Source organism: Mesoplodon bidens, assembly GCF_964165515.1.
Source record: "Mesoplodon bidens genome assembly, chromosome: 14".
In the NCBI taxonomy this organism is placed as follows: Eukaryota; Metazoa; Chordata; class Mammalia; order Artiodactyla; family Ziphiidae; genus Mesoplodon; species Mesoplodon bidens.
In genome coordinates, this window is record NC_138170.1 from 68,031,527 (window position 1) to 68,175,337 (window position 143,811).

The 143,811-nt window shown below is 47.9% G+C and overlaps 3 protein-coding genes across 4 annotated transcripts; all 3 read right to left on the bottom strand.

The window, feature by feature from the left end:
- Positions 1 to 5,119: 5,119 nt before the first annotated feature.
- On the bottom strand, positions 5,120 to 13,523 carry TMEM214 (transmembrane protein 214). The gene is made up of 17 exons (XM_081254641.1): positions 13,352 to 13,523; positions 12,165 to 12,364; positions 11,452 to 11,602; positions 11,030 to 11,164; positions 10,702 to 10,784; positions 10,146 to 10,251; positions 9,953 to 10,034; positions 9,587 to 9,688; positions 9,070 to 9,211; positions 8,550 to 8,641; positions 8,208 to 8,256; positions 7,900 to 8,013; positions 7,550 to 7,667; positions 6,919 to 7,015; positions 6,567 to 6,735; positions 6,290 to 6,441; positions 5,120 to 6,070 (listed from the first exon to the last, which is right to left on the bottom strand). The coding sequence occupies exons 1-17, from the start codon at positions 13,494 to 13,496 to the stop codon at positions 5,944 to 5,946; spliced, it is 2,064 nt and encodes a 687-aa protein (XP_081110767.1). The 5' UTR covers positions 13,497 to 13,523; the 3' UTR covers positions 5,120 to 5,943.
- Positions 13,524 to 18,054: 4,531 nt separating this feature from the next.
- MAPRE3 (microtubule associated protein RP/EB family member 3) lies at positions 18,055 to 68,140 on the bottom strand. Of its 2 annotated transcripts, none has more exons than XM_081254761.1 (7): positions 67,957 to 68,140; positions 22,932 to 23,059; positions 21,736 to 21,881; positions 20,985 to 21,141; positions 19,506 to 19,660; positions 19,227 to 19,379; positions 18,055 to 18,987 (listed from the first exon to the last, which is right to left on the bottom strand). In XM_081254761.1, exons 2-7 carry the CDS (start codon positions 23,050 to 23,052, stop codon positions 18,919 to 18,921), a joined length of 801 nt encoding a protein of 266 aa, XP_081110887.1. In that variant the 5' UTR covers positions 23,053 to 23,059; positions 67,957 to 68,140; the 3' UTR covers positions 18,055 to 18,918. The 2 variants fall into 2 exon arrangements, with proteins under 2 accessions (XP_081110887.1, XP_081110886.1); XM_081254760.1 differs by having other exon boundaries at positions 20,940 to 21,141; positions 67,957 to 68,138.
- Positions 68,141 to 81,754: 13,614 nt separating this feature from the next.
- Positions 81,755 to 135,483, bottom strand: DPYSL5 (dihydropyrimidinase like 5; the record flags this gene model as incomplete). Its single annotated transcript, XM_081254138.1, has 13 exons — positions 81,755 to 81,857; positions 84,431 to 84,512; positions 86,534 to 86,702; positions 88,407 to 88,614; positions 90,447 to 90,589; positions 91,989 to 92,130; positions 96,610 to 96,766; positions 97,783 to 97,858; positions 99,686 to 99,730; positions 106,854 to 106,922; positions 107,735 to 107,914; positions 109,927 to 110,085; positions 135,223 to 135,483. 13 exons carry the CDS (start codon positions 135,481 to 135,483, stop codon positions 81,755 to 81,757), a joined length of 1,794 nt encoding a protein of 597 aa, XP_081110264.1.
- Between the last annotated feature and the right edge of the window lie 8,328 nt (positions 135,484 to 143,811).

Sequence of the window (143,811 nt, forward strand, 5' to 3'; positions counted from 1 at the left end):
TCTGAGATTGTCTTCAATTCTTTTCATTCTTTTTTCTTTATTCTGCTCCTCGGCAGTTATTTCCACCATTTTGTCTTCCAGCTCACTTATTCATTCTTCTGCCTCAGTTATTCTGTTATTTGATTCCTTCTAGTGTATTTTTCATTTCAGTTATTGTGTTGTTCATCTCTGTTTATTCTTTAGTTCTTCTAAATCTTTCTTAAACATTTCAAGAATTTTCTCAATCCATACCTCCATTCTATTTCCGAGATTCTGGATCATCTTTACTATCATTACTCTGAATTCTTTTTCAGGTAGATTGCCTATTTCCTCTTCATTTATTTGGTCTTGTAGGTTTTTAGCTTTCTCCTTCATCTGTGACATACTTTTTTCTTTATGAGTGGGATTGTGTTCCTGTCTTACTGGTTGTTTGGCCTGAGGCTTCCAACACTGGAGTTGTAGGCTATTGGGTAGAGCTGGGTCTTGGTGCTGAGATGAGGAGTTCGGTGAGACATCGCTCCGATGAATATTCCCTGGGGTCTGAGGTTCTCTGTTAGTCCAGTGGTGCGGACTTAGAGCTCCCACCGTAGGTGCTTCGGCCGGACCCAGGGTTTGTGAACCGAGATACTGCAAGCTGCCTGGGGTGGCAAAAAAAAAAAAAAAAAAAAAAAAAAAAAGAACAATAACAAAGTAAAAAATAAAATTAGACTAGAAGCTAACAGATATGTTAGGAAGAATATAAAAATAAAAATATAGATGAATCAACAACCAGAAGGTACATCAGTACACAATAGTAAAAAAGAGGAGGAGGGAAAAGGAAAAAGAAAAAAAAGGGGGGGGAAGCCTTAGCTGTGGAGGGCTGGGCCTAAGCAAGGGCGAGGTTTGGGCAGTGGGTGGGGCCAATGCTCAGGACCCACAGGGCTGGGAAAGGCCCTGGGAGCTGTGAGGAGTGGGGCTTAGGCTCCAGGAACAGAAGGGGCCCAGGCGTGCCCCCACCCCTGGTCCCAGAGGCTAGGGGACCTCACCTGGGAGCTCAGCAAGCTCCCCGGCCTGAGTGGGCCAGGCGATCTCCCTCTGCTCCTCTCTGGCTCTTCTTCGAGAATCCCTCCCGCCTGCTTCTCCTGATCTCCCCAGCCTCAGGGGCGCCAATCCTGTCTGGCCTCCCCTTCTCCTCCCCCCTCCGTCCTACTGGTTCACTTTGGGGTTCCTCCTGTCTCCTTGGGTGTTAAGAGTTCCCCCACCAGCGGCCAGCAGGCGCACCTTTTGGCTTTTATGAATAATATTGCCATAAACATTCGTGTACAAGTTTCTGTGTGGATGTGTTTTCATTTCTCTTGGGTATACTCTTATTAAGAATAGAATTGCTGAGTTTTATGGTAATTATATGTTTAACTCTTTGAGGAACTGCCAAACTGTTTTCCACAGCGGTTGAACAATTTTTCATTCCCACCACCATTGTAGAAAAGTTCCAATTTCTCCACATCCTTGCCAACACTTATTTTCTGTATTTCTTATTGTAGCCAGTTTCAATAAATTGAGCTCAATTAATAATAAGCAATTTTCTGTCATTAAAGATTTTTTGAAATCACCATTTGAACAGCCATTTCTCATCGTTTGCTTTTTTACAAAAGTTCATTGAAATATTCATCTTATTGTGGGACACAGTTTATCCAAATTTTTCCTATTAATACTGCTACAATAAATGTTCTTGTACATAAATCTTTGTCTATATTTGTTTACTTCTCTAGTCTCTAGAATATATTTATAGGAGTGGAACTACTTGGTAAGGTAGTATGAAACTGTTAAGGCTTTTGATAAATATTACCAAATTAATTCCCAGAAACATTATACCAATTTCTATCATAGCATTCACTGAGTATATTATCACTTAAAAAAACTTTTATTAATATGATAGGCAAAAGTAAGCGCTACCTTATTTTATTTTATTTAGTTTTAAATAAATTTATTTATTTATTTGTTTATTTATTTTTGGCTGTGTTAAGTCTTTGTTGCTGCACGCAGGCTTTCTCTAGTTGCGGCGAACGGGTGCTACTCTTCATTTCAGTGAGCTTGCTTCTCATCGCAGTGGCTTCTCATTGTGGGGCACGAGCTCTAGGTGTGCGGGCTTCAGTAGTTGTGGCACGCAGGCTCAGTAGTTGTGGCTCGCAGGCTGTAGAGCACAGGTTCAGTAGTTGTGGCGCACGAGCTTAGTTGCTTCGTGGCATGTGGGATCTTCCCGGACCAGGGCTTGAACCCGTGTCCCATTGGCAAGCGGATTCTTAACCACTGCACTACCAGGGAAGTCCCAGCGCTACCTTATTTTAAATTTACACTTCTTTGCCAACGAAATGGACTTTCCCCCACTAAGTCTATTGTTCATTTGCATTTCTTTTATGAAGTATGTTTCATCCATATTTTTATTGTTGTTTAGTGCTTTTCTTACTGATTTTTAAGAGTTTTTTAACATTAAGAATGTATTTATGATAAGCTCGGTAAGGAAATGGAGGCCTTAATCAGCATACCAACCAGACCTAACAGACATACACAAAACATTCCACCCAACAACAGCAGAATACACATGCTTCTCAAGTGTACATGGAATATTCTCCAGGATAGCCCACATGTTACGTAACAAGTCAATAAATTTTAAAAGACTGAATGGGAACTATAGACTCCAGGTGACACTGATGTGTCAGTGTAGGTTCACTGATGTTGACACTAGGGAAGCTGTGGAGTGCAGGGGCAAGGGGAGCGTACATTTTGCTCAGTTTTGATGTGAACCTAAAACTGCTATAAAAAATAAAGTCTATTAAAAATTAATAACTTGTGTACTAACATAGTAAAAAAAAACTATACCAAGGCACATCCAACATGTCTGAACTCAACGTTTTTATTAATAGGTAGAATATTCAATAGTCAATAAGTATTCGCTCATGCCCTGGTGAAAGCTCTCCCTCACCCCCAAATTCTTTCTTATACTTCAAGTCTGGGCAATGAAACTGCCAGGTAAAAATGGAACATCACATAGGGAAAAGCAAGGTCCTTTTTCCCCTGAAGTCCCCTTGGGAGCAGAACCAGGAAGATTATGTAGAAAAAAAATTAGTCATTTTAAGCGTTCACTTAAATCCAAACTCCTTCAGGAGAGATTAAGACATATTAAAATGCTCAGAGGTCATCCAACCATTGAAATTTCTGTATAATTGACAACTGGGTCATTCTGGAATAGGGCAGGGTAGGCATGCCTATTTCTGTGGGAAACACTCCACTCTAAGAGTGGAGCCATTTGGGAATGGACTGCCAATGTCACAGGCGTGAGTCTAGCAACATTATCTATCCATAGTAAGGCTCCCCATCAAGCTGCCCTGCTCTAAAGCTGAAGCTGTAGACGGGGTACACATGACCAGAGGAAACCAAAAACATGATTTAAGACTTAGGAAAATTGGAAAGAAGTGTTTCTAATGAGTCACACGATATAATTTGCACAAGAACTAGTAATAACTAGTTAGTTAACAATACTCAAACTGCCCATCAGTTACATGGTATGTTCTCTGTAAAACTCCACCTGTGTGTAAAAAGTTAAAATGTCTAGAAGTGATCTTTCAGGTGTCCGTTTACTGCCCAAAACACCAATTATCAGTGTGATTGCCCACCTGCCAGCATCAGTGTACTCCACCAGTCCATACTGGTTGGTTCAACTAACTGGCTCAGCTTGGATTCCTATTCGTTGACAGTTCTGCTAAAGTGAAACATCTGGATGTCTGGTCTAGCTTTAATGGACAGCAGGTAGTGTTGGACTACTGACAGAGGAAAAATTCTGACAATTCCAGTTATCAGGTCAAACCACTGTGTCTACTGAATAAAGCCAATTAAGGTGTCAGTGTCCCTGTGAGAGGCTGTGGAGACCCCAGTTTACCTGAGTTAAAGAAAAATGTTGCATCCCAGGATCATATGTCAGAGATTAAATGAACCTAACAAGGTAGAAATAGTACACACATTAGAAACCAATGAAGCACTTGTAAGTGGGATTCTCTCAGTTGCTAGATTGAAAATCCAGTCCAGCAGCCTTGGCTGGACTCAATGTCATTGTAGGACAGTGTTATCATTTTACTGGTCCTGCGCTTGTGCCAACCCAAGCTCACACCACCCCCCTTTCTTCAATTTGCCTTGAATACAGGACAGTTACAAGGATTCACTACTCTTAAGAGTTGAACCCATCTGCTTGGTAAGGAAGAACTGAGGCAATGGGACATGTCTTGGGGCCCTTGGACAGTCCTGCCTAGCAGTCCTAAACCTTGGTCCTTTGCCAGGTGGGGTTTCTTTTTTTCTGGGAAAAATGGTCATGGCTGACTGCCACTAGAAGAGCAGGGTTCTTCCCAATGTGGTAATGTAGTTACATCCTAACAAGGAAAGAGAACAAAAATGTGAGATGCTATAGTCCTCACGACCTCACCTTGTATCAAGATTTTTCTATGCTTGCTTCTTTATAATCTTGCTGCTGGAAATGGAGGCAGCATCTCAGGGCAGCCTGTGAAAGGGAAAGTGGCAGCTGGCCATCTCAGGTGTTTATGATGGAAGCAGAAACCAGCCCATGGAAGTTGGAGCGGGCAGTGCACCTCTAGTACTGCTTGTATTTTTTGAAACATTCAAGGAAAGAAGCTTGAGGTGAGAACTGAAAACCCATGCAGTTAGCTAATTATTAGTCTCAAGTCAAAAATTAAAAGGGACTTTGGTGATAAACCCTTGACTCTTGGAGTTCTAAACCTTTCACTCACTGCCTATAAAATGAACGAATTAATAAATTAAGGTCCTGGGAACGAAGGAGACACCCTGTGATCACTGGTCAAGAATTCCTCTAGGAGACTCTCCCCAACTTTTCCAAGCATAAAATACTCAAGCTACCAAGGCAAATCCTGGGACGCGAATCACAGGGACAAGTGAGACAATACATGAGCAAGAGGAGTGTGTCTAGAACCCTCGACAGGCCAAACTTTAGAATGGGCTTTCCTTGCCAGAAGCTCAATTACAGCCAGTGGCTACAACCTTCAGGAGGGCGGGGGGCTCAAGAATGTGCAGGTGCTCCAATTTCGTCCTCCTGTCCACAACTACAGGGATTCCTGTACGAAGAGGCACAGAGGAAAGCTAGAAATCAAACCTGTGTCCTTTATTCCACCGCGTATTCCACCCATGGGCCACATCCTGTCTCATCAGACTGCTGGAAGGTTCCCTGGGCCCAAGGCACATGATTACCTGGGCTCTGCTCTCCAGACAGATGGTAGGGGTGGGCAGCAGAGAAAGGCTGAACACTGAGGCAGAGATCCCCCAGCACTGAAGGGGAACGGAGAGTGAGGAAGTAGGACCACAATGGAAGGGCCAGTGAGGGGCCTTGAAGGAGCTAAGTTGAGCATTTTGAGGTGAGAGGCCTTTCCACCCAGGCCTCCATGTCCACTGACAGCCACACCCAGGGTGTGGGTACAGGTGAAGCTGCTGCCACCCACTGAGGTGCTATGTTCTTCTGGATTCTTCTGGAGGCCCCTTTCTTTCTTCTGCTGCGGCTGAAGTCTGGGAGCAGGAATCATTTGTCAGAAGAAGGCAGAAACCACTTGCTGGAGTCCCACCTTTTTGGAGATGAGCTGTTTGAGGTTTCAGGAATGAGAGAGAAGGAAGGGGAGAGCAGGAGACGAGAGGAGGCGAGAGAGGCTTACCAGCCCAAGGACAGAGGCTGGGAGCTGTGTGCAATCGGGCAGAGCAGTGCTCAGTGGAATCGTGGGTAGGAGGCTGAGATACCCCTGGGCTCAGCTGCTGCCAAAGTGGAAGAACTGAGGCAGAGGCAGCCAACCACTTGCCTAGGAGACAGAACTCAGGCACCATGTAACAAAGACTCCCATGCAGAACTGCCACCCTCTCCCCGCCAGCAGTCTCAGATGGTCTGCTCCAGACAGAACCCAGCAGCCAGGGAGGCAGGGCCTACTTCTGGGATATCATGGCAAGTGCCCAGTCCAAGAAGGCCACTGCGGTGTCCTGTAGGCAGAGCCAGGTCTGGTGGGCAGCCTCACTGAGCTGTGTCTTCACGCAGTCCCAGGTCACCCCACCTCTGGGAGGAAAGCAGAACATTTGTGGAGGTTGGAAAGCGGTGATGTGCAGCTGCGTCAAGTCACAGGGCTGTAGCTCCCACTCACAACCCGCATCCCAGAGTGGCCAAGGGATGAGCAGGGGCCAGGGCAGAGTGAGAGACTCAACAGAGGAGCCTTGTCCCTGGAGAAAGGGCGCGCGGCCACGGGCCTCCTGCTGGTGCCCTGGGCGAGGGTCTCACCTGCAAGCCTCATGGCAGTGCTCCTGGACGCGGGCCAGGGCCTCAAGCAGCATGTGCCACGTGGGCAGCAGGATGTTCTGGTAAAGAAACAGGAGCAGCTCCCTCAGAGAATGGAGCAGCTGGTCCAGGGCATCAGGGAGCTGGATCTGTAGCTGGACCGTGGAGAATGGACGGGATTAGAGTGGCCAGGGAATGCAGTCCACATGGGGCTGCACCTTCCCAAGAACTCAGCCCCTGGCGAGAGCAGCCTTCTCTGACCTCCCTGTCTCTGGCTTACCCTCTGGGAGAGGCTGGTGAGGCTGTCACCGAACCAGGCAAGGTGGGAGGCACAGTGGGCAGAAAGGAAGCTGACTATGGCACTGGTGTGGGCCCAGGCCAGCTGCAAGCTGGGCCTCACCATGGTCAGCAAGTGGGAACCCCAGGCCGGCAATGTCTCCTCCAGCCAGCTGTAGGAGAAGACACAGGGGAGGAAGGAGGTCTCTGAGTTTTCCCAGGCAATTTGGCCCAAGAACAGCTGGGGCAAGGGAGGCCTTGGGAGAGGAAAACCACCATCACTTCCCACTGATTGTCAATGCCTGAACACACAAGCCCTCTCTCTCCCACCCCACCCCTCCCCAGGAGGTGCTCACCTGTAGCCTTGCAGGCTGTAGGAGTAGATCTTGGTACATGCTTGTTGGCCAGCAGGCAAGACACCGGATGAATGAAGCAACCGGCCAGAAAAGGAGGCTGAGTAAAGGGGGCCTCGGGTGAGCTGGGAGGTGAGCAGGGAAGGGACCGGAGAGACAGACACTACAGGCCCCAGGGCAGACCCAGTGAGGGATGGGGCAGGACTCAGTGTGCTCCTGGGGCTGCAGAGCTGCAGAGCTGCCTCCAGTCTGCTCTGGAGCACACACGGGGGGAGGATGCAGGCCAGGGGAGCAAGAAGGGTGCAGCCAGGTGGAGCCCTGGGCTTAGGCGTCAAGAAGCCTTGGGTTTGAGGGTCGGCCCTTCTATTTCCTAGCTGTATTTTAGCTAATTGGTAAATCTTTCTGAGCCTCAATTTCCTCAGAAGTTAAAAACAAGATAACATCTACTCAGATGAGACCATGAATATGCAAGCATTTCTATACTGCAAAGCACCTGTCTGATCTGAGGTGTGACAGAAACATGTCGGAAATGTGTTTGTTCTGGATTGTGTTGTGGGGGGGCGGTGCTACATGCAGCTCTGTGTCCCCATAGAGAGCCCCAGGCTATCTCCCTTGCCTGCCAATCCCTGCTTACCCTGGAAAGAGCTGTGTGACCGCAAGTCATGGCACAGGAAACCTACGGCAAAGACCAGCACCAACAGGAGCAGCCGCGTCCAGGGCAGCCAGAGGCCCCGTGCCTGCTGCAGCAGACTCTAGAAGGGGTAGAGAGCAGCGGTCAGAAGGGAGAGGCGCTGCTCCTGGCCTCGTAAGGCAGGCCTCGAGCTAGGCCTTCCAGGGAGAGGATCTGGCCTTCACATTACCCAGGAGGTAGTGCGGGCTCCAAGGACAGGTGGGGCAGGAATGGGATACAGGCCCACCCCAGGGCGTGCTGAGACAGCGACGCAGAACAGTTTGTGGGGCTGGGGGAGGGCTGGGCGCTGGCACCTTGCAGGCCGCGTCACAGGTGATGACATCCTGGTTTCTGCAGCTGCTCTTCCCTAGCAGGTCCTGGTTGGTGAGCTTGAAGGACTGAATGGTTTCTTGCAAAGACTTCTGTGTCTACAGGGTAAGAAAAGTCTAGGCTGGGATCGTAAGATTTGGCCCAGGAAGGAACCCTGAGCCTCCCTTCTGCTTCGTTTTCCATGCCAGATATGCTAACAGAGCACCTTCTCAGAAAGGGGGGACAGTGGCTGAGGGGTATGAACCCAGAACCCAGACGAGGCTCAGCCTGCCATGTCCTCCCAGCTCCTTACCTTCTTGGGAATCCGCTCCCAGGACCTGAGCAAGTGCTCCAGCAGCAGGCTGTGGGGAAAGCACAACCCCTTCCAATCAGGAGGCCCACTTGGCCCCTTCCATCCCTCTGTCGTCCACGAGGCCCCGCTCCTTCAGGCTGAAAGATATCCACCTCCCCGCCCCCTGTAGAGGAGCAGCTTCCTAGAGGCCTCCCAGCAATGTTCCCGCTGAACTTGAGGGGCATGAGCCTGAACAAGTGACAAACTTCCCCCTTCTGCTTCTAGGACAGGGACACACCAGAAGCGTGAATTAAGGCTTCTCTGTGTGGATCAGGGGCAGGTGACCCTCCCACCCCCACCTGCCTGGACTGTGACAGGTGCTTGGGATACAGCTGCCTCCAGACGCTGGTGCTGAAGGGGTCCACCGTCAGGCACTCGGTCAGGCTGCTCAGGAGCTGCACAGGGGACGGGAGAAGGGAGAGACTGCTGGGGTCCGGGGCTGGTGGCAGGGATTGCTGGGAGGTAATCCCCCTCTCCTAAGTGAGGCCATCCGGGCAACACACCCACCCTAAAGGATGGGGAAATTGTGCCCATGCCCCGAAACTCTCCGAGAGGCTGTAAAGGGGGAGGCCAGGGCTCCTGAGCTTGAAGTTCACTTGTCTGCAAGGGGCAGGTTATCAGAGACCGGCCAGACCTGAATGTGTCTCTTTTCAGCTCCGATCTTCTGAAGGCAGAGCATGAGGGAGCCGGGCAGGCGGCTGTCAGGAGTGAGCTAAGGGGATGCCCAGAAAACGGGCTCCCTGAAGCAGGGCCTTTGTCAGCAGGTAAGGACCTCTGTAGCAGACCCCTGGGAAGGAAAAGGAGCCTCCCACCATTTCCTCACCTCCTTCTTCATCTCCGGAGGGCAGCCAGGGGTGGCTCTGGACAGGAAGGAGGGGAAGTAGGTGTGCAGGGTGGATTCCGGCTTCGCCCCAAATGCCAGCACCTTCAGTCGTGGGTAGAGCTGACACAGCTGCTCCTGCAGGCTGTGGAGGGGGTTGAGAGGAGAGCCAGGCACAGGCTCTAAATGGATTTGTGCGCTGTGTCCCTTCTGCCTGCCTCAGAGTCCACACCCTGCCCAAGGCGGGCAGTCATGAAGGGCCTTGTGATGGTTCTGCATCATTCTAGACTCGGAGACTTCTTGGAAAATTTGCTCAGAGTCATGGGTCCCCTCCCCAGGAAAATGCCCACATGCCAATCACACTTGAGGGCCCATATAATTCCAGGGGTTCAACGATCCCTTGTACTTGCAGGTTGATCATCTCAGATCTAGAGTGCCTGGAGGGGAAGGGACATATATTGTCCACTCCTAACCCTCTGCTGGGATCCTTCACAGCATGTGTGACCCAGGGCAGCCCTACCTGGGAGTCAGGGAGTTGTTGGGCATATAGGCAAAGTCCAGAAGTGGGAATAAGTCCTTGGGGCCAATCATGCCAAAGCCCTTGGTGAGGTTGGGGTGCATCCTGTGGAGGAAGAAAGAAACAGGCTTGTTGGGGACCACCTGCCCGGGCCATGGACCCAGCTAAGAATAACATCCAAGAAAAAGGGCATAAACTCTGCCCCCTCCCCCTCCCCTTCCTTCTTCACCATCACACTCTGAGCTGGGAGGAGCTGGGCCTGATTCTCCTCTCATCTACAGAAACCAGGACCACAGCAACCCATTTTGCTGAAACAGCCACTGGAAAACGCCCTGGGCCTTGGCCTTGCTGTTCCCTGCCATTACTCACAGGAGCAGCCGATCCAGGTATGCAATGGCGAATGGAGACAGAGACTTGATGCCCAGCACAGGCAGCATGATCCCCAGCCACACTGTGGAGACGAAGGTCAGGGAGGAAGCCTCAGGCCTGGATCCACGGAGAACATTAAAGAGTAACTTGCTGGCTCCAAAACCTCCCTCTTTCTTCCCCACTTCCTCGTTACCTCTCAGTCCCTCGGTGAGATTGGCAAAACCTGCTTGACCCAGGGCCCACATGATGGTCAGACACTTTGCTGGTCGGCTCTGGTGGGACCTCAGCAGTTCCAGGAACTGAGGAGACCGGTGGGGGAGACAGGTTGGGGTAGGGCAGAGCGCCAGGAGCACCCCCAAAGCCAGGGAGGAAGAGAGATGTCAACTGGGAGAGGAGGGGCAGGCTGCGGGACAGGGCAGCGGCACGGCAGCGTGGCGGAGCGATTCGGAGCGCAGGCTCCAGCGCCAGGCTGTGGCCTCCACCGATACTTGCCACTTACTAGTGGACCAACTCTATGAAAGTTACTGAACCCCTCAGTGGCTCAATCTTCTCATCTACAAAATGGGAATAACAGCAGTACCTACCTCATATAATGTACAAAGTAGACACAGTAAGCACTAACAGTGTTAGCTGTGATCATCTGTCTTACAGGACCTCCCACTACCCCTTAATTGGGTCTAACAGTATAGATTCCGCCCAGCCTCCCCAGTCCTAGCCTCCCGATGTCCCCACCATGACCCTGAGCTCACCTTGCCCAGGTTCATGGTGGCAATCTTGGGCTTGTCCTGCAGAATGGCCTGGATACAGATGCGGTAACCGTGTAGTGACTCCCCTGGAGAGATATACATTCTCAGACCTACATATACTAATCAGCAGCCCAAACCTGTAACCTCCCTTTTGACAGCCGAGAGCCCAGAACCCAGGCCCAGTGAGTCCTAACATCCTCCTCCTTTTCCAAAAGAGTGTTGAGGTTAGCACATTTCTCTGCTGAAACGGAACCACCCAGCTACTCCTGAAGCAGGAAAAAGGGGGTACTCCCCAGATGGGACTGGGCTATTCCTCACGGGCCCCTCTCACCTGGCGTCTTATCCAGCTCTTGTAGCATGGTGAATAGACAGTGGTCAAAAAAGAGCTCCACAGACTCCGCTGCCTTCGCCAGTAGCCCTCGGATGATCCCACGCAGCTCCCGGCTCACCAGGCTGTAGGGATAATCTGTGGCCGATAGGCCTCGTATGAGTGCTAGGACCAGAAGCCTCTGCCAGCTCTGAGAGCTCTGATTTGCCCCCTGAGAACGGTAAGTGGAGGCAGAGGTCACTGCACTGTTGCTGGCACCCTCCCTATTTCAATGAGGTCTGGAAACTTTTAAGCCATGATGATTTGAGAACAGCTGAAATCACCCATGTAAATCAGGGCAGTAGGGGGCACTGGGCTCAGTTACTAAGTAACGTGCTTACGCACAGCCCTTTCATAATTTCCTTGAACTTGTCTGGAGAACTAACCGTGAGTATGCTGGCTTAATGTGGGTTCACTTGGAGGTACTTGGAGCTTGTAGTTGAGATAGCTGGCCAGGTCCTTCAACCACACAGATGGGTTCCCAGAGAACACGCTTTGGCTCTTGTCCAGTTCCTTCTGCAGAGCTGCCAGGTCCAGCTGCCAGGGACACAGGACCCTCATGGTGAGTTGTGGGTACAGAGTAATGGGGTAGAGGTGGGAAAATGGTTGAACTAGGTGGTGGTAGGAAGAACAAAGGGTTTCTGCTTTTAAACGAAAGTATGTGGAATGTCACACTTTTGCTGAATCCAGATCTTTAGGAAACAGAGAACATGACAGCTGCAATTGCTGATCTCAAGGACTAATACTCTTGGGCCCTTCACATGTTCAAGGGGAAAAACAGACTAGACGGAAAATGAAAGCTCCCTCCTTCCCTGTGGAGAGGAACCACAAGCAGTTTTTCTAAATCCTCCCTGTATCTCTGGATTTTCAAGGCTCTCCTCTCACGAATCTATGTTTCTCTATAAACGTATTTCCTTTCCATCCTAAGTGCAAACACTGTACCCCTTGGGGTTTCCATCCTTTCCTGAACGCCTCCTCTCAGCCAGCAATGTCCCACATTCCACAGGTCCCTGAGCCGCCTGTCCCCCTCCCGCTCCTCTCATGTTCTCTACTCCTCGAGTCCTCATTCTTGCCCTGCCTAAAGCCTAGGCACACTCACAGCTTTCAGTGCCTCCTCCAGGCTGCGAAAGCGGCCCTGCTTCTGGTTCTGGTTGGTGAGCGTGGCCACCTTCTTAGTCTGCTTCTTGTTCCCCGGTTTCTTAGGCTCCACAGCAGGGGGTGGAACCTGCTCCTTATTCTGCCGCTTCATGATTTTCTCAAAGCCCCGCTCATACAGGGTGCTTGTCGTCTGGATTGGAGCTGGGGTAATGACAGGCAGAGAAAGGGGGGCAGCCCTGAGTAAGGAGGGCCTCACAGGAACAGTGGTCCCTTCCTCCACACTGTCACCTAATTCATCTCCAGGGAGGATCCTGCCTCAAAGCCCCTTCTTGCTGTCCTGCTTAAGGAGCAGGGCAGGGAGCCCTCCTGGCTGCTTCTTCAATAATCACAGCTCGTGAGTTCATGGGCTCTTTCACAGAGATGAGGTGTTTCTTTATTAGGAGATCAGAGTATGTGCGAATCGGTGGTCGGGGGTGGGATACAGAGGGCTGGCTTCTTTGTTGAATGGCTACCAGTCTGGGAGGTCAGGATTTTTCCATCTTGATTCTACCCCAGTTCCTTTTGGTTCAGATGTGACAACTCTACAGTCAACAAGTGACAAGCTTTCTCCACTCCTCCAGGAGGCTTTGAGGAAACCGGCACCACTTAGAATAACACTTGGTGGGTGTGGACAGTGTGTGGTGGGTCATTTCTCCCAGTGCAAGGCCTCGTGTGCGTCCCAGTCCCCACGCCCACCCCCGACCTGCTGGTTACTTAAGACGGGGGCACCGTGTATAATGAACCAGGATGCCTCTCCGCAGCTCTCGGGCACCTGCCCGGAGAGGCCAGGCCAGGGCCCGGGAACAGCTGGTAGGGCGTATGTGCAGTCAGCTGAGCGTCCGAAAACCAGAATCCCGGTCCCCTCTGACATGTGATCCTGGACAAGCCATCTAACTTCGCTGGGCCTCAGTTTACTCATTTGACAGGCAAGGACAGCGACTTCCCTCGCGCTGTCTACCTCCCGTGAGGCTCAAAATAGGCAACGCCAGGGTGGCGCCGGCTGAACTGGGAGGTACCGATCGGCAGGAGAGCTCGCGCCTCCAGAAGCCCGGGGGTGTTTTGACCCTCTGGGCTCGGGTAGCTGCTCCCTACCACCCGTGGGGGCAGGCCCGGGGCCGGGCGGCGGCGGCGGGCCGGGTGGGTACTCACGGGTCAGGTCGTACTTCCACACTCCGTTCGCCTCCCCGAGCGCCCGGCGGTCCCCTCCGCCGCCTTTACCACTGCCGCCGGCCCCAGGCCGCCGCCCCTTCTTCACCACCTCCCAGCGCCCCCCACCAGCCGTCCTGGCCGACATGGCTGCAACCCTCCCGCCACGGCCACCTCCCTGGGCTTTCCGGTCCGGCGCGGACGCGCAGCGCTCTGCCACGTCTCCTCGCAGGGCCTCGCGGCGCGTGACGCCACCCGCAAGGCAGCCTGGGACTTGTAGTCTTTCGTGTTTGCCTGGTTCTCCCACTCTAGGGGTCAGTTGGCGTCGGGGCCTTTTCGCAGCAAAAAACCAGCCAGGCAAAGATGTTGAGATGAGAGGCTTTTGCATTCAGACAACTTTTATTGAGCAAAATGTGAAGGCATTGGGTGACTTGGTGGAAATTTAACTGTTTCTGTTTTTCTTTCCGTTCTAGAAGTGCAAGAAGGATGGAATGAAAATAGTTCTCCTCATCTCCCAGGAGAGTTTGAAGATTAAATGCTTCCTTCCTTGTAGGAAAGTGCTAGCTTTTCTGTTGCTAATGATTAAACTTTGGGTTTAATGAGCTATAAAAATCTGTTCTGAAGGGGGGGCTTCCCTGGTGGCGCAGTGGTTGAGAGTCCGCCTGCTCGATGCAGGGGACACGGGGTCGTGCCCCGGTCCGGGAGGATCCCGCATGCCGCGAAGCGGCTAGGCCCGTGAGCCATGGCCGCTGGGCCTGCGCGTCCGGAGCCTGTGCTCCGCAACGGGGGAGGCCACAACAGTGAGAGGCCCGCGTACCGGGGGGGAAAAAAAAATTGTTCTGAAGGAACAAGGAAGAGGATGGAGCCTGAGGGAGGCAGTATTTGGAGGGCAGGAAGTGGAGAGCGGAGAGTCCTTCTGGTAGGAGGCACAGAAAAATCTGGGGCCCTGGTACAGCCAGCGCTGGGTTTCCCCTTCCAGGCAATGGGAAAGAAAAGACTCTGACTCCCACCACAAGGGTCAGTCCCAAGTCCCAGATGTGGCAGGGAAGGGATCGAGAGCTGCAGACCCGGGGAACCACTCAAACAGGTTACTGCTCAGACATCCACTATCTCCCGAGGGCCTTCTGCCAGGCTTGTAGTATCACGTGAGACCTCAAAACCTGAAGCATCCCAGCAGGGGAGGATGAGCGAAGGTGAACTGGAAGGGATCTATCACGATTAAGGAAATGTGCTATTTCATGTACACTCCTACATTTGAGGACGGGATTCACACCTGCCCTACTGAGGAACGAGACAGGCAAGCCCTTATAGTAAGAACTAATAGAGTTCAGTTTCCCACAGGACGAATAGCTTAGGGAGTGATGGATTCCTTTAGGAAGGAGATTAGAGAAGACTTCTTGAAGGAGATGGCACTTGAGATGGGTCCTGAGGAATGGGCAAATTTTCATTGGCTGGGGATTAGGACAAGTGGAGAGAACAGCCCAGTTGTATGGATTTATTGATTTAAGCAGAGGCCTAGAGGTGGGACACAGCGTGGCAAGGCTGGGAGACTGGAAGTAGTTCAATGTGACAGTGCTTAAGGGATTTTGGAGGGGATGCGGTTGGAAAGGGATCTGAGCCCATATGCCATGGGCCTTGCCTGCCAAATTCGGACTTTGTCCTCCAGACCCTGGGAAGCCAGTAGGAAAGAGGCACATCTGCTTTTGGAAAGGTAAATGGGGATATGTGAAGGATGGGATGGGGTGGGGGAAAGGCAGGAAGGGAGATATAACCGGCTCTTGCTGCCTCCTTCTGCCTGCCCTCCAGACCCTTCTGGCCTGACCATAGCTGACTTTGCCTCTGAGATGCAGTGCTTTTGGCTAGGAACATATTTGAGCTGATCATTAATCAATTCATTTTTTTCAGATCATTGGTTTAGCTCTACTCAGACACTATCTTCTCTATGTTCTACCTCTTCTGTGTCACATGTATGGTCACAGGAGAGACACTGTTTTTGGAAGAGAAACAGAACGGGCTTTCCATAGGGGCAAAGACGGGGGGTGCTCCATGGTGGACATATATAGAAAGGGAGGGGCTTTATTTCCTATCTTTCCTTAGACTAGTCTGGCAGGTCATCTGTTGTAACTTGGCATCTAAGGGATAGAAGTCATTCACTTACTTATCCAGTAGCATTTCCTAAGCACCTTCTTCTCTACCTAAGCACCTAGCACAGTGCTAGGTGGAGCTAGAGGACACACCTCACTTGCCTGAGAGGAACTCGAAGCTTGTGTGGGAGACAACTGTGTAAACAGAAAATTATGGTTCACCATCTTAAATGTTGCAGACATTGGGAAGGAGGCAGCGGCTTCACATCCTTGAGCTCTGGGTGTTCAAAGAGCAGCCTTAGACACTAGCCATGGAGGTGGGCTTAGGCAGGTACCCATGGGGTTTGAGGGAAGAATCAAAAAAGGAGGATGGGTGGGTGTCCAGTGTGGAGGCGAGAAGCAGAGTGAGCTCACTGAAGCAGTTTGACCCACTGTATTAGTTTCCTATTGCTGCTGTAACAAATTGCCACAAACTTACTGGCTTAAAACAACACAAACTTCTAATCTTACAGCTCTGGAAGGGGAAGTCTGTCAGGGTCTCACTGGGCTAAATATGGTGTCTGCAGGGCAGTGGTCCATTGTGGAGGCTCTAGGGGAGAAGCTGTTTCCTTGCCTTTCCCAGCCTCTAGAGGCTGACCGAATTCCTTCGCTCATAGCTCCCTTCCGTCTTCAAAGTCAGCAACAGTGGGTCAAGTCCTCCTCAGGTTGCATCACTCTGACCTCCTGCCCCCTGCCCCAATTTTGTGGACCCTTGCAATTACATTGGGCCCACATGGATAATCTAGGATACTCTCCCTTTTTTTTTTTTTTTTTTTTTTTTGCAGTACACAGGCCTCTCACTGTTGTGGCCTCTCCCGTTGCGGAGCACAGGCTCCGGATGCGCAGGCTCAGCGGCCATGGCTCACGGGCCCAGCCACTCCGCAGCATGTGGGATCCTCCCGGACCGGGGCACGAACCCGTGTCCCCTGCATCGGCAGGCGGACTGTCAACCACTGTGCCACCAGGGAAGACCACTCTCCCTATTTTAAGGTCAACTGATTAGCAATTTAATTCCATCTGCAGCTTAATTCCCCTTCACCATGTAACCTAACATAGCCATAGGTTCTGGGGATTATGACGTGGACATCTCGGGGGAGGTGTTATTCTGTCTACCACACCCACTTAACCAGCAGGGTGAGGTCTCAGCCTGAAAATGAACATTGGGCAACGCAGAGAAACTACCTTATCCTTTTACTATATCTACCTGGAATGGTGGGGGGGAAAGCCTTTTAAAATTAGGCACAGGGCTTCCCTGGTGGCTGAGTGGTTGAGAGTCCGCCTGCCGACGGAGGGGACACGGGTTCGTGCCCTGGTCCGGGAAGATCCCACATGCCGTGGAGTGGCTGGGCCCGTGAGCCATGGCCGCTGGGCCTGCGCGTCCGGAGCCTGTGCTCCGCAACGGGAGAGGCCACAACAGTGAGAGGCCCGCGTACCGCAAAAAAAAAAAAAATTAGGCACAGGAATTAAAAATCATAATGATAAATAAATGCAGGCAGGGAACTTGTTGGAGAAGAAAAACAGAATAAGATCAGAAGTCTCTGTGCGTGGGGGTGGGACTCAAATGGAGGAATTGAAGTGAATGAGGAACGAACAGACACAGTTTGCTTATTTCAGGCTTATAACTGGAGTCATCTGAGAAATGGTGGCAGTCTGGAAGGAGGGTCATGGAGCAGGGCCATGGAAGAAACACAATCCCTGTAGTATGTCAAGCATACTCAGGATGGCAAGGAAACATCTACCAGGGCTAGTCTGAAGCTAGAGGAAGGTTCTGGAGGTCACACCTCTGTGGTCTTTGTGAATGAGCCCTGAACCCTGAGTCAGGAGGTCTCAATTCTAGTCTAGTTTTTTACCACCTTGAGCAGGTCGTGTCACATGTTCTCAGTCCTTTCATCAGTAAATGAAGGACTGTTCTAGATGACAGCCAAGGCTCTGTTTGAATGGGCCCGGCATCCACATGCATTTCAGCACCCTCGGGGCCTCCAGGACGCTGGTTATCATGGCCCTTGGCCCGCACACACCAGCACTGCAGGGCTGTGTGGAGGATTTGACAGAGTTCCCGGCTCCCGGCTCCCCTTAGAGCCTGTTCTGTGGGAGGAACCCCTTGGACACTGCTTTCCTTCTGGGCTTCAGTTCTTAGAGCTGTTGCTCTTTGTAGCCCACTCAGCTCTGTCACATGAGCCCTTGTCCGCAGCTGGATCACTGTTGTGGGGCGTATGAGCTTTGACAAGGGTGGGGGACAATATGCAGTCATACTGGCCCAAAGGGGACTGAAACAAAGCACCTCTCAGCCAGGCCCCCCCGTTACCCCACAGCTGCTTTACTGGGCTGCCCATCATCACAGCCATGGCCCTGAACTTTGTTCCTCTTCAGGGAATGGCAAGCCCTTAAAGCCCGGGCAACAGCGTTGGGAGATGGGGGCTAGGTCAGAGCTGGGCTCTTGAGGCTAAGCCAGGGGTGGTTTCTGGGCCCGAGGGAGGACGGCAGGGGTGCTGTGCTCCATGGCCATCGCCTCTGGAGACGGGGTCGCTCAGGAGAAGAGCTCTGACAGCCAGGCTGTGGCTCAGCTGAGGGAGACACGGTATGGACTTGTACCACACAAGTTTATTTAAATAAAAGTGAACACATATGCAGGCTGTGTGGCCCGAGGGGCAGGGGTTGGGGAGGCGGGCAGAGGGGAGGCAGACGTACAGGAGGGTCCAGGCAGAGAATGTGTGGTATGAACCAAGCTGCAGGGGGAGTGGCTGGGGGCCTCGGGGCAGTGCCGGGCTTCAGTGCTGGGGGCAGGGGGCCGAGGGTGGGCGAGCCTGGTGCCAGGAGGTCATTTTCATCCCTCACGTGCTCCCCTCACTCTCCCTGACCACCGGGGCCTAAGGCACCCCCTCCTCAGTCACCCTATCCCTCTCCTGACATCAGCCTTTCCCTCAACTACTGGGAAGTCAAAAGACAAAATAAATAAGAATCGGTGAGTCCTGCCACAGCCCTGGCAACGGGGAAGGGAGGCCAAGCCAGACACGCTGCCCCGGAGCCCGTGCTGTAAGCCCTGGGAAAAGAACAGGTAAAGTGCAAGGAAAATCCAGTAAGTAAAAATATACCAATGACTTTGTCAAATATACAGCTGCTGGCTGTCAGGGGAGCAGGCGGCTGGCTGGGGTGGGCGGCAGCAGCCCCCTGGGAAGTGTTGGCCGACACAGCACAGAGACCACGGAAATAAATAGGGGTGGGGAGTGGGCAGGGATCCCGCCCGACTGGGCCTCTGCCACAGGAGGAGGGGCCTCTGCCTGCTCGCCTGCCCCCCACCCCCCAAGCCCTGCTCGCCAGGCTCCCCAGGGCCACGGCACTGACACAAAGCACCCGGCCAGCTGGCTGTCAGGGAAGGATTATAATGTGGGCATGGGAGCGGGGTGAGGGGCACGGCAGCCGTGCAGTCAGCCAGGGCTGGAGCCGCCCTCAGTACTCGTCCTGGTCTTCCTGTTGGTGTTCCTCGATCTCATCGTCCTCCGGGGGTGCAAATCCTTCCTGGAGGGTGGAAGGGAGAGAGGTGATGAGCCAGGCAGGCAGGCCGAGGGTGCGGACTCCTGAGGGTAGCTTGGGAGCCAGGGCCCGGGTTCTTGCCCTACTTCCCCTGCTCACACCCTGTGAGACCTGGGGCTGGTGACTTCAGCTGGCTGCCCTCATCACCACGTTCTCCAAGGCCCCTTCTGGTCTGAGGGCCCGGCAGGAATGCGGGAGGCTCAGCCGCCACTGGGAGGACTCACCTCGGTGGCGTAGAGAATGCCGATGATGCCCGAGATGACAGGGCTGTTCTCACTTTCGTGTTCCTGGCAGATGAGCTCAATGTCTCGAAGTTTGCTGAAGTAGAAGTCGCGCTCCTTCTCCAGCCCATCCACTGTCAGCTTCAAATCCAAGAGCTGCTCGGGGAGAAGGTGGTGTTCAAGCCAGAGACCCCTGCCTCGGACTCCCTTCCCGCCCTGACGCCCCGGGGGCCTGGCTTTTGTGGCGGGGCTTTCTCAGCTGCCAGTGTCCACGCCACTCACCTGCTGGTTGAGTTCAAGAATCTGGGCATCGGTCTCATGGCCACCATTTCGGGCTGATGGAGGATTCTTCCGGAGGATGCAGGGTGGAGCCACGTTGCTCAGCCGGCCGGAGGTCTGCATATTTTTGGGGCCTGTGGGGGACGTCCTCTGTGGAACTGCCCAGAGAAGAAAAGTCAGATCGGGGCTGCGTGAGCCCACAGCTCACGTGGCACGAGACAGCCTGGTGTGACTGCGGGGCAGGCCCATGCGAAAGGCAGGCACTCTCGCCCTCCCCTCCTCTCCCTCTCAGGATGGGCATCTACATCTAAGCCTCAAGCCACGGCCACACGTGACACCACAGCAGCGGGGCAGCCCTCTGGCAAGCCTGGGAGAGCAGGGGCTACAGGGAACGAAAGAAAGTGGAAGGGTAGGCAGGGAGGAGAGCTGGCCTGAGGGGGAGAGGAGGGAACTGGGATGGCGAATTTGGGGAGTGGGGCTGGAGGGTTGAGGGCCCTCTTGTACTGACAGCCGGGGCCTGGGGAAAAGCAGCTGGCACAGGGTCTCGCTGGGTCTTTGCTAACAGATACCCCAGCCCACAGCCATCCTCCCCGGGGGTGCCTTCTGGAGGAGACCACAGAAGCCTGCCCCTCTGGGCCCCCTGCCTCAGGATGGTCTCTGGGCCCTCTGCTGGGCCTGATTCAGGGACCCCACTCCTCCCCTGCACACCCGGCATGCTGTGGCCACTTATTTTCCAGCTATGGCGGCTCCCAGGACAGAGCTGCTGATGCAAAGCAAGCAGGGGCGTGGGGGCGGCCCCAGGCGGGCAGCAGCACACACAGAGGAGCCGCTCTGCTATGACGGGTTCAGACGCCTGCGGGGCTGCTCCTCTCCTCTCACCAACCTGCCCATCCCCCAAAGGCCCTGTTGCTTTTTCCCCTTCTCCTCTGGAACCCAGACAAAGCCTCGTTTCTAGAGACGCATCTCTTGAGGACTTAGGGCTGTGGGGTTTTGGAAATGGGGGAAGATAGGGTCAAGCTTGGCCAACTTCCATCCCTGGGGAATCAAGTGGGCAGAGGGCAAGAAGTGTCTGTAGTGCCGGCCCAGGCCCTTGGCCTGGGTGGACCTGGACAGAGGAACCAAGCCAGGGGCTGCCCCATCATCTCGAGGCAGAGGAGTTAGCTCGGGCTACAGAGGGAAGTGCCCCGGGGCCTCCCATCACCAGCGGCCACCTTGGCGGGTGCCGGTGGCTCTCCTTTTGTAGCAGTCTCTGGAGCCCTCTCCTCCTACTGTGACTCCCCTTGGTCTAAGCAGGCAGCAGGCGGCGTCATCTGAACTCCGTGATAACAGTCTCCTCTAGGCTGGCAGGGCCGGGCCGGTGGCCCAGGGGCCGCTCCTGGCTGTAGAGCCCTTCCGGCCCGGCCCCCCACACTCCCTCCCCCAGCTCGGGCACATTACCTGCTGTGCCAATGAGTTTCTTGGATTTGTTGAAGATCTGATCACCTGGGTTAGGAGGTGGTGCTACGTCCTGGCCCTGCCGCGCCAGCAGAGGGTTGTAATCCTTTCCATCATAGTTTGCGTCAAAGAATTTCTTAAACCACTGAATAAACTCAAAATTATCTTGGAATTTTCCTTTCACTAATTTCTCTACAGGAATGATCTGAAATAGACCACATAAGCAGAGAACTTTAACTTCCTGCTGCTACAGGGCTGCCTTTCTCCGTGAGAGGGCCACTGCTCTCAGGAAAGCCAGCCCCTGGGCTGCAGCATCCTCCACCTTCTCCACCTGGCCCCCCTCCCGTGCCACCAGAGCAGATGGGTAGGCTGCAGGCCCTTTCCTCCAGGCACAGGAGGAAGTGTGTGGGGAGACATCCCTTGGTGCTGGGCCTGCATGTGGGGTGAGGGCTGCTGGAACCAGGGTCCTGGGCCGCTGAGGCCGTAGAGTGAGCCAAAAGACTCTTCTTGGGCCCTACAGAGGAGGAACTTAATAGGACCAATATACTGAGGCTCAAGTGCTGGGGTGTAGGGTCCAGAGAGGAGAAAGGGACAGGAATGTCATCAGGATGGGATGTCAAAAGTTGTGGGGTTTTCCACTGAGCCTGGAGCTGGGGGAACATTCCCCCTGGAGAGTTGGGGTGGAGAGAGGCGTGAGAACTGGATTGACCCCAACAGCCCCTGCTGCCCTGGCTGGCGGGCCATCTTCTTTCCCAGGGTCACACAGCTCCTCGGGGCCCCTCAGAGCACAGGCACCTACTTTATCAACACCCATCTTCTTGAATGCTGCTTGCAGCACCTTGAAGTTGTGAATATATTCGTGCTCTAGCTTGGCCTGGAACTTCACCTTCCTCAAGTGCACACAGCCAGGGAAGAGCATGTCCATGAACTGGCAGTAAGCTGCCCCTGTGGAGAAACACAAGATGCTCGTTTTCACTTCCCCAGGCCAACTGGGGCTACTCCCCCAAACCTCCCCGTCTCCTCTTCTCTCTCTTTGTTCCCAGAGCCGGGGCCAGACTTCCCAAGAGTGAGAGCAATTACCATACAGTGATGTAATTATGTACCAGCACCATATCAAACACTGCATGTATGGGCTTTAATCCTAACAGTAACCCTGGTTAGATAGCTGATGTCATCTCCATTCATGGATGGGAAAACTGAGACCTAGAGAGGTGTGGTGACTTGTCCAGGGTTGCACTACAAGAAGAGCTGAGATTTGGACCGCACCCCCACCCTCGGAGTGGCTAGGCTGGACCTGGTGCACGTGACCTCTGGCTTCACTGCCTGTCCCCACTGCTGCTCCCCTTCTGCAGCCCTTTACTGTGCCTCTCCTGCTCGCTTTTTTTTTTTTTTTTTTTTTAACAGAGTAACCTAACCTCTCCTTAGGAAGCTGTGGGGTTTTTAAAAAAATAAATTTATTTATTTTTGGCTGCATTGGGTCTTTGTTGGTACGCGTGGGCTTTCTCCAGTTGCGGCGAGCAGGGGCTACTCTTCGTTACGGTGCACGGGCTTCTCATTGCAGTGGCTTCTCCTGTTGCGGAGCACGGGCTCTAGGTGCACAGGTTTAGTAGCTGTGGTACGCGGGCTCCGTAGTTGAGGCTCGCAGGCTCTAGTGCGCAGGCGCAGTAGTTGTGGCACATGGGCTTAGTTGCTCCGCGGCATGTGGGATCTTCCCGGACCAGGGCTCCAACCCGTGTCCCCCTGCATTGGCAGGTGGATTCTTAACCACTGGGCCACCAGGGAAGCCCCTGCTCTTTGCTTTTTACTCTTTCCATCCCACGTAGACCCCTATTTCCTTACTCCAACTCCAAACACTTTGGCTAGTTGAGGGCTCTGCAGCACTCCTCCTTAATCCCAGTTATAAGCTCCGTTGTCCACTGTGGCTGTTCTGCCTCCTGCCTACCCCCCTTTGCCCCCCCAGCAGGGCCCACTTCCCCCCGATTCCCAGCCTCCCACCTGAGCAGAGCTGCTCTATCTTGGTATAGTTGAGGTGCAGGGAGTCGTTGACCCACGCGAGCATATCATGGCGACTCAGATTCTCACTGGTCACAGACGTGGAGTACACATTGACGGCCATACCCCAGCTGTAAAGAAAGAAGAAAGGCAAGGTAAGACCCTGGGGGCCTTGTGCTGTTCTTGAGCCCGAAGGAGAGGGAGCTGGAGGGTCTCTGGGGAAACGAGAAGCATCTTCCTCCAGACCAGCAGTTTACCTCTTGGAGAAGGGGTACTCATTCACTCTTTTTTTTTTTTTTTTTGCGGTGCGCGGGCCTCTCACTGTTGTGGCCTCTCCCGTTGCGGAGCACAGGTTCTGGACGTGCAGGCTCAGCGGCCATGGCTCACGGGCCCAGCCGCTCCGCGGCATGTGGGATCTTCCCGGACCGGGGCACGAACCCGCGTCCCCTGCATCGGCAGGCGGACTCTCAACCACTGCGCCACCAGGGAAGCCCCTCATTCACTCTTGAAACATCTGGTGAGTGTCTGCTCTATGCTAGACCTGCACTAAGAAGTGGTGAAGTCAGATGTGGTCTCTACCTCCAAGGAGTTTACAGACAGGCAAATCCCCACAGCAGGGAGTGACAGGGCAGGAAAAGCAGCACAGGCAAAGTTCAGGGACAAAGAAGGGAGGCATCTCTTCTGCTTGACAGGGTCAGCGAAGACGTCACAGCAGCCTGAAAGGGGTAGGAATTTTCTGAACATACAGGGGACGGGGTAGAAAGGCAGTGGAGGCCCCAGGACTATCAAGAACAGAGGTATGGGGCTTCCCTGGTGGCGCAGTGGTTGACAGTCTGCCTGCCGATGCAGGGGACACGGGTTCGTGCCCCGGTCCGGGAGGATCCCACATGCCGTGGAGCGACTGGCCCGTGAGCCATGGCCGCTGAGCCTGCGCGTCCGGAGCCTGTGCTCCGCAACGGGAGAGGCCACAACAGTGAGAGGCCCGCGTACCGCAAAAACAAAACAAAAAACAAAACAAAACAAAAAAAAGAACAGAGGTATGGCTTATTCCAGGACTCTGAGCCGTTCAGCAGGCCTGGGGAGCCGGTGTGTGTGTTGGGGTATGGCGCACGAGACTGGAAGGGGCTGGTAGCCACGGGCTTTGGTTACCATAAGGAGGAGCCTGGACTCTCTGTTTAAACAAGGGAAGCCATCAGAGGATTTTAAGCAGACAGTACTTGACCAGATTTGGGTTCTAGAAAGCTGACTAATCTTCGCATCTGCTCTGACTTCATACCCTATAATCCCTGTGGCCTGCTGGCCAATCCACAGGCACCTAAATTCCGCTTATCCAGAAACTTCCCTCAATACAGGCTTCTATTCTCGTATTCGTTATCCCAGTGATTGTCACCACCAGGCACCCAGTCACCCACGCTGGAAACCTGTGGGCTCGTCCCAGACAGCCTACTCCCCCTCATCCTCAGAGCCCATCATTCAGTGAGCCCGGCTACTCTGCCTTCCCAGTGTGCCCTGCTCTTTGCCTCGGCCTCCTGCTGCCTTGGGGTTTCTGCATCCATTCTCTCCAGCCAAGGCTAGCAGAAGCCTCCTAGGCGGCCTCCCAGCCCTCAGGCACTCCCTCCCCCTAGTCCATCCCTGACACTGCTGCGGTCAGAATCTATGTGAAAGCGGCCCTGGCCACGCCACCCATCCCCCACTTCTCCCCCACTCCCGCCCCAGCCAGTGGGTGTAAGCGCCTCCTTATCCTCCCCCCATCCCCACGCAGAGGTCAAGTGTCAGTTGTTATTACTGACTTGCACTGTTAAAAGAGAGGGAAATATTTCTTGTAACTAGGTCTTTATCACAAATGGAGAAATAGGACTGCATATTTCACGAATTGTGAGAGTACATATTTCTGGAGTGAAGAATATTTAGGTTTAATAAGCAAATTGTCTCCCTGAAGGAAGAATACACCCAGCCCACTTCCCGGTCCCCTGTGGGCATCTGCTCTTATAATGTGACCCCCTCCCCATCACTTATGTAGCTCTTCAATGAGCCCTCCCTCTCCAGCCCTGTCTTCTACTTTGATCCCCCAACTGGGAGCCATGGGCAGCTCTCTACTTACCCTCTGCCTGGAAATGCAGCCGCCACCCCCAAAGTCCACTCATTCTCTGCTCTAGAGGTTCTCAAACTGTGGTCCCTGGAGCAGCTTTGGTGCTCTATGGGCATCAGCTTGTTAGAAATTTCAACTTAGAAATTCTAATTCTTGAGCCTTGCCCCAGATCTACTGAGTCAGAAACTGCACTTGACCAAGAGGGTCCACAGGCACAGTTAAATTAGAGAAGCTGCTTTAGAGAAGAGGCTCAGTTGGTATCTGCTAGGCTGTGCTCCCCCATGGCCCCACCCCAAGTATATATAATGGAACCTCGCTAGATGCACATTTAACTTCAATAAATTTTTTGAAGGAAAATCAAGAAACCCTCTTGTTTATTCTTAGTCCTTCCTCCTTTTAAAAATAGACCTTGTCCTTCACTGCCCAGGGAAAGGGAAGCCAGACAGAGCCAAAAGGCCAAGAGCAACAAAAATTATCATCTTGGGAGCTTCTAAGGACTCACAAGTTGACAATTCTAGAGATTTCTGAGGGTAATTTTGACTGCACTTGAGTCCCCTCTTACACAGTGGTTTTGAGCCACCGCCCTGTAACCTGACCCTTGCACTAATCACTGGACTTGCTGAAATGCCTGCCTCCCTCATCAGTAAGCATCTCAAAGCCAGTAGTGGTGTTTCCAGGCCTGTCACAGGCAAGGTATTCAGCAAATTTGTTGAATGACTGAGTGACACCTCCTCACCTTTTCTCCTCTTTCTGAACCATCTTTTATCACCTTCTGGTTGGGACCCTCCCTCCCCCACTCAACCTTCTGGACTCAGCTTGGGCTCCATCTTGTCCAAGGCACGTTCTCTGAGCCCCTGTGCAGGGAGACATGGCCTTCATCTGTGTCCCTCTGTCACCCTGAGCTTACTCAATCATGGCGTTGATCACATTCTCTCGAAATCACTTGTGTGTCTGTCTCTTCCACCTGACTGTAAACTCAATGGCCAGGCTGTTTCATTCACTTTGGGGTTCTAGATCAATTCTCAGTGAATGACAATCACAGGGACTAGAGTTAGGAGAGTGCTTCTTAATTTCCAGGGAACTCACCTAAAGTAACCTCAGCAGGCGTGGCAGGAGCGTGCGGACACCAGACTTGATTAGAGAGGCAGATGGGTAGGGTCAAGGCAAGTGCATTGTTATTTTGATGAGTATTTAGTTAGGGACTCTGAGAAACAGAAAGATTTGCCCATGTCATCAAGGAGTTTATAGTCTCACTGGGGAGACCAACACACAGGAGAACAGTATAACCAAATGTCCCAAAGTGTGGTGAAAACGGTAGGTGCTACAGAAAGTCAGGAAGGAGAGAGCATGTACAGCTGGAGAGTGGATTTGAACGGCCCCACTAAGAATGGTCAGAACCTGCCAGGCCTTCGGGGGTCTGCAGAGGCCTGTGGGATCTGAGTGCAGAGGGGACAAGCCATTCTGGACACTGGCCTACCACAGGCTTGGGGACTCATTTCTCCACGAGGTCCTGGGGTCTGCTCTGTCTCTGTGCTCCTGGGGTACAGAGTCTGGGCTGGTCAGGGGTGGTTCTGGGAGGTACAGGGTGGTCTTAGGTTGGCCCTGGGAATTCCTGAGCCACTTTAGGGATTTTTTTCCTGTTTACTGTGTATGAGTTTCAAGTGCTGATTATTGAAGAAAAGCAGAGGCACTGGTCCTAGTCTAAACTAGTCCTCCAGTTTTTGACTGAAATCGTTTGAGCTTCAAGGGTCCTCCAACCTGAGGGCAGCCTTCCTGCGGTTCCCTAGCCTCTCTAAATATTATATATAACCACGTCATGTATATTATTACATAGTATACATGCAATTATATATAATATACTATATAAATATACATTAATATATATTTATATATAACGTAGTACATATTCATATATAGTATGTATAACTATATGTGATACACTACATATGATATATACCAATCTATTTAGATATAATGTATCATATAGTTGGCTCTCAGTGTCCATGGGAGATTTGTTCCAGGACCACCGTGGATACCAAAATCTGTGGATGCTCAAGTCCCTTATGTAAAATGGCATGGTACTTGCAAATAACCTATGCACATTCTCCTGTATACTTTAAGTCATCTCTAGAGTATTTATAATACCTAATACAATGTAAACACTATGTAAATAGTTGCTGGTTCATGGCAAATTCAAGTTTTACTTTCTGGAACTTTCTGGAATTTTTTTTTCAAATATTTTCCACCTATGGTTGGTTGAATTCATGACCCATGAATGGAACCCACGAATATGGAGGGCTGACTGTATAATATATTTAGTGTTATATCTATATATATGTGTGTGTATAACTATATATTTTATAGTTATTTTATTTTATATCTATATAATTTAAAAATCCTCCTGGTGCACAACAAGGTATTAGAACCAAAGTCCTCATCTGATGCATGTGCTTGGCTGGGATTGCCTGGCCTGCACTGCAGTGGCACAGGCTGGGATATTGGGGTGTTTTGCGACCTCCCTGGGGTACAGCGTTGGCTATTTTCCTCCTTGGTAAGTATGAAGAATCTCCAGTCTCCCTCCCAGAACACAACTAAAGACCTTGCTATCAGGGCCCTAAGAGTCACCAAAAGCTACGCACGCACTAGAAAAATGCCCAAATCTTCTCAGCTTGGCCAGAAATTCCCAGCTCTCTCCATGCCTGATGATGGAAGGGCATTTTCCACACCTCTGATTAGTCTGAATCTAGGGCCCCCAAAGAGCCAACAGTGCCTGTAAGGAGAAGGCTGGAAAAAAATGGCTCCTCTCAGGGCCGAACCACCAATTATGCTTTTTACCCACATAAGTGGGTGTGAGTGGGCAGTTGATAATGTGGAGCTGAGCTTTGTCTCCACTTGCGACTGGTTCTGGTTCTTTCAGGTGATGCTACCCTCTGGCCCAGCTGAGGTCCATTTTGGCTCAAGAGGACTCATCCAAGACACTTGGGGGTCTCTGCAAGGATTCTCAGTCACACTTGCTGGGGGGGGGGCGGTCACGAGGAAACCAGCCTCCTAGTTTCCTTATTCCTCATCATGATAGGGAGGGCAGGATGCCCTTTTAATTTTCCTCTCCCAGATTTGGCCCTATAAATACAACTAAATTACGGCCAGCAGGTGGCACCCAGGTCCTGGGCAAAGACTCCTTTAAAAGTTTCTCCCATCCCCAAATCCCTCTCTCCCTAGCTCAGTTTAGAAAAGGGAGAGCCCCTAACTTTGACCTTGTCCCTCAAAGAGGAAGCCTGGTTTGCTCATAACCTGCTGGTGTCAGGGCACGGGCTTGAGTGGAGTCCTTGTTCCTGACGCAGGTGTCCTCTGAGAACTGAGCCAGCTGGAGTGGCCTAGGGCATTAGGCCTACTCTAAGATCCTGGACTCAACGAAACCAACCTCCTGCTTCCCCAAAGCCATAAGTTAAACTCATCAACGGGTTCAACTTCTGATGACTTACTGTATTGGGGGTTGACTCAGGCCTCGACTCAAATCAGGGCAGCTTCTGCGGGTGGAGGAGGCATATAAAGCATTTGCCCAAGCATCTAGCCCTAAGTGGACCAGTTGCCTCCAAATCCAGCAGAGACAATGTCTGAGACAACTCTTAAAGTTGACTACACCTGTAACCAAGGGCTGCTTCACCTCCCCTGAGAGAATGGTAGGCAACCACCCAGAGGACGCAGGCTCTGTTCCAAGGGCTACGATAGCAGGGTCTTCCAACCCCGTCCCTGTGACATTTCCTTTCCTTTCTCTTAATGCTCAGTGGCCTAAATCAGAGCAAGACATCCTGCACTAGAGCTGTGCAAAATCAAGTCGCTCTTCCTTCCCCGGTGCCATGGTGCGGGAGGAACACAGGGTTTGGGTGCAGATGGCCTGGGTTCATGCTCTGGCCTTGCCAGTGGTTGATCTTGAGTCTGAGCAAGTCACTGCACCCAGAGCCTTCATCTCCTCATATTCGAAACTGAGATGATAACTAAGGCTTTTTGGAGACAAATGTTATAATCCACAGGAGTAGCATTCATGGCGGGAACTTCAACCACCCTGGCAGACCAGGAGAGAAGCTATTGGAAGGTGGGCAGGCCTGAACGTACTCCTCCCATGCACGTCACCACTGAGGGGGAACACCATCGCCTGCAGCGGGGCAGGTAGAGTCGAGTCTCGGGGACATGCAGAATGAGAGTCTGCACAAGAGAGGACAGAGACTTAAATGTTGAACCTTGTCAGGTTTGTTCTGGACATTGTTAGGCAGACTTGCTGGTGGAAAGGTTAGAGTATTAAATGAGCAGTCTGTCAAAAAGGCATGGAAATAAAACTGGTGGATTGGCTGTGGTGGGGGAGGGGCTCTGAGAGCAGAGAAGGGCTGGGCCTGGGGTTGAGGGAAAGTTGTCTGAATGATTCATAGACTCCAGTTTCAGAGGAGGGGAACACATGCCACTTGGCCAGATGACAGCTGTCAGCCACACGGTCTGAAGGAACATCATTTGAAAGGAAGATAAAGTGACATGGCTTGAATGTGTCCCCCAAGACCAGAACTGCTTTTGAAGCACGAAGGATCAGTAAGGAGACACCAGGCCCACTAGTGCCGCAGACACAAACGTTCTTTTCCCCACATGTCCCAGCAGCCGTTGCAGCCCCCCCCCTCTCTTTATGTTCAGGCCGCAGATGGGCCAGCAATCCCCTCCCCGGGGGTGTGTACAGAGCTGGACTGAGAGCCAGTCCGACTGGGGCATCCTCCCAGCAGGTACCAAGTTCTGTTCTCAGATCCGCCCCAAAGCCTTGCTCTGAGGAGTCCGGCAGCTATATCGCCATGTTATATAGTTTCTCTTTTCCTTGCATCAGAGGAAGAGGTGTTTTTCAATCTCTTGCCGAGCATCCAGGGGCTTCATGCTGCATCCATGTGCTGCATCTGGTTGTGTGTGGCCAGCAGGTGCAGCCAGCCTTCTAGTCTACTGCTCTTTGGGGTCAACAGATAGGGAATGTGGCCAGAAAACCACACTTTCTGAGCCCACCTGCCACCTGAAACCCCACACTGCAGTTCAGCCTCTCCCATTCGTTCATTCAGCAATATTTTATTGCGTCTGGGGCCCTGAGTCAGTACTAATTAAGGAAAGAAATGGGCACCAGAGCTCCAGCATAGCTGCCGGAGGGCCACAACCAAAAGCCACACCTGCCCCTGCTCAGAACCCTGATCGGAACTCTGTGGGGAGCTTTCCAGGGTGCTGGGAAGAAGAACATGAGTCAGACACATCAGTCATCCTCTGCCTGTCATGAAGGTTGTTCAGCCCCCAAAGTGGAGAGAGGATTAACTTCTGGTTCCCACAGACGGGGTCCCTCATTAACCCCACAGCAGTTCCATGCTCAAGAGAATCATTCTGATTCTTCAGGCTTGAGAACAGAGGCTTGGATACTTCAAACTACTTGCTCAAAGTCTCACAGGCAGTTCGTGGCTGAGCACATGGCCAAGCCACATCTTCTACCATTAAGCCTCACTTCCCCACACTGCCAAGCTCCAGGAGCCTGCTGCTGGTAGCCTTGTTTTGATGGCAGCTCCCAAGTTTGTTGACTTAAAAAGTAGGTGTTTGTGGAACTTAAAGATGTCCAGTAGAGAACCTTTGGAAAGAAAGGTTTAACCTTCTACCTGCCCACCGACACGGATCCTACTAAAAATGGATTAATTTTAGCAAGTGAGGAGCTCTGTTTACTCCCCTCCTGGATTTCCATGAACCCTTTGAGTAATGAGCAGATAGAGCAATCTGGCCAGGACTCCCCAAAGGATTCCTTCCCCGGGACAGCAGCTACAAGGGGCACGGCGGCATTATCCAGATCTGCCTCTTCAGAGGTTAGATCGTGTTCAGCAGGACACGTTCAGGACCCCAGTGGCTGGGACCTCAGCAGGGCTCAGGATCTTAGGGGAGAGCTACATGACCTATAAGTGTTGTGAGAACAGAATCCTGGAGAAGCTCCAGTCCCTACCTGAACCTACACCGTCCAGATCCCTGTCCTATATCTGCTGGAGACGCGTGCGCTGGTTCCCCACCAGCCGCGGAACTACTCCACCTGCCCCACCTCCACTTTTTAAATTCAGCTTTGGGAGTCTGAGCCTCCCCGTGAGTCATGTCTTTGGTCAGCCATGAGAAGAAGGTTATTGGCTGGGTCTGCCAGGGCTTTGTGACCCGCCGGCAGGGCTCTTCCAGTCCCTCAGGACCGTTCATCCCTGCCTGCACGTATTGCCTCCGTGCAACCCGAGAATAATCTGGATGTGTGACCCAGCGGGGCAAGGAGTAACAATTTTGCAGATTTTCCCAACAGGTGACTTCAGCCCCCCTGGGCCCGGGCAGGAAGGGGTAGCCCAGTGACAACGGGCATAGCCCCACGTCAGGAGTGGGAAACGTTTTGGCAAGCTCCTCAGAGTTTTCTCTCCTCTGATGCCACAGCATCTGTTCCAGTTTTCCTGGCCGGTAGGATGCATCTACAAAGCAGAATATATGGGAAATCTGGAGTTGGGGAAGGATCGTGGTTAGAGGCCCAGCTTCAGGAAGCCCAGATGGCAGTCCCCAGGCAGAAGGGCAGAAAAAGCACAGTTCTGTAGTCTGTCTCCCTCTTAGACTGGTGTTCTACGGTCTCGGAGGCCTGAAGCTGGACGTGTGTTGGGCGCCTGCTCCTCAAACAGGTGCCCTTGGATTCTCAGTGTCTGCCTCAGTATTGCTGATAAGGCTGACCGAATACTTGCTGTGTGCCGGCCTCTGCTCAGCGCTTTGTATACACGACTCACTTAGTCCTCGTAACAGCTCTATGAAATGCGGACTGTTTTGTCCCCTTTTTATAGATGAGGAGACTGAGGCCCAAAGTCAAGCAGCTAGGAAATGTTAGAGCCAGGATTTAAAGCCAAGTTGTCTGACTGGAGATCTGGTCTTCTTAAAGGAGCCTGCTTGAGGCATGCCCAACGCCCCCTGCAGGACCAAAAGACTTGGTGTTTCCCTCATAGCCGTTGGGCGCAGAGGGTAGAGACGTGGGAACTGCAGGGAGTTCTTCTAGGAACCAAAGAATTAGAGAAGACTGAGGGTCCCTGAATTATTTTCAAGACATATTTGTGGAAGGCAGAGTTCCACTGAAGGCTTAAAAACAAAAAGCCAGGGGCTTCCCTGGTGGCGCAGTGGTTGAGAGTCTGCCTGCCAATGCAGGGGACACGGGTTCGAGCCCTGGTCTGGGAGGATCCCACATGCCACGGAGCAACTGGGCCCGTGAGCCACAATTACTAAGCCTGCGCGTCTGGAGCCTGTGCTCCGCAACAACAGAGGCCGCGATAGTGAGAGGCCTGCGCACCGCGATGAAGAGTGGCCCCCGCTTGCCACAACTAGAGAAAGCCCTCGCACAGAAACGAAGACCCAACACAGACATAAATAAATAAATTAAAAAAAAAAAAAAAAAAAAAGGCAAAAGACAACATATTAAAAAAAAAAAAAAAACAAAAAACAAAAAAAAAACAAAAAGCCAAAATTAGACTTAGGCCAGTGACAAGGTTATTAAATATTAGAATGTGAGCTTTCAGAGTTATGCAGCCTTATTTATGATTTAATAAGGAATATAATGCCTAGCTCTAAGTACAGTCCTAGGTATCTGGGAAGGAGCTGGATGGTCTCGAGAAGCTCTTCCCGGCCACAGGATGTGGAGATTTGGTCTTGAGGACCATGTTGGAAGCCTCAGGCTGCAGAATGGCCAGCAGCTGCACCTCTCCTGATGAGAGCTATAACTGCCTTTCCTGTTACCAGTGACTGCACCATGAGCCTTATGGTCCTAGCATAGGAAATGGTTTAGCAAATCACCAGACTAGACCTCCTCAACTTTTCTTTCCCTTGAGCCCAGACCTGGTAGCAGGAGTCAAGACCCTACAGAGCAGGCTGGTCCCAAAGCCACGACCTCAGTCTGATCCTTGAATGGGGTTTCCAGCTGACCTGGAGGATGACCTGCCACAATCCAATCAGGAGCTGTTTCTTCTGACAGTCACCGTGTGCCAAAGACCATAGTGCTCTTTCTAATTTTTAGTCTTTTTCATTTTTATTTATTTACTTATTTTTGGCTGCATTGGGTCTTCATTGCTTTCTCTAGTTGCCGTGAGCAGGGGCTACTCTTCTTTGCGGTGCGCAGGCTTCTCATTGCAGCCGCTTCTCTTGCTGCAGAGCATGGGCTCTAGGCACATGGGCTTCAGTAGTTGTGGCTCGCGGGCTCAGTAGTTGTGGCTTGCGGGCTCTAGAGCGCAGGCTCAGTAGTTGTGGTTCATGCGCTTAGTTTCTCTGAGGCATGTGGGAATCTTCCCAGACCAGGGCTCGAACATGTCCCCTGCATTGGCAGGCGGACTCTCAACCATTGCGCCACCAGGGAAGTCCAGGTTTTCTTCTTCATATTTCTCTTTCCAAGCTACTGAAACATTGCTCTAATGTCACTCAGCAAGTGTTTACTGACCACTGCCATAATGTGCTAAGCACCCCACAAGGCACCATGAGGACGTGGGATGATTTTAAGTCATGGGTCTTCTCCTTAAGGAGCCTTTGTTTGGTTGAAGAAATAAGAGTAATTCATAAAATAAGAGATTTCCTTGTTTTATAGTTCCAAGAGAATATATGAAGTACTAACTTGTGCAAGTGTATTTGGCTTTTAAGTGCTCCAGGAGAGTGTAAAGGGTGAGTGGGGCCTCAGTAGTTAGATGGTTTCTGGGGGTAGGTGGCACCTAATTTAGGCCTTTAAAGATGACAGGACATCAGAAAGCAGTGAAGAGAAAATGGAAAATTTGGGACTTGGGAAACATGTTTATTATTACTTTTATTTGAAAAATGAGCATGAGACCAATGATTAAATCTTAGAGGAATGTTAGAGGATGCAATCAAGAGAGGACATGGGAGAGGTACGTGGTGTCCCAGGAGCCAAGGGAGGGACCAATTTCAAGGAGGAGGTTACCTGCCCTGTTTAATGAAGTTACCAGAACTTGGATAGAGAAACGGTCATTAGATTGTGCAAGAAGAAATGATGAAACTCTGAGTCGTTTTGTTGGAGTGTGAGGACAGAAGCTAGACCTGCAGACAACTACAGAGTCCCAGATCATTTGCCCGAGGATGCTGAGGAGGGAAATCAGGGGTTCATCACCAAGGCCACTGGGTCTGCCGCAGCACTGCAGGTGGACTAGAGAGTGATAGCTTGCGAGGCGGAGAACACTTTGCTTCTTTCAGTAAAATCTGGAAAATTCATGTCCTATCCTTAAATCCTAGATCGTATCTGTCTAAGGAGGCTCATGAGTGCAACCTCATGGTCTTACTAAAGCTTTTTACAACATGGTGTCATGAACGAAAAGAAAGAATGGGAAAAAATTTTAATATAATAAAGTCTTGACTAAGTTGAATGTTTGGAAAATGTTTTAAATATTAATATACTGTTCTGTTTAACTGTGGTTAGTCAAATCCCCTTTTGGTCTTTAGTTTTGTTGAAAATTATTAAGGAAGGGTAGAATAAACAAAATGTGTTACTGAGGACTTTCCAGAGCCTCAGATTCACTTACTCATTGTTCACCGTTTATGGAGTGTGTGTTCCAGGCACTGAGCCAGGCATGGGGCCTATGGAAAGGAAAGGGACCCAGTCTGGGCCCTTGAGGGGTTCGCAGACTAGGGTGGGAGTTAGACAAGTGAACATAATAACCAAAGGGCGACACATTACACTACAACCCCAGATGCAGGAAGGGCATGCAGCTGAGCAACTCTGCTTCCTGGGTCAGGGAAGGCTTCTAGAGGAAGCATAGTTTGAGTTGGGTCTTGAAGGAAAAGCTCATCAAGCAAATAAGAGTCAAAAGGATAGAGGAACAGACTGGGAGGAAGGAGAGGATTACAAATAGTTCACCCCAGAATGCATGCTGGGGGCAGGAGGAGATGTGGTTAAAGGTAGACAGAAGCTACAACCAAGAGCTCTGTAAGGCGGCTGGGAGTTATTCCATCCTGGGGGAAACTCAGCAAGGGATGTTCTCCCCCATGTATATATTTGTAACAATACAAAAATATTTGTAACACTACTATAGTTAAAATAGTAGCTGAGTGTAATTTCCAAATCAAAAATATAGAAAATGAAATTACAATGCTTAGAAAGTGCATTAAATTTATAATTCTTGAGGCTTTAGTTTATATTATCTTTTCCGGTAAGAACTGAAGAGAGTCCCAAGTGCTGCTTGCAGAAATCAGTGCCCCTCCAAATTTTGGTAAACTTTTTATTTTGAAATAATTTTAGACTCACAATTGCAAAATAGGACAAAGAATTCCCACATATCTTCATCCAGCTTCCCCAATAACATCTTACATAACAATTGTTAAGGCCAGGAAATTGACATGGGTATGTTATTAACTAAGCTACAGACCTCATTTGGATTTCATCAATTTTTACACGCACACTTATTCCGTGTTGTTGTTGTCCAGTCTATGAAATTTTATCACATGTATAGGTTAATGTAATCACCACTCTGCTAGGGCACAGACTATTCTATAACCTCAAAGAAACTCCCTCATGCTACCCCTTTATAGCCATGCCCTCCTCCTACTCTAATCCCTGGTAACCACAGATATGTTTTCTATCACTATAATTTTGTAATTTTAAGAATGTTACAGAAATGGGATCATACAACCTTTTGAGATCGGCTTTTTTTTTCTTAGCATAATACCTTCGAGTTCCATCCAAGTTGTTGCACGGATTCATAGTTCTTTTTTATTGCTGAATAGTAGTCCAAACAATGGTACAAGTATGGCTATACCACGGTTTATCCATTCACCCACTGAAGGACATCTGGGTTGTTTCCAGTTTTGGGCAATTACAAAAAACCCTGTGAGAACCTTCCTCAATCTTCTCTTGCTTTGTCCATGACAGTCTGGCTCTGGCAGAGATCTCTCCATACTTTTCTGTCCTCTGGAACTACAAATCGAATTGGGTTTTGTAGGTGGGAGACCCAGGCATTAGATTGGGGAGGGGGTTGAGAAAACACAGGCACACAAGCAACGCTTTGGACTGACTATTCCAAAAATTATGGGTTTGTCTCAGTTTAAACCTAAGTTTGTGCCCCTGCAGACCAGGCTCCTGCTTCTTACAGGCATTTATACTGTAACCCAACTCTGTGAATTTATCTTTCTAGGTGGCATAATTTCAGCAAGCATACTTTAGAATCATAGTGGCCAGTTCAGGCAGCCTTCAACCTGAACAAAATTGAGAGGAGCTTTAAAATGAGAAGGGAATAAAGTTTCAAACATCAAGTGTTTGCAGGATTATTGAGGCTGAATCCATTAAGGTTCAGAATGACCTGTCTAAATTTCTACCCAAACTTGCACAAAACCTCCTTAAATCAGAAGCTAAAGAAAGACTAAAATAAATAGTCAAATGCATAATAGAGAAAGGACACATCATATCTTGAACAAGCCCTTGTAATAACCCTACCCAATGTGTGGGGATATAGATTTACTCAGGACCTTGAGGCCATAAATAGAATAGTCATTCCCTGACCAGAACCAAGTACTCTTTTATCTCTAGTGCCTCCTGAGGTTGCATATTTTTCAGTCATAGATTCATGTTCTGCTTTCTTTAGTGTTCCTTTAGATCAAAATAGTCAACATGTGTTTGCCTCCTTCTGGGAAAATCAACAATGTAACTGGAATGTTATGCCCAAAAGATCTGAGGCTATTCCTACTTTTCACAAGTCCTCAACCACAACCTCAAGGACCTTAAATTTCCCTGTGATTCTTTATGTGGATGACCTTTTGTTGTATCCAAAGATGAGGGAAGCTCTTAGACTGTTTCTAGCTATTATTTTCTTTCAGAAAGGACATAAGTTTTTTTTGTTTCTGTTTTTGTGGCCGCTCCGCCCGACATGCGGGATCTTAGTTCCGTAACCGGGGATCGAACCTGTGCCCCCTGCAGTAGAAGCACGGAGTCTTAACCACTGGGCCACCAGGGAAGTCTCAAAGGACATAAGGTTTTTAAAGAGAAGTTACAATTTTGTCAAAGTAAAGTTCATTACCCAGGCATGATTTATCCCAAGGAGGTAAGTCCTTTACTTCTGATTATAGGCCATTCAAAACTTTCCAACTTTTCTGAAATTATCACATTTATAACTTAATCAAGTCCTTGGTATATAAGTCCCTTCCCTGGTAATCTCAACATGAAGAGGCCTTTTGTGAGTTAAATCAGCCCTTCAGCAACCTCCCACTCTGGGCCCACCTAATTATCATAAACATGTCTGTGTGTGTGTGTGAGATCTGGATAAACTGTTGATGTTATGAGTCAATTTCATGGGACTCATCAGACATCAAGTCTACTGCAGTCTCTCTTGACTGTGGCAAGGCCTACTTAGCTCTCTTAAGGGAATTAGCCCTAGCGGCTAAGCTAGTGGGGGCTTTCGTCCACTTGGTTTTAGGGTGTCCTTTAAATCTGATGGTCCTTCATGCTGTACAATGTTGGTAGCTCACTGAAAATACACAACGTTTCTCAGTAGGCAGGCTTACCCCCAGTGAAATCCTATTACTTTCTCTCCCACATATTTCTAGTCATTGTAGTAATACTTTGAATCCTGCTGCTCTACTTTTAGATGTCTTGTTCTCAATGAGGTCATTTTGGCCTACTGGTTTCCACTCTAGGAAAAAGAGACTGTTGGATAATTCAAGGAGAAAAACTGGGCCTTGATTTAAGAACCAAAAGCTTGGCCACTAATGGGGAATCAGGGTTGCTTTCTTTTCTTGTAACACCAAAGGTTTTTCCAGATCTCACGTGTACATAAACATTCTCTTCCCTTCTCTCCCCTCACGGTGGTAGTAACTGACAGTAGCCTCAAACCATGCCCTCAAAGGACAGCTCCCAGAGAGCTCGGTTTCCTTAGAACAGTGCTTCTCACACTCTGCGTGCCACCTCTCTGGAGGTCAGGGTAAGGTCGTGAAGGGACCGCTTAAATAGAATCCTTATCGTTTCCTTCCTGGAATCACAATTCTGGTGTTTTCTTTTTCTTATTTTTCTATTTTTATTTTTCCTCTGAATAGTTTTTTTTTAAACATCTTTATTGGAGTATAATTGCTTTACAATGGTATGTTAGTTTCTGCTTTATAACAAAGTCAATCAGCTATACATATACATATATCCCCATATCTCCTCTCTCTTCTGTCTCGCTCCCATCCTCTCTATCCCACCCCTCTAGGTGATCACAAAGCACCGAGCTGATCTCCCTGTGCTATGTGGCTGCTTCCCACTAGCTATCTATTTTACATTTGGTAGTGTATATATGTCCATGCCACTCTCTCACTTTGTCCCAGCTTACCCTTCCCCCTCCACGTGTCCTCAAGTCCATTCTCTACATCTGCATCTGCGTCTTTATTCCTGTCCTGCCCCTAGGTTCTTCAGAACCTTTTTTTTTAGATTCCATATATATGTGTTAGCATATGGTATTTGTTTTTCTCTTTCTGACTTACTTCACTCTGTATGACAGACTTGAGGTCCATCCACCTCACTACAAATAACTCAATTTCGTTTCTTTTTATGGCTGAGTAATATTCCATTGTATATATGTGCCACATCTTCTTTATCCATTCATCTGTTGATGGACACTTAGGTTGCTTCCATGTCCTGGCTATCGTAAATAGAGCTGCAATGAACATTGTGGTCCATGACTCTTTTTGAATTATGGTTTTCTCAGGGTATATGCCCAGTAGTGGGATTGTTGGGTCGTATGGTAGTTCTATTTTTAGTTTTTTAAGGAACCTCCATACTGTTCTCCATAGTGGCTGTATCAATTCACATTCCCACCAACAGTGCAAGAGTGTTCCCTTTTCTCCACACCCTCTCCAGGTTTTTTTTTTTTTTCTTTTTTGCGGTACGCGGGCCTCTCACCGCTGCGGCCCCTCCTGCTGCGGAGCACAGGCTCTGGATGCGCAGGCCCAGCGGCCATGGCTCACGGGCCCAGCCGCTCCGTGGCACATGGGATCCTCCCGGACCGGGGCACGAACCCGTATCCCCTGCATCGGCAGGCGGACTCCCAACCACTGCGCCACCAGGGAGGCCCTCTCCAGCTTTATTGTTTGTAGATTTTTTGATGATGGTCATTCTGACTGGTGAGAGGTGATACCTCATTGTAGTTTTGATTTGCATTTCTCTAAGGATTAGTGACGTTGAGCATTCTTTCATGTGTTTGTTGGCGATCTGTATATCTTCTTTGGAGAAATGTCTATTTAGGTCTTCTGCCCATTTTTGGATTGGGTTGTTTGTTTCTTTGATATTGAGCTGCATGAGCTGCTTGTATATCTTGGAGATTAATCCTTTGTCAGTTGCTTCATTTGCAAATATTTTCTCCCATTCTGAGGGTTGTCTTTTTGTCTTGTTTATGGTTTCCTTTGCTGTGCAAAAGTTTTTAACTTTCATTAGGTCCCATGTGTTTATTTTTGTTTTTATTTCCATTTCTCTAGGAGGTGGGTCAGAAAGGACCTTGCTGTGATTTCTGTCATAGAGTGTTCTGCCTATGTTTTCCTCTTCTTTTTCTTATTTTGGATGGTGGTGGTGTGGTGCTAGGGCCTGGCCTCTGCTCCTGCACTGAGCACAGACTCACTTGGGTTCATCAGTCACTCATTTGTTCACACACGAATCTATGCCTACACATGAGTATTTAAGCACCTACTGTGTGCACAGACATGACTTGGCCAGAGGAATCCTCTCACCCCTAGATGACTCCTCATTTGAGGAGAAGGACTGTGCGCAGTGGCTAACTGCTGACTAGTTAATAATTATTTCAAAGGGATGTGCAGGGATAATTTACTTTTCTGGCCGCCTCCCCAGGAAACTGCAGCATGTCCCCAAAGCAGCTTAATAGGATTAAAATACCCCCCAAGAATCTATCAATACCGTCTTCTCGGCCTTCCCTCGGTTACAGAGTGAAGTAGGCCTGTAAGGCTACCTTACCTGAGGCACATCCGGATACGGGGGTGGGGGGAGGCTTGTTTCAAGAGGCCAGCTCCCAGAAGCACCTCAGTCCCAGACAAGCCAGGAGGGCCTTGCCTTAGGACTAAGACGGGACAAATGATGATGACTCCACAGTGGCAGAAAGGACTTTCAAAATAAAGATAGATGAGTGACGCACATGCTCACCAGAAACATCACGAGTCCTCTGCAGTGCCCGTCACCCCCCCCCACCCTGCACCTGCCACCTGGAAGCACAGGACACCCTGCAGACCTGCACCACCGGGCAGGGATGGGGAAGGGTGGGGGCTGGCTGAGGTTCTCAGTGTCCCTCCTCTGGGTTTCCAGAGGCTGCAGGGCACTTCAGTCTGGTCAAGGCTAGTGCTAAGTTAAATCCACATAATGGTGATAGGATAATAGCTTAATGACAAACACACAAAAACCTGTTGTTGAGGGTGCAGGGAATTGTACTCTTTTAAACATGGTTGGTGAGAGTGTAATTCGGTACAATCTTTTTGAAGGGCTATTTGGCCAAAAAATATATTAAAAGCCTTTACATTTTTACATACTTTTGGACCTTAATTCTACTTATAGAATTAAGGAATTTTAAAATGTAGCAACAATTATGGCTATATATAAAGCTTTAATACATAGAAGCATATTTATAATAATGAAAAACTGGAAACTAGTGAAATGATCAACAACAATGAATTGTTAAACAAATCATGGTACATCTAAACTATGCAGCTGCTTAAGAAAACAATGTTGTAGAAGAATATGTATTGCCTCTTTGGCACCGTTGGCTGGCTGACTCAGCACCCACTCCCAACAGCATTTTCCCCCGCCTTTCTCCACTAGAGAGGTCAGAAAAATGAAATACTTGCTTCCCAGCCTCTCTTACAACTAAGAGCCACCTTGAGACATGAGGTAACACCCAACAAGCTAAGGAGCCGGAGTGTCCTTGATGACGTCCTTGAGCTGTTCTCCCTGCCTCTATCTCTTACTTCCAGAGTCCTGTCATGTGAGGAAAATACCCCTATAATTTGTTTAAGCCACTGTTGGTTTGGGTTAGGGTTTGCTGTTACTTGTACCAAAACATAATCCCAACTGAAAGACATGGAAAAATACAATACATTAAGTTTTACAATACATTAAATTGGGGGAAAGTGTTACAGAGCAGAAATATACCCACAGGCATAGAAGAATAATGTGAGGGTATATTCTTAAATCATAATTTTGGTTCTGTCCAATAGCGGGGTTACAGGGGATTTTGATTTTCTTCTTTGGATTTATCTGGATTTTCTAAATTTTTTACAGTGAATATGTATAACCTTTGTGACAAGAAAAAAACTCAATAAAATATATTTTTTTAAAAAAGCAGGGAGATATGGGGATATATGTGTATGTATAGCTGATTCACTTTGTTATAAAGCAGAAATTAACACACCATTGTAAAGCAATTATACTCCAATAAAGATATTAAATAGGGCTTCCCTGGTGGCGCAGTGGTTGAGAGTCCGCCTGCCGATGCAGGGGACATGGGTTCGTGCCCCGGTCTGGGAAGATCCCACATGCCACGGAGCGGCTGGGCCCGTGAGCCATGGCTGCTGAGCCTGCGCGTCCGGAGCCTGTGCTCCCAACAGCAGAGGCCACAGCAGTGAGAGGCCCGCGTACCAAAAAAAAAAAAAAAAAAAAAGATATTAAATAAAAACAAAACGCAGGGCAGGGAAGTAATGGAAGGAAGCTGTGGTCAGGCAGCAAGTAGTCTTTGACAACAGCTGCCAAAATAACCATGTTAAGGCTTCTATTGCTTGTTGTCTGGGTGGTTCAGACTTCCCTGGCGCGGTGGTTCTAGCCCTTCCTTGCTAGTTCCTCTGGTTTTGAAAGGTTCCCACTGGGTTCTAACAAGGCCCACTGAGGTCAACCCCCACCAGCTGGGCACTATCCTCGGGCATGGCCCAGGAGGCCGCAAGGGGCTCTGAGCACTCCTGAGTGCACCTCTCTCTCCTCTTCACTGTGGGTCTTGCTTCACATCCCCCAATGCCGTCTCATTTCTTGCTCTCTCCTAAGCTTCTTGGAAGAATCAAATGAGATAACCTACATAAAAGTACTTTGTACAGTATAAAGTGTAACCAAGGGTAAGTTATTTTCCTTATACTTATCTTTGTCCTTCCTTGCTCTCCTCCCTCCCTGTTTTTAAGTCTTGCACTCTTGTCCTTTCTCTTCTTCCTTTGCTCCTCATTCCATTCCCTCCTCCTGCCTTACCTGGCCATGTACAACAAGGACACGATGGACTTGCACAGCCTTGTACCTGTACTTCTGTCATATTGCACATGACCCTGCCCCGTACTTATCTGCTCACAGGCTTCTCGCCCTTGCTCAGCCGTGAGCGCCCTCAGCAGGAACCATGTCTTTAGACTCCCAAGAACCTTCTAACACCTGGCTCACAGTACACTCCTGGCAAATGCTTGCTTGATATCACTGAAGCACATTTTTTTATTGTTTTGTTATCTGGATAAAGCATAAACACTCACACTTACGTGTAAAATCAGTCATCCATATAAGTAAGTAGAAATGTGTTACTTGCAACTAAAAATTAAGGTCTTATAGAACGTTTATTTTTAAGAACTGAGAATTGGCAGAAAAATTAGTAGTTTGGAAAACTAATTTTTTCTTCCAAACTGCAGTTTTAAAATATTGATAAATGTATTCAAAATTGAGATGGTAGCATTAATTAATGATAATGTGGAAACAAATGTTTTATGGTAAAATATTAGAACTTAAATCTGTGTTATACACCAAGATGCTAAAAAAAAAATCTGCAAGGATCCATAAAATGCCACATTAAAAGTACATGTATTTGGATCTAATCCTACCTCTCCCATTTTGGCCAAGTTGTCAAGTCATTGATTTTTCTCATCCATCTCATCCCTTCCATTCTCACTGACATCCTCCTTGTCCAAATTGTCACTTTGTGACTTGACGGTATTCCTGACTCTAGTCTCCTTTAAACTTTCTTACCCCTCATTGCAGGACAAACTTTCTAAAAACACCGCTTTGTACCCTTGCCTCCCCCCACACCAAACTTCCAGTGGCCCTTTACACCTATATAGAGTCTATAGCATAGAGACTAAACTTCTTGCGCTGGTGTTCACAACTTCACTCCACTCTTTCCCTCCTGTTCTTTTCTTTGGCTTCTCCATTCCTTAGACCCTCAGCCTCAGATTGGTGCTCTCCTGCCGCCACTCTTCCTAATACTGAAGCTCTGCCAGCCCTGACTCATACCTGGATGCCTTCTTCCTTTTAAGATGAGGCTCATGTTCCACCACTTCTGCAACCCCTGGCTGATAGAATCAGGATACCAGATTGCTGTGACGGCCTATGGCAAGGGGCTAAACCATTCAAAAGAAATACACATGAGGTTCTACATTTGGATCTTGAAAACCAAATGGAAGGAAGCAATGTGGCAGGGGGCATAAGGGTCTGCAAACACTTAAGGGGCTTGAACTGATGAGAGCTCCGTGTGAGTTGCCACTGTGATGGGGCTGACAAAAGGCAACAGTGGCAGAGGCTGGGGAAGAGGACCCCACTGACTGAGCCCGTCATGGCCCTGACCCTGCTGTGCATTTTATTTACCTCACTTACTCCTCACAACATGGGGAGTATGACTGGGCTAAGGGTATCATCAGCTCCATTTTCTGGGCTTCATACCCACTACTTTGCAGACTACCATTAAAGCAACCCCAGATCCGACGTCTTCCCTTGCCCTCCATCACGTTTCCCATGACGGGCACCTGTCTGCCTCTCCAGCCTCCCTTCTCACCATCATGTCCCCTTCCCACTCTACGTTCCAGCTCTAAGACACCATACCAGGCTGAGTCAGACTTTGGCGCTTTTTGTTCATACTTTTCTTCTGTTGGAAATGCCTTCCCGTCCTTCCCACTGATTTTCACCTGGAAAATGCCAGCCTAACCTCTGGATTCATCTCACGTGTCAATTCCCTGATTCTCACCCCCTTCTGCTGGGCTGAGTTAGGTTGGCCTTCTAGGTGTTTCTGTAATATGTGTAGGTGTACTTCTAACATAGACAGTACTTATCGTATCTTTTTCTTCCACTTCACTATGAACTTCTTGAGGGCTGGGATTAAGTCTCTGCATCCCCAGTATGGTGCCCAGGATATGGTATGTTCTCAGATATTAGTAGAACTAAACTGAGACTCAGAGAGCTTAAGTAACTTGCCTGACGTAACACAGCTGGTAGGAACAGAACTGGTTTGAAGCCAGATATCTGATTATAAAGTCCTTCTTCTAGGATGAAAAAAGTATTGCTCCCCTCTGGGCTTGTCAGACCACACCTGGAATACCGAATTCAGTTCTGGGAAGCAATCTTTTAGAATAACATTCACGAGCAGGGGTATGTTTGAAGGAGAGTGACCATGATAGTGGATGCAGTGAATATACTCAAACCCAGGTCATGTGAGGATCTGATGGAGAAACTGGGGGTTTAGTTTAGAGATGGAAGAAAAACTCAGGCTGACCCAAGAACTATCTGTAATGACCTGAAGAGCTACCCGGGGAAGACTGAGAATTAGACTTCTCTGTGGCCACAAGGGATGTAATTGTGGCCAAAGTGCTGGAGGTACAAAAAGACAGATTTTGACCAATTGAAGAAAAATTTTTCCAGCGGAGCTAAAGGCAGCATGGCTATCCCAGAAAGGGGTAAGGTCCCATCATGGCAAGTTTTGAAGCTGGATGACACCCTTTGGGGACGTCTAGTGAGGTCAAGAACCAGAGTGAAGGCTGGACTAGGTGAGCTTCTATTCTTAGGTCACCTCTTAAGGTCCCTTCCAATAGATGCTGATTGTATTACTCTGTCTTCTCTGACCACTCTAGCCTTTGGCAATTCCTTATCCCTCTATATTTAATGAATTTTATGAGTTTACATAATTCATTTGGTGATTAAGTATATATGTGGCCTGCCACACAACATTTAAGGTACCAATCTATCCTTTATATTGTCATTTAATTTTCCCCCAATATTTTGCCAAACATATGTGCCTTGAAGTCAGGGATCGCATATCATGTGTTATACATTTTGGTCCCACATATCTATTGTTCGCAGTAGAATAGAAATGTTTTAAGTGCTCACTTCACAACTTTAATTTGTCTGCTAGTGGGCTTGTTTTTTCCCTCCTGAAAATTCATTGGAAAGTAAGAGCTAATTCTTCACTAGACATTTTTTTCCAGGTATTTTCTGTTCCTCAGTGAAGAGCTTAAAAAGGAAACATTATAGGTGGTGGTCTCTGCTAGTTAAGGAAACCTCAGTCTCCTAATGTCTCATCTATTTCTCATGGCTGCTCAAGGACCCCAGAGGCAAGAGCTCCACTTTTTGGACCCACCAGCTTCCAAGAAGACCAAACACTCTGATAAGGATAACAGAAGGAATAGACACGATGGACAGGCATGAATGGGCCAAGCAGACTCAAGATACAATACTCCCATCTGCTGTCTTCCCATTGTCCTCTATGGCTCAAACACTGGTGGTCTCCAAACAGGGAAGGCTCAGCAGTGTCTCCCAAAGAGAGCTTTTCCAACACACACACACACACACACACACACACACACACACACACACACACACACACACACACCCCTCTCTCTAGGAAGAGGCTCACGTATGTGGAAAATCTCGCCAAGTGATTCTTATTTGCCCTCCAACCTGTTTGAGGACCACTTTTTTCTCCTAAACACCATCATTAACCCCATCATTCCCCTCCATTTATTTTTCATTTATCTCTTTAGATCAGTATAAACTCACAGATTATTTTATTCAATGGGCTATAACACATTACTATCATTTATTTGGATGCTCAAACTGTCCCAGTATTGGCCATTGGGAGCCCCTTTCAGCTGGTTCCTATGTCTTTTATGACACATCCCCAACATTCTTGGAGAAGTTCCTTACTTTCTGGTGTAAAAAGATGCTCCAGGCTCAACTTGAACTTCTCTTGCCTCCATTTTGGAACAAGCCATTTCTCTAAGGATTCCTGGTCCTCTTAGGGGAGAGTAAAAACCTCGTTTGAAGACTTAAGCATCATATTAATATTTATGATAAAAGAGGATTGAAGTAAAGTCAGGAAAGGACAAAAACGAGCCCCCTCTGTGATTATGACTAATAAGTAGGGATCAGCAATTATGAGCTAGAGCTCCCTTTTTTTAGTATTTGAATTTTATTTTATTTTTTATACAGCAGGCTCTTATTAGTTATCAGTTTTATGCATAGAGCTCCCTTTTTTGTAAACAAAGTTTTATCAGAAGACAACCACACTCACTCACTCATTTACATATTGTCTGTGGCTGCTTTCATATTACAACAGCAGAACGGAATAGTCTTGACTGAGACTGTGCAGGTGGCGAAGTGTAAAATACTGGCCCTTACAGAAAATGTCTACTGATCCCTGCTAACAAGTATCTACATGGTATAGACAGGATTACCTATCATGAGGAATAGTGTGACTTGGAGATACTGTAAACAAGACAAATACATCTCCTTAGAGGTCACAAGGCAGCACCTTTATCAATGCAAAATAAGCTACACACTTAGAAAAACTGTCACATGTCATTATGTAGAATCTGGTTGTAAAGGTAATAATAAACAGAGGGGTGGTTATCGTGGGACCTAGAAAAAAAAAGTGCCTGGAAAGTAAAACTATGTTAGTGCAATTTTAACATTATCCAAGGAGTGGCACTCTGTTTAGTTGACATTGGCATTCTAGTCACTAGGACAGTGCCTCTTCTAGTGGAGAGGGGAGAATTAATTAAGCTTGACCAGAGTGTGATGATATATCATTTATTAACATCTTGCAACTCTATTTGCTCTGATTTTATGCTCACAGAGCAAGCTCTGATTGCTTTTCTGATTTTCAAGGCACCGTATAGGGAAGAAGTATATCCCTTGTTGTATTAAATGTACTTTCTGGTACAAATGTGCCTGAAATAAATATAAGTCGGTTTTCTCAGGGCTCAGTGACCTTAAGTAGAGCTGATCATTAAAGAGTATCAGATCTAAAGACCCGAGAGGCTAGATCCTGAACTGTGTCATTTCCCTTAGAATATGGCACAAAACAAAACAGTCAAAACAGCCAGATCGATTGTCAATACACCTCTTTCAAAGCGGGCCAATGCAAAAGTATGCTGAAATGTTGGACAGCTCCCACCTACAAAGATTAGGGCTCTAGCCAAATCCTGAGGTATCCTGGAAGCATTCCTTAAAATCAATATTCTCAATAAGCTTCTGTCTTGTGGGAAAAGCCCACCTTCTACTCAGGAGAACATGGCTCTTAAGGTGTCCATTATAGTTCTGGCTTTCCTGCTGAGCAAGAACTTTCAGACCCAAGCAGTGGCCAGGAGCAAGCTGGGCCTACACTAGTAGGACAAAGGACCAGAACTGCCCTATTTCCTAAACCTAGCAAGCATCAGTGTTGGTAAGGCTGAGAAGCGGGCAGAGGGCTCGGCAGCTGGTCCTCAACCTGCCATGTCACTGGGCAGGGAGTCACACCCATACGCACCAAGTGATTAGAGCAGAGTGTATTAAAACTACAACATGAATTCAGGGCAAGGGCAGTGTCTTACATTAGTATTTTTAATTCTAAAGCATGGTGCAGGGCTTCCCTGGTGGCGCAGTGGTTGAGAGTCCACCTGCCGATGCAGGGGACGCGGGTTCGTGCCCCGGTCCAGGAAGATCCCACATGCCGCGGAGCGCCTGGACCCGTGAGCCATGGCCGCTGAGCCTGCGCGTCCAGAGCCTGTGCTCCGCAACGGGAGAGGCCACAACAGTGAGAGGCCCGCATACCGCAAAAAAATTAAAAGTAAGTAAATAAATAAATAAATAAAATAATAAAGCATGGTGCAAAGTAGGTGCTTAATGTTTGTTGAGTGATCTGTTTTATCTTCCCCTCAAACAATCCATCCACAACTTCTAGGATAGGTTAGTATTAAAAAAAAAAAAAATCTGAGAACATTACTCAGTGAGAATGAGTGTCCTGCTTCCCATAAAATATGACATTAAAACCTTTTTTGGACAAAAAGCATTGCTGTAGTTTTTAGATGTAAATATAATAAATATGAACATATCTCATTTATTCTTCTCCCTTAATTACAGAAGGAATAACAGTTTCTGATTGCCCCAAATCATGAAGTTAAACAATTCTACACATCCAGTTCTTCACAGGAAGTTGGCATAAAGGAAGGATGTGTGTGGGTTGTTGGTGGTGGTGAAGGACAGGAAATCAATTTTCATATGTATGGTCCTGGGGCTGATCAACCAAGCCTCCCCAGACTCTGTTTTAGATCTTCTAAATTCAGTAAGTACACATTGTGTATCCACCATGTGTCAGGGACAGTGTGGGGCACTGGTGACAGGCAGATGAACAGGATGAGGCCCCTGCCATCAAGGAGTCACAGCTGAACCACGGAGAGAGACACACAGAATGATGACACATACAAGGGCTATAAAATCAATCCATTCTTCCCTGGTAATTATTTGAGCAATTACTCTCTTGGTAATCACTTTAATTGTTATTGAATTTGAAAAAGTAAAAAAGTGGTATTGAAATTCAAATACTATAGATGTGTATAAAATAAAAAAGTTTCCTGGTATCAGGTACGTGTATTCTTCAGATCTTTTAATATACATACTCAAACTATGTATACACATATTTGTTCCATTGTTTAAAGAAGATATAAATATTCTATGAACTTTCTTCCCTTTAAAAATATCATGGTTACTTTTCCGTGCAGTGTACAGAGATTCACCTCATTCTCTGATGGTTGCATAGTCTTTTGTACCCAAGAATAATTAATTTCTCTGAAAAGGTTAGGGAAAGTTTTGGGCAAAAGGTGATATGTGATCTGGCCTTGAGAGAAGAACTGGAGTTCATCATAGTAAGAAAAGCCAGGAGACGATGCTTGTGATGAAGGAAGGGAGTGGGGACAGCCTGAGCGCGCATGAGAGGTGTGGAAACACACAGTGTCTTTGAGGACCATCAGCAGTCTGGAACACGGTGTTCCTTGAACTTTGGTGTGCATCAGAATCACCTTGGGAGTTTCTTAAAACTAGCTGTGCTGTCTCCTACCTTGAGACTCAGTAGGCTGGTGAACCCAAGTCTTTGCTCTTACCAATACACTCGTCTGTCTCCCCTTCTATGATAGTGTGGATTCACACCATCCTCCATAAGACATGCAAGGCAAATGAAGACCCAGAAAGCCCCCATGGTGGCACAGGAGAAAATCCTGGCATCCTTACATTTTACTCTCACTTGGCCATTTCATTCTCAGTCTTCTAGCATCCTCTCCTACACCAACTTTTCACTTTGCAGTTTTATATCATCTCTCATCTGAGAAGTTCAAAGTATTCCCAATGTTGACGTCATGGTTGGGCAATGGGAACAGGTAATAACCTCATTTCATAGAAGGATAAATAGAGGCACAGGGGAACTCAATTTCCTACCATGGTGAGTGAACACGGAAGCTGAGAACAGAATTCAAACCTGCCTTTCATCCTGTTCATGATATTATTGTCCCTTCCCCTGAGTTACAGACTTTGGATCACTTTTCTCATTAATCGAGGCAGTATGTGGAAAGCATCCTGCACAGTATCCAGCTCACAGCAGAGACAAGCCATTTCTCCCCTGGTAACAACCAAGTAGGGGCTGCCCAGGCCTCCGGAGCTTAGTGGGTGTTTCCTGATGTGCTGCTCAGACCACTGAGCCATGAGACACACCGTGTCACAATGGCCTCCAGCTGGTCCGTCTGCCTAGGAGAGGAGAGGAGTGTGGTCTATAGAGAGGTGGCCCTAGGATGATGCGTTCTTTTTTGTCCCCTACCTTGAGCTTCATGCTCTAAACTAGAGCATGTATCCAATAAGCTGCTTCTTTTTAAAGTGAAATTCATTAATTGGAGTCTCAGACCTTTGTGTTATGAAGAGAGGAGCTGAAGCAGAATTAAGCCATTAATTATCTGGCGAGGTTCCAAAGCACTCACCATAACTTCTCATCATGTTTCACAAGCATGTAGGACACATTTGTCTAAAGCCTTGTCCTAGAAATGAGTTTGAGTGGTTAGGAACACAAACATTTCTGCCCTAACGGACTATTCTCTGATCCCTTTATTGGTTGTCAAATCTCCTTTTAAGATTCTCCAGCTTTATATTCAATCATGAAAAACCTTTTCAAAACAGGCCTTGAGTGTCTTCTAGTAGATAATTTTAATGTCGAGAATTAATTCTCTTCCCCCTGTCCTAACTCTACTTCTTTGAAGTCAGCATGCCTTTCATCTGTAAATATGAAAATAGACATTAATAATTAATGACTTATCATCCTCTCCAAGTAGGAAGTTTTATTCACTTCTGAGGAAGAAATAATTATTTCCCAGAGTCAGAGAGACAGGTAGGAGCAGAATGGGAACTCTGCTTGTTCCCACTCAGAGTTCTGAGTGCACAGAACTCTGCACTCAGTCTGTGCGTTCAGACTGCCTCAAGTAATTCCACCTGCCTTCAAGAGCAACTATTACTGGGTTGCTCTCTCTTGAGTACTGACCCCTCTAGATGGAAATATGTTTCAAACGGTGGATCTTCAGCCTCTCACTCTCCCGTCTGACCAACACCCCCATGAACCACTTCCATCTTTTACGATGGAGCCATAACATCTCCCACATGCCCTGTACGCTGAACTCCCCAAGCCATTACAGTGAACTTGCCCCATTACCTCTAACCCCAGTGCCATGTATACTTCTTGTGACTCATCCTTTGGCTCATCTCCAAGAGGCTGTGTCTCCACAGGGCAACAGTTCTATGACTGATGGCTGCATGAAATGCCCTTACAGACCCATTCAGCTAGGCTGCTTGATAAGCACCAAAGGTGAAGGCTGTAGGAGACACCCCTGCCACATGTCATCACCTCGAAAGTTTAAAGGGAGAACTTCACCTTGCCTAGCTCACATTCATACCCCACCTCTTTAAAAAATTTATTTATTTATTTATTACCATTCTCTGCCTAGAAGAACCTGTGAGTGTAATGCATTCCATGTTTACTACCTGCGCAAAAGACGCATTTCCTTGGATACTGCCTTTCTCACTTCAGGGAGCAGCATCTAATTTGAACACTCAGGGATCCATCATTCTTACCCACACCCTTTAGGATGTGCAGACTGTCGTAGGCCCCCACAAAATGTCCTCGTCCTAATCCCTGGAACCTGTGAATATGTTACCTTAAGTGGCAAAAGAGGCTTTGCAGATGTAATTAAGTTAGGGATTTTGTGATGGGAAGATTAGTCTGGATTATCTAGGTGGCCCTAACATAGTCACAGGGGTCCTTATAAGGGGGAAGGGAGGGGTAAGAGAGAAGATGCGATGATGGCAGCCAAGGTCGGAGTGATGCAGGGCCACAAGCCAAGGAATGCAGGCAGTCTCTAGAAGCTGGAAAAGGCGAGGAAAGGATCTTCTCCTAGAGCCTCCAGAAGGAACACAGCCTTGCCAACACCTTGATTTTTAACCCACTGCATTAGTTTCCTAGGGCTGCTGTAGCAAATTGCCATACATTGGACAGCTTAAAAGAACAGAAATTTATTCTCTCACTGTTCTGGAGGTCAGAAGTCCAAAATCAAGGTGTCAGCTGGGCTGCACTCCCTTTGCAGGCTCTAGGGGGAATCTGTTCTTTGCCTCTTCTAGTTTCTGGTGGCTCCAGGCATTCCTTGGCTTGTGACCACATCACTCCAATCTCTGCCTCTGTGGTCACACTGACTCCTCCTCTTCTCTCTCAAAACTCCCTCCATCTCTCACTTATAAGGACACCTATGACTGAATCTAGGGCCCACCCAGATAATCCAGGGTAAGCACCCCCTTTCAAGATTCTTAATCACACCTTTTGTCGTATAAGGTAATATTCACAGGTTTTGAGGATTAGGACTTGGGGAGACAACGTTTGGCCCACTATACCTATTTCAGACCTCCAGAACTGTAAGATAATAGATTTACATTGTTCTAAGCAACTATGTTCATGGTAATCTGTTATAGCAGCAATAGGAAACTAATACACAGACTGATCATATCTCCTCTCACTTGGATTCTCTAAGCTGAAGAGTCTCTCTTTGTTCTCCTACTCTGTGGAGATGGTTCTGGGTTATGCTGGTTGTTCTGTGACCTTGGCACTGGCCTAGGCCAGACGTGAGGTGGTGGAGCCTACCTCTGCCATGTTACTTCTATGAGGATGGCTTCACCTACTCAGATCCACACTGTCAGAACATGGAGAAATGAGATGTACAGAAGAGAACCTAGAACTAGAATACCGTGAAACATCTCATGAGCTGGGAGGATGGCCCAGGTGGGATTCAGACTGACTCTGAGGAAGAGCCAACATCCTTCCCCAAAGGGAAGAAAAGAGTTTCAGCAGCACGTATCCTAACCTCTCTCAGGGCTGAAGCACATCTATCTAAAGGGTACTAAGCAGCTGATAACTAGGCTGGGGAAGGAAGAATTCAGAACCTGGGAATGTCCCTTCTACTCCTTCAGTGTTTCAGTGAATTTAGGCAATTCAGCGAGTAATCCTGACACATTTCGACATCTGTAGGTAAGTCTAGCTGAGGCAGAGTTTTATTCTGCTTAAACAAGTCACTGGCCCTATGTTTCAGCTTCTTCACTAGCACAGTGAAAGCATCTTCCAGGGATGAATTCAAAACAGAGTTCCCTGACGTTATTTCAGTGTCTTGGAAATAGTGCTACTGGGGACAAAACCAAATATGATGTTACCCGGGACAATGGAAAGTGCTTTCCACGTGTATCTTGCACTGGTTCTTGAACATGACTACTGGAGACATTGTAAGTGGACAGGATCTTAACGTAATTAAAAACTGGAAGAAAATGTAGCAATGCATTCACTGTAGTAAACAACAGTGGTGGCAACAGGTTTCGTGAATGGAGGGGCTTGGGGCTGGCTGGTAATCTGGTGGGAAGAGGGAGACAGAAGAGAGTCTTGAAACTGTGTTTGCAGAACCAGCACACATTTGTATTTGGACTATAGGTTCACCTGGGCGGCTCTGCAAGGGGGCAGTACTAAAGCCCACCATGGCCGCCCCTTGATGCCACTATTGTTTGAGTGGTGGAATTACAATGGCTTTAATTTCCTTGTTTACTTTTTTCGATCCTTTCCATTTTTTCTATAAGTGAAAAATAGGAGGATCTCATGTTTTTAGAAAGAAATAATAAATATGTTAGAGTATGTATGTAGAAAAAAAGCTGGAATATTCAACAAAATTGTGGCACTGATTTCTCCTTGGGGGACAAGGTTATGGAAGACTTCCACTTTCTACATTATGCATTTCTGTAATGTTTTAATTTTAAAATATTGTAAAGGCAATTTTGACTTACATTTGTTATCCAAAAAAGGTTTTTTTGATGACTACTCTACACTAAAGGCGTTAGTTAAACGCACATCGCTCTAAAATTTTTCTGAAATATGGGCTAGGTAATAGTGATTTTTGAGAATAATTTTTTTTTAGTTCATAGGAAAGCTAATGTATGGATACAAATTAGGACTCACTGATTATTAGGGTGAGAATGAGACAAGTGATATAAAAATTCTCAAGAGTGTTCTTCAGAGGAATAACAGGACTTGGCAGCTCTCTGAAGAATCCTTTTCCAAACCCTAAATCTCCAACAGGGGGAAAAGGACCAGAGGTGAGAGGCGGCTGCTGTTCAAGGTCAACCTGTAGTAAAGGCTTCTCGGTTACGTCTCTTAGCTCGCCTCCTGCCCTCAACCACCAAGGGCGGCTCAGGTGCCTGAGAAAGCTTCCTAAGGAAGCCAATTGTTAGCCTCTTGGGAGAGACTTTTAGAAGGGGTTGTCAATGCCAGGAAAACCAAACAGTTCTAGGAGCTCTAAAACAACTAGTTATTATCCCCTCATCTCTCCCAAAGAGGTCACTGGCTCCAGGCAAGAAGTAACATAATTTCCACAGAACAGATAGATGCTGATTTCCACAGAACAGCTAGATGCTGCCAGAACCATCTGAGTTCAGATGATGAACTTTGAAGATGAAGCAGCAAATTGGGCCTCCTTAAGTACTCCTGAGAGGGCCTGTGTTCCTCAAGAGGGCCTCGGAAACAAAGTCCTCTCGAGTTACGATCGTTAGCACATCCCAGTACAGCTCTGGGCCAAAGCAGTGCCTGGCTGGGTCTTGCTAATGGAGCCTGCCAGGCCATGGGAAGTCCTCTGGGCTACAGTCAGAGGCTTGTCGCGGCTGGGAAGGTGCAGGGTACTGATTCTACCTGTTGTGAGGCTGGCTAGGTTCGGAAAGACGCCTCAAGAAGCAGATCAGTTCTCTGGAAGTTGGGGGGCGGGGTGAGGGTGCTACAGGAGGAATAGGAGTTCTGGAGTCTATCCTGGGAACCCAGGGGACTCCTAGGTCAAGGGTTGGTCGCCCATACCCAGGAGAGTGGGAAATGGGCCCTTGGGAGAGCTTACACTAGGCAAGTCGCCTTTGTCTTTATGTGAGCACAGATTACGTGGAGGGTTTGGTCTCTGAACGTCCTGTCTCTCTGTTACCGGACAGGTACCTCTGCCCAAGTGCGGCCTTACTGAATAGGGTGGTGGCATCTGTCCTCTTCTTCCCTTCTCCCTCTCAGGGGAGCTGGTTTGGCCTTCCCGGTTTCCGGTGCCAGTCCTTGCTAACGTGGAGACCGAGAGGTCCAAGAGCCGCTCTTTCTGTTACTTTTGTCCAGTAGGGACAAATGTGAGGGCTTTTGGTTTATTATTGCAGCCACTATCTAGTCACTCCTAGGAACTGCCTCACAGAACTAAGGACTGACAGCAACAAGAAATCCACTCGTTCAGCAATTATTTGTTGAGCCTCAACAATTTCTAGGTCTTATATGGATGAGTCAGTCAGTCTTGATCCTTGATTCATGAAGCCTGTTATCTAGTGAAATAGGTAAGTAGTAATAAAATCATACAAATAACTACGTAATTATAATCACATTAAGTGCTGTAGAGTAAACATATATGACTAGGGTGTTTTGAAAGCATGGCTTTCTGCCTCTTGGTGAAAGATACATTTTATATTCAATCCAATACATACACAAACACACACACCCAGACATAGATAATAAAACAAAAGTTCCATTAAACAATTCTTACTCTTACTATGAGTGATGCCCTCTGATATTTTCTGGTCTTTTCATTTGTTGTTTTTTTTTTTTTTTTTTGGCTGTACCGCGTGGCTTGTGGGATCCCCGACCAGGGATTGAGCCTGTGTCCCCTGCAGTGGAAGCACGGAGTCCTAACAACTGGACCACCAGGGAATTCCCTGGTCTTTTCATTTAGAAAATGCTGGTTACAACCCAATGAATTGGTCTCACAACCAATTAGTGGTTGTAATCTACCATCTGAAAAACCCTGTCATGGGGTCCCCAACCTAGAGTGGAGTGAGGATGGAGGTCACAGAACACTTTCCCCTAGGGAATGACATTTAGGCCAAGACACAGTGAGGTTACGGAGACTCGGCCTAAAAAGGCCAGGAAAGAATGCTCCAGACAGAGGGAACAGCATATGCAAAGACCCCTCATTTAATAGAAAAGGAAAGTGGGGATCAAGGAAGAGGTGTGCCTTGTTCAAGGTCGTATAACTCTAAGCCCAAGTCTCCTAACTCCGAGTTCAAGGTTCTTAAGTGTACTGCAGCCTATTAGTTGTAGTCTTCCTCCTCATTTTGCTACTGATGGGCCAAGGGCTAATTATTCAGACTTAGGCTGACTAGGAGGCAAGAGAAAAGAGCAACAGCAGGGGGCTATGTTTACAAAGGGCCCGTTTAATTCTCCATGCAAAACAATGCACTCTAGTGCCTACCCCACCTGGCTTGAGGCCTGCACTGGTGAGCTGTTTGTTCCTTCCTGGTAGGTACTGGCTGGGAGCCATACTCCTGCTTAGTCCTGGCTTTAATGAAACACCATTTACAAAATATCCAGGCAAGGTTTAGACTCAGCTGAAGGCTCTGGAAAGGATGCAGAGCGCTGGCCCTGGCTTTTCCATGTCTCTGTGTTGATGTTGGCACTCCCTTTCCATGTGTTTCCACCTTGCTCAGTTCCTTGCTTGGCCCCTGTGACTGCTATGCATGGTCAGCTGTGTAAAGGGCTTTAGTTGTGCGGTGTGATGGTAATGTGAATATGGCAAGTGGAATAGAGGCCACAACCAAGGGTGTCAGTCAGAGTCAGGGTCAAAGTGGATGATCTAGGAGGACATGAGAAGGAGACCGGTCACAGGAGGCAAGGGCCTTAGGCCAAGTTTCAAAACAGGCAAGAGAGAAACAGAGCTGCTCTATACAGTTGTACAGTTTGTACATGGCACAAAGCACCCAGGGAGGGGATGAGTGAGGCTGAAACGGAACCCACAGTCCACTCACAAAACTGCGTCCCTGGCAAGGGGCTGTATCTGCCTGGAGGAAGAACCTTCACGGACAGAGGCCAGAGAGGAATGGCTCAGTAGGGCTCCCGGGCAGAGTCGGAAACAGCCAGACCCACACAACAGTGCATCGAAAATATGACTGCCGAGCCTAGGGAAGGTCAGCCTGCTCAGGTTTTAAACACTAAAACCATGTGGGTGGATAAGGGCTGGTGGTTGGGTGCCACCCCGTAGCGACAAGCTGTGACCACAGGAGCAATGGCTGAAAGCAAAGACACCTCACGGTGCAAGCCCCTTATCAAGCCGGACTCTGTGAAGCTCCTCCATCTTCATTTCTCCTCCATCAACCTCAGAGGTAATCCTGCCACACCCTGGAAGCACAGCTCTACACCAGAGATTTTAGCTACAAAAATGTTGCTGGTAATACGTGCCCAAATGTTAAGGGAAGAAACAACAACAACAACAAACAACAACAAAAACACCCCCGAACATTCTACAAAGGTGAATAATTCCAAGTAAAAACAGCCTCTTAAAATTAAAACCTTCCTCTGTCAAAAACCTCCTCACGGCTCATGGCTCACCTTCCAACCCCCCTTTCTGTGCTCACTGGAGCCTGTAATTACTTTCCCCCTCATTCTGCTGACAACCAGTGCCTGTCTTAGATTTGCAGTGCCTCCTTCCACCTCTGACCTTAGGGCCAGCTGTTTCACTGCCATCTCAAACTCTGCCTCCCCAGAACCCTTGCCCCGAGCATGCTAAGCCACCCCCATCCTTGTGCTGCCCCACTTACTGCCGCTTCTCCAGGCTAGAGGACTTCAGAGACTTAGCCCTTAGGAATGCATGGGTCCAACTCAGCCCTCACCCTTGCACAACAAGACTTTCATTCACCTCTCAGACGCCCAGGCTCATTTCTCACAGTGGTTAATTCAGACCTTCAGGGCCTCGCCCCCAACCTCAGCAAGCAGCCTTGGCTCTGTTTCACTGAGGAAAAGGTCTTTTATGAGTAGCAACTCCAGTTATCTCCCCTGGACTTCACCCTGCAAGTCAGGGGTAGAAAGAGCTATACACTCTCCTCCTATCAGTCTCAGAGGAAGGGAGTCCTTCCCTCTCCTGCAAAGTTATCCCTTCCCTGGTGTTCTCAAGATCATTCCTATCTGCTCGCTTTCTCTCTTGTATGTGGATTATTTTCCTCAAATAACTCCTTTTCCTTTCCACCATCAAACATGCTCATGTCTCCTTATTTTCAGAAATCATTCCAAGTCAATACTAAACTCTTACTCTGATTGTAAGTTGGCTGGATCACCAGGGAGAACAATGTGTAATAAAGCTATTAAAACAACAACAATATGGAAACAATCTAAGTGTCCATCAGTGGATGAACGGATAAAGAAACTGTGGTATATATACAGAACGGAATATTTTCATCCAAAGAAAAGAAGGGAATCCTGTCATTTACAACATGGATTGACCTTGAGGGCATTATGCTGAAAGAAGTAAATTGGACAGAGAAAGACAAATACTGTATTATCTCGCTTATATGTGAAATCTAAAAACACTGAACTCATAGACACAGAGAACAGATCGGTGGTTGCCAGAGGTCGGGGTGGGGGTGAGGGAACTGGATGAACGTGGTCAAAAGGCACAAACTTCCAGTTATAAAATAAATAAGTCCTGGAGAATATAATGTACAGCATGGTGACTACAGTTAATGATACTGTATTATGTATTTGAAAGTCGCTAAGAGAGCAGATCTTAAAAGACCATAACAAAAAAAATTGTAACTATGTGTGGTGATGTATGTTAACTAGACTTATCGTGGTGATCTTTTTGCAGTATATACAAATATTGAATCATTATTTGCACACCTGAAACCAATATAACGTTATATGTCAATTATACCTCAATTTAAAAAAACCTAACATTGTTTGTACCATTTGCCTCAGTAACTCTGCTTTATAGGATATACCCCTGAAGAAATAACTCAAAAAGGAAAAAAACGTAATTTGTACAGTGATGTTCAGAGCAGAGATACTTACACTTGCAAAATATTGGAAATACCCTAATTGCCCAATAATAGATTGATGGTTAAGCACATTTTGGTATCACTATAATGGAATACCACAGAGGGAACGGGATATTTGCAGTGACAAACCTATGGATTATGCTGATATAGAGAAATCTGTAGATGAAGCACACTTTAATACACAAAAACTACATAAACAAAAAATACATGCTTACTAAAATGTTATATATGTTTGATGATAAAGAACAGAATTGTAACAAAAAGAAGTTTGATCCTGCTGCTTCTTCTGGTTACTACTTTTCTCCCCTTCCCCGTTGCCGTTCTCTGGTGACTATCTATTGCCTCTACTTTCTCTGTACCCAGTTCCCTGCTTAACGCTACCCAATCTGGCTTCCATCTCCAGTGTTTTACTGGAGTGACACCCTTGCCATGATTTTCTTCTGGATGAATCCTTGAGTCTAGTTAAACCAGCAGCACTGAAGCTCTCTTCCCTTGCTCTGAAACCTCCTACTTCCCCACATTGCTTCACTTTTTTCCTAATTATGGACAATTCTCAAAGCTTACTACTTGGGGCTCTGGTCTTTGTGCTCTGTACCCAAGACCCCTGGAGAAACCCCCTTTCAGGGAAGCCATCGCTCCTGTGTTGTTGACTCTCACACCCATAGCTCCACCCAACCTTCATCCTCAGCTTCTGGGCTTTTGTGATCACTCCACTTGGATGTCTCCAATTGTCATCTTTAGTTCTCCAGGCCTAAACCAAAACTTATCTCCAAACTGTCTCTTCAACTTCCTAATTTCTGACTAATGTCCCCAATGTTGTCCAAACTCTCACAGCCTCAATCTGGTAAAGGTGACCTACTTATGATCCTTGGCCAGTCATTCCTTCCAAGACGCGGCACCTTGCCTCGTGGAAAGCCCTCTCTGGTGTCCTGTCTACTCAAAGTCTTCTCATCTTCAGGACAAGCTCAGGGTCTGCTTCCTTTGTGAAGTCTTTTCCGATTACTCCAGCTCACAATGATCATTTTCCTCTCAGGAGCCCTTTTTGAGTTTAGACTCTGTAGTGCTAGTGACTCACAATATGCTGTTCGTTTCATTTCTTCTGCCTGAACTCTCCTACTCATCTGTCCTCTGGTGGGTGGGATCCTGTGCTACCCTGCATACCCAGCTCCGATACGCTTCCCTCTCTGAAGGCTTCCCCAGCTCTTACACGCTCAGGGTCACTCTTCTGTCTGGGTTACCAAAGCACCCTTTCCCATCACTGCTGGCATTCCCACCCCCTTGTGTGATAGAGATTTATATAATTTTGTGTCCAGTTCTCTTGCCAGAATGTTAGCTGAGTTCCTTAAGGGCAGAGACCATGGCTTATACCACAAAGCAGCACAGATGTATTGTCAACTCCCAGTGTCATCATGCAAGCTAATCATTCCACACATCCACCTTATCTTCCAAACCAGACTGCAGTCTCTCATGGACAGGGGTTGAATCTCATTTCTTTTACACCCCATAATGACTCAGAATACAAAACAGAAAGGACTTGGAGAGATCTTATTGAGAGTATACTTAGAATAAGGCCTTAAGAAGACAATATGCAAATTTATATGAATAACCTATAAACCTGGAAACTATACTATCTGGGGAATACAAATGTTATCAACTCTCAAAACACTGTACCTTGCTATTTTAGGGCCAGCATAACACATCTCTGTACTTAGCAGTGGTCCTGTCACTTAAAGGTGTTAATAGGATGCCCAAACTGGGAGCTTTCAGCTGTGAACTCTACCCATCTAAAATCAGGACAGATCACAGACTAAATCAGAGACCCTGGTAAGTGGCAATAATCTGCAGGGACGGGAGTGGGGGCTGACGGCTGTCTGCCAAGAGTCTGGTGCTGCAGAAAAGTCTAGCTACACAGTGCATGTTACACCACTGGAGATAAACCTTCAGTGAGACACTCCCCATATGGGAAGGGATATTTAATTTCATCCAGTGTCCAAGGCCTGCCCCTTTCACGTGGCACAACACACGGCAGTTCAACTATGATCCTGCTGACTCAGAGCAGCTGAGATTTCATTTCTTACCAGGCAGGAAACACCATTTAAATTACCAGGTGACCAGGACAACGCCCTCAAGAGAAGATGAATGCTTCTCCCCCAGTCGCTCTCTCCAGGTGGTGGAGTGTCCCCAGCGAGCCACACCCAAAGACACATTCACTAACAATCCCAGGTGGCAGGGTAGGCCTCCACCCTGTCTGGGACAGGTGTCTGGGGAGTCAGAACCACTTGGAAGAAGAGGCAGACCCTGCTTAGAAAACATTTATATAGCAGCACAGGCCGAGCTGTGTGATAAACCACGTGGTTCCTCAGCTCTACATCCCGGTGCTCAGAGGTGGGCCGACACCACCGCTGGTAGAAGGCAGGTATCAGCCCACTGGACAGGCCACTGAGATGATGCACAGTGTGTGCGTGGATGGGAAAATGAACGCGAGGACAGCAGCGGCCGGGCCAGCCCCTCCCATCACAGTCAGCAGTTCCAGGGACCCGCCCAGCCCATCCCCGCCACAGGCTTCTGCTGCCAGGTGGCCACCCAACCTTCTCCACCCACGCCTGGAGGAAAAAGGGCCTCTGAGCTGATGGCAGAACAGAATATGGCCAGGGCAAAGGGAGGAAGGAGGCTGCTGCAGGCCTGGGTGGAGTCTTTCAAAACAGATAGTTCAGATAGGTGCACAACCGCCAAAACACGGGAGAAAGCCTCAAATAAGGCCCCTGAGACATGGGGGAACCAGGACACCAGAGAATCTGCAAAGACACGGGGAGAAAAAGCCCACCCAAATGGAGCCCGGTGGTACACGGGGTTTTACTGAAATCTGATAAATCTAAACGGCAAAAGTTAAGAGGCAAAGAAGACTATATTGTAAGACACTTCCTTTTCATAATTTTTTTTTACATCTCATTTGAGTCAAGAGAGACTACTTCATTTGGACGGTTGGACTTGAGAGTTTTTAGACTATGGTTTTAAGTCACACGCCCACACAGTAATACTCCAGGCACGCTCTCTCTCAAAGAAGAAATGAAGTACTATCTAAAGGAACACCTTTGAGAAGTGTTTACCTTGAATCATGACCACAGTGGAACAAAATAATAAAAAATTAAATACCTTGAGATTTTCTTAGCGATTGCTCTACTACATGGAAACTATATATCACTGGTTTAAAAATTTTGTACTGAAAGTTATAGCTGCTTAATGCAGAAAAGTTTGGAACACACTGAAAAGCACTCAGAAAAAAAAGTAATCTCATTAAAGATAATCACTTATGGTTTTGGCATATGCCCTTCTAGTGCCTTTTCATATATTTTAAAATAAAATTGGTACCATTCTTGACACACAATTTTGCATCCTTTTTTCATTGATTATATCAAAAGTTTCTGATATCAAAAAATATTCTACAAGACTTTTGATGCCTGTGCAGTATTTTATCTAGGTGAACTGACCAACGCCTAATTATTGATCTTTTTGGTTGCTTTAACTATTTGATATTATTAATAATGATTATAATTCATAATGTTGCATTAATAAAAATCACTGTATAGGTATTTTTATATACATCTCTGATTTTCGCAGTATTCCTAGAACAGCAATCTCTGATCTAAACGTATGCTACTTTTAACGTTTTTGATACATACTGTCAAAACTACTCAGGCAAATTTGAAGCCATGCTTCTTGCTCAGTTATTTTAAACATATCACACAACTGGTATGTATCTCCTATATACAGGAAATAGTTTCAGGGAAAACATCATTTTACATGGAGTCACAACATTTAGATAGACCAAATCTTTATTTACTTCGGGCAAATGATGTGTCCAGAGCTCAAAACAACGATGTTACATTATACCTGTTTAGGAAAGTTGGTAGGGCACGATGCTAGTGAGAACAAGATATTGGACTTAGGCCAGTATTAGCCAGTCAACTCTACACAGAGAAAAACCATCCTTGGCCACAGGAAGCCTCACCAACCTTGGCCAACTGTCGCACAAATTTGTACTCTTGGCCAAAGGGCAGACTGCGTGATGGAATGTGAATTACTCATCATAACCCATCCTAATGCTTGGTTAAGCAAGTCAAAGCACGTGTCCAATGATAGGTGTGTCATCTTTCTATAATAAACAGGACATCTGGCTAGGAAACACAACTGACCAACTTAGGAGAAAATTAAAGCTCAATAATACTTAATAATTTTGTCTGTTTATCAGTGATTCCTAGGGGAAGCAGTTAATAAATCACTGTGGGAAAGTTGTGCTCTATCAGCCCGACCTGATCTAAAATGCAGCTACCATAACAGAGTAGGTCAGCATTTCAGCTGGGTGCCATTATACTTCAAGCCCTCTTCATGCTAAGTAAGGGGCACAGATTTTCATAAAGGTCATCTGGTCAGATGCCATTTTCATCAATAGCTGAAAATTAAAATAGCTTTTAGAATAACAATGATTACTTCAACTGTTCAAGAGAAGGAAGGGACAATTCTCAAGAAGGGAATGAAAAGATTAGGAAGAGGTGGTGAGGTAGGAGGTCAGTGAAGTATCCTGGGCTGCCAGGAAGCAGCCACTTTGGAGGGTCCTGTCCTTACCTACGAGCCTGGTTTGGTGCAAACTGGCTTGGCCTGTTTGAAGGAAGCAGTCTAACCCTATCTGCCCCAAGCATTGACGGCTCCAAGTAAAGGCAACTGCTTCTTGCTCACCAAAATGTACTTACTGAAAAACAACCACTACCAACTCTATTGGTCTTCATTAAATTACAAAAGCACACATGCTTCTTACAACAATTCACAGACAGAATTATATATGAAAAAAAGAAGTTCTCCTTTGAGTGTCCTTTTCACTCCTCCACACTCAAATTCCACTTCCCAGAGGTTAAAACTATTGTGTTTAAATTTTCAGTCTTTAGATGCCTATTTATGAGTATTTTCTTTCCAAATGAAATTTTTAGGAATTTAAATTCATTTGTGTTCCACCTGAATGGCTTGCCCGGGCTCCCTAATTACGTGGCAGTCTCCACCTTGACTCCATCTGGAACCGTTGCCACCCCAAATGACCTCCCTTTACCTCTCCTCACTAGCAAGGAGGTTTCCCTCCTAAGGCAGATAGCTCCTCTCCTGGGCCCTCCAGATCTCCCAGATGCAGAGCTGATCTGAGCAGTCACCAATTAAAGCTACACCTCTAATAGTAGAGGAACTGAATGAAGGCCATTGCGAGCTTGACTCACGAGGGAGAGCTCAGCAGCTTTTCCATTTCAAATTAAGATCACTCCCCAGACTGGCCTCCCCAGTGGAGGACTAATGGCCACCACGACATACACAAACGCACGGAGTCTCTGCTCTCCTAGTCAACTGCTCCCGCCCTGCCAGCCTTTCAGATAACCAGGTCAGCTGAATACATGGAGACAAAGGGGCAGTTCATATACTCCTATTTTGGCAGTTGAAATAACACTGCAAGTGCCAGGTCTTCACAGGATAAATCCCTCTGTGAATGTCAAACACACCGAGAGGCCTGCTGGGAGATGGGGGTTGCTGAATTGAGGGGCCAAGATGGACTTAGGTCATGATAAAATTTGGAAAGCATTATTTTTTATTTTATACTTTAGTAATATAAATTAATGGTTGCTATCTCTTATTAAGTAGGTACTCTACATACTTCCTTTCATTTAATCCTCCCAACCACTCTGTAAAACAGATGGTTATCATTTCAGGCTTGCAGATGAGAAAACTGGCACTCAGGTTCCATAACTCACCAAAGGCCACGTGTGAAAACATTCTGTCAACTGTGTACACCATGCAAATTAATGTTGGTAGTTATTAGTGGCTGAGTCAGGATTAGACCCCAGATTGCCAGTCTAGGGCTATTCTACAATACCATGTTACCTCATCCCTCATATTTAATATTCTAGAGGGTTTTAATAAAAAATAATTTAGTATATGTTGTCTGCTTCCAGAGGCCAGACCACCTCCCTTTCTCAAGGATAGGGATTAGAAATCTCTATGGCTTCCAGGAACCACAGAAGGTTACATCCTGGGAGCTGGAAGATAATCCAGTTTGCTCCTCCTCTCAGCCCCCTTTCAGCCCTCTCCACCTTGCTTCCTGGAATACAGCAGTGGCCTCACAGATAAGTTGCGAAGACTTCAAACACCCACCTTCGCGTTTGCTTTACGTTAGATGATGCAAATTTAAGAAAGGAAAAACTTCCCTGAAGTTGAAATGCAATGCGTGGGGAAAAAATATTTTTGAGATAGCAAGAATAAATATTTAATTAGACAGTGTGACACTCAACTTCACCTGGCTTTGCAATCAGACAAAAAACAAGCCCTTGTCTACAGGGCTAATTACAGACTACTAAATTATTTTTTATTAAAACCTCTAGAATATTAAATATGAGGGACGAGGTAACATGGTATTGCAGAATAGCCCTAGACTGGCAATCTGGGTCCTAATCCTGACTCAGCCACTAATAACTACCAACATTAATTTCCATGGTGTACACAGTTGACAAAATGTTTTCACACACTTTCTACATTAGTTGGGTGACCTCAGGCAAGTCACTAACTCTTGGTGTCTCATATTGAAATCTGGAAATGAGAACACTGAACCATGTGAAGTCCTCTCCACTTCTAACATCCTATGCGGGGGAGGACATGTGCGTTAGGATCTTTACAAATATGTCTGTGAACAAATCAGATGCATTTTGGTTCAGAAAAATTACATTTTCTGCTCAGCTTCTGAAAGATGTTACTTGGCTAAATTCAGGTATAGCTCATAAGATGTTTGCTGCCAGCTAGTTGGCTCAGCTTCTGGAGGGTACCATATGAAGGCCTTGGGATGGATTCCCACATAGGAACTTTCCTCTCTTCAACAGCCAACTGCCAGGCCTAACTGCAGTCAGTCATCTTACATACATAACCCCACAGATTAGGCTGGCTTAGGGAAAGGACTTAAGGAAATCCGTCCTCACAATGCATGCACTCTCAGGATCATCACATACCCAGGAATATTATAAATATCATTCTCAGTTCTAAGACACGCAAATCCCTCCTTCAAATCTTGCCGCTTCCTGGCTATTTTAATGTTCCTGAAATTAGGAGGCACCGTAGACTCAACATATATATTTTGATCTGGTAGTGTTAAATGAGTTTACCTAAAAGCTGCTGGTAAGTTGCTGGTGTGTCTTAGAATCAAGGAAATATAGTGCTACAAAACTACAACATAGATCACATAGATTTAGGTCTAATTTGGTTCAAATCATGTCCCTCTCCCTGATCTTAACAATTACACTCAGTAACAACTGGATAGGCAACGTCTAAGACACAGGTATTAGTCCTGTTTCCCAACAGCAGCAGTTTAAAAGGCATTCCATCATTATCTCATAAAATACAGGTATGGATTTTAAAGGCAAATTAACCTATATAAAAACCACTGTGATGCTCTGGAAATGTCCTATCCCACAGTAAACTGTAAAGGGAACATTTTACTCACACCCTCCTGATCTAACTAGCCTTGACACAGTTTCTTGCTTCTTAATTCACAACCCTCCACCCCAGTAATATCGCTGATTCCCAAAATACACTCAACCCAGGAGGAGCAGCTCTCCAGCACAGCTGTCTGCTCCTGCCCTGCTCGGGTATTTCGGTGAGCTATGCAACACAGAGGGGACCACACAGAAGGAATGTAACTCTCAGGCCCCACAGTTCCCATCGCCCCGCAGGCAGGTGCATCCCACCAAACCCCAGACTGGCATTCGAAACAGAAGAAACTGCACTGCTGCATGGGGGCAGTAGTTTTCCTGAACTTCATCTCTATGTTTAAAACTAGGGCGACAGCCGTCTTTGCTACTGTAAACTAATCTGATGGGCATGGGGGCGGGGAGTGGCTCTGAGGAGGCTGCCAATAGGCCATGATTGAGCAAAGTCAAGGCGCAAAATTGTTATTTCTCACCGTTTGCAAGCCAGAAACTCCAAATTTGTGGGTTCTTCACCATGATTTTTAGAACTGAACCATCTATGCCTTTTGCACCCCGAAGTAAAAAAACCCAAAGCCTCTTCTACAGTTTAACTGGGTGATATTTACACATATTTTCTAACAGTACACTGAAATCTGGAAGCAAAAAAAAAAGAATCAAAGGAAGTTGGCAGTGAGGTACACACAGTAGTTAGGAGCCCTCGAGTTGAGGCACGTTTATTAAGAGACAGCTTCTGGCTGTGTGCACCAACTCTAACTTCAGCTCCATTTCTTCTGAAAAGAGAAAACAGTTTGGGATCCTGCTCTATTCCAAGATCAGGGAATGCACGACGGGCAGGTGGATGGGTAGCAAACATAACCCAGGGAATTGTTCAAATATGCTAGAACCCCTATCAGGTGACAGTCCCCACAGAGACACAGCTGCAGGAAACAGGGGGTGCAAGCCTCAGCCCTACACCAGAGAGAAACCTCAGTTCTCCTCCTCCTTCTCCACTCTGCACATGTTATGTTAAAACTCACTCTTGCCCAGTTGGTTACCACTTGGAATTTACAGGTATCAGAGATCACAACCCTTCAATATACGAACAGTAAGCATTTGCTACGGGTATCAGGCCTGTTTCCAAACCTCCCATTATATCCATGTTGTACTGCGGGGGGGTGGGGGGTGGGGGGAGGGAAGGGGACGGTGGGGGGAGGGAAAGCATGTTAAAGAGTACTGCAAGATGCTTATTCACAACAACGCACTGGAAGCGCAGGAACTTCAGCTCCCAAACGCAACCTTTTCTTCCCCTCCCTCCACTCTCTCTAGTCCCTCTCCACAGCGCCCGCCAAAGCCAGAGCTCAGCCCACTAGAAGGCCACCGTGCACTAGCGAGTGCTCACTAAGCAGTAGCTGAGCATGATGATGGGGCGGAACGCTTCCCAGCAAATCTACTCGGAAAGCCCCACAAGCTCTTAGCAGCCAGTTAGTACTGTCCAGACCTGCTTCCCCACGCCAGCCGGGGCAGGAGCGTGTGGGTAGGAAACCTGAGGCCCCAACGTTGGGCAGGCACAACGTCCCCCCTCCCCCCAGTCTCCCCTCGCTCTCTCCCTTGTCACTCTTTTTCTGGCATATCACTGGGGAAAACTCGAGAGGCCGGAGATGTCAGGCCCAAGAGGAGTAAGGAGAAGGGACAAGGGCGAACGGGAGGCAGTTTTTTGGGGAAAAATCTGTCCAGAGCAGAGGTGCGGTAGCGCCGCATCCAGCGGGGAAGAACCCCCAAGGTGGGTCTGTGGGGAGAGAAGGGGAGGGGGAGTGGCTCGGGAAGGCCTGACGGCTGAGGCCGCGGGGAGCCCGGGAGAGAGGGATGGAGGAAGGGAGGCGGGCGTGGGGGAGACCCAGTTGGGGGGCGGGTGCGCGGGTCGGGAGGCGAGGGGGGCAGCTCGGTTCCCCTCCCCCAGCTCGGGCCCGGGCCTCCCGCTGACTCAGCCCCACGGCGTCGGTCGCCTCGGCCCGGACTCACAGTGCGCGAGATGGCTCCGGCGGAGGCGGCGGGGGAGGGGACAGGCGGCGGGGGCGCTGCGGCTGAGGCTGCGGCTCCGGCCGGCGGCTCTGGGGCGGAGGGTCCTAACAGAGGCCGCCGCGGTCTCCGGCTTCAACGCACAGACACTGCGGGGGAAGAGAGCACTGCGCAGGCGCGATGCGGCCACCGCTGTCAGTCCGAGCGGGGCGGGGCCAGGGCACCAGCCGTCTCCAAGGCAACTGGTTGGAGAGGGAAGGACAGCCCCTACTTCCACCTTGTGTTAGCAACTGCGATAGGAGGTGGGGACGACGAGAACAGTCCCTCTAAGTTGCCATAGCAACAAGGAAAGGACACCGCCTCATAAATTTACGGCGGTATCGAGGGAACGCTCTTACCTTGTCACCATGGCAACTGGAAACAGCCCCTTCCTTTTTCCTTAGCAACGGGGTAACAATTCCTCCACCCTAACTGATCACAGAAAGAACAACCATTTACACCTGATTCCATAGTAGCCAGATGACGAATTCTTTTTTTTTTTTTAACATCTTTATTGGAGTATAATTGCTTTACAATGGTGTGTTAGTTTCTGCTTTATAACAAAGTGAAACAACTATACATATACATATATCCCCATATCTCCTCCCTCTAGATGACGGATTCTTATCTGTCTCACGGCTACTGCAAAGGAGAAAAGGGAGAATATTTCTTCTTTTTTAGCAACAGGAGAGAGCTAAGGCTGGGTTTTCTCTCCTCTCTTGGTCTATGGCTTTCAATCGCAGCCTGTTACTCTAATCCCCAAATTCAATTTTCCTCTGCCTGTGTTAAGCATTCCTTTTTGTCTCCTGCCAGAAAGTCTATACCTTTACCTCTAAATGGAGCTATCAAAATCGTCTATACACGTCACGAATTTTTATCAATCTTATTGTCTCTGTCCCAATGCATTTGTAAACGATGCCTGTTTCTTCATCTTGCCCACTAGCTGGTTTAAATTCTACCCTCTCATAACTAGCTCCCTCCTTGATATGTTCATTGGTGTTCCCGAATTCCCTGTTCCAGGTCAGCTTTTATGGATCTCCCCAGTTCTTCTAGATCTCTCTTCTTCCTGTCCACACCTACTGTCCTTGTCCTCCAGTGCTCCACCCAGGGCTCCACTATGCTCACCACTTCATGATTTCATTAGCTTGGTTCTCTTTGTGCAAACTACTTCTGGGTCTCCTTCCCTCAGCCCTGACTGCCGTGGATATTGTAAGGTCACCTCTGTACCCATCTTGTACATACCTCCTTTTGTATATCTCCATACATATCTTACAGTATTGTCCTTGGTTTGCATGTGTCTCTTCAATCAGACTACATGCCCCTTGTAGGCAGGAATTCTGTCTTATTCATCTGCTCCCTCAGCATCTAGCACCCAATATGAAACATAGTAGAGTTCCAATAAGTGTTTATGGAACTGGATCAAGTGAAGACAAAGATTTTCTTCAAAGAGTCTTCAAAGAAGAATCTTCTTTGACCCCAAAGAAATAAGTGAAAGGAGTCAAAAGGTTAAAAATTTTTTTTGTTCATCCTCACTTTCTCTGACCTAACTGCCTCAGAGTCTCCACTAATATTTTCCTTATGATCTTGGCACATATTTAATCTTTAAGTACCACTGATACTATTACATCTCTCTCACTCCCTTAGCTCTCCATCTTAATGCCAAAACTCTAGTCATCTATTAATTGAGACTCTGGCATTCTCTATTTCCTGACTCCTCACCTGTAGCTAGTCTCCCTTCTACACTGTCCCTAATGTTTCCACTAAATAAATTTTCTCACAAGGTACTGACCTCTTCAATATTCCTGTCACCCTCTATAACCAGTACAAGCTCTTCATGCCTTATTCTCCTACCATCTCCTAACCCAGCTCAGATCCAGCGCTTTTGGTGAACATCACTGGATTCTGCTGGGTTTGTTGACATGCTGCATTCTCTTTGAATGACTCAGAAGTAAGAATTCATAGGCTAGCATTCTTTTCTGAGTCTCCTTGTATAGCTCCCAGAGATTCCACCCCAGGACTATGGGTGTCAAAGCACTCTGACTGAGCCCATTTTCTCAGGAGAGAAGGAGAAAGCAGCTGACTACAAATAGAGAAGGAAAAGAGAGGGACACAGCGTATGCTGAGTCAAGACGGTCTCCACCCATCCAAGGCAGTTCTCAGAAAGGAGAGGGTTTCTTGTAGAGGGTAATTCCCAGGGCAAATCAAGGGGTTAGGACAGTAAAAATGCAGGCCACACTTTTCCTAGCTACAGAGTTGGAGAACTGAAGCTGTTCCTAACTGTATCTATAGGGTGTCTGGGTGCCACAAGGACAAGGGAAAATTTTCAGACTCAGTTTATTTTGTTTCTCCATTCTGAAGTTCCAGCACATCTCCATGGTTGTAGGTGTGGACTTGGATGGTAGCTGGCATCAGAGGTAGCTGGCTGGTCCTGAGTAATCCCGAGAAGAGACTATGGTCCTTGTAGCCCCACCCATTTGTCACACATGGGATAAAGGACCATTCTACAAAGGGTTTCTGTACACCCTTCATCCAGATTCTCCACACGTTAACATTTTACCATGTGTCAGTTATCTATTGTTGCAAAACAAATCACTTCAATTTAGTGGTTTAAAACAACAACCATTTCATTATCTCTGTTTCTGTGGGATGGGAATTTAGGAAGAGCTCCGCTGGGTGGTTCTGACTCAGGGTTTCTCAAGTGGTTACAGTCAGATGGTGGCTGGAGCTTAAAAACAGCAGGGGGCTAACTAGACAACTCTCTCTCTTCATATTGTCTCAGGGCTAGCTTTCTCACTACATGGTGACTTTGGGGCAGTTGGAATACTTATATGGTAGTTGAAGGTTTCAAGGGTGAATATAATAGTAAGAGAAAAGCTGCATCTTTTTTTTTTTAAGATTTTTTTTTGATGTGGACCATTTTTAAACTCTCTGTTGAATTTGTTACAATATTGCTTCTGTTTTCTGTTTTGATTTTTTGGCTGCGAGACACGTGGGATCTTAGCTCCCCAACCAGGGATTGGAACCCACACCCCTGGCACTGGAAGGTGAAGTCTTAACCACTGGACCACCAGGGAAGTCCCTGCATCTCTTTTTATAACCTTGCCTCAGACATCACTTCTACCATATCCTATTGGTTGAACAACATCACAAAGTCTACCTAATATCAAAGGAAGGGAACATAGGCCACACCTCTCAAAGGGAGCAATGTTTAAGTCACGTAATAAGAGCATGTGGGTGAGAGATATTGTTGAATCATCTTTGGAAAATGTTATCTGCTACACCCTACCACCTAGTGACAAGAATTCACATGCCACTCAATGCAAAATACACTCATCCCCTCCCTCAAGACCCCCAAGTCTCATTCCATGACAGCACCAACTTGAAGTCCAGGATCTCAACATCTAACTCAGGGCCCAGTGTGGATATGGCTTTTCAGGCCCAGTTCCTTGGATATAACTCCTTGAGTACCAGTCCTCTTGATCTGAAGACCTGTGAAGTAAAGAGACACATCATCTGCCTTATACGTACCCAGCATACACTAGAGGCACAGGCATAGGATAATTTCTATGGACATTATCATTTCGAAAAGGAGAGAAAAAAGGCACACACAGCAGTTACTAGTTCATAGCATTTCTGAAATCCAATGGGCACACATTGCCAGTTCCTGGTTTAGGGTTCAGACCCACTCCCATTTATTTATTTATATCAGTGTTGAAAGGGATTTTTTTTCCCCCAGTGGGTTATAATCCTTTCTTCTTATTATTTGTTTTGACGTTCAGTGTGTCACAGATTTGGCCAGTGGAAGAAACTTCAAGTTGGCTCCTGTGTCCTTTGGATTTGTCCCATTCATTCTTTGAACTTTCCCTTGCTTTCTGGTAAAGGATGTTCCAGGCTCATCTTGTACTTTCCCTACCTCAGCCCTGGAATTGGCCATTCACCAGGAAGTGATGAGTCCTCTTGACTTTTTGACATTCCTTTTTCCATTCTCCCTTGCTTTCTAAATCTGCCCTTAAACATCCCCGGGATTCCCATCTCATTTCTCTCTCTCCCTCTATACGTACTTCCTGAGTGGCCTCAGGTATTCCCATGACTTCTGAATCTGTATCTCCATCCCAATCAGCTCTTCCAACTGTCAGACCTGTATAGGTAATTGCCCTCTAGATATCTCCAACCCTATGTCCCACAGGCACCTCAAACTCAATAGGCTTAAATTAAACTTATTTACCCTTCCCCCCTCACAAACCTAACTTTCCTATATTCTCTATTATTGTTAATGACATCTATCCAAGAAAAACTTGAGGGTGATCCTAACCCACATCTTCTCCCCAACTCCTTATACCAGAACAGTTTTCCAACACTATCAATTCCATTTTTATTTTCTTTTTATTTTTTTCTTTTTTTTTGCGGTACGCGGGCTTCTCACTGTTGTGGCCTCTCCCGTTGCGGAGCACAGGCTCTGGACGCGCAGGCTCAGCGGCCATGGCTCACGGGCCCAGCTGCTCCGTGGCATGCGGGATCCTCCCGGACCGGGTCACGAACCCGCGTCCCCTGCATTGGCAGGTGGACTCCCAACCACTGCGCCACCAGGGAAGCCCAATTCCATTTTTAAATAGCTCTCAGGTCTGTTCTCCTTCTTTACCTCCATCACCTTTACTATCTCTTGCCTGGGCTATTGCAGAGCCCCCCACCTGGTCTCTCTTCCTCTAGTCTCTCCCTCTTCTGACCCATCCTCAATACCAGCTAGGAGGCTCTTTCTAGAAGATAAATCTTATCAACATAACTCCTCTGCCTAAGTCCCTATGTCTGCCCTTCTCAAACTGGCTGAAACAACTTCTGGGCATGGGGGAGTCATGTAAGGAAACAGAGTGAGGACCTATAAAATAGTTATATCTTCCTCAAGCTTCCATTTTATTTAGAGATTCAGGAAAACATTTTAAAATATTTTTTAAAAACCCAGACATATGATGAAGTAGAATGCAAGAATCACATGATTTTTTGTTTGTTTGTTTGTTTTTTGCGGTACACGGGCCTCTCACTGTTGTGGCCTCTCCCGTTGCGGAGCACAGGTTCCAGACATGCAGGCTCAGCGGCCCAGCCGCTCCGCGGCATGTGGGATTCTCCCGGACCGGGGCACGAACCTGTGGCCCCTGCATCAGCAGGCGGACTCTCAACCAGTGTGCCACCAGGGAAGCCCAAGAATCACATGATTTTAAAGACAAGACGTTTAGAGAGTTTGAACTCAAGATACCTCCAGGCCTGAACTCTCCACACTGCCTTTTGGGGTACTTTAATGGAACGTTTGAGAAACACTGGCTTGAAGGAGAAAAGTTCAGACTCTTTCACATGGTACAGAAGCTCTGTTCTAATATGGCCCCTACTAACCATTTCCACTTCACCTTCCACTCCTCTTATGCCCCCAACCTCATTACCTCTCACCATATATGTCAGCCACAAAGAGGAAGCACTTGTGGTTGGCCAAGAAACCCATTCTGTTTCACAGCTGAGCCACCATTACGGGGTTCACCCTGCTTGGAGTCCCCCCTTCCTCTCATTCTGCAAACTCCCACTTATTCTCCAAGACCAGCTTTAGTGTCATCTCCTCTGTGACACTGTCAGGGACCTCCTCCAGACAGTTGACACGTTCTCTTTGGTACCAGGTACGTTCTTGTCACAGCCTCACATCGCCTTGTGTTACGATACCACGCTTATTCACATCTCTCCCCACCCGAGATCCTTACTCTCAGAGACCATATCTTATTTACCTTTGTACACTTAGCACCTCACGTGGGACTGAAAATAGCCAAGCAAGTTAAAAACAACTTGACCTTTTGTGCTTTGCCCAGGAAGCCAAGTGGTTGAGGGAGTCTGAGAGAGTGGGTCATCTCTGGCTGACAGGGGGCTAGACTTTAGATGGGCACTTGCAGGGCTGCCCTAGCTGTGAGGTGAGGGCAGGGAGGAGCTGCAGTGCTGGTCACTGTTACTGACAGTGTTCGTTATTCATTTGAAACTAGCTAAAAGTGGAACAGGACACTCAAATAGGACTGAATCCCACATATAGGAACCCTTGACATGGTTTTAAACTTTACAAGGGACCCATGGAAACAGTATGTCATTTCGCTGAGGAATAACTTTTAATCCCAAGACTTGAAGCAGGTGACCTTATCTAGAGAGCGAATCTAACACCATCACCCCTATCCCCGCTGGAGCTGCACAAGCCTTGGGTCCAATATTTCCTCTTTTATGTGACCTTGGGCTTTGGTTTTTCTCATTTGTTGTTGTGATGGTTAAGTGAGATAGTGTATGAAAAATGACTGGCAGTGCCTGACACACAGTAAATACCCAATAACTGGTAACTATCAATAGTGACCAAACTCTCATTAAGGTCAAGAGGTCACTTGATTCTCCCCCTCAGTTATACCCTGATACATTATATAGGAGCAAATATGCAAATCTAGAATTTGCAAAGGTCTTAAGACAAACCTCCTGTGAACATTAATTACCTACCATATCCAGATTGAATAGCACCTTTAGACCAGTGGCTTAGATTGCAAGATGTTACCCTGCATTTGGTGGAAAATGCCCACTATGATGAGCAGGTGGGTGATAAAGGCTTGGATTAACTTGGATGAGTCTGAGGTGGCCTCCAGGTCCCAGGACTTTTTTTTTTTATTGGCATATAGTTGATTTACAATGTTGTGTTAGTTTCAGGTGTCCAGTAAAGTGACTCAATTATATGTATACATATATCCACTCTTTTTAGATTCTTTTCCCATATAGGCCATGACAGAGTATTGAGTAGAGCTCCCTGTGCTACACAGTCCTTATTAGTTATCTATTTTATATACAATAGTGTGTATATGCCAATCCCAATCTTCCAATTTATCCCTCCCCCCCCCTTACCTCCTGGTAACCATAAGTTTGTTTTCTACATCTGTAACTCTATTTCTGTTTTGTAGATAAGTCACTGGAACCCTTTTTTAGATTCCACATGTAAGTGATATCCTATGATATTTTTCTTTCTCTGACTTACTTCACTCAGTATGACAATCTCTAGGTCCATCCATGTTGCTGCAAATGACATTATTTCATTCTTTTTAATGGCTGAGTAATATTCCATTGTATATATGTAGCACATCTTCTTTATCCATTCCTCTGTTGATGAATATTTAGGTTGCTTCCACGTCCTGGCTATTGTAAACAGTGCTGCAATGAACATTGGGGTGCATGTATCTCCCAAGACTCTTCTCTTTCACCTGCCCCAGCTTTTGCATCAGCATCCGCTGTTCCTGCAGCTCAGTGGACACAAATCGTGCTTCTCTTTGTAGCGATCCCCACCTCAAATGTCAAGGGCCAATTCACGCGAAGACAGCATTAAACAGAGGTTAAGGCAAGGTTTGGGAGCTACGTGGGCTTGGGTTGAAATACTAAATCTATCACTCCCAAACTCTACGGCAAGCTATTGAACCCAGTTTCTTCATCTGTAAAGTAGCGATAATAATAGTAAAAACCTCAGAGACTTAAGAATTAGGTGGGATCTTGTTTATCAGGTGCTTAGGACAATGCTTGGCATGCTGTGGGCATTCAATAAACAGTATCAGTTGTTATTTTTATTTAAAAAGAGTTACATTCTTTATAGAGACCTCCTTAAAGCAGGTAAAGCTCTTTGCTACTCTGGCACTTTTATTTGTCTCTCTCTCACAGTATTTCTTGTTTACAAAGGGGAAATTAGCATTTATTTAGCTGCTACTATAGCCAGGCATGAAATACGTACCATTTCCTATAACTTCCCTGGTCACCTCCTGAGGTTGGTATCATGCCCATTTTCACAATAAACAGTAGAGGCCCAGAGAGGTTAAGTAAAATCACACAGCTAGTGCACATCAGGAGCAGGGTCGGAACCTAAAGCCAACACCAAAACCTAAATTTCCGGGCTTCCCTGGTGGCGCAGTGGTTGAGAGTTTGCCTACCGATGCAGGGGACGTGGGTTCGTGCCCCGGTCCGGGAAGATCCCACATGCCGCGGAGCGGCTGGGCCCGTGAGCCATGGCCGCTGGGCCTGCGCGTCCAGAGCCTGTGCTCCGCAACGGGAGAGGCCACAACAGTGAGAGGCCCGCGTAAAAAAAAACTAAACTTCCATTATCCCATGCTTCCTATGCCTTCTGTACTACAGTTATTTCTCAATACATACTTTCCCCAAGCTAATCTCTAAATGCAGAAGCTGCACTTGATTCATTTTTGTAGTATCTAACACATGCTTGGCAGATATTCCATAAGCACGCATTACATGGAAGATGTAAAACTCATGAACGTAAACCTAGAGTTGCCACATAAGATGCCTAGTTAAATTTGAATTTCAGGTAAACAACAAATAAATTTTCAGTATAAGTATGCCACAGACACTATTTGAGACATATCTACACTAAAAAATTCTAAAAATTACTTGTTATCTGAAAGTCAAATTTAACTGAGCATCCTGTATTTTTGTTTGTTAAATCTTGCAACTTTAGCTTAGACATTGGCCTTGAAAGGGACAAATTCCCCAGGGGTTCTCCTTGTAGCAGAAGGGCTGCTATGGCCCCGCACTTACACTCAAGGTTGCCCTGATCCCAAGCTGCTCTGGGGGCTGGGACTGAGGCCATGGTGACCTGGACATATTGACCTTTCTTGGGCCTTACCAGTTCCCCTAGGTTAGGTCAGCTTTGGCACCTTAAGCCAAAGAAGCAGGCACTGACAAGCTTAAAGCGCCATCTGGAGGCCTTTATGGGTAGTACTGTGGCCAGGGGCCATCTCATGTACCCAGGACTTTGGGGAGCAGCGGAAGGCTGAACAAGGCAGAGAGAGGATAGAAGAGGAGGCCAGCCCAACAGTGGAAAGGGACAGGGGAAGATATACCTTCCTGGCATTTTCAGTGTACAGCTGCTGCTCTGGCCCCTGCAGGAACTGAAGGCATTCACTCTCCAAAGGATGTCATTTCTCAGGGCTTTACTTCTCCAGGGCCCTCTGCCTCTCAGGCTGTTCCTTGCAGTCTCCAGGGAGTCATTGTGGGTTAAGACGGGAATAAAGACACAGACCTACTAGAGAATGGACTTGAGGATATGGGGAGGGGGAAGGGTAAGCTGTGAGAGTGAGAGAGTGGCATGGACATATATACACTACCAAACGTAAGGTAGATAGCTAATGGGAAGCAGCCGCATAGCACAGGGAGTTCAGCTCGGTGCTTTGTGACCACCTAGAGGGGTGGGATAGGGAGGGTGGGAGGGAGGGAGACGCAAGAGGGAAGAGATATGGGGACATATGTATACGTATAACTGATTCACTTTGTTATAAAGCAGAAACTAACACACCATTGTAAAGCAATTATACTCCAATAAAGATGTTAAAAAAATAAATAAATAAAAATAATTTGGACCAAAAAAAAAAAAAAAGAAACACCAGAACCTCCATTCTGGAGGCTCGGTGCCACATTTCAGATTGAGTGGCATGAAAACAATGCCACGGACCGACAGCTGACAGAAGGGGAGCTGTTTGCTTAGAGCAGTGGTTCCCAAAGTTGGGTTCTCAGCACACCTGAACTTGTAGAAATGTTTGGCCCGCAGCAGACCTACTGAGTCAGAAGCTCTTGGGGTGGGGCCCGGTGAGCTGTGTTTAAATAAGCCCTCCAGATGATTCTGATGCAAAGCCAGAGTTTGAGAACTACTGGCTTAGAGGAAACCTGAGTGGCGTGGGCAGGATGGAGCCCACAATGAAGTGCACCTATGGGAAGAGCTGTTACATGAATGGGGTGGCTATTTGCTCTGTGCTCCTCCGGAGGGAACAGCTATAGGGCACACAGGCACGAGGTGCAGAGAGACAGAATTCCGTTTCAATTAGGGACATAATATTGAACAAACAGAGCTCTGGGGGAGTGGGGTAGTATGCCTGGGGAAGGCACTTCTCTGTCACTGGACTAAATGTCCTGGATCCTGGGGGCTAGACGATCTGTCAGGGATGTGGTAGAAATTTCTGCAGAGGTTAAATTAGATGTGTGTAAGGAAGCCCCAAACTCAGAGAATCCATAATTCATTCTTTTTGCAAATCATCTTTTCTTCTTCTGTTCTCTTTTATCAAGAGTAGGGTGATACTTTCTGGTTGTTCTTAGCTCTTTCAGCTAAGTATTTATAGCACATTGTGACAAAAGGTCAAATACCGCACCAAATGGATTTTCTAGCCTCCTGGTCAGGGTTTTCTCAGGGCTGCTCCTTCCGGCCCCATTGTCTTCTAGGCTGCTGCCCAGCTGCGTTCCAGGGGTTTCCCTCTACACCATTTCTGATCCTCTTACCTACGCTGAATCTCCTATTCCCTTTATCCCATGTCTTTCTATTTTTTATTACAGTTTAATACGTTGGAGCACACCCTCAAATGGATTCCTAAGAAAGGGTACAAGAAAGGTCAAACTTTTCAATCTTGCATGTCTAAAAATGACTTTTCACTGATACTTGGTTGACAGATTGGTTGGGTGTAGAAATCCTGGTTGGAAATTATTGTCCCTTAAAATTTAGAAAACATACTCCGTGATCTTCCATCTTCTAGTATTTTTTTTTTGACAAATCAGCTTTTAGTTTCCAATTCTTTGTATTCAGCTAGTGCCTTTCTCTTGCTAGCTCTTGACGCATTATTTCCATTAATTAGAAATGTCTTGATTATGTCTGGAAACTCATATACAGAATCACTGTGCTGTACACCTGAAACTAAAAGAACATTGTAAATCAGCTATACCTCAATTAAAAAAAAAAAGAGAGAGAGAGAGGATCTGAGCATATTTGGTAGTTTATGTCATACTCGTAAAAGAAATTTTGGCCTATTACAGTGAGCACACCAGAACTAATTTAAAATGTGTAACTTATGGGCTTCCCTGGTGGCGCAGTGGTTGAGAGTCCGCCTGCTGATGCAGGGGACATGGGTTCGTGCCCCCATCCGGGAAGATCCCACATGCCTCAGAGCGGCTGAGCCCGTGAGCCATGGCCGCTAAGCCTGTGCTCCGCAACGGGAGAGGCCACAACAGTGAGAGGCCCGTGTACCGCAAAAAAAATAAAAATAAAAAATAAAGTGTAACATGATTTTACGTCGAAAACTTACTAAATTTATGCTCAGCAGAGAAATATCTAATAAACCTCTAAGCTCACTATATTTCTAAGTTTGTCAGATTGGTAATAATTATTTAGTACTTGGGAAAGTTATTTAAAAAGGAAATCGAATTTTAAATGTAATTTAAAATGTTGTAATGTGTTTAAGTTTATAAATTGAATCAAAGTCCCCTTAAAAGTAAATGATAAAATTTGGTAGGCTTACAACTTTTAATGGAATAATAAGGTCTATATGCTAAACTGAAAAGCTAGGAAAGTGCCCCCAGGCCTTTACCACTCTGCTGCATCCACAGCTGCTGAGACCTCACGAGGCCTCGGAGGGCTGTGCGGAGATTCAGGGCTCGTCACCAGAAACTCCAGTCTTCACCCGTGAAAAAGGACCCATTTTCCTCGCCTCTCACCATGCCCTGCCCATCTTTCAGTGATGGAAAAACTTTTGACGCCTGACAAGCATATTAATAAACTCATGAATATATAGGCGTACCTAAGATGCCCAAAAAATTCATTGTCCAAACCAAGACACATTTGAAAGTGAAGGGGGCGCTATTAATAATTATCCTGGAGGGCAATAGACTTAAACCAGGACTGTCTGGGCAAACCCAGACAAGATACCTCTAGGTATAAATGTGTGGTTTGTAAATATATGAGGGGAAGCAGGTGAAGAACTCAGCTGCCACCATTAGAAGATGGTATCAAGTATCAACAAATGTTAGATCCTTGAATGTTTTGCTGGAAAAGTACTAACAGCCCTTTCAAATATATTAGCAGCAACACGGTCAAATAGCCGTTTATTAATTTAGGACTAGAAGGTCTATGCTCCCTGTGTATCGTGAGGTTTCTTCTTTATACCTTGGGTGTCATGAGGCCTATCCTCCTCCACTGCAAGAACTGCAAGGCAATTCTTAGTGTTAGGTTGTACCTGTATATAAAAGTCAGCCTGTAATTGGAGTGAAGAAATTGAGGGTGATGGTTGCTTAGCTGCTGGCTGGTTCAGTTTCCGCAAATGCAGATTCTTACAAACGATCAAGTGTTACTTTTAAAGTCTGAGTCTGTGGTCTTTTGTTTTCCCACAACTACATACGTACAAAGGCAACCAGTGTCTTCCTGGGTATCTTATTTTCTATAAACCACCTGGTACCGTGCACATGACCTGCCAAATGAGTGGCCATGCCATTTTTTCATTCAAACACTTACAAAGTATTTTTGGCAGTTAATCAAATTCTGGTGTGCCCCATGCATGCTATGGGGAAACAGGGTAACACAGGCGCTTTGCTCCAGTATCATCCCAGGGACTTGGCATCCTTCACAAGCCCAATAATGGTGTTTCCATCTGGCTCCGAAACCCCAGTAGAACTTATACACACAGCTCATTTCATTACAGTGAAGGGCTCTGTCCTAACTGCAGTGTTCTGGGTATTTCTTTTGGTCATGGGCTGCCTTATTTGCAGGAGGGTTGCTTATTTGGTGAGAGCTTGGAAGGTTCTCCGGCTGCCAACTATTTCCCCATTCTACCTAAAATTCCCTCATTAAGGTTTTGTTTTTGGGGCTAAGAAGTACAAGTGACCCCATAGTACTGGTAGCAACAATTTCCCTCACTCTTTAGTGAAAGTGTTTGATCAGATAACCCCCCAACCTCTGGCTGAGATCTAAGAGAAGGTAGATTAGTCTTGATGCAGATGGAAGGGTTTGAAGGCACAGTGGGCCAATCCAAAAGGTGGGGTTCCGGAGAGCCAGAGAGCAGCCTACAGGTCCTTCAAAGACACACTGGCCTTGTACAGTCCTTTGAAATGTGATTTTGTGAGACCATGATTCCAACAGCCAAGGGTTCCAGTGTGAAGACGGGGCTATGGGTTTCCAAAATGGTAACCAAGAGAATAGGTGAAAAAGGGTGGGTGGGGAAAGCCTAGTCCCATCCCCACTCCTGCCTGCCTTTTGTATCTGATGTTTTCCCCTAATTATTCCTTTTTCAGATAACTCAGCCCAAACTTGTCCTGGGATATTTGGCGCCAAAAACCTTGGTTTTGTTCCCACCAGGAGAGAGGACTGGCTACTAGCTGTTGGGCCACTGAGGCTCCCATCTCTTAACATTTTTTTTTGCGGTATGTGGGTCTCTCACTGCTGTGTTCTCTCCCATGTGGCCTCTCCCATTGTGGAGCACAGGCTCCAGACGCACAGGCTCAGCGGCCATGGCTCATGGGCCCAGCCACTCCGCGGCATGTGGGATCCTCCCGGACCGGGGCACGGACCCGTGTCCCCTGCATTGGCAGGTGGACTCTCAACCACTGCGCCACCAGGGAAGCCCCTAACATTTTTAATCTTCAGTCTCTGCTCAGGCCTCCCAGTGAGCTGTCACCTGCCACCTAACACAAGTGAAGACCCCAAACTGACTTTTTTAGCAACTGAAGCCTCATCCCAGCCACTGTGGAAGAAGAGGTTCCCTTACCAAGCTCCCTCTTCTTTGAAGAAACACAACTGAGACCAAGTGAGAAGTAGCTACAGTTTAATACAAACCTGCACCAGAACACAACGAGTCGGGCTGTTTTGTTTTTGCCTCAGTCAGGTGGCCAAAGCACAGGACCACGTGTCATCTTGGGGTTGACACAATCTTAGCACCATGACATTTACAGAGGAGTGAGGAAGTCACTTGGGTGCTGGAGGCTCCATCCCGACCCCAGGCTGTGCCTGCCACCTGGGCAGCTGGAGGGGGTTTGGGTTTCCGAGTGGTTCTGTGGTTTCTGGGTCAGTATCGGAAAAGCCCTCATCACGGCATTGGCTTGACTGAGACCTACTGTGGACTCCTAGCACTACACACACGCGCACACACACACACACAGTAGCACAATTTTCTGGTAACTTAACCCCACAAACCTAGAGAGCAGCTAAGGCAAGAACAACAGTATTTATTCAGCAAGTACAAGACCAGTTTGAGAGCTGCATTCAGTGCAACCAGAGCCCCTTTTCATTCCAACCAAGAGCCAGTGGGGCTGGTGATGGGGCTGGCTGGAGCTCGGCACAGGGGCAGGGAATGGGTGGCAGGGGGTGACCTTTCATTTGGTTCCTTGAACCTCCTTCTGATTTTCATCTAGAAGCTCCTGGGCAAGGGTGGGTCTATGTAAGGGTCGGGGGTGAATGAAGTGGAAGGCCTTCGATGGACCACACCACCATGTGGTCTCCCAGAGCCACGGACCATGCATCTCTCGGGCGGAGGCACTCAGACAAGGTAAAGCTTTCCTAGCCCAAGCAGGGATGCTCTGCCCCCTGGCCACCACCACTGCTTGGCTCTTTGGCATCTGCCCAAGGCCCATGACCCAGCAAGGGCTGAAAGGGATAAAGATGATGCGCACTGTACCACGGGGTCAGTGTCACACAATTTCCTAGGCTCAGATCCCCACCAACTGTCCCCATGGCCACCACCCTCCATGAGTGTCTTTGTTGCCTCTGCTTCCGGGGTTACTGTCTCAGTCCTCTCAGCCCCTAAGTGAGGAAGAGGGGCATGAGTGGAGAAGTGAGGATGTGGAGACAGCTCAAACCACAGGGCAGGCCTCCAAGTAACTGGCTCTGGCTCAAACAGTGATACGCGTTAGTTTGTTTACAAGAAAAATTTATCTACCTGTGCAAAACAAAGCAGAATGCCTACTGGGAGAGTCAGTCTTTTAGTCGGTTAAACTCTCAGGTGGGATCTGCAAGAGATGTCACTCCACTCCTCCTGTCCACAGCTAGGGTACACAGCCAAGCTCTTAAGGGCAGTCCTGGACATTTCTGGAGTCAGAAGGCCTAAGCTTTCTGGGCCACAGCTGTGAAATGGGGAGAATAATACACACTTTGTGGTCATGAGGAGCAACTGAGAGCTCATACATGAAAGGGCTTTGACAACGTGAAAAGCACTACAGAAATGTGCCGGGTATGACCACCGGCCCAAGAGACCAGGAGCCGCGTGTCAGCCCGGGTGCTCAGACCAAATGTGCAACATGATGTCGCTCCCCGAGGGGGAACAAGGCTTAGCAAGGGCAGCCTCTAGTGTTTCCATGGAAACCACCTGGAGCTTTGGAGGCAGGGAGGGCCCAACTGGGAGGAGATGGAGGCCACAGGCAGGTTAGGGTGAGGTGCTGACCACAGGAGACGGCAGCCCCTGAGCAGCGCTGTGGGCTACAGCCAGGTCCTACTGGCCTGGCCTCCCACCTGGCATCTAGTCCCACCCCCATCTCTCTTAGCAGGCATGAGGCCTCTCACCAATCACACGGATGAGTGCCGGGGCCTCGGTCCAGTAGGTGGAATCCTACAGGCGGCTGGGTGTGTGTGTGGCATCAGTGCTGGGAGTGACCAGGGCCAGAGATGGGAAAGGCCACCCTGCTCCCTGAAGGTCTGCAGGGCCAGCATCCCGGGCATCCTCTCAGGATGCAGGAAACTAGACCAGGAGGGGAGGGGAGGGACAGGAAGACTCCAGGAAGGGAGAAAAAGGGCCTGCGAGTCCAGTATCCCTCTCTCACCCCTGTCATCGGTGCCCTAGGCTGTCTGGTTGGTGTAGATGCAGCATCTCCTAAGGTCCACATCTATTCCTGTTTCTATGCTATGCTAGTGACACGAAGCACCGTCATTTTTCACAGGATGCACAAACAAGTCAAACCAAACCACTGCGCAAACCAAACGTGCAAAACAAAATCATATACACGCGCCTGGCACCAGCCTCATGCCCTCCCAGCCAGCCCTTCTGGGCCTGGGACTCCTGGGGGGTGGCGGAGAGGAAGCAGCTGGCAAAGGGCGCAGAGTGTCCCAGCCACAACCAAACAGGGGCTAGAAATGAGTGGGGAAAAACCGGAGGTCCTGGGCATGGCTGGGATGCTAACACCTGTCTGACTTGGGGAAAGTGACCACTGGGCTGAAGGGGATAGGGGAGGGAGTCCTTTTCTTTTAAAACACATCTGCTAAAGTGCTCTGGACAGCTGGCGGGTCAGCCAGGGGCAGGGCACTAAGGTCGGGCTTTCCCAAGGCCAGCCCAGAGGCGGGTGTGAGAGGAGGGGCGGGGCCAGGCTCTATGCATTGGGCTCAGTGCATAGCATGGGCCCCTGGGAAGCCTGCCGAGGCCAAGGCAGGAAAGGACTGCAGCAGGTGGAACACATCTCAAAGTGCCTGTTAGGGTCAGCTCGAAGCACAGTGAATCACGTGTCAGACATGGGGAGGGCTCCCCATGTCCCGGGGCCCCCTCAGGTGGTGCGCTGCCCAGCCCGGCCTCTCCCACCCCCTGCAGCTGTGGCCGGAGGGCGTGTGGGCTGGTGGCAGCGGTGCATCTTCACTTGGGGGGCTGGTCAGTGCCTTTACCAAATGCCACTTGACCTGCCTCCGGGGGGAGCGAGGATCCGAGCTGAGGCTCTCTTTGGAACATGGTCATCGATCTGAGAACCTGTAAGGAAGGAAGCAGAGGGTGAGCTCCCTTGGGTAATAAAACCAGGTCCTCCATGCTTAGGATCTAATTTAATTCTCAATTCAACTCCATCCCATTTTACAGGTGGGGAAACTGAGGCTCAGGGAAGTTAACTTGGCTAATGTCACACAGTGTATAAGTGGTAGAGCCTGGACTTGAACCCAGGTCTTCCTGGTTCAGAGCCTCCATGATTAACTGCCTTGCTACGCTGCCTTCACTGCTGCCAGCCCTGGGGGTATGGTCTCTTGCCACGCACATGGACCAGGGAGCTGCCTGTTAGGAAGTGGGCCTTTGCACATATGCCTCAGTGAGCAAGAGAGCGAGAAGAAAGGGTGCGCCACTGCTTTGGAAAATCAAAGAACAACACCCCAAAGGCCCCCACGTCTCAAAGTCCCGAGACTTAGGAAAGAAGGCCTGGGGACTTTCCTGGCAGTGCAATGGTTAAGACCCTATGCTTCCACTGCAGGGGGCATGGGTTCGATCCCTGGTCGGGGAAATAAGATTCCCGCATGCCCTGTGGTGCAGCCAAAAATAAATAAATAAATAAATAAATTGAAAAAAAAGAAAAGAAGGTCTGTGCCCCAGGGAGTGTGGTGGGACATTCTTCAGCCTGTCCCATTTAGAACAGATGAGGTTTGGGGCAGAGGGAAGGTGAGAGGCGGTCTGATGTCTGCTGAACCTGAGAGCAGTTCCGCCCAGTCTTGGCTCTGCCCGAGACTTGAGTGGGAGCAGAAGCCAGGGGCCAGAGGGGGCTCGCGGCTCTGGGGGCCTTGCTGCTTCTCCCGGGGCTGGCGGCTGCAGGAAGGGGCGGGCCCAGGCAGCCGTGGGGAGCTGCACCTCCTGGACTGGCAAAGCCGGGGCTCCCGCTGACACTCCACCCCGCAGATCCCTTTCTGACTCCCTGCACTCGGTCCCATCGCTGGCGGGAGTAGCAGTGGCCCTCAGGGTGGGGAAGAAGTTATCTCCGTAATGAGATTGGCTCTGAGACGATGGGGAGGGTGGTGGAGAGGACCCCTCTCCACAGGTGGTCAGCTCCTCAGTCAAGAACCACCTGAGCTGCTGCCAGCACACGGCTGGGCACAGAGGAAGCTCAGCGGGCAGCGGGCCCCTCGGCTCCCCTCTGGTTTAGTTCTCGGCCTCTCATGTTAGGACAGTTTGCGGCTGCGTCTCACCTCCCCCAGGATCTTGCTCCTCCCACCTTCCTGCCCCAGCACGGCTCCTGCAGAGCGGAGGCTCGGTCTGCGCCAGGGCTAGTCGTGAAGGCCGTTCGGTGAGACCCGGCCCCTGCCCCTTTCAAGTAGGGATCATGGCTTCCAGCAAAGCTGCTTGCAGGACCAAGGCATCTTACAGTCTCTGCCTGCTCTCCCGTGAGGCTCGCCGTTTATGCCGCAATGACCCCCACCTTTAACTACGGCCGAGCACCTGGGACACACGCTGTCGACGATAAAGTCTCTAAGCATAGATACACCCCATATATTCTGCATTGTATTACATACAGTACAATTCCTGGCAGCAAAGAAGGTGGCAGAGGAGCAAACCTGAGGTTAAGATGAGGGAGGAAAGGGTATAAGGGAAACACCACGTCTTTTCAGCGAGGCTGGTGAGGAGCGGGGTGGGAAATGGGGGTGCAGACCCACGTAGCACAGAGTTAACGCTTCTGCGCTCAGATCGTCTCTGGGGCATCCCTATGTGCAGGGCCCTCAAGGTATCTCAAGGGATGAAAACCATGGGGAAAGGCCCCAAAGGGCCATGGCCTGCTAGAGTGGCTGGTGCCCAGGGACTGGGAGAGCCCTCCTTCCCCGCCCGCCAATATTAGTGTGTCTATAACATGGGGCCCAGCAGTCATCACCGGGCAGGGGATCGGGGAGGGAGGGAGAAGATGGAGAGGAAAGCAGCATAAACCCCTCTGCGGGGGTGGGGTTCCTAGTCCCTCTGCCCTCCTCCTGTCCCCTCACTGGGGTGGAGATGCAGGTGCCAGGCCAAGTGGCCCTTGCTCTTACCAGAGAGGCTGAAGCTGGATTCATGAAGGTCCCTCATGCCTCCGTGTCGGGTAACAGGCCGGGTAGGGGTGTCTGCGAGTGGCGTTCCCATCTCTTTTTTCCCAGGATGCACAACGACAGCTACATCCCCCAGGTAGGGGGTGCGGTCCACTCCCCTCACCTTTAAGGTCTAGTGAAGGTGGAGAGCAGAAAAGGGGAAAAGATGATGCCGTCATCTTTTTTTTTTTTGTCTATGGATTTGCTTCTTCTGAACATTTCATACAAATGGAATCATATAATATGTGGTCTTTTGTGACAGGATTCTTTCACTTAGCATGATGTTTTTAAGGGTCATGCATGTTGTATGTAGTATATATTAGCACTCCATTCCCTTTTATGGCTGAATAATATTCCATTGTATGGATATACCACATTTTGTCTATTCAGTAGTTGATGGACGTTTACATTGTTCCCAACTTTTTGGCCTTTATGAATAATGCTGCTATGACATTCATGTACAAGATTTTGTGAAGACATATCTTTCATTTTTCTTGACTCTGTATATACCCAAGAGTGGAATCGCTGAGTTATTTTGGTGACTCTATATCTAACATTTTGGGAACTGCCAAACTGCTTTCCAAAGTGGCTGCACCATTTTACATTCATTTGACGATGAATGAGGGTTCCAATTTCTCCATATCCTCACTGACACTTGTTATTTTCCTTTTTCTTATTTTAAATCATTGCCACCCTTGGTCAGGTAGTCTTGTGTGTGAATGTGTCGCTCTTACAGTTCTTTGTGGCACGTCCCCCAGAGGTGGGGCTGAGGTCTCCTGCCACTGTCTACATCTGTGAAGCATATTGGAGATGGGACCATTCACCTACCTGAGAGATCCTGAGTTCGCTCTTGAGTTGAATACTGGGATAACTAAAGTCATGCTTTTTTTTTAGGTAATCCAAGTCTTCTCCCTGATAGAACACCTGCATTTGGGCTGGGGCTCCCAGGCCCTTGGTCATGATATTTCTAAGAACACCCACCCTTTCTAGACAGAATCTGGAAATAGCTAGGCAGGAGCATTTTGAACCATAATAATATTGCTTTAGGCCAGAGGAAGGGAAGGGGAAACCTCATGATGCTTTCACCTGTCAGTTTTGTCAGATTTGTTCTTTTCTGATGCTTTGGGTTCTCCACCCAGAGGCCAGGGCTGCAGTTGGTTCCCAGCACCCGGAGTTGTCAGGAAGGACAGGATAGCTCTCAAAGATAAGGCTGGACAATCAATCCCCAAGCGACGAGGGAATAGCCAGTCTTCTCTTGGGTGAAACTCTACCCAGAGTTCGGTATCCCTGGGGATAAGGTGGAGCCCCAAGCTTCAGTGAACACCCAGGGTGTTTATGGAATCCGAGGACTGGATGAAACTCTCACGATAAGACCTCAGGCCACCCCCGCATGGCAGTGAGCTAGACCTGGCTTGACCACTTCACTGGGGTGCCCAGACTCAGCAAAGCCCACCCAGCCTACTGCAGTTACAGGGCGGCTGTGGGGAGTTTGGGGAAAGAGCATCTCCAGGGCAAATAGGACAACCCAGGCCAAGCCAGGAGTCCCCTGCCCCTGAGGGACGACAAGAAGCCTGGATGTCAGGGAGAGCTATGAGCACACCTCATAGTATCCCCGGGCTCTGAGGGAGTTGGGGACCCTTCCCAATAAACTTTACTTTGTTACAGGTGCTCCTTTTCTAGTATTTTGATTGCTCCCAAAGTGACTGTTCAGGCAATGAGATTTGGTGGAAAGACAGAGTGAGAACATCTTCGAGATGTAAAAGTCATATAAGATGTCGCCGCCAGGGGCCTGCAACGTCTTCCCACGCGTCTTCTCCGCCCCCCCCCCCCACCTCACCTTTTCTCTCTGGACCAGCTTCTTGTAGACAGTGTCTGGGAAGGACCTCAAGGGGCAGAACTTGCCGGTGCCCTCAGCGCACATGAAGACGCCGTTCTCGTACACGACCCGCCCCCGGCTGATGGTGACCAGGGGGACACCATGGCAGCGCATGTTCTCGTACAGGTTGAAGTCTCCTCCCTGCACCTGGGTGCTGGCTGAGATGGTCCTGGTGGGAAGGCAGTGGTGGGAGAGAACGCTCTGAGAGGAGGTAAAGATGTCACAGCTCAACAGAAGGGAAGGTACTTAGCGGGAAGGGATGCTGCTCAGTGGGAAGGGAAGATGCTCAGTGAGGAGGGATGACCCCCAAAGGCTAGGATGGGCTGTGTCCCCCACAAATTTATATGTTGAAGTCCTAGCCCCCAGTACCTCAGAATGTGACTGTATTTGGAGATAGGCCCTTTAAAGAACTAATTAAAGTGAAACGAAGTCATAGAGGTGGACCCTAATCCAATCAAATGGGTGTCCTGAAAAGAAGAGGAAATTGAGACACCAGAAGTGCACACACAGAGGAAGTGCCATGTGAAGACAAGAGGGAGAAGATGGCCATCTACAAACCAAGGAGAGAGGCCTCAGAATGAAATCAGCTCTGCTGACACCTTGATCTTGGACTTCTAGCCTCCAGAACTGTGAGAAAATAAATTTCTACTGCTTAAGCCTCCTATCTGTGGTATTTTGTTATGGCAGCCCTAGCTGACTAATACACTGGGCTACACTCTAGGGGTCTTTCTGCCAATAGCAATCACTAACAACCACACCTGCAACAGCAGCAGGGACCAGCCCCAGGCTGGATGCAGAACCCGGCTTCTCAAGTGCCCTAATGGAGAAGCAGTGTGGGGATCCCAGCAGGGAGGTGCGTTTCTTTGCAATTCAACTTTTTATCTTCAAAATCCCAGCACATTTTCGTCTATCTTGTTCACTGCTAGCTTGTGCACCTAGAAAAGTGCTCAGCAAATGGTGGCACTTTTCTATTTGTTGAGTGACTGAATGAACTTTAACATTAAAAAACAATTCCCATTACCCTGCTCAAATATCTGAGTAAAGATGATGCCCTGGGGCTTCCCTGGTGGTGCAGTGATTGGGAACCCGCCTGCCAGTGCAGGGGACAGGGGTTCGAACCCCGATCCGGGAAGATCCCACATGTCGCGGAGCAGCTAAGCCCGTGCACCACAACTACTGAGCCTGCGCTCTAGAGCCCGTGAGCCACAATGACTGAGCCAGCGTGCCACAACTACTGAAGCCTGTGCACCTAGAGCCCATGCTCTGCAACAAGAGCAGCCACCGCAATGAGAAGCCAGCGCACCGCAAGGAAGAGTAGCCCCCGCTCGCCGGAACTAGAGAAAGTCTCCGTGCAGCAATGAAGACCAAACTCAGCCAAAAATAAATAAATTAAATAAATAAATTTTAAAAAAAGATGATGCTCATAACAGGTGAGTTATCCTGTGGCTTGATAACTCCTGATGCACTTCCTTTACCCACTCAACTTGTGTTCATTAACGCCATGGGTGTCAAGTGCTGTGTGCTCAAGGGGACCCACACCCTCAACGGGAGAAGCAGAGTGTTGGTGGAAGAGTCTGGAACTGAGTGTCAGGACATCTATCTGGTTCAGCCAATTGTTAGCTATGTCATGTGGGGAGTCCCTCTACTCTCTGCTCTTAGTTTCTTCAACAGTAAAATGGAAATAACTTTAGGCTCAAGTGCTTCTTGGGGCTATGTGAAAAGCAAACAAGATGGTTGATGTGACCTAGCTCTGAAAAACTGTAAAGTGCTGTGCACATGGAGCTGCACTATAGCAGATCTTCAGACCTTCTTGTTCACTGTTGCATTCCTAGTGCTTGGACCATGGCAAGCCCTCAAGTGTTTGTTGAATTGAACACACCTTAGGGTCATCTTGCTCTATGCTATAAGTAGTGCAAAGATGATATGATTTTGGAGTTCTGTAATATAAGGCCCTTAAAATCCCAAGTCCCTCTAGCCCTGAAGACTAGCAGCAGGTTTTACTTTGTGGCTTCTGGGTCCCACACAACCACGTCGGCATCGGCTCCAGGGATGATGCGGCCTTTGCGGGGATACAGGTTGAGAATCTTTGCTGCATTGGAACTGGTAACAGCCACAAAACGGTTCTCATCCATCTTTCCTCCAACCTGAAACATTGCAAAAGTGTTAGGTCAACCAAGGCCCTGTGTGTGTGCCTCAAACCCCGGGTCACGCTTGACCCTGGCCTGAGGGCTTTTAGTTGGTCAGAACGATGGTGCTGAGAAGGACAACGCCACGGGCATCATCTCAGATGAGCCAACCTGCTAGGCTTGGTTCCATGCTACTCCTCTCTCCTTCTTGCAGCAATGGGGGTGGGTGGGCCCTTGTTCCAAAAGGTTGCTTTCCTGGTGCAAATCTACCTCCTGTTTGTAAAACCAGGTCTACTCGGTACTCACTCTGCATAAATCAGGAGCTTCCCTGCATCCATGAAGGGACATATATTCTCTCCTGGAAAGGCATCTTATCATCTCTCCCATGAAGGCACCGTGGACCCTTTTCAAAGGGGATTCCGGAGCTGCCTCATGGGTCTTCCCTGAGCTGGTTGTTTAGGCTTGAGGATTTCAAATCTCTTTGGCCTCATACTCTATGCTGCATCTAATCTGTGATAGGTCAAGATCAAAACTACTTATTCTTCATGGGCAGAACAGGAGGTATTCAAATGAAGTCCCCATCTCTATCTTTATTATTGGGCAAAAGATATCAGGATCTTTAAAAAGGTTCATATCCCTTGGCCCAGAAATCCACTTCTAGGAATCTGTCCTCAGGAAATAATTAGAAATGCTGATGTATCCTCAAGAACAAAGAGATTCTCTGCAGCATCATTTCTAAGAGCAAAAATTTGAAACAGCTGAAAGTTCCAAACATCGTGGAAGGATTAATTGAAGTATGGTACTTCCGTTGGAGGGAATATTATTTAGCCATTAAAAATATGTTTTGGGGCTTCCCTGGTGGCGCAGTGGTTGAGAGTCCGCCTACCGATGCAGGGGACACGGGTTCATGCCCCGGTCCGGGAGGATCCCACATGCCGCGGAGAGGCTGGGCCCGTGAGCCATGGCCGCTGAGCCTGCGCGTCCGGAGCCTGTGCTCCGCAACGGGAGAGGCCACAGCAGTGAGAGGCCCGCGTACCGCCAAAAAAAAAAAAAAAAAAAAATTAAAAACAAAAAATGTTTTTAAAGAATTTTTACTGATATAGGAAGACACTCAAAATACACTGTTATATGAAAAGAAGATGAACCCAGTAATTAAAATAATGTACAGTACATGCATAGAGCTGGAAAGAAATATACCAAAATATTAATAATTTCCCAGGAATTATGGGTTTTTTTCCTAATACTTTTCCGTATTTTCCAAATTTTTATGCTAGGCCTTATTACCTTTCCAATCAGAAAAAAAAAAAGACCTTTTCTGTTTTCCTTTTGAGTGAAACAGGAGCTGTGGTTGACCCAGCCCTCCTAAGGGTGAAAATTCTTCCAAGGCCCAGAGTGGGGAGGGGTCCTGGGAACGTACCACGCCTCTCTCCCAGATGACGCTCATGCGGTCCTGTACGCCGCTCACGCCGTGTGGGATCTTGGTGAAGTCCTCCTTGCCCATGGCTTTCTGCTTCGTGGTGAAAGGCCGGTGATCTGACGCCACAATGTTCAACGTATCACTGGGTAGAGAGAAGGACATGACCAGTAAGGGGAGGGGAGGCCAGGGTCCCAGAGGGTGGGGACAGGGACAGGGAAAACACCTTCACTTGGAAACCCGGCAAAGCTGGTTTCAATCTCGGCTCTGCCACTGCATAGCTGTATGACCTCCAGCGAGTTATCTGTGAGAACCTCAGTTTACACATCTGCAGAATGAGCGTATGTGCCAACTGTGGCACAGAATGCCAGCGTCATGGGAGACACTGAGAGTCTTTGGATGTTAAGACAGCTAACGGGTGGAGAAAAATTGAACTTAAGAGTTTAGCTAAGGGCTTCCCTGGTGGCACAGTGGTTAAGAATCCGCCTGCCAATGCAGGGGACATGGGTTCAAGCCCTGGTCTGGGAAGATCCCACATGCCGTGGGGCAACTAAGCCCGTGCACCACAACTACTGAGCCTGCGTGCCACAACTACTGAGCCCGTGTGCCACAACTACTGAAAACCGCATGCCTAGAGACCGTGCTCCACAAGAGTAGCCACCACAATGAAGCCCGTGCACCACAACGAAGAGTAGCCCCCGCTCGCCACAACTAGAGAAAGCCCGTGCGCAGCAATGAAGACCCAACGCAGCCAAAAATAAATAAATTAAAAAAAAAAAAAAGAGTTTAACTAAAATGAGAGGGTGGAGGTAGTTTTACTTCCATAGAACCATATGCCGACTCCCTCTCATCTCCCGCCTCAACCCGCACCAGGCCCTGCTGGCAATAAGCATGTGCTTGGTAAAACACTCAAGTTCCATGTTAAGCTTTGCTTGGATGTGAGGGCTCTCCTGGCCTGGCAGGGAAGAGGAAGGACAAGGCGGAAGAGAAGTCTGCCTTGATCAACCAGCAACGACATGCCAGTGGTTCATCGTCGCTGCCATCCGTGGACATGGTCCTCAAATGTTTGCTGAGGCTACGGTGGGTAAGGCACGGCCAGGCTCTCGAAGGGTTCCGGGCCAGCTCAGAACTTGGGGCAGAGACTTACATCAGTGAGAGTGCACATGGCATGCCACTCTGTGGCATGGGCTGGTAGCTCCCTGCGCCAAAGGTGCTGCTCTGGGCCCTCTCAGAGACTGTGGGAGGGGCTCTTCCACAGAGCAGAGGGTTTATTCTAGGGTCTCCTGGGGATCCCCACATCCCCCAGACCTGCAGAACCCACCAGGGATAAACAGAATCTTCAGGTTTTCACTTTCTCCTCAGGGATCCACCAGACACCCGGGTAGGGCTCAGGTCAGAAGATGCCCATCAGAGTCATGGGTTGAGGGTCTGGGATCCCAGGACCCCATGCTTTAACTGACAAGTCTTACTGAGCACCCACTTTTCTAAAAAGGCCCCTACACAAATAAGTGCTCACTAGGCAAGAGTGAATGGGGGGGCACATTCTAGAAGGGCTTTTGGGGTCCCCTGATGCTGCCCTGAATCTGGGAGGTATGACAGACCCATCCCTACTCTTTAAAGTTTAAAACACCACTGGCTTTTGTTAAGTACTTTAAAAATACATATATTCAAATGAAAAAATTTCTGATCCCTTTGAGAAGTCAGATTTTAAATAAAGGACAAATCCTTATATCTATAGATTGTACTTATTACCCTGGCATATTCGAAGAAACCACATCCTAAAGTAGGTCATTATGAAGCAGCTCATATTTTCTTATAGAAATATAATAATTTGTGTCTGGGTTTTCTATCAAGTATTTTGCATAATACCAATTATCACCAACAATGTCATAGGAGCAAAATTATAGTAATCATAAATTCCTAAAAATGTAAAAACTATGCTCCAAATTCTATAAAACTGCACACGTTTACAATATGCACTGATTAAAAAAGGGATTCGGGGACTTCCCTGGTGGCACAGTGGTTAAGACTCTGAGCTTCCAATGCAGGGGGCCTGGGTTCGATCCCTGATCTGGGAACGAAATCCCACATGCCACAACTAAGAGTTCGTGTGCTATAACTAAGGAGCCAGCGAGTCGCAACTAAGGAGCCCATGAGCTGCAACGAAGGAGCCCGCCTGCTGCAACTAAGACCCGATGCAACCAAATAAATAAATAATAAATAAACAAATAAATATTAAAAAGTGGGATTCAAACTATTTTCATAATAGTTCACATGAAATTATAATTCTATTTAAATGAGTAGAATTTAGTTAAATAATTTAAATAAATTTGGCAAAATAGGCTAGATATAAAAACTTAAATTATTTGATTAATAATACTTTGCTTCCCCTGCCTATTTAAATTTGTGTGGGTTTGGGCACTGTAATTTGGGTGGGTTGGGGGTTTTACTACCTTTTCTTTCTTTCAGTAAATTTGCTTGTGGCAAGCAGAGGTATTTCAAAAGATTCTTTGACCTTAGAACTGAGCCCAAATTCTTATAGTGGGTTCTTGATAGTTGTTTGTTTTTGTTGTGTTGATAATGATGAAAAGGAGGCTGGTTTTTCTCAACAAGAAGCATTTTTTTTTTTTTTTTGCAGTACGCGGGCCTCTCACTGTTGTGGCCTCTCCCGTTGCGGAGCACAGGCTCCGGACGCGCAGGCTCAGCGGCCGTGGCTCACGGGCCCAGCCGCTCCGCGGCATGTGGGATCTTCCCGGACCGGGGCACGAACCCGTGTCCCCTGCATCGGCAGGTGGACTCTCAACCACTGCGCCACCAGGGAAGCCCCCAACAAGAAGCATTTTTAAAAGAAAGAGCTGATCCAGCTTTTCTCCCTTTACTCTCTCAAATTGGTTAAATCTGTCAGAGCTGCCACTGCTCAGAATCACAGTAAAACTATGGGACAGGCTTTAATTACTGCCACTGTGCCACAGCATATCCCGCCCCTCCAGGGGCCACCTTCACCCCGGGACCCGGCTGCCTCACTCCAGGTGTATTTGGAAAGCCCCACACTGCTCTTTCGGTTGTTAACATAGCAGGATGTGGAGTGGAAATTTTCCAGTTGTTAGCCAACCAGGACTGAAAGCTAAGGACATGGATGAAATAAAAGCCCCATTATCTAACGACAGCCACCTCCAACTGGAGCCGGTCACTTCCCTCAACACCCCGCACCATCACCCCAACAGAGGCGTATCACCACCCCCAGGTCTTGTAAAAGCAGAAGACAGGGAGGGCGACTGAGGTATTAGCAGAGTGCTGAGTCCTGCAGGCTCTCCCTTCTTCCTCTTTTCATGGGTTGAATGGTGCTTTCCTCTCCCCCAACGAGTCTCCTCAAGAGGGGACATTTCGAGAGGTTCGCCTGTGGAGAACACAGGTGACAGCAGTGGGCACCTGCCTGAGCCTCTGGGTGAGGAGAGCCAGGGGTGGGGGCCAGCGCCCTCCCACCGTAGGGAGTGGCAAAGCTGTGTGAGCTTGCTCTGGGCCCCAGATACAGTAGAAGGTGGCCAGGCTTAATCTGCTTGGTCAGATTCTTGTTCACAGGGAATTGCTAGATCGGGAAGCTGGGAAGGTACGGGAAGGAGAGGTCAAGCTGCACTCCATCTCCTGTGTCAGAGGATTGCGTGAGGGTGACTCAAGAAAGCCTGTATCTGGGCACATGCCCCATACGAGGAGGGCCCCAAAGGCCAGTCACTTTCAGCCAGAGAAGCAGCAACAATTAGTGCAGGAGTTCAGATCGTGCTTGGGCATGGAGTGGAATGCCCCACCCTTTAATTCTACTAACACCCCTACTAATTCTCTGAGCTGGGGGTGGGGAGGAGAAGAGAATGACTTTTAAACTGAACTGGACTTCAATAACCAAAAGAGAAGAAAAAGCAATGGCCTTTACCATTATCACAATGTCACTAGAGGCAAGAAAGAATTTGAAGCAAAACGAAACAAAATCTTTCCATGTTTGTGTCCCACCAAATTCAGACTATTCATTAAAGCATTTTATTTAGACCTGGATTGAATGGGGAAAAGCAGTGTTAGAAAAAGAGGAGCCGGGGAAAGGGAGGTCTGGAGGAAGATGTTAAGGGGAAAGAGGGAGAAAGTGGAGAAGAAAAAGGGGAAGAGGAAAGAAAGGAGGGAGAAACACACAGAAGGAGGGAGGTACATACAACGAGAGAAAACCACATGGGACACAATGAGAAGAGGGAGAGGTGAAGAAAAAAGAGAGATAGAAAGATGCACAAATTTTCTAGGGTAAGTCAGAGACCACATCCTATAGTTCCCCAGTGGTCTCCAGTGTAAGGTATCAATGTCCTTTGAAATTCTGATAGCCACTGTTCACAGTTTTATATATGCCCTTTACTTGTCACCTCAGAAGCTCTCATCCAAATCAAGTGGTGATAGGAGCTGCATGGATGGCAATTATCTGATGGGCTTTGGAGAAGCTAACAGAAGCAAAATCATCCTCTGGACAAAACGAAATCAAACTTAGGTCAGGTTTGGGGCCTCTACGATATCACCTTAAAGATCTACAAATTCCCGCAATGGCGCGCATTGTGAGATAATGCCATGCCGTGGTCCTGCTGAAACACCTTACTTGGCCAGCAGGCTCATGAGGTAGGTTGAGGTGTTGGTGTCCAGTCTCAGGGGAGGCACTGTGACGTAGGCGGCTGCATGGGACCAGTCCTGGTGGTAGTAGTGTAAGCCCGTCAGTGTGGCGTGCGCGGTGGTGGTCTCGGCCAGCACGACCTTCCCTGAAAGAAGAGGGTTCAAACCATCACCAGGAAGCCAGTGAACCTGGGAGATCATTGGTCTGAGCCTCTCATGGGGCAGGTGAAGGAGCTGAAGTCAGAAAGGAAGGGACTTGCCCGAGCTCAGCCGGGCATTTGAGAGCTCAGCTGGGGTCAAGGCCAGACTGCTCTCTGTCCCCGTGCTGACTCCAGGCGAGAAGAGAAGGGCGAGGGCGCTGAGGCGGGGCAGCACTGGTCTGTTTTCTGAGCAGGCGGCTGCTGGGAGCAGCTTCAGGAGAACACTGGGGGTGGCACCATAGCAGGGGATGGAGGGCAGGGAGACGGAGGGGGGAAGCTGGAACAACAGCGCAGGAGAGACAGCGAAGGGGGTCCCGCTAAGGAGAAGCAAGAGGCAGGATTTGGAGGGCAGTGTGGTGGGAAGGCTGAAAGCCCTTGCTCCTAATTTATATTCTCAGGTTTGTGACCGTGACCTGTTTCTCCTGTTACTGGGCCCTCACTGGCACCCCGAGCCGGGCTGGGAGTACAAGCACGTACAAAGCCTTCAGGTGCTGCCAGGTACTCTGACACACAGGTGCCCTGGGGCTGGTACACTGGGTTCCTGAAAGGGACGTTGGGCCCTCACAGTGTCGTTTCTCCAGGGACTTCCCAGGCATTTTATTTCCCCCCTGAAATGTCCGTTGGAACTGGTCCAGGATTTCATGTTGGTTACCAATGCAACCACTAGCAAAACCCAAGAGACTGAAAAAAATACCAGTTAATGAGTTGATTGAAAACTTGGAAAACTTTACCAGACCCAGGAGACGTGATGGACACTTCTGTAAAGCTGTTATGCAAACAAATGTGCAGAGGAAAACACTGGTGCTAATGGACTGAACCCAGGCCAGTGCAGGGTGCTTGTGAGGAAGACAGCCAGAGAGAAAAGGGAAAGGCAGGCTCAGGGCCTGGCCCCAGGAGCTGGGCTGGGAAGTGCATGGGCCCCACCACACATGGGTACTGCTCAGCCCAGCCTACGAACTCACCTTGCATCTTAGCAGCTGCTATAACGTCACCGGCCGAGATGCTGGACACGTTGACCAGGTAGATGGGACAGTGAGTCTAAGGACGGGAAACACGGTGGGAAGGAGAGAGCATCAACCCTATAACCTAACAAGGACCAAGGTGACTGGACCAGCCCAGTCCTGGCCCCAGCGCCGCCCCCTGCATCGCTTAGCACTCCCCTCAGCGTGGCGGTCTTCTGCCGGGAATGCAGGGCTGGTGGCTGCAGGCTGGGGAACCCCACGAAACAAGGAGGGGACAGGCAGTGCCCAGCACCAGAGTCCAGCAGGGGGACATCAGGGCAAGATGTCAAGTGGTGAACCTCACATTTTCTACCAGCCAACAACAAGACTATTTACAACTTGAAATGAGGGGCTCTTAATTTCCTATTCATGAACGTGATGACCTAGAGACAGTTGTGTATTATATCCCATATCTAAAATGATGATACCTGCCATCTGAGGGCTGCTTTATCAGTAGACAGAATGTACCCTGGAGAAGAAACAATACACAAGAGGTTCAGGGCTCACAGTCTACACCAGACAGGACCGGTCTTGCAAATGGACGCCTGGATTATAATACTGATCAGCTTTTCCTCTATCAAGCTGTGTGACCACGGTCCATGGCTTCACTTCTCTGGGCATGTGTTTGAACTAAGAAAATGAGGAGCTGCCCTTTTGTTATTCAGAACTTTCCTAATTCTGGGGTAAGTTTCCATCAGGAAGTAATTGATAGCATAACTATTGTTATGACTAAATCAATGTCCTTGTCCAGCTCCTGGACTTATAAAGGGCTAATGGGAAACTGTTTTCCCAAATGTTATTCTAATGCCTTCTTTGTCTATCAAATTAGGAGGATAGAGAATTTAGGGGCTGGCCTGACATTTGAGGTGCTTGGCACAAGTTTCCTGGCTAATTCTGAGGCCAACTGGACCTCCAACCTCTGTGTTCCCCTGGTGTTCCTAACGCCACATCCTCAGCTCACAGCCTTCAGGGTAGCCTAGGTCTTTCCGGAGGAGAAGTTCTTAAGTGTTAGCGCCCATTAGGATCATTAGCGGGCTTGTTAAAACACAGATTGCTGGGCGTCACCCCCAGTTTCTGATTCAGCGGGTCTGAACAGGCCTGAGCATTTGCATTTCTGAGTTCCTATTTCTAACAAATGATGTTGATGCAGCTGGTCCAGAGACCACACTTAGAAAACTAGAGTTCAGATTCTCTGAGCACATAGAACACTTAATGATGGTTTAGGAGGAGAAAGGATCTTGGTACAGTGTTCTCCTGTTTTTAAAGTGCTTTTCCTTCCACGACTCCTTGGATCCTCACAACCGTCCTGTGAGGAGTGGGTGATATTATCATTCCAATTTTAGATAATAAAATAGTCTCTCGGAGTGGTTGATTGACTTGCGTGCGGCTGGAAGCTTGTCTTTGGTCAAGGCCCCAAGGTGTGTGCTCGTTCCCACCACCACACTGCATCAGCGTCCCCTTACCCTGAACCATGCCAAGGAAGAATCATGAATGGCCCAGAGGCGGAGGTTTGAATCATGGTTCTCTAAGCAAACGTCTCTCTGCTCCTCTACAAGGAACAGATTCCAGCTGCCATGAGGCTCTGTGGTCCCCACCTTGCCCTGCCTCTGCTGGGAGGCATTTCCATTTGAGCAATGAACCAGGTCTCAGCAAGCTCAGCAGGGTAGAACGGAGAACCGGTGGCAGGGAGGACTCCTGCCTGGTCTGTGGGAATAGCAACGTTCATTCAGCAAACGGTGTTCATTTGCGGTCCTGTGAGCCAGGCATGGGGCTGGCACCCAGAGCAGAATGGGATTCTACTGTACAGGCTGGGTTCTGACCCCAGAGTGGAGAATGGGCTGAGGGTAAGCTGGGGTCTACTTACTCTGTTTGCAATGGTGATAACTCGGTGAGTGGCTTCTGCTTCCAGCTGTTAGAAACAGAGAACAGGAAGAAAACAAGCTTCACCATCTCCCCAAGCAAGCTTATATCTCCCTGACACCCCACCTCGTACGCAGAAAGTGCTGGAATGTCTGACTCGGAGCTGGAGGGACAAACAGCACCTACAGGGGCTGGCTCGAGGGGAAACCCTGGGCAGGGGCACCAAGCTCCAATCACCTCTGCTCACACTGAGAGAACTCCGGGACTTAGGGTTCTAGGCACGTCTTTGCTGGATGCTACTCAGGGCTTAACTAAAAGACAAGAAAACAAGAGCAAACGAAAACCTGCAGTCACATCTCTCCCTGGTTTCTGGTGCATTCTCTCCACAGCCATCTCAGAACTGTAGCAAAGGAGCAATACTGCTTGACTTCAAGCTGGAAATTAGCCTAGATCGGGACTTCTGGACCTCGGCACTAGTGGCATTTTGGGTGAGATAATTCTTTGTGGTAGGGGCTGAATGGACATTGCAGGCTTTTGGGCAGCATCCTTCACCTCTACCTAGTAGATGCCAGTAACTTCCTCCCCCCAGGTTGGGATAACCCAAAATATCTCTGGACATTGCCAAATGTCCCTGGGGAGCAAAACCTCCTTAGATGCTCCCCTTTAATCAGTAGATGATGAAGGTGGTATTCTTTTTTTTTTCTTTTCTTTGCGGTACGCGGGCCTCCCACTGTCGTGGCCTCTCCCGTTGCGGAGCACAGGCTCCGGACGCACAGGCTCAGCGGCCATGGCTCACGGGCCCAGCCGCTCCGCGGCATGTGGGATCCTCCCGGACCGGGGCACGAACCCGTGTCCCCTGCATCGGCAGGCGGACTCTCAACCACTGCGCCACCAGGGAAGCCCCGAAGGTGGTATTCTTGCTGTTACTGCCACTACAGTCAGCACCGCACTCTTCCCCTCATAGAACTCCACAAAGTCCAGTCCCGTGCGCATCTCCCCACCCCCCTTCTCACAGGCGCTCTCAGCGCCTTGTTGAAGCTGGTGTGTCTTTCTCTATCAACTCTGAGGTGCCCAAACAGGAGCTACATTCAAGGGCTCTGGCAGACAGAGACAAACTCACGGCAGGCGTAAGGTGGGCCCCGCCCACACCAGGCTGGCCCACTATATAGGCTGGCCCACTATAGGCTGACCCACTATAGGCTGACCCACTATAGGCTGGCCCACTATAGGCTGACTCACTATAGGCTGACCCACTATAGGCTGACCCACTATAGGCTGGCCCACTATAGGCTGACCCACTATAGGCTGGCCCACTATAGGCTGACTCACTATAGGCTGACCCACTATAGGCTGGCCCACTATAGGCTGGCCCACTATAGGCTGACCCACTATAGGCTGACTCACTATAGGCTGGCCCACTATAGGCTGGCCCACTATAGGCGGACCCACTATAGGCTGGCCCACTATAGGCTGACTCACTATAGGCTGGCCCACTATAGGCTGGCCCACTATAGGCTGACCCACTATAGGCTGACCCACTATAGGCTGGCCCACTATAGGCTGGCCCACTATAGGCTGGCCCACTATAGGCTGACCCACAATAGGCTGGCCCACTATAGGCTGACCCACTATAGGCTGGCCCACTATAGGCTGACTCACTATAGGCTGACCCACTATAGGCTGACCCACTATAGGCTGACTCACTATAGGCTGACCCACTATAGGCTGACCCACTATAGGCTGGCCCACTATAGGCTGACTCACTATAGGCTGACCCACTATAGGCTGACCCACTATAGGCTGGCCCACTATAGGCTGGCCCACTATAGGCTGGCCCACTATAGGCTGACCCACTATAGGCTGGCCCACTATAGGCTGACTCACTATAGGCTGACTCACTATAGGCTGACCCACTATAGGCTGGCCCACTATAGGCTGACCCACTATAGGCTGACCCACTATAGGCTGACCCACTATGGGCTGGCCCACTATAGGCTGACCCACTATAGGCTGACTCACTATAGGCTGACCCACTATAGGCTGACCCACTATAGGCTGACCCACTATAGGCTGACTCACTATAGGCTGGCCCACTATAGGCTGACCCACTATAGGCTGGCCCACTATAGGCTGACTCACTATAGGCTGGCCCACTATAGGCTGACCCACTATAGGCTGACTCACTATAGGCTGGCCCACTATAGGCTGACCCACTATAGGCTGACTCACTATAGGCTGACCCACTATAGGCTGACTCACTATAGGCTGACCCACTATAGGCTGACTCACTATAGGCTGGCCCACTATAGGCTGACTCACTATAGGCTGACCCACTATAGGCTGACCCACTATAGGCTGGCCCACTATAGGCTGACCCACTATAGGCTGACCCACTATAGGCTGACCCACTATAGGCTGACTCACTATAGGCTGGCCCACTATAGGCTGACCCACTATAGGCTGACCCACTATAGGCTGGCCCACTATAGGCTGGCCCACTATAGGCTGACCCACGATAGGCTGGCCCACTATAGGCTGGCCCACTATAGGCTGACTCACTATAGGCTGACCCACTATAGGCTGACCCACTATAGGCTGGCCCACTATAGGCTGACCCACTATAGGCTGACTCACTATAGGCTGACTCACTATAGGCTGACCCACTATAGGCTGACCCACTATAGGCTGGCCCACTATAGGCTGACCCACTATAGGCTGACCCACTATAGGCTGACTCACTATAGGCTGACTCACTATAGGCTGACCCACTATAGGCTGACCCACTATAGGCTGACTCACTATAGGCTGACCCACTATAGGCTGGCCCACTATAGGCTGACCCACTATAGGCTGACCCACTATAGGCTGACTCACTATAGGCTGGCCCACTATAGGCTGGCCCACTATAGGCTGGCCCACTATAGGCTGACCCACTATAGGCTGACTCACTATAGGCTGACCCACTCTAGGCTGACTCACTCTAGGCTGACCCACTATAGGCTGACTCACTATAGGCTGACCCACTATAGGCTGGCCCACTATAGGCTGACTCACTATAGGCTGACTCACTATAGGCTGACCCACTATAGGCTGACTCACTATAGGCTGGCCCACTATAGGCTGGCCCACTATAGGCTGGCCCACTATAGGCTGACCCACTCTAGGCTGACCCACTATAGGCTGGCCCACTATAGGCTGACTCACTATAGGCTGACCCACTATAGGCTGGCCCACTATAGGCTGACCCACTATAGGCTGACTCACTATAGGCTGGCCCACTATAGGCTGACCCACTCTAGGCTGACCCACTATAGGCTGACTCACTATAGGCTGACTCACTATAGGCTGGCCCACTATAGGCTGACTCACTATAGGCTGGCCCACTATAGGCTGGCCCACTATAGGCTGACCCACTATAGGCTGACTCACTATAGGCTGGCCCACTATAGGCTGACCCACTATAGGCTGACTCACTATAGGCTGACTCACTATAGGCTGACCCACTATAGGCTGACTCACTATAGGCTGGCCCACTATAGGCTGACCCACTATAGGCTGACCCACTATAGGCTGACTCACTATAGGCTGACCCACTATAGGCTGACTCACTATAGGCTGACTCACTATAGGCTGACCCACTATAGGCTGACCCACTATAGGCTGACTCACTATAGGCTGGCCCACTATAGGCTGACTCACTATAGGCTGACCCACTATAGGCTGACCCACTATAGGCTGACTCACTATAGGCTGACCCACTATAGGCTGACCCACTATAGGCTGACTCACTATAGGCTGGCCCACTATAGGCTGACTCACTATAGGCTGACCCACTATAGGCTGACCCACTATAGGCTGACTCACTATAGGCTGGCCCACTATAGGCTGACTCACTATAGGCTGGCCCACTATAGGCTGACTCACTATAGGCTGACCCACTATAGGCTGACTCACTATAGGCTGGCCCACTATAGGCTGGCCCACTATAGGCTGACTCACTATAGGCTGACCCACTATAGGCTGACTCACTATAGGCTGGCCCACTATAGGCTGACTCACTATAGGCTGACTCACTATAGGCTGGCCCACTATAGGCTGACCCATTATAGGCTGACCCACTATAGGCTGACCCACTATAGGCTGGCCCACTATAGGCTGGCCCACTATAGGCTGACCCACTATAGGCTGGCTCACTATAGGCTGGCTCACTATAGGCTGACCCACTATAGGCTGGCCCACTATAGGCTGACCCACTATAGGCTGACCCACTATAGGCTGACTCACTATAGGCTGGCCCACTATAGGCTGGCCCACTATAGGCTGACCCACTATAGGCTGACTCACTATAGGCTGACCCACTCTAGGCTGACCCACTATAGGCTGACTCACTATAGGCTGACTCACTATAGGCTGACCCACTCTAGGCTGACTCACTATAGGCTGACCCACTATAGGCTGGCCCACTATAGGCTGACCCACTATAGGCTGACTCACTATAGGCTGACCCACTATAGGCTGACCCACTATAGGCTGACTCACTATAGGCTGGCCCACTATAGGCTGACTCACTATAGGCTGGCCCACTATAGGCTGACTCACTATAGGCTGGCCCACTATAGGCTGACCCACTATAGGCTGACCCACTATAGGCTGGCCCACTATAGGCTGACTCACTATAGGCTGACTCACTATAGGCTGACTCACTATAGGCTGACCCACTATAGGCTGGCCCACTATAGGCTGACTCACTATAGGCTGGCCCACTATAGGCTGACCCACTATAGGCTGACCCACTATAGGCTGGCCCACTATAGGCTGACTCACTATAGGCTGACTCACTATAGGCTGACTCACTATAGGCTGACCCACTATAGGCTGGCCCACTATAGGCTGACCCACTATAGGCTGACCCACTATAGGCTGGCCCACTATAGGCTGACTCACTATAGGCTGGCCCACTATAGGCTGACCCACTATAGGCTGGCCCACTATAGGCTGACTCACTATAGGCTGACTCACTATAGGCTGACTCACTATAGGCTGACCCACTATAGGCTGGCCCACTATAGGCTGACTCACTATAGGCTGACTCACTATAGGCTGACCCACTATAGGCTGACCCACTATAGGCTGACTCACTATAGGCTGGCCCACTATAGGCTGACTCACTATAGGCTGGCCCACTATAGGCTGACCCACTCTAGGCTGACTCACTATAGGCTGGCCCACTATAGGCTGACTCACTATAGGCTGACCCACTATAGGCTGACCCACTATAGGCTGACTCACTATAGGTTGGCCCACTATAGGCTGACTCACTATAGGCTGACCCACTATAGGCTGACCCACTATAGGCTGGCCCACTATAGGCTGACTCACTATAGGCTGACTCACTATAGGCTGACCCACTATAGGCTGGCCCACTATAGGCTGACTCACTATAGGCTGACTCACTATAGGCTGACCCACTATAGGCTGGCCCACTATAGGCTGACCCACTATAGGCTGGCCCACTATAGGCTGACCCACGATAGGCTGGCCCACTATAGGCTGACCCACTATAGGCTGACTCACTATAGGCTGACCCACTATAGGCTGGCCCACTATAGGCTGGCCCACTATAGGCTGACCCACTATAGGCTGACTCACTATAGGCTGGCCCACTATAGGCTGACCCACTATAGGCTGACCCACGATAGGCTGGCCCACTATAGGCTGACCCACTATAGGCTGACTCACTATAGGCTGGCCCACTATAGGCTGACCCACTATAGGCTGGCCCACTATAGGCTGACCCACTATAGGCTGGCCCACTATAGGCTGACCCACTATAGGCTGGCCCACTATAGGCTGACCCACTATAGGCTGACTCACTATAGGCTGACCCACTATAGGCTGACTCACTATAGGCTGGCCCACTATAGGCTGACTCACTATAGGCTGGCCCACTATAGGCTGACTCACTATAGGCTGGCCCACTATAGGCTGACCCACTATAGGCTGACTCACTATAGGCTGGCCCACTATAGGCTGACTCACTATAGGCTGGCCCACTATAGGCTGACCCACTATAGGCTGGCCCACTATAGGCTGACCCACTATAGGCTGACCCACTATAGGCTGGCCCACTATAGGCTGGCCCACTATAGGCTGACCCACTATAGGCTGACCCACTATAGGCTGGCCCACTATAGGCTGACCCACTATAGGCTGACTCACTATAGGCTGACCCACTATAGGCTGACTCACTATAGGCTGGCCCACTATAGGCTGACTCACTATAGGCTGGCCCACTATAGGCTGACCCACTATAGGCTGACTCACTATAGGCTGGCCCACTATAGGCTGACCCACTCTAGGCTGACTCGGTTCTTGTCTGGTGACAGAACTATCACATCCTGTCTCCAGCTCCTCGTCCCCCAAGGCCTCCCCATCAGTCCCTCATGGACAGCCAACCACCACTCTGCATTTAAGGCTTTGAAGAAATGGAAAACAGCTCTCCCGTCACCACTGGTTAAGGCATGTCCGAACAGGGTCATAGGGCCAGAACACATTGTTTATCTAATGTGATCCTCCAGAGCCGAATTGTTCAGCAAGGGGTACCTGGGGGCATCTGTGTTGACACCTTGCAAAACTGTGCAAGGATAAAACCAGAGGGCAGAGGGAGAGCAGGGCTTAGTCACCATCTCAGCAACATATAGAAAAAGGGGGAAAGAGCACAGACGTGCATGTGCCTCTCGTTTCTGGTGGGAAGTGTCCAAAGTTTTCCACAGATGCTCAAAGGGATCTCAGCCCCAAAATGCCAATTCACTGGCTTATAGTCTGGAATTTCTTCTAACATCTAAAGGCCCTTTCAGTCTGTCTTTTCTCTCCCGATTCAATTTTGGCCAAAGCAACCCCTGGCATGTTCACATGGCCTCCCTCAGACCCTTGAAATCAGCCCCCAATGAGGTGGGTCTGTTTCCCCAAAGTTGTCTTCCCCAAGGGAGCTCAAGGCCAGGTCGGCTGTAGCACGGAGGAAGCTGTTCCCTGGGAAGCTTCCAGATGGGAATTTCACCCATGAAGAAAGCAATACCATACAACTCGTATTTACTGAGGACTCTTCTATCTTATTAAAGGTTCTGTGAATCTATAGGAAAGATGATGACAAAGAACACAGATATCTTCCTCACCTCCTCTGGACGGCTGATCTCAATTCCTTCTGGGCCTGTGATACCCAAATCTAGCGCCTCCTTTGCACCCTGAATAAGAGCAAAAGAAAGAAAATTGAGAGAATCATAGAGATACAAAAAATACTGAACCCAAGGGACAGTAAAATATGCTCAGCACAGCCCATTCCAATCGGCTTCCTGCTTTTCTCACTTCTGTGATACTCGTCTTATAGAGGGCAGGATTAGTACAGGGATCCCCTGAGCCTCACTTCATAATGATTGAAAATATCTTTTCCTCTTAAAAATACAGTTCAGTCACCAGCCAACAGGCCTGGGACACTAAAGACAAACACTGTTTATTGATCTGCAAATCAGAATTTCCTCACTGGAAATCTAGTTAAATCTCCAGCTTCCACAGATGCCTAGATTAACCTTTACCCCAAGTATCCTACTTAAGACCCAGTAGTACAAAGGGGCTTGTCTCTCTTGGTACCAGTGAGAAGATCTCTATAATACCTCAGGTCCGCTGAGGAGGTACCAGAAAGTGGAATGTTGACCCTTATTTATTCTGTACGTCACATCTCATTAAAAATATTGCTTAGAGGTGCTCCAAATTCCTTTGTGATAATGGGATTTAAGTGTCATATTTGAATGAAGACCTCATCATCCAAGACTTAGAAACCCTTTTGGACTATATGGAGAGATTTGTTTTTTACAGACACTAGAAGAGTTTGGATTTTTGGACAAAGATCTGTCATCTGGGCTGTTAACATCTCACACTTTCTTTTATAATTTGTTTTATCTGAACCCTGTAGGGAGGGTCATGGGTGGTCAGGAATCCCCCAGAGAATTGTCTCTATTGGTGCTCCCCCAACTTCCCCCAACATTCTCTACTGCCTTGCCTCGGCCACGAGCTCCCCATTTTCAGCATGGACCCGGGCGATCGCCCCAATATCCTTGCAAGCGTGCAACACTTGGTACAGTTCGTTGTCCCGAAGCATATACAAGTCCTTGTAGGTCATGAACATCTGGAACGAGTTGACACCCTTCTCCCTCACCAGGGTCTCCATTTCTGCTTTCACCTGGAGAGCAGAATGCAAAGGCAATGCCACGTGAGTACAGAGGGCCAAGAGGCTGACTGGCAGACGCTGGCCCAGCGCGGAGGAGAGGTGGCTCTGTCGCCACGTGACCACCCGCAACCTTGCAGTATCTCACTCTCCTCTCACTCCACAGGCTGCTGTGAGGTCACATGAGCAAATGGATGCGGAAGTGTTTTGAAAATTGTCCAGCGTGACACAAATATAGAAACGAGATGTGGGCATGTTTCTCCTATCACACAAGCTTGTCCTGTGTTTCTGCCTCCAAATCAGCCTTATTGGTAAATGCACTAATGCCTTTTACACCTGTGGTCAGTTCCCTCTGCCCCCATAACAGAAGGGGTGTTACAGAGAAGGCGTACTAATGCTAAAAATCCAGAGACCTGGGGAAAATCTAACTTAGGGACAAAGCCAAACATGAAGCAAAGCTATGTGAATAAGGAGATTCATCCCAACATTATTTATACTAGGAAAAAATGGAAGAAACTTTGGTCCAACAATAGGAAAATAAATTGTGATTCATCTACTTGACAGAACATGAGGTGGCCATGGCATTGATGGTCATGAAGACCGTGCAGCCAGATGGAAAATGCTCACACTTAAGCGAAAGAGTTACTATGTAAAAGGCAGGTATGAAAAAAGACCAGAAGGAAATAAGCTAAAATAACAATAGTGATTGTGTTGGGGTGACTGAATTATGTGCTTCCTTTCTTTTCTATTTTTAAAATCTGTAATTAGAAAAACAAATTTGGTTATTATAAAAAAGAATTAAAAATTCTAGATGCATGAAAATCCCCACAACCTTTGGGGACTTAGGGATAGCTGACTTGGCCTCAATGTTGCTGGAAATCTGAGCAGACCCTCTCTATTCCAGGCCACTGGAGGAGGGAAGGGAGAGAGGCTCAGGGTAGGGGTCGCCCATCCAGGAGGGTGTCCGAAGTGGACAAAACTTCCATCTGAGATAAAGGGTGGCTAACATTCAGTGTGGTCTGCACCTTTTACCCGGTACCAGGAGGGGGATCTTCATGTGTGAGGTTGGGGGGTTCCAAGGCCTTCCATAAGCACCAGTTTGGATATAATGGAAGAGACTGTGTAAGCCCCACGCTCAAGGCTGGTACCTGAGGGCAGAAGTACAGCCAGGCTTTTAGTCACTGTCTCAGAAGGGGGTCAAGCCCTTTACATCAGGATCCACAGCTGGAGAACTTTGTAAACTCTCTTAATGTTTATTTATTTTTAAGATTCCAGGGCACCCACTCAAGTACTGGCACATGGTGATTAATGAGCACTTGATGAAAGAATGAATACCCAGGTTGCTTCCCTGGGGTAATAAGCAGTAAAACTCCAGAAGTGAAGCAAAATCTAAATGCCTGTGTATCTGTATTCAGGAAGAACAAGGAAGAGGGAATCCGGGGAGCAGGGACTGGACTCTGGCCCTGGGGCCTGGGCAATGGGAGGCCAGGAAAGCCAGGGACACAGAGGCTGAACTGAGAAAGGGCCCAGTGGGAGCCACACACCAGGAGCAAACTCAGGGTGCCCAGAGCAGGAGCTGGGGCCAAGCAGGAAAGAAGCACCCCAGTCCATTCTTACCAGGTGGCACTGAGCCAGGACGGGACCCTCCGTTCAGAGACCTCAGTGCTGCCACTCCAAGCACAAAATGATGTGACCCTCAGGGCTGACCCTTACTGAGCTTGCTACTCAGCAGCAACCCCTTAGGGCTTGCTACATAAGTGACACCTTAGGTAGAGCATCAGGACATGCTGAGCGCCTTGTGGTCAGAGCGCTGGGAAACTGGCTCTTTAAATTAGGCAAAACAGGCCTCCCCCCCTTATAGAATCATAAGTATTTTTTCTTTTGGCATTTGGAGGAGTTAGGATGGTGGTGGGAGGGGTGTTCCACACCGCAGGACAGCATCACCCCCCCAGCTGGCTCTCACCAGATGGCCCCTCTGCCAAAAAGAGCACTGGTTCTTCTTTTGGGGTTCCACCCAGTGCTGTTACCTTGGGTGCCCACCAGGGGATCCCCACATGGAGGGCGTAGTCACAGCAGACCTTGGGGTCAGCCAGACCCCGGCACTTCTCGTAGGCATCCACAAGGGAAGTCTCCTTGTCAGGCAGGACATGGCCGATGATCATGGTGGTACCTCCAACTAGTGCTGCCTGAGGGAGATGGGAAAAGCAATCTCGTCACATCTCTACCCACACCCAAGTCGCTGACGTGGGGACACTGGGTCCTCAGGGGGACCTTCAGGACAGCCACAGACTCTCCCACACAAAAGGCTGGGAGGCCCAAGTGCAGCAATTTTGGGAAAATGTAAGGAGCTGTCAACACACGAGCCAGTGTGTAATCTTCATCATTACTGTGGATCCAGCACACAAACCTGCTTCTTCCTCATCTTGGGTTGCAGCTCAGTGCTTGGAAAAAACCACTTAGTGTGTTACCAGTGCCTATATTTCCAAATGAGACGATTCCCCCCAGACAATTTCTGACCAACTTGAATATATAGATGATGTAATCAAATGTCTACCATAATGTAATATAAGTCTGTTTATAATATTATTTTAGTTACACATATATATGTAAACCATAGTAAAATGTTAATTTGACTCTATTGTTTTGTTTTATTCGCTCACATTTCATGAAACAATTCTATTCAAAGTTTTTATAGGCATCTTCACATCAGGGTCTTTGTCTTCAGTTTTTCCAAGAACATTAACTTCATTTCCATCTGTCTTGTTTGAGACAGAGCATTTTAGGTCCCCGTACAACCTATCAGTGAAAAAATGATCCTATCCACAATCTCCACCAGATACCACTTAAAAAGAAATCTTTAAAAGGTCTCGTTTGCAAACACAAACAATGCTCCCAGGAATAATTACTAAATCTGTATTAAAGGTCTGCCCCCACGTACTTTTTTAAAAACCAGTTTGGTCAGGTGACCTCCATGAGCTTCCTAAGCTAGCATTGACCAAAGGCTATTCCAGGCTAATGGGTTGTTCTCCAAAAAAACTTTATTAAAATAAAAATTGAGACAGGCCCCATAATATGTGAAACTTTATGAGGGCTTTAATATAGGTGACTCTCTTTTCTTGATGAATTAAAATTTGGACAAAACCTACTCTTTTATTTGGATCCTAACAGTGACTGGAATCAGCTCCAAGTTCAAGTCCCTGCTATGCCACCTCCCAGTTGGATAACCTCAGCCCGGTTACTTGACCTCTGTGATGCAAGAGGTCAAGTATGTTTTTTCTCTTTTTTTCTTTTTTCTTTAAAAATTTTTCATTTATTTATTTTTTAAATATTCTGCTACAGAGTCTTTACCTGTACCATGGGACCAGCTTCCTTGCTGGAGAGCTGTGAAAGTCAAGACAATCATCACTTTGTAAAGTTTTGTCCTAATGTGTGTTTAATTATTCAGAGTTTAGTTGTTTATCTCTGTCTTTTGTATGGGAGGAAAATAGCACAATGAAACTGTCTTGATGATTTCATGCTTCTCTATTCAGTTAAATCATTGATCACGAATCAGAAATATTGCTGGAGAATGAGGGACTGAAAAAAAAATTAGTTCAGTGGCCAAGCAACAATTACAATGAAAGCTCTTGCAACACTGATTTTCCATGCTGATCCTGGCTGGGCGGGTGAGACTAGTCCCCTTGTCCTGGGAAACCCAGGGGCCTGACTTCTCGCGTAGCTTAAAGCAACCAACAGAGGGTGCTAGTTCTGTGGCTCAAACGTAGGAATTGTGATGTGGGAGATGGAGAGAAGGGGGAAGAGCAGCAGATTGTAGCTTTACTAGCTGGCTTCTATTTCTGATTTTGCTGGATTGTGCCAGAATGATTCACCCTCGTAGCAGGTGGTTGTACTCTATTTTGTCCTCAAATGCATTTCTTGCTTTTATGTGTGGACACGGGGGTGTCTGGTATATTGGGATGTTACACACTAAATTGTCTTACTTCTGTGGTTCTAGATTGTTTTCCTTTGCACTCCCTCATCTGTCTGTAGACTTGCATAGAAAAGAAAAGGGAACATGGCAACAGCACAGTGCAATAAGAGAGCCAAGACCGTTCTTAGCATCTGTGGGCTTCTGAGAGTAGAAAAGGAGGTCTATCTGCTGAATCTCTAGTTAAAAGTTACAGGTCAAGCTAACAAATTGTTACACAGAGTATATTCTGTTCACCTACTCCAACAGATATATGTTCATAATGACTCAGAAGGCCAGGCTTGAGTTCAGAATTCTCAGAATGCTTGCAGTTCTGAGCTACACTCTAGGGGATGTTGGCCTTCAGCCTCTGCGTCTGCCTCTAGCCCATACTCTCCAACTCCGGTTATGTGTCCCGCAGCCCGTGGATCTAAGCTCTGCTCACTCCTGCAAGATGCCGCCCTAGGGCTAGGCGTGCACAGAGTGGTGGTCTGGCCCCCAGAAAGACAGATTCAGGATAATGTAGGCCCTGGCAGTGCTCAGGCCCTTTGTCAGGGGATTCCAGGGCCCCAGAGTGTGGTCCAGGATTGGGACAGTGGGCTCTGGGCAGACGTGGGGGAGTTGCCTGTAGTCCAGAGCCCATGGCAGAGACTCCTCTTGCCTAGGTCCAAGGATAGTGACTGAAAAGCGTTCTGGACGGGGTCAGAAGCATCCGGCAGAGGTCCTGACTTTCCCAATTGCCGGTTGTAATCCTGTGTGCCTGCTCTGCTCTGCACCTCACTGCTGGGGGCCCACAGCAGCTCAGGTGGCAGTGGAGGTCGGAACCTCTGTAAGCTGGGAAGGGGCATATAAACATCTGGAATAATCATTACTGCTGTTACCCTAGGCCTCAAAGCAAAAGTTTAATGGGATCAATAAACACTTTCCCAGCTGCGGGTTCAGGATCCCAGACCAGATGCTGGATGCACTAGTGCTGGTTTCCTCCCAGGCAAGATGCACACAGAGCTGACTTCTAAAATATGCACAGTTCCCACCCACGGGATGAATGCCGACAAGCTCAGTCTTCGCAGGAATGTGATATCACAGATGTAACAGACCTTTTTACTGGCATTCCACACAAAACAGCCTTGTACAAATCAACAGCAGAGCGTGATGCAGTCCTGTTCCGGAGGCTTTCAAAAGGATTATATTTACGATAATCAAAAGGAAAGGTGACTGTGTGACTGCTGAATGTTCATAACTGTCTTTATGCAAGAAAAGTAAGCTGTGAAAGATCTTAAGAATCAATAGAAGTGATGCTCACGGAGGCTAAGTCTTCACATGGAACAAGGGTGATGCTATAACGAGTGAAAAAGACAGAATTCAATAAGCGTACCCAAGATACTTACAAGTATGTTTAAACACACACACAGCCACACAAAGAAAAAAAAATAGAAGGAAATATACCAAAACATTAACAATGACTGTTTTTGGATGATGAGATTCTGAGTAATTTATTTTTTCTAATTTTCTGAAATTTATTTCATAGAATATATTACTTTCATAATATGTGTACATAAAAAAATTAATTTGGAGGAAACTAAAACTACTTAAAATTTAGTTAACCATGTTTATGTATTTAAAATACTTTCTTTGAAAGTTATGTAGGAAGCATTTCAACCATACAGTAAAAGTACAGAACATAATACAACACATACCCATGAACCCACTACTCAAATTTAACAGATGTTAGCTTTTTACTGTATTTACCTTACATGTTTTTTAATTAAAAAAATGAAAGAAAATATTTCCAATACAACGGGAGCCCTCCATCCTATTCCCATCCCTTAACCCTGAGGTTGATATAAATTTCTCCCATCCATGTTTTTATGCTTTTACTATATTTGTCTTGCAAATCTGAAAAATGTACACAAGTGGTATTATACTGTCCATGTCCTTTTGCAACTTGCTTTTTTTATTTGACAGAATTAAGATTCATTTATGGAGACAGACACGACCATGGAACAGCTAACACGCTAGGGCCTACTGGAGCCTGGTGGCTGACTGAACTGTCCATTTATCAACCCAGGCCCTTGTTTTTTTGACATAAACTACTATCCAGCCAAGCATTCCCCACTGTGTATGTGGCATTCATTTCTATTGTGAATGTGAGACTTCACATCTCTCACTGTTAAGTTAATATGGACTTTAGGACCATTTGTTTAACCAACAGACGCAACATCATCACACACATTTGGCAGTATATGAAACATAATTTTACTATTTCAAAGGGTTACCATTATTTTGTTTTTGATATTTGTGACATACCGCTGGGTAAATCTGGGTTTATTTGATGCCCAGTCATGTCACATCCACTTGTTCCCTAAGAAAAACCAGTATTCTTTTTTTTTTAAACATCTTTATTGGCGTATAATTGCTTTACAATGGTATGTTAGTTTCTGCTGTATAATAAAGTGAACCAGCTATATGTATACATATATCCTCATATCCCTTCCCTCTTGCGTCTCCCTCCCACCCTATCTCACCCCTCTAGGGGGACACAAAGCACCGAGCTGATCTCCCTATGCTATGCAGATGCTTCCCACTAGCTATCTATTTTACATTTAAAACCAATATTCTTAATGGTAATCCATTTTATGTCATGGTTTCCAGGCATACGCTTGGCAGGAACTTGTACTGAACTCAACCTAAACCTGTTATTATAAATGTCATCTTTATGCTTCAGAAGTTATCAGACCACTGTGGGCACATGGGGGTCTCCGTATTGACCAGGGACCTGCTCAGCAAGTTGGAAAGAAATTTCAGATAGAATTTATTTGCTGACATCACAGCGTTGGAAAGCACAGTGCATTGGCCCTTCCTGGTTCTGTCAGGACAAAGATCTTTGGAGAGTCATTCTCTACCATCTTCTGTGTTGCTGTGGCTCTAATCACATTTTGCTGAGTTCCCAGTAGCGATGGTTTTTTCTCTACCCCTCCACCCTGCCCCCCAAAGGGAAAGGCTTGGTTCTCTGGCTCCAAGGCCAAGAATCAACAGGTCAAGGCACAAACTTTGTACCCTGTTGTTGAGAAGGCACTTGGGCCAGAGCTTATCTCTGGGGTTTTTCATTAGGGGTGGCGTAGGGACTTCCTGTGAGCATATTTTCACACTAGTGCTCAGAAAATGGGTGTGTTTGGGGGGAGGTGATTGGAATCATAATAGCAGGGTCTGGAGTATCTAGATGTATAGATTATGGGTGACTCAATCTTCACAGAGGGAACAATCCTACACTGAGAATCAAATAACCAGTATTTGGATGTGCTTTGTAAACTAAGTGCAATGCAAATGTTTCGACATTTCTTAATGCAGTTGAGAAAGCATCACTTGTTCAGATGGATCTGCTTCTCTTGGAAATTGCTGAACCACTTCCTTTTCTTTTCACATTGAATGTATCTTCCATCTTTTATTCATACTCGCTCGAAGTAGAAGAGAAAAAAAAAATAACCAGATCAGTGGTTTCTCTCTTGCTCTGAATAACTTCCTTGCCCTTCAGGGATCTTGTTGGCTGCTCCCTGGCCCTCAGGAAAGCCTGAGGTACTTAAGCAGTACCACTCCTTGGGATGTGAGAGACTCCCCAGAGAAGGGCCTGAGCATTTCGTCAAGTGAGATGATGTATGTATGGTACGTAGAACCATGCCTGGCACTCAGTAAACACCTTTCTCATCCTGAAACATACGCCCACCAGCCAACACCAAGTCCATGGTTATGTGGCTTGTGCAGTCCCACAGTGCCCTGTGTTCAGACTGGCTCTGTCCTGGTTTAATCTCTGCTGTCATCCTGAAATTCTTTTTTTTTTTTTTTTTTTTTTTTGCGGTACGCGGGCCTCTCACTGTTGTGGCCTCTCCCCTTGTGGAGCACAGGCTCCGGACGCACAGGCTCAGCGGCCATGGGTCACGGGCCCAGCCGCTCCGCGGCACGTGGGATCTTCCCGGACCGGGGCACGAACCCGTGTCCCCTGCATCGGCAGGCGGACTCTCAACCACTGCGCCACCAGGGAAGCCCCTGAAATTCTTAATAGTATTGAAACAAGGAGTCCATTTTTATCAGCTACATTGACCTGATCTAGGGAGATCACGCTCTTAACAGGCTTACGCTGGCTTCACTGCCAATCATCCAGCTCACACTGGGGGCTCAGGACCCTGACCCTTTCTCCGATAATTCCCTTCAAGGCCGCTTGAATGCTGACCACTGCTCCAACCTCTTTTAGAGTCTCCCCAACACCTTTTATCAAATGCCCCTTTTCTCTGGAAAACAAACAAAACAACACAAACCCTCCCTGCAACCAGCTTTTCTCCAGGACACCAAGTGATACATGATTGTTCCTTGGAACCACCCACCATCCCTCTGGCTACATACAGCTCCCCAAGCCTTTTCTTGACCTGTTGAGCTTATTCTTCAGCTGACTGGTTTTCTCTAAATTGCACATTTATAATTAACTGCACTTCTCAATTTCCTTTTACTTTTCACTCCTACCTTCTGGGTGCCAGCCTCTATTACTTCATCTAGGGCATGGTCCCACTTCTGATCTTGCAATGCTCTTACTGTAAGCATTACCATAGCTAAAACTCACCCTTCATTCTTTGAATTCTCAGCAGAGGAGACAGGCAACATTCAATCTGCAATATACCTTGGGAAAAGGACATTTTCCCACACTTAACCTGCTTGCCATTTTTAAAAAAAAAAAATTTATTTATTTATTTATTTATTTTTGGCTGCGTTGGGTCTTCGTTGCTGCATGTGGGCTTTCTCTAGTTGCGGCGAGCAGGGGCTCCTCTTTGTTGTGGTGTGCAGGCTTCCCATTGTGGTGGCTTCTCTTGTTGCACAGCACGGGCTTTAGGCACGTGGGCTCAGTAGTTGTGGCTCACGGGCTCTAGAGAGCAGGCTCAGTAGTTGTGGCGCTCGGGCTTAGTTGCTCCGCGGCATGTGGGATCTTCCTGGAACAGGGCTCAAACCCATGTCCCCTGCATTGGCAGGTGGATTCTTAACCACTGCACCACCAGGGAAGTCCCCGGCTTGCCATTTTTAAAACACATTAATGCTATATTTAGAGGCAAAGTAGTAGAGTGACAAGAACCAGACTTTAAGGCGGGCAGATCTAGGTTTAAATCCTAGCTCCATCACTTATGGTTATAAGATCTTGGGCAAGTTATTTAATCTCTTTGAGCTTCATTTTCCCCATTTGTAAAATGGAGTAATAATACACCCCTTGTGGGGTTATCATGAGGATTAAATGAGGTAATGCACGTAAAGCACCTGGGACAGCACCTGCACATAGTAGGAGCCCAATAAATACTAGTGATTTATACAACTATTTTTTTTTTTTGCGGTACGCGGGCCTCTCACTGTTGTGGCCTCTCCCGTTGAGGAGCACAGGCTCCGGACGTGCAGGCTCAGCGGCCATGGCTCACGGGCCTAGCCGCTCCGCGGCATGTGGGATCTTCCCAGACCGGGGCACGAACCCGTGTCCCCTGCATTGGCAGGCGGACTCTCAACCACTGTGCCACCAGGGAAGCCCTATACTACTATTACAGCTATTATAGTTAGTAAACAATAAGCATAATTTGTAGGTAGCATGAATGTGCACACCGTGTATGTGTATCAGATGCTCCAGAAGAAGTGAGAGATATAAGTACCTTAAGGTGCTTAGAGTCCAGTTAGCAAACAGGACAAGAAAAAAGTTCATTTCGAATAGAAATGACTTCAAAATAATGAGAGTACAAAGCAGCACAAGATAACATTCCTCAGTGGTGACGGCAACATCAAGTTCAACAGACCAGAGGAGGGGAAGGACACAGTAGGATGGGCAGGCTGAGAGCTGGAAGGGGACAGGATGAGACACTCTGGGGTAGGAAATGATGTGGGCAGAGCCGGGGACACAGCCAGAGGACAGAGAATAGATCTGTTTGGTCTTGGCTGAGGCAAACTGTGTGGACCTTGATGAACTTGGATTCCATCAATCAGCAAAGTTTAGCAACTTGTGTGTGTGGAGGTGGTGGTGATGACGGGGCTTCGGGAGTGTGGGGTTTAGGAGCACATTTACAGAGAGGACTCTGGTCACCCCCATCCCTGGACGTGTCTGTAGTCACAGCAGGCTTCTGGGCGGAGCAAGAACATGAAAATCAGACTCCAGAACATGGCCCTGACTGCTCAGTGCAAACTCGACTGCAGTCCTGAGATGATGGACCTCAACCTGGGGACTGGGATGAATGACATATGTGAAACCTGTTTCGGGGAAGAAGTAGCAGCCAGGTTTGATGACAGAAGAGGAGAGGATGTAAATAACAGGAGAGGTTTTATGCCTGTGTGGCTGAGAAAATAGTATCAGGAGAGGAACAACCAAATTTAGGAGGGAAGGGAGTCTTTAGAAATCTTAATGCAGAGCTGATGGAGGGACAATGGAGCAGATGAAAATTGCTAATTATAACCAACATCCATTGAGCACATAGTCTGTGGCTATTTAATTCTCACAACAGTCCTGTGAAATATGTATTATTGGGCTTCCCTGGTGGCGCAGTGGTTGAGAGTCTGCTTGCCAATGCGGGGGACGCGGGTTCGAGCCCTGGTCTGGGAGGATCCCACATGCCGTGGAGCAGTTGGGCCCGTGAGCCACAATTACTGAGCCTGCGCATCTGGAGCCTGTGCTCCGCAACAAGAGAGGCCGCGATAGTGAGAGGCCCGCGCACCGCGATGAAGAGTGGCCCCCTCTTGCCACAACTAGAGAAAGCCCTCGCACAGAAACGAAGACCCAACACAGCCACAAATAAATAAATAAATAAATTTAAATCATATGGGCTTCTAAGAAGACCTCTGCTTAAAAAAAAAAAAAAAGAAAAGAAAAGAAATATGTATTATTATCCCCATTATTCAGATGAGGAAACTGAGGATTGATATTCATATCTATTAGGCTGGGAAGGACATCTCTTCCCATCCATTTAGGAGGGGGGTGGATAGAGGAGGAGATGAGCTGAGGTGACATGGAGGAGAGCTGAGGGTGCCCAGGCCCTTGGTCCCAGACTTCTTAGCAAAACAGAAGAAAGGTTTTGGGAAAATTAGGAGTGTCAGTCTGAGCCAAGACGAGGTTTAAGAAAACTGTATGGGGGCTTTCCTGGTGGCGCAGTGGTTGAGAGTCCGCCTGCCGATGCAGGGGACGCGGGTTCATGTCCCGGTCTGGGAAGATCCCACATGCCGCGGAGCGGCTGGGCCCGTGAGCCATGGCCACTGGGCCTGTGTGTCCGGAGCCTGTGCTCTGCAACGGGAGAGGCCCCAACAGTGAGAGGCCCCCATACCGCAAAAAAAAAAAAAAAAGAAAAAGAAAACTGTATGGGAAATGCACTACAGAATCAACGAGGGAGGGCTGAAGTAAACTTGCCATATTATAAGGGGTCAGTTCCATGAAGCCAGGAGCTGGGACAGAGAAAGCAGGCTGGGATTGCTGAGGGAGTGGGGAGTCCAGGTACGGACTGACAAAGGCATCCAGATGGAGGTCCAGCACAGCCAAAAATGGGGAGGGGTCCCACAGCAGAGTTTGTCTGGGGCTTAGAGTGACATCTGAATTTTTATGTTTGTTAGAAATACAGTTGGATTCTCCGATGGTACGTGAAGGCAGGGTGCTCTGGTGGGAGAGGCCTGAACTCTGGAGCCTGGCACACCTGGGTCCGAGGTCTGGCTTTATCGCTGAGGAGTCCTGTGGTCTTGAGCAAGTAAGCTCTGTCTTGGGAGGATGGGGGTGCCATTCCTGGAAGGGGGGGTCCCCGGGAGAGGAGTAGGGTTGTGGTGGATGTGTTGGGTTTGGGGCAGGTGCATGGAGGTGTCTAGGCTGTAGCTGTAAGCCTGGGAGTCATCAGTAACAGATCACCTGGGGAGAGAAGGTGGGGAGGGGGAGAAGGCAATCTGGGATAGGATCCTGAGAAGCAACCACAGAGGAGAGGAGTAAGACGAAGACAAGACCATGGAAGGAGGCTGGGAAGGAGAGCCAAGAGGCAGGAGGAAGAGCAGGCTGGCATGGGGTTATGGAAGCCAAGAAAACCCTGTCACCAACGCAAGAATCTCCCTGGCTCACTGACTTCAAGAAGAGGTGAGCTGTCCTAGAAGTTAAGATGCCTTTGAGGAAAACCTAAGCTCCCTTCCCAGACGTGAGCATACCAGGGTAGCCTTCCGGTCTCAGGGACAGTGAACACATCTGCTTGGGAAGCCCTGATTTAAGCCTGCCTGGCTCCTGCTCAACAGGTAGACCCTGGGCACACAGGACACAACCAGCTGCAAGCGCTGCTGAGAGAGAGAAAGGTAGGGATTCAGTGTGAAATCCCCATCTGCCCTCCTCCCTTCAGCGCCATCAATAAAGAACAGGGCTGACTGCTATGCTGTGAGGAGCAGCTGGGTCAGGCGCAGGTCAGACCAGGCTGTGCAAGGGCTCTTGCTCCCCCTTCCCTTCTGTTGCAAATTCCTGAAGACAAAGAGGTGCTGGCTGTCTCCAGGGCTGCTTGTGCAGTGACCTTGTGGCAGGAAAGCTAATTTCAAAGGACCCCGCAGGGAAAGATGGCTCCTCGGCTCTGGATTCTCAACCCTGGAGGGGCCCAGGGCAGCAGGGGAGTAACCCCCACTATAGAAACTTTGGGGTGAAACTAGACCCAGAGAAAATCTCCTGAAGGGATGCAGACCGACACAGGGACCTGGTCCCCACGAGGTGCTCCAGGAGAGGGTCACCTGCACAGCAAAGTGCTGCCCTCACCTAATCTTCATGACCACTGTGTTGGACAGATGTTTTCACCATCTCAGTTTCTGAGACATAAGCCAAGACTGGGATCCAGGTATTTTTATTCCAAATCTCATACTCTTCCATAACCCTGAGAATACATTTGACACCAACAAATAGTAACTAAGCACAGAGCTTCATAGCCTGGGGCAATCCTAACTGCAGATTCAGGGTCTCCCACCTGGTATACTTAAAATAGACAACAGATAAGGAAGTATATACATCAGCCCTAACATTTTCTCATTTTAGAACTAGGAATACACGAATACCAAATGGTGGGAGAAATATAAAAAGCATGCATGGTTTTTATCATGGGACAATGCACATTTCTGTGGTTAAGACATTTCCTTTAAATCTGGGAATAAATTGTGTTAATTTCCAGACCCAACAGACTAGCATGTCCCAGGGACACAGAAGCTAGCAAAAAGTGACACCACTCCCGTGGAAGCCATTGGACCACTGTGGCAGTTAGCACCTAGGCTGAACTCACGTTCAGGAGAGAAATTAACATTTACTGACAGCCTGCTTTGTGCAATGTTCTTAATATTGTTAATACTTATTATCTTATTTGATCCTCAGAATGACTCTGTAACTTAAAGCAAGGACTCAAACAGATATCTGTATACCCGTGTGCATAGCAGCATTACTCATAATAGCCAAAATGTGGAAGCAACCAAGTGTCTATCGACAGATGAACGAATAAACATAATGTGGTACATACATAAAATGGATGTTATCCAACCTTAAAAAAGGAAAGAAATTATGACACATGCTCCAACATGGTTGAAACTTGAGGACATTATGCTCAGTGAAATAAGCCAGTCACAGATGGACAAAAAAAAAATGTATGATTCCACTTCTATGAGGTATCTAGAATAGCCAACTTCATAGAGATGGAAAGTGTAATGGTGGTTGCCAGGGGCTGGGAGGAGTGGAGGATGGGAAAGTTAGTATTTACGGAGTACAGAATTTCAGCTGGGGAAGATGAGAAAGTTCTGGAAATGGATTATTGTGGTGACAATATTGTGAATGTACTTAATGTCACTGTACTGTACAGTTAAAAATGATTAAAATGATAAATTTTATGTTATATATATTTTATCACAATAGAAAAATTAAAAATATATGATTCTATAGGGTGGAGGTTATTCCTCTCGTCTTACAGATAAGAAAAATAGGTCTCAGAGGAAATCATGCAGCCAGACTGAATGAGGGTCTATCTGCCGCTAGCACCTTAGGTTTCCTTTACATTATGCCGCCCCTTCTAGAGCTCAGGATAGCCCTGGTCTGACTGTGGGGCTCCCTGGCTCCAAGATTCCTCTGTCAAAGGATGGAGAAAAGCCCAAGCGAAATTGGACCTAACTGCAGTTTAGAAACAGAGGGGTAGGTGTGGCTTGGGCTTGAATTACAGAGCTAAACCCGAGAATTGTGCCAACATCTAAAATTATGAAATGAGGATCTCCAGGCGTCTTTCTAATCCAGAATGATTATCTTCACTGCCAAGCATCCAATTTAAATCATTGTGTTTAATACAAAGCCACAGAACAGAGCAGGCTGTCTCCCGACATGCAGTTACCATGGAGACTGGAGATGATCCTCAGAGGGAGTTATGTGGCGGAGAGAACGTGGCTGCCAGCTTCTGAGAAGCCAGGGGGCCAGGGGAAACCGTTCTAAAATAGAGCCCGGAGACGCCCTCTGTCATCTTCCTCCTTAGCAAAGCCCCTTCTAATCCCAAAGCGGGAAAGTTTACAGGCAAGCAGGTCATGACCATCTTTATTAAAAGTCCAGGCTGCCCAAAGAGGCCACACAAGAGGGGTTTGTCAACAATCCAGAAATAAGCCACATGTAACCCCATCTGCTCTCCTTCCCTCATCTACTCCAGTGCCGGCGAGTCTTCATTTTCGTCCCAAAGCTCAGCGATAATAGTGCCATCAAGCTGCCGAGGAAGGCTGTCCTGAGGCCGTGCTGGGCGCTGATGCTGGGGAATGCGGGCTGGCGTCTGCTCTGGGAGGCAGGGAGGCCTATGCCTGTACTTACTAGCTTGGAAAGGCATTTCACTCCCTGAGACTCAGCTTCTCCACCTGCAAAGGAAGGAAAATAAGGCCTGCCTGAGGGAGGCTTTAAAGATCACGATACGTGTATGAGGGATACAGAAATGCTGGGCCTGACGGCAGTGCAGCCCTCCTGGAGGGGACAGCGGCTGGAAGCTTAGCTGCAGGTCCTACGCAGAGCCATGCACTGCCAGATGCCACCTGGGGGTCGGGGAACTCAGAGCCCGTGAGAGGCTCCACACGCTCCAGGCTGAACACTGTATTTTCCACACAGCAGGAAAAGTAGACTCTTTGATGGGCCACTATGTCTGGGGCTTAGAGATTCAGAACAAGTGTGCTCGCCCGAATATAAGTCCTAGTTATCTTAAGCCTGGCAAAGTGAGAGTCAGGGCACCTAACTGGGAAAGAGCTACAGCCCAGGCCTGGTGGTAACAAAGGGTACCAAACAGAATGGAAACCTGACAGAGGGAAGGGGAGAGGGTGGCAACAGCTCAGTGGTTAGAATTTCAGTTCATGTAAGATTTTTTTTTTTTTTTTTTTTTTTACGGTACACGGACCTCTCACCGTTGTGGCCTCTCCCGTTGCGGAGCACAGGCTCCGGACACGCAGGCTCAGCGGCCATGGCTCACGGGCCCAGCCGCTCCGCGGCATGTGGGATCCTCCCAGACCGGGGCACGAGCCCGTGTCCCCTGCATCGGCAGGCGGACTCTCAACCACTGCGCCACCAGGGAAGCCCAGTTCATGTAAGTTTTATCCTAACCTAGTCCGCTCAGAACTCCCGGCGCACTTCTGTTCCCCACTGGCTCTAACTGTAAGACAAAGAGGGAGCAAGAGGAAGCAGAATGAACTCTTCCCTATGACGTCATCACAATTTATTATACATAAAGATATGGATCATGTGAAGAAAATATATTGAGATCAATATGTAGCCAAGTATCATGGAACATCCTCATGGACCTCATCTGAACCCCCAGCACCCAGTTAAGTTCCTTTTAACACACACACATCACAGATTTGTTTCTCTCCAAATAACTTTAGAAAATTCTAAAGAAAATTCTTAACTTTTGGCTAACAGAAAGGGACCATGCTAAGGGCTGAGAATGTTTATCAAGTGCTTGGTTAATGCACTCAGTTTACTGTTCTCTTAAGTTTTTGGTTTACAGCCTGCACTAAAAAAGTTTGCTTCCAAGGAGATAGAATGGCCAAAACAACTTTGAAAAAGAAGGACAAAGTTGGAAGACTTACACCACCGGCTTTCAGGACTTACTGTAAAGCTATCATAATCAAGACATTGTGGTATAGGTGTAAAGATAGATACATAGATCAAAAGAACAGAAAAGAGAGTGCAAAAATAGACCCACACATATATGGTCGACTGATTTTTGACAAGGGATGATCTTTTCAACAAATGGTGCTAGAACAATTGGATAGCCATATGTAAAAAAAACTGAACCTCAACCCTTACTGGATACCATATATAAAAACTAACTTAAAATGAATCATAGACCTAAATGTAAGAGCTAAGATTATAAAACTTCTAAAAGAAAACATAGGAGAAAATCTTAGTGACCTTGGATTTCACAAAAATTTCTCAATTACAGCATGAAAAACAAACTATGAAAGAAAAAGAATTAATAAATTGAACTTCAAAATGAAAAACTTTTGCTCTTCCAATGACATTGTTAAGAAAATGAAGAGGTAAGTCATAGCCTGGGAGAAAATATTTGCAAAACACGGACCCAAAAAACAACTTGTAGCTAGAACATATAAATAACTCTGACAACCCAATAAAAAGAAGACAAACAGTGCTCACTTTGGCAACACTGAATTTGGAACAATATGGAGAAGATTAGCATGGTCCCTGCACAAGGATGACACACAGATTCCTGAAGCATTCCGTATTTTTCAGTTGTAAGGTAAATAAGTACTAGGGATGTAATGTATGACATGATAAATATAATTAACACTGCTGGATGTTATAGGTGAAAGTCATTAAGAGAGTAAATCCTAAGAGTTCTCATCACAAGGAAAAAATTTTTTTCTTTTTCTTAAAAAATTTTTATTTATTTATTTTGGCTGCACCGGGTCTTAGTTGTGGCACACAGGACCTTCATTGCGGCATGCGGGCTTCTTAGTTGTGGCATGCATGTGGGATCTAGTTCCCTGATCAGGGATCGAACCTGGGCCCCCTGCATTGGGAACGTGGAGTCTTACCCACTGGACCACCAGGGAAGTCCCTCTTTTTCTTTTATTTTGTATTTATATGGGATGATGGATGGTCACTAAACTTATTGTGGCAATCTTTTCATGAAGTATATAAGTCAAATCATTATGCTGTACATCTTAAACTTATACAGTGCTGTATATCAACTATATTTCCATAAAACTAGAAAGGAAAAAATAAAGATTTACCTATTCTTTACATTTCATAAAAAAAAAAAAAAAAAAAAAACAAGACCAATGACTCAAAACATAGGGAAAAGATGTGAACTCTTCACCAAAGATATACAGAGGGCAAATAAGCACATGTAGAGACATTCAACACTAGGGAAATGCAAATTAAAACCATAGTGAGCTACCACTGATACATCTGTTACCTGTCTAAAATTAAAAAGACTGACCATAACAAGTGATGGCAAAAATGTGGAGTCTGGAAGGAACAGAAAATGTTACAACCACTTTGGAAACCAGTTTGGCAATTTCTTAAAAAGCTACATGTACACCTACCATATATTCTAGGCCTTCCACTTCTAGGTAATTACACAGGGGAATGTAAGTATATGTCCACACAAACACTTGTACCAGATATTCATAGTCAGTTTATCTGTAGTTGCCAAAAACTTAATAATGCTAAGTCAGAAACCAGACCAAAAAAGAAATACATACTGTTTTTTCCATTATATAAAAATGTGAGAAAATGCAAATTAATCTATAGTGACAGAAAACAGATCAGTGGTTGCCAGCGCAGGGAAGGATTACAAGGGACACCAAGAAACTTTGGCTGGGGGGAGGTGGTGATGGATATGTTTATTATATTAATGGTGATGGCTTCACAGTATATACATATGTCAAAGTGTATCAAACCATACACTTTAAAAATGTGTGGCTTATTGTATGTCAATTATACCTTAATCAAGTTGTTTAAAAAAAAAGCGTACACATAGATTAAAAAAAAAAAAAGTGGCTTCCTGGGCTACCCAACCATGACCTCCTTCATTCTGTACATACTCTTCCCAAGAACAGAGTTCACCAACATTCATCAAGTTTAATTTTATTTTTAAATATTGAGAACACTGTAGAGAGTTTAAATCTAAAGAGGAAAGTTATTTATAGATGAGGGGTTGAATTCATTAATCTCTAGTGGCACTTCCAGCTCTAAAACTGTGTGCACGAGTGAGTGCACATGTGCGTATGTGAGAGTGCGTGTGTACGTGTGCGACTGTGAGAGTATGTGAAAGTGTCTAAGTGTGTGAGTGTGTGTGTAGTGTGAGAGATAAACATTTGTGAATGAGGGACTTCCCTGGTGGTGCAGTGGTTAAGAATCCACCTGCCAATGAGGGAGACATGGGTTCGATCACTGGTCCAGGAAGATCCCACATGCCGCGGAGCAACTAAGCCCGAGCGCCACAACTACTGAGCCTGCGCTCTAGAGCCCGCGAGCCACAACTACTGAAGTCCGAGCGCCTAGAGCCCGTGCTCCGCAACAAGAGAAGCCACCACAATGAGAAGCCCGCGCACCACAACGAAGAGTAGCCCTGACTCGCCGCAACTAGAGAAAGCCTGCGCCCAGCAACAAAGATCCAACACAGCCAAAACAAACAAACAAACAAACAAAAAAAGAACCACACTGGTGAATGAGAAAGTTCTTACCTATAGCTGGCCTACAGCTTTATCCTCACATAGTCACTAATTAGGGATCCTTACAGCTCCTAATTTTTAATTAACAAGAAATAAAAAAGGATCAGAAGGAGAGAAAAACATGGTTGGCTACAGGGATAACCTGAGGGAACAGTGAGGCAGAAACCACTTAAGGGAGAAGATACAGCGTCTACACACATTTCTACCTGCCAGTGAACCATTCTAAGATGTGTACCTGACATTCAACACAGAAACATGGCCACTTCAGATAGGAGGCAACCTCAGTGCGGTTTCGGAGAAGAGATATTTTCAACTGAGATTTTTGAAGCCTTCCATAAGGCCATATTCAAATATTTCTTGAAATATTAAAAAGTATTCAGTCTTTAAGAAAAGAAATAGGAGGAAGAAAAATACATCATTCAGGTACTATATGTATCACTGAAGTATACATACAATACACGATGTATTTTTCTTCTATCTTTTTTTTAAACCCCAGAGATGCTGGATGAGAGTAAAAAGCAGAGCTAGTATGAGGTATGAAAGGTTTCCAAGATGCTTGGGTTTAATCACAAAGGGTACATTTATCTCTATTCTTGAACCAAAGGTTTTAAAAAGCAATAATCTCTCTGTATAGATCAATTCTTTGCAAACACTCTTATTCTAGGAAATGGGGAGCTGCTTGGTCACCATAGGAGATTTTTTTCCAATGCTAGATGTAAAAATTTGTAAGAAATGATAGATCTCTCTTATGTTTGTTCTAAGAAGAGTCAACCTGGCCTACATGTTGGCCTGCCAATGAACATAGATGTACAGTGAAAGTTGCCAGCAAGGTTTTGTTATACGAGATACCTGATTTGAAGCAGGACATCTTTAAATAGCTCCTGCTACCTGCTGAGTTTATGACTGGATATTTCTGTTTTTAAGAGAAAGAAAGGAAAAAGAAAATTATCTAGAAGTCATCACCAGTACTATTTAGGCTCCATTTGAAATCTATAACACACACAGTCAACCCTGACAGTAGAGACAGAAACCAATTTTGTAATTCCTATTTGATGTCTAACACTTTAATACGTATGCCTGTGAGGAAACTTCACAAATGGATTTTTCAGGGGTTGGTCCTCAATCATCACGATCTATTTATTTAACAAACACTCATATAGTGCTTAGTAAGCACCAAGTACTTTTTTTTTTTTTTTTGGCGGTACGCGGGCCTCTCACTGTTGTGGCCTCTCCCGTTGCGGAGCACAGGCTCCGGACGCGCAGGCTCAGCGGCCATGGTTCACGGGCCTAGTTGCTTCGCGGCATGTGGGATCTTCCCAGACCAGGGCTTGAACCCATGTCCCCTGCATTGGCAGGCAGATTCTCAACCACTGCACCACCAGGGAAGCCCAAGTACTATTTTTTAAATATATTTTTTATTTTAAAATTTTTATTCATTTTTTATTTGTGGCCACGTGGCTTGTGGGATCTCAGTTGCCCAACCAGGGACTGAACCCTGGCCACGGCAGTGAAAGCTCTGAGTCCTAACCACTAGACTGCCAGGGAACTACCAAGTACTATTTTAAGTTCTTTACCAGTAGTATCTCAACACACATAAAGTATTATCATAATCTCCATTTTCCAGAGAAAGAAACTGAAACACAGAGAGAGATTAACTCATCCAAATCACACAACCAGTAAATGTGGAGCTGAATTCAAACTTTGGCCGTCCTCCCCAGCCTGTGCTCATGACTGCCACCCTATGTAGACATTCCTCTATTTCTTGAGCATCTATTGTACTACATGTTTAAATCTTTGTGAGTCTGTGGTGAGTCACGAGTTAAATATAAATTGTCATCTCTGCCCCTCAAAGTTTTCAATCCAGTTGAGAGACAAACTTTACATAGGAAACAATTTGAAAGCCCCAGGATGACACTTTATTTCAGCTGAGGAGAAGAAAGTGGATCCTGGGCCTGAATTAGCTGGAGGAAGAATGTGACATGAGCTTGGTAGGTTGTGAAGGCCTTCTGTGGACGGGTGGGAAGGGATGGCAGGAGGGAGCATGGGACATTCATAGTGAAGGGGGCTGAGAAAACCCCCTTCCTGATGGATGGGCACATGTGGGCAGTGAGGACTGGATGGAGAGGTCAAGGTCAGATGGGGAGCTGTCCAGGGTGAACATCTAGGACTCCAAACTAGACAACAGGGAGCCACTGCAAGTTCTCGAGCAGGACATGACCCGGCTGGCAAAGCCGGGGACATAGGCAGCACGGGCACTAGATGGACAGTAGAACAATCTCATTGCAAAGCCAAAGTGGGTGGATCAAGTAACCCAAGAAACCAGACAGAGTCAAGGCCAGGCCTAGGGTGGAAGCAGGTACTCACAGCCTGGGGACTAGCAGTTATCATGCACGTACTCTGTGCCAGGCACTGTGTGAAGTCTTTTTGATGCATCAACTCATTGAATCCCCACAACAACCATTTGTAAATGGTAAAAACTGTCAGCTCTAAGGCACTGACATCAGTGTTATTCCTCTAGGGACAGTGGCGCGTTATAAAGCCGCCATCTTGGGGAGGCGGAGAGCTTACTCTGCTGTCTGCCTGATGCATCAGTTCCTTGATGCCTTTATCTGGTTCAGGCAAGTTTGGAGCCACACAGTGTCGAGTTAACTATTTGCATGCAGCCTACTGAGAGGTCATAGGCTGTCTGAAAGGGGTGACTGTCCAGAATCTGGGGTTTCAGGATCCTCTGAGTGGTGTGGTGAAAAGGGCCTCAGACTGAGAAACATACAGTCTGGTCCAACTACCTCGGGGACTTGGGGCAACTCATTCACTCTCTCTCCCTATCAATGGGAGGGGGGGGCTATATTTCTAAGGTCCCTCCAGTTTTTTACCGGAATGAAGTGAACTTGGGAACATCAGTTAATAAGCAAGACTGTATGAGTCTGGATCCCGATAAGCAGGAAATGTTACTGCAGAGCAAAAAGACTGGAAAGACATTTTGGCTAGAATTAAACAGAAATGGACAGCATAACAGAGTCAAGAAAAAAGAAGAAAGGAAGTGAGCAGCATTGAAAGGTTTAAAGCCAAAAAAGCAAGTTTCAAAGGCAAAATAGCAAAAACAGTCTGCTCAATGGATAAATGGGCTCCTTGGTAAGAAGGCTGGCAGGCTGGACAACAAAGGGACTTTATTTATGTCCCAGCAGGTCATATCCCAGGACTCTGATAGGTTTAGCCCTCTTGCAGTGGGAGGAGGGAGGGAGGGTCAGGACCCTCCACCGGGGGCGGGAAGTGGCAGGCCACCTAGCCTGTACCACTGTACATCTGCTAGGCTGATCCTGTTCTAGACAAACACTCTTTGGGTTAGGATTTGGCTCCCCTTGTGGTTTGACTACAAGAATAGATGTCCTGCTGCTGATGGTTTTGAGTTAGTGGGAGGCTGTTTCAGTGACCAGATGGCCCTGGCACAGACAAGAGAGAGTCTCTGGGCTCTCAAAGAAGAGGGACAGACCCAGCCGGATTTCCATTTGATGACATCTTGACCATGGCCAATTCGCTGCTCATTGATGATGTCTATGCGGTACAGACAGGAGGGCAGAGCACAGCACCAGGGACACTTAGCAAGTACAGGGGTTCTAGGCCCCAGGCTGGGGCTTGGGAACCCAATTATGGGACCCTATAATGTAAATAGGAGGAGAGAAACAAATAAATAATACTGGCAAGGGTGAGGCAAGATAAGCCCAAGTTATCAAAGGGGATTCAGATGTCATCCTGGCACATAAGGAGAGGGTCAGACAGGCAACAGGAGTTAACAGCCAAGACAACGTGCCATTCAAAATAGCCGAGAAAGTTCCTTAATAATCCGCATGCTAGTGTTAGGATCATCAAGGATGCTTAAAAAAAAATACATGGGCTTCCCTGGTGGCGCAGTGGACAAGAATCTGCCTGCCAAGGCAGGGGACACGGGTTCGATCCCTGGTCCGGGAAGATCCCACATGCCGCAGAGCAACTAAGCCCATGTAGGCTCTACTGAGCCTGTACTCTAGAGCCTGAGCTCTGCCACTGCAATGAGAAGCCTGCGGACCGCAACGAAGAGTAGCCCCCGCTTGCCACAACTAGAGAAAGCCCGCCTGCAGCAATGAAGACCCAACACAGCCAAAAAAAAAAATACAGATGGGGGAAGAGGCAGACCTAGAGACATTTGATTTCATTAGTCTGGGGTGGAGGGTGCAGGCAGTAGAGAGGAGGGGTCTGGACACGTATTTCTAAAAAATTCCCCAAGTAGTTTTACTGTAATTTGCTTCCAAAGGTTGGAAACCATTGGCCTAGACAGTGGTTCTCAGTCTATTTTTGGAGGAGTGGGAGGCAGAAGAGGCATCTGGGAAGCATTTCCCCATTGTCCCTGCTGCCCCCTCTATCACCATCTTAGTGAAGGGGCTGTGCCTGTAGTTTAAAAAGCCTGATTCTGATATTCCCACCGGGCCACGGAGAGCCACTGGTGGCGTGGAGCTCAACAGCCTGCATTAACATTCTTATTATGTAATACTAGATTCACAGCAAAGAATAAGCATAACTTATGAGTAAGCTAAGTAGGATAATGATAAAAGACCCCCGTAACCCAAGTGAAATCCTAGACCTTTATTAACACAGTTGGTGTCACTGGCTCTCCTCCCTCCCCTCCTGCCCCTGCCATCCCACAGGAGATAACCCCCTTCCTCCATGGGGGCATTTTTAACAAGCAGGGCGTCCTGGCATCTCTGGAGACCAGGTTCTGGGCCTCTGGGAGGGAGGGTCCTGCAGGTTGGAGGTGTGGAGGAGGCGGGGAGGAGGATGGAGTGCCCGGGCTGTGAGCAAGGGGGGCAGAGGCAGGGGAGCCAGGCAGAGCGTGCCCCGGCCTCTAACAGAAGCAGAGGCGGGCAAAGCATGTGTTAAAGAAGCGCTAGAGAAACCCCTTCAGACCCAGTACAATGGAGACCCAGATGCTCTCAGAAAAGACAGGCTTTCAACGGTTTTGTTTTCCCAGCCCTGGCTGCTGCTGTCCAATTGACAGGCAGGCCATAGCTCAGGGGGTGCAGAGAGTTCAAGGCCCTTCGGATCTGTCAGACGAGAACAAAAAGGCGCAACTTGATCTCTCTTTCTCTATAGGCTAATCACAAGGGTGAGCTTTTCCTTGGGGTTATTATTCTATTATAAACCCAGATGCTTCAAGCAGATCAACTGTTACCTTTCTTAGAAGGTGCAAAATAGGCCAGCGGCAATCTATCAGGGTGCACAGCCTGGGCCTGAGTGCCACAGGCTGCGTGAATAATTAAATCCACACATCCCTGACATCAGCAGTGCAACAGGAGAGCATTTTCTCTCCCCAGGAGACTGTCAGGAATTAAAGATAAGAGGAAGCCAAAATATCCAGCTGTCGGAGCACCAACAGGGAGAAGCAACCCAGGAGTGGAGGGGAGGGGGGGCGGGGCAGGAAGCCAGTTCTTGGGAGGCTGGGATGTCTGAGGCAGGACTCTGGGCAGGGTCTCCCAGAGGGGTCCGGGGAGGACTGCGTCAGGGGCTGTGTTATGAAACAGACACTCAATATGAGCTGCGGCACAAGGGCAAGGTCCGATCTTACGTAGGGGGTGGATATAAAAAAAGGTCAGTTTAGGTGACACGGGCAGCCAGAGTGGCTTGGGGTTTATGGGCCTTAAATTTCCTATAACTTGGGCCTGGCATGGATTGGGGGTGTCTGATCCTGCAGGAACTGGGAGAGGTGGGAGCCTTAATCACACAGGGGCTTTTTTGTATATTTCCAGAGACAGCTGCTTGCATGGATGAGAAGCCTGGAAAAGATCAAAAGTTACCCACCACCTTGCATAAAGATGCACGTGCAAAGGTCTTCACTTGTTATAAAGAGCTGAAGGCTCTCAGGGGAAAACTCGTCACTCCTGCCTAATGAGGCTCCGGCAGATGACAATGTGGAAAATAAAACAAAGAAAGGCCAGCCTCCTCTCCCAGAGGCTGGTAGGCAGCACAGTGACAGTGTGGCATCCGACCCTGGACTAAAGATCTCCCAAGTGGGGAGAGTAACCAGCAAGCTACAATTTTTGGTGCAAGGCTGCACACTGCATACAATTTTTGGTGCACACTGCAAAATGGACCCCAGCATGGATTGGTGTGGTAATCAGAGTTATGTTGGTGGTAAATACTGGGTCCTCTCTTACTCTCTTGCTGGGAGTATAAACTGTTACAACCAAACTGGAAAACAATTTGGCAGTCTCTCCTAGAGCTAAACATGTGTGTCTTCTATGACCCAGCCATCCCACTCCCAGGAACATGCCCAGTAGAAATGTGCACACACGTTTACTAAAAGACATGTATGAGAACATTCACAGCAGCAGCATTTGTAATAGCCCCGAAGTAGCAACCACCCAAATGCCCGGTGATAGCAGAATGTCTAGGTACTCTGTGGGCTCTTGTACAGTAGAACACTATGAAGCAGTGAAGTACAACATGCAACAACATGGCTGAATTTCACAAAAATAATGTTGAGCAAAGGAAGCCAACGCAAGGGTACAGGCTGCCTGATTTCATTTACATAAAGCAAACAGTCAAAACCTATGGTGAATATACTGAAAACCACCCACTTCTGCACTTTAAATAGGCAAATTGAATGGAGGGTGAATTACATCTCCATGAAGCTGTTAGTTTTTAAAAACTATGGTATTAGAAGTCAGGATAGTTGTTATCCTTGGTGAGAAGTAGTGACTAGGAGGGGGCACAAGGGGGGCTTCTGGGTGCTGACAATGTTTGGTTTCTCAATTTGGGAGCTGGTTACAAGGGTGTGTTCAGTTGTGAGGATTCTGTGTACCTTAGAACCTGTGCGCTTCTCTGTATGTATGCTCTACTTCAATAAAAATAACCACAAATGAAGCAGGCCTGGCCTGGCAGGGCTCAAGTGCATGGGGATGGTGAGCTGGGTGTGCTCACTCTCTTCAGAAAGGCCCCGACTGCCACCAGAGTCCCCCCAAGAGGACCCTGCAAGAGTTTATGAGGATGGGGCTCCCCATTCATGAGTGAAGCATCACCTGCAGGGCCCTGGAGTAATTCTCAGAGGAGAAAGTAGGGCAGGTCCACCAATCACTTCTATTCCCAGGGCTTGGCTCAAGTGGGCAGGTGTGGCCTGGGATGCCAGAGTATTCAGTAGGCCTGGCGGCATCCTTGCCTCAGCAGAGGCTGGGCCATGGCTACTGAGACTCCTCACAGCTCAGCCTTCCGGGGGTCTGATCTGTTGCGTCTGGACTGGGAAGGAGGCATATCCTCAGGGAGACCTTAAGGAACATCTGCCTGAGGTGGGCCAGTCTCTGCCCGCCTGGCAGCCCCAGCCAGGCTCTTCAGGGTGGGTTTGGGGAGTCTTATCAGTTGCTGCCTAACAGCCGGAGCACTGGAGCCCCCAGGAAGATGGATCCCAGGGGGAGTGCATTGAGCATGGGAGAGGGGCTCCCTGAGAATCCCAAGTAGAACAGAGGTGACATTTTAAGGTACAGGGCCAATGGGCATTTGAGGCAGTGGGCCAAAGTAGGACATAGGACTGCTGCTACTGGTGGACTCCTTTCACCCAGGGAGCATTAGAGGCCAAGTCCTTTATAAATCAGACAGTACAGAGGGCGGCTGCCAGGGTCAGGGACTTCTGACCCTCAAGATGCTGATTCAACTCTGCATTTGAAAAAAAGTCTTCATAGATGAATCTGAGGCACAGCTGGATGTAGAGACCGCATGGATAAGTATCAATCACTTATTCATTCAACAAACAATTGCTGGCCAGCTACTCTCATTCCAGGTCAAGGCCAGGCTCTGGGAAAGCAGAAGAATACAGTCAGGTCTTGCCCTTAAGGAGCCCATAGTCTGGTGTCCAGGGAGAGGCCTGCGTATTACAGATAATTACAACACACAGGGATGACAGCAATGACAGGATTCTGGAGCACAGAGAAAGGGTGAAAGAACCTATTTGTGACTCTTTGGCGAAACATAATTTCCTCCTGATTCATTTGTTTCACAGGTCTGAATTTTTGTATTTTGCATTTAGGGACATAAAGTAGCTCAGGCCCAGCTCAGTAATTCTTAAATATTGTCCATGATAATTCACTCTGAAAAGAGGGCCTACCGCCAGTATCTTTCAAGCTGTTTTTAAAAAGAACAAGCTAGGAAAGATAATAAAAGATAGTTAACTATGTCTGCTTCATAATTCTACCATTAAAATCATCTAGAATAGGCATATCTATTTTTCACAATTTTGGGGAAATTAATTTAGCTTATCATACATAAAGCAGTCCCTCAGACCTACCCCCCCCCACACACACCTCCTGCCCCACACATGCACAATTAACAAACTCCAGCTAATTCTCCTCTTCCTCTAGGTCTGTACTACATGACATAAAAATATAAAAATAAAATCAGTTCCTGGCCTGGGTACCTCAGTAAGTGATGTGATCAGCAAAATAGGCTTAAATGCCTCCTTTTCCATAATCATAGAAATCTATGACATTTAGCCTGAAATTTCCTATTTTAGTTGCCACAGTGGCCCCTTCAAGAGCACCCTTCTCCTTTGAGCAATACATACAGCAGGAGCACCCTGTTCATGTGGATCTAGTCCGGAGCAGCCCCAGAAACAGAGAAAACCACCGAGGAAGGCACCTTCCCCAAACAGAAGCATTACCTTGGTCCCGTGGTAGAAGTCGTCCACGCATGTGGCGTTCATGAAGGTCTGGTGGAAGTGGGTGCTGGTGTCGATGCCTCCAGGGATCACCAGTTTCCCAGTGGCATCAATCACCTTGGCACCTCCGGGGATCATGAGCTCACGGCCCACCTGCTGGATGATGCCATTCTCAATGTAGACATCAGCCTCGTGGGTGCAGTCATCATTCACAACCTTGCCTCCCTTGATGAGAATCCGCACACTGGCTGAATTGGCAAGCATGTTCCTGTGAAAGGTGAGAGGGGGCGCTGGTCAAGGTCAAAATTCCTTTTCACTGTCACCAAGGTCCCACCCTTCCTGTGAGAGCCCAAACTCCATGGGCAGAGTAAGTGAGCAGGGATGGGGAGGAAGTTTCTCCACAGCCTGAGGACACTGGTCCTATAGCCAGCTGGGGTCACAAGCCTCCCACTGACCTCACAGCAGGACTCATCGGGAATCATGACACCACAGCAGTAAGGGTGAAGCTGGGGCCCAAAGAAACATCAATTTTCACCTTCTCAAAAAGTTGTGGTGGTTCTAAAGCATTTTCATATCTCTTGTCTCATTTTATTCCTAAAACAACCCAAGAAGTGGCATTTTATAGACGAGAAAACTGAAATTGCTAATAAGGAATTTATGGCTACTAAGTAGCCAAGTCAAACCCAGACGTCTTGTATGACCAATGTCCCCACTATACCATATGGTCCTGAAGATATCAGAGGCTCCTGGGACGTGTCTCAGAGAGCCAAATTCTCCAAGCCTCACAGCTGCTTAATTCATGTCATTCTTCAGATGGATTCTGATTCAGTTCACCCTCCTATGTTTGTCTCAAGAAGTCCACGACCACACTGAAGCTCCACAGCTGGCTGCACATTGATAAGCTCATCTGATATGCTCAAGTCCCACCCCCAAGATTCAGCTTTATTTGGTCCAGATTGCATCCCCAGAATCAACTTTTCAAAAGTCATAGAACTCTACCATACACTTAGAGAATTAACCCCAATTTCTTCCAGAAAATAGAGAAGGAAACCTTCCCAAGTCAGTTTATGAAGTAAGTACTGCCCTGATACCAAAGATAGAGAAAGACAGTACAGAAAAAAAAAAAAAAAAAAAAACCTATAAAGTAATATCCCTCATGAATGTAGATACAAAAATTTCTAACAAAATATCAGCAAATAGAATTCGGCAATATGTAAAAGAATTAAAGGATCCCACTATGCAAATGGAATTACTTCCAGGGATGCAAAGCTTGCTCAATATTTGAAAATCAATCAATGTAATCCACCATATTAACAGGCTAAAGAAGAAAAAAATCACATAATCACATAAATTGATGCAGAAAAAGCACTGGACAAAATTCAACACCCATTCATGATAAAAAAAAAAACTCTCAGGAAAGTAGGAAAAGAAGTTAACTTCCTCAAGTTGATAAAGAACATCACCAGGGACTTCCCTGGTGGTGCAGTGCTTAAGAATCCGCCTGCCAATGCAGGGGATATGGGTTCGATCTCCGGTCTGGGAAGATCCCACATGCCATGTGCTGCAACTACTGAAGCCTGTGCACCTAGAGCTCGTGCTCCCCAACAAGAGAAGCCACTGAAATGCAAAGCCTGTGCACTGTAACGAAGAGTAACCCTTGCTCAGTGCAACTAGAGAAAACCCACATGCAGCAACGAAGACCCAATACAGCCAAAAATAATAAAAAATTTAAAAAATTAAAGAACATCACCAAAAAACCTACAGCTAATATCAGAATTTATGAAAGACTGAATACTTTCCCCCTAAACTGAGAATAAGGCAAGGATGTCTACTCTCACCACTGTTATTCAACAAAGGGAGTTCTAGCTAGCACTATAACAAAAGAAAATGAAATAAAAGGCATATAGACTGAAAAGGGAAAAATAAAACCATTCTTATTTGCAGGTGACGTGATGGGGGCTATGCAGAAAATCTCAAAGAATCTACAAAAAATCTCCTAGAACAAATGTCAGTCCAGCAAGGTCACAAGGTACAAGATCAACATACAAAAAGCTATTGCTGGGTTTCCCTGGTGGCGCAGTGGTTGAGAGTCCACCTGCCAATGCAAGGGACATGGGTTCGTGCCCCGGTCCGGGAAGATCCCACATGCTGCGGAGCGGCTGGGCCCGTGAGCCATGGCCGCTGAGCCTGCGCGTCCGGAGCCTGTGCTCCGCAACGGGAGAGGCCACAACGGTGACAGGCCTGCGTACCACAAAAAAAAAAAAAGAAGTTCTTTTTTGTTTTGTTTTTGTTCTTTTTAAGCTACAAAGAAGGCAGAAGGAGTCCAATGTGACCCTTCATTCAGGTCCAGTGAGCTCAGTCCCTCCCTCTGCCACTCGCCATGCAAGGAATGAAAAAAGAACCTGCTACCACCAGCCATAACACTGAATTCTTCTCTAGAACACTTGGGCTGCCACCATGAGTCACCCGGTCGTTTTCCACTTCCTTGTTGGAAATCCCTGAAAGCTAACCAGGCTCTGAAAAGGCTGGGCTCCCTCAACAATACTGGGGAGTCCTGGAACCTCTCTGGTCTGGAGATCCCATTCACACAGCCTGACCTAGTCCTGGAAATCCAGGCTGGACTGGACTCCCAGGACTACCTTAGAGGGAACTCACTCTCAGAACTTGGAGGGTGCTGTTAATGATCTTAACAGTTAGTAAACACCTACTGTGTACTGGGCCCCTCCCTAAGCCCATCAGATACATTATCTTATTTGATCTTTACAGTACCCTGAGATAGGTACCATTATTGTCCTCAGTTTCACCATGAGGAAGCTGATGCTTAGAAAAGTTAAAGGAACTTCCTCAAGGTCACACGGCTAGTTTGTAATAGAGTTGGAATTGAAACCCAGATAGTCGTTTTCGGAGCAGTTATGAACGGAATGTTTGTGTCCTCCCAAAATTCATGTTGAAGTTCCAACCTCCAGCGTGGCTATATTTGAAGATGGGGCCTCTAAGGAAGTTTTTAAGGTTAAATGAGGTCCTAAGGGTGGGGCCCTGATCAGATAGGATTCGTGTGCTCATAAGATGAGACGACAGAGAGCTTTCCCTCTCTCCCCTACCCCCTCTCACCCCTGGGCACCATGCTTATGTGCAGAGCAAAGGCCGTGTGAGGACACAGTGAGAAGGTGGCCAGCTACCGGCCAGGCAGAGAGTCCTCACCGGAAACCAGCTCTGTAAGTAATGGCTTCAGTGTAAAGAGTGGCCTGGCCGCCAGGTCCGATTAGGCACAACACTGTCAGCTCGCCCCCGCCCTCTGGCTTCAGACTGGAGGCTGTTGTCATCATAGCTGCCTGCAAGACTTCAGTCTTTTGGGGTTACCAAGGCCTTAGAACACTCCAGGCCTGGACGGGTGTGGTTGGATAATATCACAGCTCCCTGCCCAAGGTGCTTTTAGAGAATATCTTTTTAAAATGAGCATTTGTGTGCATGAAAATATTCTGTAACTTCACTCCTTCTCAGTGTCAAGCACTGGAGACAACCCTGAAGGCACACAGGACTTGCTCTCAAGAAACTCCGTCTAGTGGCGAGAGAGACACAAATAATTGCATTACTAAGTGGCTAAAGTGTCCAGGGGACACTGGGTGTCTCTCGCCAGGTACCAGACACCACAACTGTGACTGGATGGGGCCAGCAGGTTGGTGATGGGAGGGGTGTCTTTTTACACAAGTATCCTCCCCACGTTTCTACATTTCCAGATTGTCTACATCACCAAGATGTCTAATCCCTCCTGGTCCCCCCATGCTGTTGACTTGTGTGATGGTTGACATTCATTATGCTTCTCACCTCCCCCAGTAACCTCATTAGCACCTCATTCCTACAGCTTTCCCTGCTAGTCTTTGCTAAACGAAAGAAAGGAAAGACACACTGGCATCTTTTCCCACAGTGTGCCTGCTGTCTGTGAGTGTACTATGCATGTATGAACGTTACAGAGCGGGGGGGTGGGTGAGTGAGGAGATACTTTGGACTTCTTTGGAGAGTCCCCCAAAAAGGGAAAGGATTTGAGCACAGTTGTTGAAACACATGCTTAAGCAGTGCAAACGCCACTGGCTATGACTGTCTTTCCCTCTGCTCTGGTTGGGGCAGCACATTCAAAGAACATTCTTGTCAATGGTCGTGGTCAAGAAGGTCAGGATCAGTTTTACTAATTTATGATTCTTTGAGTCACCGATTTTATCCCCAAACATCATAACTGTATAGATAGGGCCAATAGCCCGCCCACCGGCTTACTACATGCTATGGATTGAATGTTTAGGCTCCCCCTCCCCCAAATTCATACGTTGAAGCCTTAATCCCAATGTGATAATATTTGGACATGGGATCTTTGGGAGATATTTAGGCCATGAGGGTCATATAGTGAGTGCCCTTATAAGAAGAGACACAAGATCTCTCTCTCTCTCTCCCTCTCTGCCATATGAAGACACAGAGAGGATGACTGTCTGCAAGCAAGCAAGTTCTCGTCAGGAGCGGCATTGGCTGGCACATTGATCTTGGACTTCCCAGCCTTCAGAGCTGTGAGGAGTGAGCTTCTGTTGTTTAAGCCACCCAGTCTATGGTATTCTTATTATAGCAGCTCAGGCTGACTAAGATACCACATTAGATAGAGATAAACATTATAATCAAATCATCCTTAAGTAACAACTGGGCCTTAAAATAAATACACCTCCTTTAAAGACTTCTGACTGTATCCCGACACTCCCATTTGTTTAACCAAAAACTTTGATCATCCACTTCTTCTGTTTATTCGAACAAAACGATTCAAACCACGTATCTGTCCTCCCAGGAAGAAATGGGGAAAAACTGCCAGATAGTTCAATGCTATTATAAAAAATAAATCAGAGGAATAGAATTCTAGAGCTGCAGAGATTCAAGTTCCCTCTGACTTTCCCTCCAGTCCTGGACTTTACCAACAGTGACCTTGAATCAAAGGGAACCAGTCCAGGACTAATGGGGTGGTGTTATGCTACAAATATTAAGGATCTTAAGCATTTTACAACTTATTCAGGGAATGACACCTTCCACAGCAAGATGGTGGATATCTCCAATATGCAAAGATTTATCCAAGTGTACCCAGCTCGTATCCCCCAATTTCCTGGTCCTTATGTTCCTAAACCAGTGGTGGGTCAGAGCTGAGGGGATGTGCAGGCTGGGGGAAACAGGGACTTCCGGATGGGAGGGACAGCGGTGTAAGCTGGGAGCTCAGTCTTTCATGAGAAAGCCTCTTCATGTTTAAAATAGTAGCAATTATTGCTATCTGCCCTCCAACAACTGTCTTTCTGGATGACAGTACATTTCCCGCACCGCCCACCCTCCTGCCCTTTTCCCCGCTGCTGAGCAGCTTCCAGGGCAGAAATGCACGGGGCCGGGGGTGCATCCTGCCAAGTGGACAGTCAAGGTTATGGGCAGCTCTGCTTCCCATTCACGAAATGCACACGCCCCACACTCCTAGAAGGTGCACAGTGTTCGTTCCGCCGACCCCAACACCGTGTTTGGAGCTGCCTGCTTCTGTCATCACCTTCCACACTTCCCCGAGCCTGCAGGGAGGCGTGAGACTAGAGCGGCACAGCGGCACAGTCTGTCCGGCACAGCTGCCTCCTGCCGGCAGCTCAGCAGGGAGGACGCCGGGTGGCTTCACGCTGGGCACAGACACACAAGCCAGAAGACTGCAAAGGGACACTTCTTACAGAAAGACCTTAAAACGAACCTGACAGTTATTGGTTTAAGATGTATATTTCCTCTTAACAGGCACTGGTTTAAGACTCACATTTCCTCTTTCAGTAGAATCCACAGGAAAATGTGTGATTTTACACACACTTGGTCACTGTGATAGCCAGGAATATGCAAGAGCTACACACTGCCCCGTGACATGAAGGGTCTGTGGCATTTAAGCCGACCCTAATGGCAACCCGGAGAAGAAGCTGGAGGGGAGGTGAAGCCGCTCAGGTCACAGGGGAGACGCTAAATGAATGGCATGACTTGTCCCTTGCTCCAAGCAGATAACATTTGCTAAAGGATCAAAGGGCGATATATGTCACGGGTTTGGAAAAGAAAACAAAACCATGCAGCTGTTTTTCTTCTTCTGATCAGCACACAGGGAAGAGAGACGGAACAATGGGAGAGGGGTGTTTGCGCTTAGAGCACCGTGGGATGATTCCGGAAAGGGGTTCTCTTGGAGTTGAAAATGAGAATAAATTAAAGGTTCAGCAGAACACAAAAACCAAAAAAAAAAAAAAAGAGACGTTTGAGGTGAGTGGGAAACAGCTAAGTGTTTAAGTTAATAAATTTATTTTTTTTAAAGTAAATTGTTTTCTAAATAGTAAAGCACTAAACAGTTCTTAACTAATGCTAAAGCACAGTGTAATTTTATAACTAATTCTTAATTGGCTTTATCAACTCTTGAGTAGATTTTAAATAACATTTATAACCTACATGTAAGGTACAGAGAATAATGACGCAAACACGTGTGAACTCAGCGTTGTCACTACCACGTTCAAGAGTCAGCACCTCCTTCATCCCAACCCACATTCCCCGCCTCGCCTCGGAGGTAACTTCTCCCCTAGTCAATTTGTATGAATTAATGACTACTAACAATTAGGTGACAAGTCAGAAAAACAAAAGGACAAGGTCACAGCTGCTCCCACCCCATGACCACCTCTCCCCACATCCCATAGTCACACTTCACCTGCTCTATGACTGATTTCTTCACCACCTAGTTTTCTGCTTGCCAAGGTAAGAAGGAAGCTGGGAAACTCCACTATGCTAAGAACGAAGGAGTGGGGGAGTTTTAACATCATCCAAACGCCCACTGGACCACTCCACTGGGATGTCCTACAGGCAGCACCATTCACCTGGCCCAAAACCAACTGCACTGTCCCCATCACCCACCCAGAAATCCGGGACTTTTCCTGGATTCCTCTCCAACCCAGGCCAGTATCAGTGTCCAGGAGGGCTGGCATGCACCTGGGAGTTTTGTGCAAAAAGTTTTGAGGGGTTCTGGAAGTAGAAGTCAACCGTGGGAAGAGGAACTGGGGGAAGTAAAAGGGCAGGTCCTCCGTCTCTCATCTGGGGCTCTCCAAGGACTGGTGGGAACCTGGAGGCCAGGGACCTGGACAGGAAGAATGGCTGGTCAGGCCAAGGGGTGGCTAGCTCAGTGAGGACAGAGGCTAGAGAGGCTGTGGCCGATGTTACACCCACCCTGAGACACACTGTATCCTTCATCTGCTAGCAACACACTGTTTCTGCATCTAACTGGCCAGCCAGGAAGCCTCTACCATCTCAGGGGCCCTGTTTCCTTTAACCCAGGGGCTGGGCAGGGTCAAGGCTATGGGTGGCAGGTGAGGGCTGGCCCAGGGTATTTGTAACTGGGGACCATCTGTACAAGACCATGAAGCATCTGCATCTGGAATACTGCCACCACCTTTGCTACCACATGGTACAGAAGGTAGAATTAGACCAGGTAGGACGGGAAAGGGCAAGACTACTGGTGAAAGCCAAGCACCAGGGCAGCCTCTTCGGGCAGTAACAGGAAAGGGGATGACCGCAGTCTGTCAATGTGATGGATGTGAATGTGGTGACCAAGGAAGGGCTTGCCCCTGAGAAAGTATAAAATACCAGCTTAGGACCAGGGAGCTGCTACAAGTAAAGTCCAAGAGGTGGGCATGGCTTCCGGGAAAGTATATACAAATCCAACAGGGGTGAGTCCTTAACAGTCTAAGATCAAGTAAGTGGTTTTAATCCCATGGGTTCATCTGGCCTGGCCTGGCCCAGCAGGGTGCGGCTTACCGAGAGCGAGCACCATCAGTGCTCAAGAGAGCAAAAGCGAAATTCCAAAGGATTAGCTGTGAGAGGGTGGTAAGAAATGGAGCCGCAGGCCACTTGTTCGACAAGATTAGCTATGAGAGAAATTGGGCAGTTGTTAGAAGGCAAAGCTGAGTGTGCATGTGAGTCTGTGTGTTGCTGACCCGGAACAGGCTTCTCTGTGCGCTGACACACGTGTGTGTCTGTGTGGGCATCCCGGCCCAGCATGCCCAGTTTCTGGCATTTGGGCAGCAATGTAGCTCCTTTCAGGTGCCCACTTACTCACTGAGGTCAGGAGGGTCATTTGAGACCCGGAGAGGCTGAGCACCAGCAAACACCAGTAAGTATGAGTTAAATCCCCCTTCCGTGAGCCCAGCTGCTCCAGGGCCCTGGAAGGAGGGCAGAGGAAGGCGTGCACACACTGGAGACAAGGCTTCCTGACTCCTGACTGAGGCTTTAGCCGGAGAACACCTGGCTTTTCGTGCCCAGTAGTGTCACCACCACCACCAGAACCCTCCCGGTTCTGGCCAATCCTCTGGCAGATTCCTCAGCCCTGCTGTGCTTTCCATGCTCTCGCCAGCTGTCTCCAGGCCCCAGAAATAATTCCAGCAACTCCCTTGGAAGGACGGCAGCTGCAGCTCAAGGGTCTCCAGCGGCCCACAGAGTGGCTGCTTCCTAGAACGCCAGCCAAATGGCAGAGAGGGCCAGCGCCATGGCCAGAAAAAGAGGAATTGCTCTTCTCACTGAGAGCTACAT

Excerpts from the sequence above, each read along its gene's own strand:
- MAPRE3 (XM_081254760.1), bottom strand. The coding sequence starts at position 23,052 with ATGGCCGTCAATGTGTACTCCACGTCTGTGACCAGTGAGAATCTGAGT. Across the intron at positions 19,380-19,505 it reads TTCTTGAACTCAACCAGCAG|CTCTTGGATTTGAAGCTGAC; the intron begins GTGAGTGGCGTG and ends CTCCCCGAGCAG. Across the intron at positions 18,988-19,226 it reads GCATTCTCTACGCCACCGAG|GAAGGATTTGCACCCCCGGA; the intron begins GTGAGTCCTCCC and ends TCCACCCTCCAG.
- TMEM214 (XM_081254641.1), bottom strand. The coding sequence starts at position 13,496 with ATGTCGGCCAGGACGGCTGGTGGGGGGCGCTGGGAGGTGGTGAAGAAG. Across the intron at positions 9,212-9,586 it reads AACAACTCCCTGACTCCCAG|CCTGCAGGAGCAGCTGTGTC; the intron begins GTAGGGCTGCCC and ends CCCCCTCCACAG. Across the intron at positions 7,016-7,549 it reads GTCACACAGCTCTTTCCAGG|CCTCCTTTTCTGGCCGGTTG; the intron begins GTAAGCAGGGAT and ends CCCTTTACTCAG.